This window comes from Dermacentor silvarum, chromosome 11, assembly GCF_013339745.2.
Source record: "Dermacentor silvarum isolate Dsil-2018 chromosome 11, BIME_Dsil_1.4, whole genome shotgun sequence".
In the NCBI taxonomy this organism is placed as follows: Eukaryota; Metazoa; Arthropoda; class Arachnida; order Ixodida; family Ixodidae; genus Dermacentor; species Dermacentor silvarum.
Genome location: NC_051164.1, coordinates 68403486 through 68529398, shown reverse-complemented (window position 1 = coordinate 68529398; position 125913 = coordinate 68403486). Strand labels below are relative to the sequence as shown.

The following is a 125913-nucleotide window of genomic DNA, read 5'->3' as shown; positions in this document are numbered from 1 at the left end:
GAACACTGGGCAAATAAGGTATCAGGGGGTGATGTGAGTGAACGGAACGTACTGCTACATATTTTACCCCTTGGATAAGCACCGTGCTGCTTATTCACATGCCGCTCAAGGACACGTTACACCATCTGGTGTATCATAAATGATTGTTTTTTAGTTCGCGTTTTTTCGCTTGGCGGTTATTCTACAACAGGCTTTGATGAGACGCGTGCGTTGGAGCGGCGTCCCGTTTTTTTCCCGCCGCACTGCATGGCTTGCATCTGTAACTACATAATAAAAACATTTACTGGCGAACATTTTACCAAAGTAGATAATCGGATTACAAGCTCATCTTGTTTTCTGCTTTTTTTGTCTTTAGGGAAGGGAATCTCATGTCCACAGTTCTATGCGAACAGAGCACCACCGAGATGTCTGAATGATGTCCTAGACATTGTTGACTTTGGAGGCAACGTGCCCTCTACACTGGCAATATTGCCGCCCGAAAATTTTGCAGCCATGGTGACTGACGAAGAAAGCGGCGATGAAAATGACACTGACATGGCTCGCTTGCCTGGAAGCGTCCTTCGAGCAGAAATTGTGGACCTCGACAATACGTCCAGTAAAGACGACGACGATGTTGAGCCAGCCAAAAAGGTTACTAAATCCAGCACTAAATGGAAAAAGTGGGATTTGAAGTCAAAATTACCCCAGAGTGAGTGGCCGGACGACCAACAGGATGAAAGTTTTGTTACTCCGGCAGAAGCATTCGAGAAATTTTTTGACAGCGACGTCATCACACTTCTCGTGCAGGAAACTAACCGCTATGCGGACCAAAAAAATCGAAGCCTAGGAGTTACAGAAGAAGAAATGAAGTGTGACATAGGTGTGCTTCTTCTTAGTGGGTACCTCGCCGAAGAATGTTATGGGAAATCTCCGATGACTGCCACAACGAACTCGTTGCGAACTCGATGAGGCCTAACCGTTTTGAAGCAATCTTTTCACATCTCCATGTTGCGGACAACAACAGCCTACCTCAGAATGACAGATTTGCCAAGATGCGGCCGCTGTTCAAGCATTTGAATGACAAATTTCTTTTGCCTGCACCGCTTTCTGAATGCTACAGTATCGACGAGAGCATGTGTGAATATTTTGGAAAACACGAGTGCAAGCAATTCATAAACGGAAAACCAATCAGATTCGGATACAAACTGTGGTGCCTGTGCACTCCGCTCGGCTATTTGTTGTCAGTTGAGCCCTAGCAAGGAAAATTTGGCGGGACCACCGACAGCAAAAATGACCTTGGTCTTGGGCGTTCCGTTGTGATGGACGTGGTTGGCCGACTCAAGACTAAAACTGACCTCTGTTTTCATGCATTTTTTGACAATTTTTTCACGAGCTTGAAGCTTGCCCGAAAACTGACTGCTATCGGGGTGAAATGCACTGGAACTGTCCATGAAAACAGGATTGAAAAATGTCCGCTTCTCACACAAAAAATGATGAAATGTGAAGATCGAGGCACTTTCGATTACAGAGTGGACATTGGTAACGAAGTAATGGTATGCCGCTGGATGGACAACAGTGTTGTTACTATTGCCTCCAACGCTAACGGTGTTCAGCCATCGCAGCAGGTGAAGCGATACTCAAGAGAAAAGAAAGCAAAAGTTGCGGTAAATCAGCCGTTATTGGTTGCTAAGCACAATGCCAACATGGGAGGTGTAGACAGAATGGACCAGAACATCTCTAAGTACCGGAGGGCCATCAGAGGGAAAAAGTGGTACTCTTTTCTGTTTACCTACCTTCTCGAAGCATCCGTGAACAACGACTCTGCAGTTGTATAAGCTAAGCGCTTCCTATGAATAAAGCCACACCAAAAACTACTGTGGATGCTCTACGAGTCATCTTTGCTAGGTTCGGTCTTCCCAGAACCATAGTAACCGACAATGGGCTGCAGTTAAGCACCACATTTTTCCGGGACTTAGTGAATCAGAACCCAGTATATCAACTCACGAAAGCTCCATATCGTGCACAGTGCAATGGCATGGCGATGTCTGGCGAGTCTACCTAAACGATGTAGAGCAGAATGCGACACCAATGAATCGCTTGGACATATCCTCCGCAGATGCCACCGTACCCACCACTGTAGAATTCAGAGGCAAGACAATATCCTAGCCTACTTGGCCAAGCATTTGAGGGAGCTAGGTTGGTCTGTTGAACAGGAAAAACACTTCAAAACATCACTAGGTACAAGGATCCCAGATATGATCATTAGAAGAGACAAACTGTCGTGTGCGCAATTGCAACGAGAAGGTGCTATGCACACCGTCATGTGAGGCCGGGCCAGAACCCAGGAGCCGTGTTGGCATGTAGCCATGCAAGTGTTGCTTACTTAACCTATTAAACAGGTTTGAGTTAACACATACGTCTTGTCAGTGTCGTCGCATGCTCGTCACTCGACCGTGGTGGCAGCGGAGGGATACTCGACAACGCCTTGAGAAATGCACCATGCAAATAGAACTCGGAAAACGGCGGCAGCGCAGTGCCCCGAACACGAAACTTTGCTGCACATGGCTTTGCCTATGGTGTCCACAGCTCAACATGCAGCTCCGCTCAACCTGTTCGTCATCGAACTGCCGAAAAAACTTGACTTTCGGTGACCCGAGGAGTGGAAACAGTGGTTCACGAGATGGGAGCACTACACAGTTATCTCCGGACTGAAGAAGCAAGACGATGGGACGCAGGTAAACACTCTCATCTATGCATGGGTCGGGAAGCCGAAGACGTCCTATTCTCGCTTAAGCTCTCCGACACCAAGAAACTCGACTACGACACAGTAACGCGAGCGTGCACGAAGCATTTCATGCTGGGGATGAACATCATAAACAAGCGTGCGAACTTCAACAGCCGGAAGCAAGAAGCGCAGGAGACAGTCAATACGTTCATCACCAAACTCTTCAGACTCGCCGAGACCTGTGAGTACGGCGATCTGAAAGAGGAACTTATTCGTGATAGGCTCGTGGTCGGTCTCATAGACAAGCAGTTAAGTGAGAAGCTACAACTTCACGCCACCACATTGCTATGTGGGCCTTCAAATCTGGCACCGAAGTACCAATTTGCTTTGTGTCGGCAAAGCGCTGGAAAGAACAAAGAAAGGTGGAGAGCGCCATGAACGAGCGAGAGATCCCACGTGTCTTCCATTGCCGCGCGGTGTCAGCCATGGTTAAGGCCTTGGGCGGAGCAGTCATGGCCCCTGGAAGCCACTGTCACCGCTGCTCACAACACGGAAACAATCAAGCAGCACCAAAGGATCTACTGCCACAGCTACAGTCACCTGCAGCTGTAGACGCCATGACCGGTTTCTCAAAGAGCAAAGAAGAGTGAAATCCAGGGTTCGTACACAATATTTGGCTGGAAATTCAAGGACATTTCAAGGATTTCAAGGATGCAAAAAGGCAGAATTCAAGGAGTGTTAGCGTAATTTTATTTCCTCACATGACTTAGGAAAGCAGCCCTATTTTCGCATTAATTTCTCTTTCAAGAGCTGTTATCTCCGCTTCTCTTTCTTTGGCTGTTCGACGGAAACTTCGTCGCCTTTCGCCTTTCTGGTGGCTCTTCAAGGCAGATTCCCCCATCGTTGCAATGTCGACCGTCTTCTGACATAATGCGCACATTGCTCGATAAGGATCGCTTGGTTCCGGTCTCACCCAGTGACCATAGTCCGTATGTTGCAGCCACGCAGGCTGAAACTTGCACTTCCCGCCTGGCATCTTGTCAAAGTAAACACACAACGCAAACGCGAACTTCACTGAAATGGCGCGCACGAGGCCGACAAACGGCCCGACTATAGTACCTAAAAGACACATACTAGTGTGCCGAGAGCGGGTGTCGCGGTAGCACCGAGTGTGATGCCTGCCGCCGCCGGCCGCTTGGTGCGCTGCACTTCGAGACTGTGCCGGACCATGCTGAGACATGGGCGGACTTCAGGCAAGACACGACGCGAGTCTCCCCATTTGCCCGACGATCTGCCTCTTATGTTCTTGTCCCAATCCGCAATACGTTCGGGGTCTGCGGACGCGCTGGGTAATGAGATGAGCCGTTTCTTTCCGCGTCTCTGGGAAATCGCGGTTTCGCGACCTGTTCAAAGTTTCTTTAGACAGACGAGTGCACACATAGATGCAAAAAACCCACTCACAATAAGAAAAGACTGCAACGAAAGCGGCAGCAAGGCGAGAAATGAACTAAGCATTGCAATCGACGCGTAGCAATCAACGCATCGCAAACGAACGCGAGTCGAACACCGCAGGATTTAGCATGGTGCCGACAGGCATCGCCGTCTGGTGGCCCGCGGCGGCAGGCATCACAGCCCGCGCCACCGTCCCGCGTTGGAGACTCTCGGTGGACGGCACACTAGAATATATTCTAGGCACTATACGCAAGCCGAGCGAGCGATATGTCTCGCATTGGATTGGATTTCCAATGCATATTAGTTGCCAGACGACGTAGGGGCTGCGAGATTTAAAACCGAAACTTCCTGATGTTGCCCTTTAGTCAACACAGCTTGTTTTCATGGGCATTCGTAAGCGAAAGGGCCTTAAATATCAGCATGACTTGCGGAGGTACATCGTTAATTTCCTCTAGCGGAACAAATCCCACGGGATTTTCAAGGATTACAAGGAGCCCACGGGTATTCAAGTAGTTTCAAGGGCCCTTGAACTTATACTGTCAATATCAAGGATATTCAAGGATTTCAAGGGGCTGTGCGAACCCTGGAAATCAGAACTCTCAAAAAAGGCAGCACGGTCAGACTGCGCCGACATGCGAATGGGGTGGTTCAGTGGTGTTGACAAACACTGAACATGAAGGCACTAGCAAGCCTGATAAAGATGAACAAACATTGTTCATCAAGAATAAAGTACAAATGCCATGTAATAAAAAAAAAAGCTTATCTTTCAATAAATCCTGCTGTCAGTCCGTTCTCTTGGCTGTGGTCGTTGATGATGCTAGAATCCACACTTCCTCTTTTCTTTCCTTTCTCTTTTAATCCCTTATCCCATATGTTGTACCTCCGTGCGTGCCCGACGGTGTGAGCTGCGAAAGCTGACCTAGCCGTTGTCTTACTGCTCGCGCCGGGAAACTCTATCCTCCAATGGCGCTCGAAATGACATGAAAGGCACAGTTAGCGTTTCAGCACTGGCCAGAAGGGTGCATGAGCCTTCCATAAGCCCAATGTGCCCCCTTTTCGTGAACCTCCTCCTTCTCTCTGGCAGCCACCAGCAAAGCCGAATGCACCAGAGAGATGCGTCATTTGGCCAGCTGACGGATGCAGCGTGAGCTTTGTGTTCTGTGTGTTAACATTGTCGTCGGACTGTGAAATTCACTGTTGGTGCGTTATTATCACTATCGGAGTGCCAACTTAGTTGTTTGACTGTTATTATTATCGGACTGGCGCTACAAAAACGCCTACGATGAAGCCATCTGAACATCCGTCAAGGACGTCGACCGACTCGTCCAGGTCTCATGGGCGCCGCCGCCACTCCGGTTGCAGTGCCTCCCGAAGCCACAGCATGACCCGTGGTCCAATCCAGCCCCTCTGCAGCCTACACATCCTTCCCGGTGCTGTCAATACCTTCGTCTCCACAGCCAGGTTCCTGTTTGCCTTCACGCCACCATGCTGCTACGTGGGCCATCCAATCCGGCTCTGAAGTGCCAGTTTGCTTGGTGTCGGCGAAACGTTGGAAAGAACAAAGAAAGATGGAGAATGCCACGAACGAGCGACAGATACCATGCGTCTTCCGTAGCTGCACGGTGTCAGCCACGGTCGAGGCCTCAGGCGGAGCAGTCATGTTCCCTGACCCTTCGGCTGCGAGGTATGTGGTGTACTGCGGTTATGCCGGTCCCATGACTCCAGTAAGGTGCACAAGCTCCATGTGAAGAAGATGGAGCCAGCCGCCGGAGAGCCGGGGATGGATCCAGCCGTGCAGGTGCCGAAGAAGACCGACACTGACGCCAACTCTGCCCTGTTGCGTTGTCGGCGCTCCGGCCTCGGACTCTGCATTTCGCGGTGACCATCGCGGCAGCTGTCCAACAGGTGACGGCTGGACACGAGGTAGGCGGGCGCCTTCGTCTGGCAGATTCACCTTCGTTGCTCTTGGATGTCGGACGTGCGGACCCACTTGGTCCCACGCCCCTCTGAGCAAGGTGGCCCCTTTGTGTGGCAAACATAGCTTGGAAGAGTTTGTGTGGCAGAGCGGACTTCCCAGGAGCTTTCATCCATAGCCTGCAGCTGCCACCCTAGTGCCGCAACCCCTGTACTGTATGCACATTTTGTACATAACCGGGAGTAAACCCCCATTCGTTTGTACCACTATTAGAGTCGTCTCTACACCTTGCCGGTGAGTCAGCAAACCCGCCGCTGCACCCCTTTGTGTGTGCTGCGGTGTGGGGACGAGCGTCATGTCTCCTTAGCCCTTATCTAGCCGGTCAGCCTGAACCCCCACAACTTTGGTGGATCTATATGAAGCTCACAAAGTCATTTACACGGCCACATATAGAAGAGTTCGCAAAGGAGTATGTGAAGTCATGTCATGAATGTAAGCTGAATAAGATAAAATTTAAGCAAGCAACGCAACTGGTGGCATTATAAAAACACTTGAGGACACCATTCGAAGTTGTCCACCCACACCTCGCAGAGCTGATGACATAAAGACATTTCTTTCACGCATGGATGAATGCACCAGGATGGCAGAAGCGAAGTCAGGGGAGAGAAGAAGAAAACAGCGCGGTCTTCTTGCTCAGCCACAAAATATCTACAATGCGAAAGTGCCGGTATCTGATAATGGCCCAGCCTTTTAAATCCATAAACTGAAGGAATGGACAGAACAATGTGCAGCGCGCCACTCAGGAATTTGTTGCTCGGTACTGTCCAGCAAATAATGGACTGGCGGAACGAACTGCTGTTATGGACTCGAAGCAGTACATCAGCTTGTATTCCCAGCAATATGAGAATGCTGCCACGGAGCCGCAGTAGCCTATCACACAACTGGTCCAGGGTGCCACACCTCTCTTTGCCACTACTGTCAATCCCGGATATATCGAAGTCGAAGGGGATTGCGCAATAGTTTGTGAAATAGCTGCCCCAAGGGGTTTTCCCGCGAATTGCGAATACGGCATGTGGTGGTTTGGTTGAATACAAACACTAATGCAAAAATCCACCCAAGTGGAGGCTGTAGTACTTGTGGTTTCGTTTTTGCTGCTCACGGACTCCTAAAATGCTGTTCGTGGAAAGCCCTTCTCTACAAGAAGACAAAACCGGCGGCGCAGCATCTCCAGTTCGGCATCCCATGCCCGGCGCTACTCAGTGAAGAGATCTAGTGTCATCCACACTTCCTTGTAGAATGCATGTTGGACCGGGGGGGGGGGGGGGGGGGGGGAGTAGTCTTTCACGTTCTTGAAGCAGAGTGGTGATCTCATCTTGCCGATAACCAACGGCGGCAGTTTGCACAAGCCATCCATATGCACAGTAAGCAAAACTGAGAGCACCCAGCTTATTCTTCCTCTATGGGCCCTTCAGATTCAATTTGTTGTTTGACAGTATCTGCCAAAACAGCGCACTTTCAAATTTGTCGGCATTAAAATATTACTGACGATGTGTGAAGGAATCGAGTCTCCGTTAGGAGAAGCGCACTTGCAGGGGTGCAACGCGGCAACGAGTTCGCTGTATCGAATGTAGCGGTGAACGGGAGTTCGATGCCACTTGTAGTACATAGCTATACTTTTGCATGGGATATTCAAGGGGACTTTACAAGTCTTTGATATAGACAATAATTCTACATATCCGAGTCTCACTTATCCCGGATCAACTGTCATACTGGAAAAACAATGTACTACCTTGCTGGCAAACCGACCCTTGTAGCTGACAAAATTGTCTGGCTGACAGAAACAAAACCCAGTTAAGAAAACCAAGCGAACTATGACGAAAGCATAAACTGAAATTTTGATATGAAGCAAAACAGTGTTATTAATATCAGAGGTGGGGGACTTAGTACTCGTCAGAAAAGGACTACCACACTTGGGCTCTGCACATAAAGCACCACATTGTGGCGAAAACATGCAAGTCAGCAGAGGCTCCTAAAAACTGCATGGTGTATCTGCCAGAATGGAAATGAAGAATCGGCCTTCATAGCAACCCAGAAGGGATGAAAACAGAGATAAAGAAAAGTTAGATATGGTGACACGACGGATAAGTTTCGTCTGTTTAATGCATGCGAACTCATTAAAAAAAAAAAAAAACTAACCTTTTACAAAATGCCCTTTCATTCAAAGCTTGAATGAGCTTCAGATGTTTGTGACCCAACTCAATGTACACACAACCATGCCATCAAAAGTGTTCAGAGTCATACTGATTTTATTTTTTTTTTCCAAATTGTTCAACAGTTCACGATTCTTTAACATGATGTCCATGAATCTATGGTTTGCACCAGTAGGCAGCACCAGTAACTCTGTTCATAAGGGCAGTCACATGGAATGCTTAGACCAGGTATGACTAAACAGAAGTCGGAACAAGAGCACACAACCGCTAAATGTAGACTTACACAAATGCAGGATTAGAGACGTAGACAGAGCCCTACACTACCTGAAGGCATTTTGCCATCTTTCAGAAAAACAATACTAATCATAATATTGACGGCTTAGCCCCAGCAGGCATAAATTAAATTGTGTCTGTTTAAAGTATAGTTTATCTTTAAAGGCATACCATGGCAAAACTGATAAAGAACTTTCAAACTTTTGGGCGAGCTTTATAGCCTTCCACTACACATAACCTTCAGCTTCACTTATGAACACGGCCAGCACCCACTAATCGTTTAGACAACATTTCAGTTGTAAAATGACATAGCAAGCGACACAGCTTTTCTTGTTTACCTAAGTAACAACACATGAAGCCAAGGGCTTCACAAATGCTTGACATCAAAAGGAAGGGGGTTAGAATGGTGGGATAGAGTTAACTTGCCCTCTGCTGGCATGGTCAAGAATTGTCGTCATACCCAATCAACGCGACTGTATCAAGCGAACATTTAGTCTTTTGTTATACATGTCCAGCATTTGTTTTGATTCCCACAGTTAGGAAGAGAAAGATTGAAAGTTGTCAATAATATTTAGGTATTTTTCATGTTTTGAAGCAGTTTCAACAGCAGAATTTTTCTTTATCTCACTGATGGCACTATGCAGACGGCAAGCAGCCTCAAATGCACGCCAAGATCAGACCTAGCAAGTGCCTACTCTATCAATCTCTTCATTTTCACTTCAGCTTTATAATTATAGTGACTATCTGACAATTTCGGGTGGGTGCTTGCTCAATATTTTGTGGAAAATCATCTCCTCCAGAATCAGTCAACAGAAAGAACCCATTATGTGCGACCTCATACTCCCAAACCAACAGCAAACAACCACCCATCTACATTTCTATAACACACTTGAGTGTAATAATCAGTTTCACAGTGCCTAGGTTTCATCTGAAGTTGACACCCGAGATTAGGACGACTTGTTTTAACCCTGTAATGCCCAAATATCATATAGGCCGTGCTAAGTTTGATGCCTTAAAATTCTGATTTAAACACGGGAATGCATAGCCCATAGACACCCTGCAGAAATTACTCCAGCCCAGACGAGGGCGCCTCTAGTGGTGGCACAAGTGCAACTTGAGATTAGCAGCAGCAGCCATATAGAGCTACCGTACTGGCAGGAGCGGCCAACGTTATTAAAATGTTGACAGTGGCAGTACCATTGTACAGAGTCTGCCGGTGCTCTTCGCTCTGTTTTGTTCCATATAATTTACATTTCAACTTAAAACTGAGGTTCTCGGCGTTAACAGCAATAAGTCCGCGTCCAAACTGCAAAACCTACTGTGCTGTGGGGTGCAAGAGTGTATACAGCAATGCTCCAGGTACAAAGCTTTTTGCCAGCACAGATATCAGAGAAGCAATGGCCCAAACTCTGTAAACAGCTGGTTCATTGCTCGGTATTTTCGTTTAACTTGTTCTAATGACAAACGGGTGCATCGTGCAGTTACATCTGGTACGTTTCTTTTCCACTCAGTAGCACACGTTTTGTTTGGGAGACCGGGCGTAATGTGCACGAAGTTGATGAAAGTAAATTCGAATGCCAACGGCTGCTGGGTGTCACTCAGACGTTAAAGCCATGACTTAACAGCACATTAACAGCACTTAACAGCCATGACTTAAAAGCACAGCAGATGTACCTCCGCTACATTTCCATGACTGTCATTCATCATCATCATCAGCCTATACTTGTCCACTGCAGGACGAAGGCCTCTCCCTACGATCTCCAATTACCCGTCTTGCACTAGCTGATTGCAAGTTGCGCCTGCAAATTTCCCAACTTCATCACCCCAGCTAGTTTTCTGCCATCCGCGACTGCGCTTCCCTTCTCTAGGCACCCATTGCATAACTCTAATGGTCCACCAGTTATCCATCCTACGCATTACATTGCCTGCCCAGCTCTATTTTTTCCTCCTAATGTCAACCATAATATCGGCTATCCCCGTTTGCTCTCTGATCCACACCGCTCTCTTCCTGTCTCTTAACGTTAGGCCATTAACAGGCGCTAATTATTTTATAACATTTTGGAACAAGCAAGCACGCATGTGGAGTGGTGCTGACAGCGATACAACGGTGTCTTGCAGGCTGACATCCAGTTGTAGATATTCCTCTTTAAAAATCATTTACGGCATTAAGGAGAGTTTGCATTTCAAACTATGTGTTCTTGATCATCTGCCAAGCAGTTACTTAAGCACAAATGACGAGCTACTCCGTTTCGCTAAACAGCTGATGTTTTGGGACGACAAAGGTGGCGCGTGTCAAAGGGACAATCTGTGCTTTTTAGTATGCTTCACCTCAGTACAAACCTGTAATAAGGTGAAACATATTGACTGAATTAAGGCGAGCTTGGCACGTAGGGTTACCACGCCAGTGACGGTTGTCAAAATGGCATCCAGAACAGAAAACCAACCCAACCATACAAACTGCTTCGTTGCAGAAGAAAGAGAACCTTGACATCGTCCTTGCTCCCGCTTCTTCGACAATAAAATTTAGAACCGTGTTTTGTCTCTTTCTCATCGTAACAGAATCAGGTAATGTTAGTTTGAGAGGTCGTTTGTTTATGCAAGGAGCATGTATGAATAACAGGCATTCAGTGTCACCTAAACCTAAAGCAGCTGGCCCCACCACACCACAGTGAACACTAGTCTTCTTAAAAAGCATGGCTAGCACCCAATTAAGCTGTTCTAGCTTTACTAGATTTTGCTTTTGGCTCGTGGATTTTCGAAAGTCTGGTATGCTTTCCATGATGAAAGAGCATCGACATGTGCACGAGTTCGACATTATCTCATGAACAAGCAGAGCAACAACCGCAGTCTGTTTAAACTTTCCCGCAACACCGGCGCAGCCATTGCTTGAATTCTTTGGCTGTTAACCTGAAAACAAGAAACCGATGCACATGATGCTGCTGGTAAGTTCTATAATTAATTCCTGCCTTGTCGCTACGTTCATTATAGCTTAAGAAGCACCTGTCCCAAAGATTTTGAAATTGCCTGCAATAGCAAACTCCTCGACTTCGTAGAGGTGGCTCGCTGTAAACATGAGCTTTCCCTCGAAGTTAGCGCTGCGAATGAACGCATCTGAGTCTTGCAGCTCGAGGAATCATGTCGTTAGGAACACAGGCACGCTGTTTGCTGCCACAATGGGCACCGTGCCAACCTCGGGCAGCGATTTTCAACCTGCAGATGGAGTCGCCCTCTCCTTCTCTTAAGCATCACCTCAGAGATTTGATGCCGTCCGATCTCAGAGGCAACACCCCAACAAACGTCAAAATGGCCGTTGGGTGGCGCTTTTCTATAGCCGACGGTAGCGCCGCATAACAATGTGCAGTGCTCCCATAGTAGCATTTTTGATACGCTGGAAAGAGTTTTTAGTGGCGGATGGTACAGCAAGCCAATCAGTAATTAATTACTGCACTAATATAGTTATAACTTAACATTTCATTGTTTTCTTTTGTACAAGTGCACTCTACATGGCTGGAAATAAAGGTGAACAAGTTGCTCTAATTTTCTTTGATGTGGAACTGTGTTTACGCATTACAGGGTTAAACATAGTTGTTTTTATTATCACGTCTCATAACTGGTTTTGGCACGTAAAACCGCAGAAAGAAGAAGATTATCACATCTCGTACTGAGACATTACATCTGGAGCAGCATTCATTCAAAAGAGCCACTTTATAGCCAAGTGGGGGGAATGCTACTTAATATGCAACTTGTTTTGAACATCATCACTTTCACTGTGCCTTGATGTTGTGGCATTACATATGCAGCAGTGTTCACCGAAAAGAGCCACTCTATGAAAAGTCAATGCTCGTAAAGATGCACGATGGACGAGTCCCGAAATAACCAACCAGGTGGTGCAAGCATTAACCCTTCTCTGGCAAACCACATCACCAACAATGGTAAGGCAGGGCTTGAAACGACGCACGAGACTAGTAGATGCTGGTTGGCGGAGCACTGCCGAAGAGCAAGCTCCATGAGATCGGCGTCTGCCACGGTCCTCGTCGTCCGCTCTGCTCTCCACCATCGGTTGGCGGCTGCAATGGAAGGCATCTGCCGTCAAGGGTCGTTACAAACTGCAGGCAAAGGAATGCTTTGGACGCTTCCGAAACGCAGAAGTGGTGATAGTGGCTCTCTTTTCAATAATCAATGGCCAATACGAAAGTCACATTAAATGGTCAAGCCATTATCGGCCTCCTTATATATCTGCAGTGGTATGAAGGCCTCTCCAGTGATCTCCAGTTGCATTTGCTCAGCATCAGCTGGCCCCATTCTATGACTGCAAATTTCTTTATCTCATCCCAACAGCCGATCCTCTTCCACCGTCAATTGTGTTATGCTTGCCTTGGTACACACTCTCTTATCATAACAGGCAAGCAGTTTATCTACTTCATGCCTCATATGAGCAGACCACCTCTACTTTTTTCCTGGGAATTTCAACCAGAATATCACCTCTCAGCTTTTTGGTTATTTGTAATCAATGCAGCACAAGTAGTCATGTGATTAGGAAATCAGAGTCACTACACACAGACACATATAACAACACTTTTGAATACAGTAAGTGGTAGACACTGCACTTCCAATACATATCTGATCAATACCACCATCTTACTGTCTCTTAACATTATGCTTATTAGATTTACAGAAATGTGAGAGATGTCACAGCTGGGCAATATAACGAAACTTTTTTGCGCACTTGTTTCCCCGTATGAACAAGGTTACCACATGGGATCTGAAGGGCCCTTTAGATTTTATTTCATGTTAATGACATTGTACAGTGGCGTAGCCAGGGGGGCATATCAAGCACCTGCACCCTCCGTCACCCCCCTCGTCACTGGTCAAGTGAGTGCTTGCCCCCTCTATAAAAATTTCTGGCAACACCACTGACGTTGTATGCACTGCTACAGTGTCCTACTATGAAGCTGCTGCTACTGATCACTCCACAGTGTGTTCTGGTGCACTTGTTGGCACGGCAAGTTTCAGAATATGTTCTCTATAGGTGCACTCTCGCAAAGCTACTCCCTCTCACCTGGCAAAGGTGCAGCCACTCGTCCAATCGGTCAGCCAACAAGATGGCATCTGGTGTGTTGTCTCCCTCGGAGCAGTACACAAGCAGAAGGACAACGGGGATCTCGTCAGAGACACTGCAAAGGGAACAAGTGAATCCAATGCTCAAGTCACTCAAATTGTAATTTATTCAAGGAATATGCATGAGACGTACAGAGACACTTACCAACATTACATTTACCGAAACAGCATTCAGGAGCTCAAAGTCGGTTTGCTGTGTCAACCCGTCCTTTACAGTACACCGTCACCGTAATGCTGCCACCACTAAGTCGTCGTCAGCCATCGGATCAAACTAATGCACCCGTGGCAATGTAGAGTTGGGAGTTGAATGCACTAACTACCGAGCTGTTACACTTTTGTTCCTGGCAGTTAGTACAGTCTGCAACATGAACTCCAAATGTACTGATGTCTGTCTGTGCACGTACTTCAGAGGCAGTCAATACACTCAAGGAGCGCAGCTGGTGTGCAATGGAGCAGTTGTCCACAGTGTGGCTTTTAGCGCAGCGGCTACTCTCGGCGTTCCTCTAGCAATGACGGTTCTCTGCTGTCTTGAATGTTTTGTCAGCGAAGCGTCGTCATCGTGCCATCATCACGACCATCGTTGTCACGTGTGAAGATCGGTCTGCATGAGGCGACTCCTCCGAGCGACAGTCAGAAAGGGCACACGCTCTTCCACACTAGAGCCATGCAGGGTTTTGCCGACTCTCCGACACGACACAGATGAAGCTCCAGAGGCAGATTGTCAACAAACGTGGGTTTACGAACCTCAGATACACCACAGTTCGACAGTCACAGTTTGCGGGCAAGACACTCAGTGCAAGATCAATCGGCCACTGCGGTAGGCTAACTGGGCAGCGCTCCAATGATAACGAGAAGCTGCAAGGGCAAAGGTCGTCAGAACCAATTCATACCCAGCCTGAGTAGCATCTGCCACGGCGAGGAAGTGTTCAACGGTTCAGAGCTGAGGCAAGAGGATGCACAGGGCAATCACAGGTTGGTCATTCAGGGCGCATCCCAGTGACGTTTGCTCGCGCACGAGACTCGACTCTGGGAGGGAGAAGCAGTCTGAGCGGCAAAGAAGCTCTGGTGCACTAGCCATGTCTGCCATGTTGCCATGTGGCACGGCAGTTCCAAGATTGAGCTTGGCAAGTGGCTGTCATCATGCGCGAGCTGGAGATGAGGCATGGGAAGGCCCTTCGATCCTCGCACATTCTGTTGTCACAGCACTACCGCCGCCCTACCATCACTGCTGATATTGTGTTGTCGCATCCACGGCCTCGACAATAATGAAATTTCAAATGAAGCACAGCATAGAGGTAAATTCTGTGAACGAATTTTCAGCAGTAATGTAGTTGTATAAAACAATGAAATTGACTATCAATATTAGATTTTTTATCTCTGACTGTCCGACATTTTCACAGCTCTGTTAGTGTCCAAAAAAGCAGTTGACAATTGGAACTGTTTCACAACTAGTATTCACATGTCTGTTAATTCAGTGCATTTATACTGTGTCATGCTGCAGTGCACCTAAATCTCTCATTCTGTGGGCTTTCCTTTTGTCGAACTTTGTTTAATTTCGACCAATTCTCGAGCCCCTTCGAGTTCACCCTATCGAGATCTGACTGTACAGAAGGGGGGCCATTGCAGGAGCTTTGAGCAAGGTTCGGCGAGTCGAGGGTGAAATTGCTGTCACACTAAGGGCACACTCACATCAGAGATTGAAAGAGGTCGTTTGGCCAACCACGACTGGCAACTAAGGAGCAACTCACACTGACTAATGTTCACACCGCAAGATGTCGCAGCACCAAAACGTCTTGCGAAAGCCTATGTTTACATTTGCTCACACTGCCATCGTGACACGTAAAACAAACTGTCAGCGCATTCTGACATCCTGATCCTACCCGACTGATTGGTTCTGCAGCTTTGCGACTCTTGTGATGGGGTTGAAAAATAAAGCAGCAAACGGCTGACCTGAAAAAGTCACTTTTCAACCAAAGCAACCATTTGCGATTGAACTTGGGTCGTGCGACTTCTACGACTCACTGGTATGAATGCACCCAGAGTACAGACCCAAACAAATGATTGAAGTTTACCGATTCATTTCCATAGCCTAGTAGCCAAGATACTGTGCATCTATAGTCAATGCACCGCATGTTCCAATTCGAGGCTGAGCAACTTCACCAACACATTTTCCTCATAATGGTATGCATACAGAGACAGGTCCCAAGGTAATTCACAGTAAGCAGGACCATTCAACAACCAAGTAATTTGCTCTTTTTAGCAAAGTACTTACATTCAGGCAATGACCAAAAGAAGTCCACAGTTAATGAAGCCAAGGAAAGCACACAAGAAATGAACTGTGTTCCTTGATTGAAATGTAGACATAAATGAAAAGATAAATGAAAAAAATGTGTGTAATCATTTCTGCATCACACGTGCGATGCCCTGCCATTTGAGGTCGTGGGCTCGGCTCCCACAGGCAGAAAGTTGTCCTTTCCTCCGCCCTTTTTTCTCTATTCATTATCATGTCTAAGATTCAATTAAAATATGTACAGTTAAACCTGCTTATAATGCACTTCCATATAACAAATTCCTGGATATAACGAAGTTTTTCTATTCCACGCCGTTACTCCATAGAAGCACATGTATTTGAGACCTCTACGTAACGAAGTGGCAGCAGGAGACCCCCTCTAAATAATGAATTTTCCCCACCGACAACCTAGAGATTTCGCCCCAAATTTTGCCATTTTTGCGCGAGTAGCAACTGGAAGACCTTCTCAGCCGTGACAGAATGCGAAGCGGCGGCGGCGCGCTTGGCATGCTCGAATTCACGGCAACTGCGAGGCGAGAGCGAGCGCACGTGTGCGTGTGTGCGAGCGTGCGCGAGGCGGGCCTGCATCCCTCGACCCGGCGATCTTGCCGCCGCAGGCATGACCTTTCCCCCTCCATTCATTCAAACCTGATACAGCCGCTTGCTGCAGCTGGCCTAGCCCGCCAAGCCGGCACCTCTCCTTTTCCAGTTGATGTTGCCGAAGGAAAAAAATATACACTTTTTTTTTACCGCGCTGGCAGCGCCACTTTTTGGTTACTGCGCAAGTCTCTTCGCTTCACTTCACTAACCTGACACTAGGTGCTACGAAGCTACGATGCCATCGTGTCGCTCACTCCTCGTTTCCGACGCCTCGCGCTTGTGCGAAACGACATGCGTCCATGCATCCAGTACCTGGTGTGACATTCCAAGGATGAGTGCTTCGACGAAAACGGAAAACGGGTGCGCGTTACAATCGAGGGCGCGTTAGAAACGAGTAAATACAGTGAGCGTTTCTTTGTCGAATTTTCGTGCCGAACCTGCATATAACGAAATCCTCTTTATAACGAAGTTTTTCGGGAATTTTTCAATTTCGTTATATCCAGGTTTAAATGTAGTTCATTTCCTTCGTCTGGTTGCTAGTAACCACAAATAAAACACCTCTCTTCCCCTAATTATTATGTTGAGGTAACCATTCAAAACAGTGACTAAGAGCCCAATAAATAAATACATAAATAAATAATAAACAATCGAAGGGACTATGCATATGCCTACTTTGCTACAATGACCTCAATGGCACATCAACACTGCTGGGCCAGCTGGTGCATATTTAGAATGTAAGATAACAGCACAGTGAACAGGACAGATAGGGATTGGGATCTGCCACCAGGTTTGTGACCAAAATAACGAAAGGACCAAGAGAATGATTTACGTACCATAGTGCTCCCATTCATCATCATCATCAGCTTATATTTTATGTCCACTGTAGGACGAAGGCCTCTCCCTGCGATCTCCAATTACCCCTGTCTTGCGCTAGCGTATTCCAACTTGCGCCTGCAAATTTCCTAACTTCATCATCCCATCTGGTTTTCTGCCGACCTCGACTGCGCTTACCTTCTCTTGGTGTCCATTCTGTAACCCTAATGGTCCACCGGTTATCCATCCTACGCATTACATGGCCTGCCCAGCTGCATTTCTTACGCTTAATGTCAACTAGAATATCGGCTATCCCAGTTTGTTCTCTGATCCATACCGCTCTCTTCATGTCTCTTAACGTTAGTCCTAAGATTTTTCGTTCCATCGCTCTTTGTGCGGTCCTTAACTTGTTCTCGAGCTTCTTTGTTAACCTCCAAGTTTCTGCCCCATATGTTAGCACCGGTAGAATGCAATGATAGTACACTCTTCTTTTCAGCGACAGTGGTAAGCTCCCAGTCAGGATTTGGCAATGCCTGCCGTGAGCACTTCAACCCAATTTTATTCTTCTGTAAATTTCTTTCTCGTGATCAGGGTCCCCTGTGAGTAATTGACCTAGGTAAACGCACTCATTTACAAACTCTAGAGGCTGACTGGCGATCCTGAATTCTTGTTCCCTTGCCAGGCTATTGAACATTATCTTTCTCTTCTGCATATTCATCTTCAACCCAATTCTCACACTTTCTCGATTACGGTCCTCAATTATTTGTTGTAATTCCTCTCCATTGTTGCTGAATAGGACAATGTCATCTGAAACCGAAGGTTGCCGAGATATTCGCCGTTGATCCTCACTCCTAAGCCTTCCCAGTCTAAGAGCTTGAATACTTCTTTTAAGCATGCAGTGAATAGCATTGGAGAGATTGTGTCTCCTTGCCTGACCCCTTTCTTGATAGGTAACTTTCTACTTTTCTTGTGGAGAACCAAGGTAGTTGTGGAATCCTTGTAAATGTTTGCCAAGATATTCACGTATGCCTCCTGTACTCCTTATTACGCAATGCCTCTATGACTGCTGGTATATCTACTGAATCAAATGCTTTTTCATAATCTATGAAAGCCATATCGAGAGGTTGATTCTACTCCACAGATTTCTCGATTACCTGATCGATGACATGGATATGATTCATCGTAGAATATCCCTTCCTGAAGCCAGCCTGTTCTCTTGGTTGGCTGAAGTCAAGTGTTGCCCTGATTCTATTAGAAATTATCTTGGTGAATATTTTATACAATACTGAAAGCAAGCTAATGGGTCTATAATTCTTTAATGTCTCCCTTCTTATGGATTAGTATAATGTTGGCGTTCTTCCAGCTCTCTGGTACACATGAAGTTGTGAGGCATTGCGTATAAAGGGCCGCAAGCTTTTCAAGCATGATATCTCCTCCATCTTTGATTAAATCTACTGTTATTCCATCTTCTCCAGCAGCTTTTCCCCTGGTCATGTCTTTCAAGGCCCATCTAACTTCATCGCTAATTATAGAAGGAGCCTCTGTATCCGGTTCATCACTATTTTGAATGAAAGTAGCTTGGCTGTTTTGGGCACTGTACAGGTCAGTATAGAATTCTTCCGCTGCTTTTACTATGTCATCGAAATTGCTGATGATATTACCATGCTTATCTTTCAGTGCATACATCTTGCCTTGTCCTATGCCAAGCTTTCTTACTGATTTAATGCTGCGTCCATATTTTACGGCTTCCTCAATCTTTCCCACGTTATAATTTCGAATATCCCTTACTTTCTTCTTGTTGATCAGTTTTGACAGTTCAGCGAATTCTATCTCATCTCTTGAGTTGGACATTTCATGTTTTGTCGTTTGTTTATTAGGTCCTTTGTTTCCTGGGAGAGCTTACCTACTGATTGCCTTGGTGCCTTACCTCCCACTTCAATTGCTGCTTCTGTGATCAACCTAGTTACGGTTTCATCCATTAGCTTTATGTTGTCTTCATCTTCCTTTTCTAAAGCTGCATATTTGTTTGCGAGCACCAGCCTAAATTGGTCTGCTTTTACCCTTACTGCCTCTAGGTTGGCCTGTTTCCTCTTGACTAATTTCACTCTTTCTCTCTTCAAATTGAGAGAAATCCTAGACCTCACTAACCTATGGTCACTGCACTTTACCTTACCTAACACTTCTACATCCTGCACTATGCTTGGATCGGCAGAGAGTATGAAATCTATTTCATTCCTTGTTTCTCCATTAGGGCTTTTCCAGGTCCACTTCCTGTTGCTGCGCTTCCTGAAGAATGTATTCATTATTCGGAGCCTATTCCTTTCCGCGAATTCTACCAACATCTCTCCTCTTGCATTCCTAGAATCGATGCCGTAGTTGCGAATTGCTTGTTCACCAACCTGCTTTTTCCCCACTTTTGCATTGAAGTCGCCCATGACTACAGTGCACTGAGTTTGTACCTTTCTCATTGCTAATTCAACATCTTCATAAAACTGTTCTATTTCTTCATCATCGTGACTAGAGGTTGGGGCGTAGGCTTGTACTACCTTCATTTTGTACCTTCTATTCAGCTTTATTACGACGACTGCTACCCTCTCATTAATGCTGTAGAATTCATCAATGTTGCCCGCTATGTTGTTATGGACTAGAAATTCTACCCCGGATTCTCTCTTATCTGGAAGACTTCTGTAGCTGAGGATGTGGCCGTTAGTCAGTACTGTGTAAGCCTCACCAGTTCTTCTAACCTCACTAAGACCAATAATATCCCAGGCAATTCCTGATAATTCTTCAAAAAGTCCTGCTAAACTAGCCTCACTCGAGAGGGTGCGCGTGTTGAATGTTGCCAGGCTCAGTTTCCAGTGGCGGCCTGCCCGGACCCAGAGATTCTTAGCACCCTCTGCCGCGTAGCAGGTCTGACCGCCGCCTTGGTCAGGTGCTCCACAGCCACTGGGGACTGAGGGCCATGGGTTAATTGTGGGAGTCATGAGGGAGGTAGCGGCCGAACACTGCACCAGGGAGGCCAATTCCTGTTCTGGTGAGGGAGTGACTTTGATGAAGTTTAGTGGGCCTTCCTAGTTTAGTTGCATCTGAACTAGTACAGCCCCACTAGCTCTTGGCAATATTTTTTTTTCTTGCCGGTGTCAGACACCACTCCATGCCTCAAAAAGTGGTGGACTGGAGTAGGATTCGAACTTACGACCTTCAGATTTGAAGCCGGGTATTCTACCTCTGCTCCACGCCACCACCATGCTCCCATTAGTGGCCCCCAAAATTCACTCACCACTTGTCGAGCAGAGACCGAGTGATGCCCGAGCCGGGCATGAGCAGCACTCCGTCAGGGTTGCGTTCTCGGGTCACGGGGTCCTGCTTTTCGAGTCGCGTCCAGCGCAGTGCCTTCAGTTGGGCCTCCACGGGCTCGCCGACTGCCGGAGTGCAGTAGTAGTGCACCGAGTACCTAGGGAGAATAGCAAAGCAACAGAAAAGTAGTTATAAACTGCTAACAATGCAAACGATTGATTGATCGTTTGCTTGACGAAATGGTTGAACAATTAGTCGATTAATTCATGGATAAATTGATTGACTGATCTTAACATCCGAATGGAAATAACCGTATTTATTTGAATTTAGGCCAGCTTCAATTCTAGGCCGGCTCCCATTATTCGGAAGTTCAGCAAATAAAAAAACTTTTCTCTAATGAAAGGATAACGAAAAAAGACATTTGACTAGGAAAAAGAACATGCAACAGAGTCAGATGTTGTGCTTTCAGAATGCTCGCATTATCAAATCGGCCAGAATTTAATTCCATGACGCCGTGTCACTACCTGACCTATGCATGTCAAAGGCATGTCAAAGCTAACCAGCGTCTGAACTTGTTCCGAGCAATGCCTTGAACGTTTGCGAGCTCCTTCGTCATTACTTTGATAAAATCAGCAACAACAATTTAGTAAATTTTTTAAAGAAAGGTATTGGCCTACAATCAAGGAAATACGGTAATTACTAGACATCAGCACAAATACAGATGTCACAATGAGACACACACATTGAACTTTGGGGTCGTTGTTTAATTAGAATGTACAAATCCTGCCCAGCACCATGTTCTCTTTAAAATTATAATAAGAAATTGACACTTGCAGTCTACACATCCATTTAGATATTCAGTTATAATTTTTGGCAATTTTGGTTACGTGCATTTTGGGAAACCCCTCGACAATGTTCTCAAAAATGGCAGCTGAGATAAACAATATTTCTTTAAATATTAAAGTAAACAACATCAAATCTTTAACTTTGTTGCAATGTCTGCTCCATCCAGCTACTTTATACAATGCAGACTACATTATATAACACTCTCTTAGTCACGATACAAAGCTGTAAACGTACACAAGAGACTATACTGTTTCTACTTTCAGGGGGCATAGAAAAATAAATAAGATTTTGATAAATTAAAACACATTCATAAATAAAATATATAGGTTACATTCAGCTGGCTACATCATTAATAATGAAAATCAATTTTGAAAGCGTATCTTCCTTAATGCAATTGCATACAACGTTAATGGCAATCTGTTTCAGTTCTAGAAGGTTCACCATCTTAAAGGAGAGACAAACATCAGCCTTGAAGTGATTCACAGCGATATAACAAACAAGTAGGCGTGTGCGAATATTCACAACTATCGAATAACGAATCAATTAGTGTACTATTCGATTTGGTTTTTGTATCAAATAATCGCTAGTTTTCGAAAATGGGAATATTTTTAAAATACTTTTTGAATATTTCAAGCTGTCAATTGCGGCCAAATAAACATAAAATTGGAGCTAAGGTACGGGAAATTTTCACACCTGCGAGCATAGTATAAACATAAAAATCAGAACTTGTGTAGTGGGGCAGACATAGCCATACTTCACAGGTATACATTTGATCATTTGCACTCTCTGAAGAGTCTCGTGCATGCGAAGAAGCTACTTCGTTGCTCCTAATTCTCCATTTGTGCTTTTATTAAACAATGTTTCATGACGTACTATGTAACCACAGAAAAGACTTCCTAATATTAATTGGTACAATTGCTGTTCATTATTCGAAAACAATTCAATATTCGATTCGAATCACTTCTGGCACAATTCGATCCCTATTCAATTCGGTCTCACAAATTACTATTCGCACACCTTCACAAACAAGGCATGCCGCTAGAGCTAACATTCCGACAAACGTACTTGTCTTTGACAAGTGGCCTTGTCAAAGTTTTGGTTCCAGCGCCATTCCTTGTTCGACCACTGTTAATCGCTTCACGCTACCATCTTCCTGGGAGCCTCTCTATTGCTTTGAACTTCAGTATTGTCACAGAAACAACCTGTCTGAGTTGACTAAGCAATGAGAACACCGGCTACGACTGAATTCCTGAAGCCAGACGTACCTGGGGAGGTCGGAGGGGTTCGTGAACTGGGAGAGGCAGCTGGAGAGCATGATGACCAGACGGAACCTCTCCTGCTTGATCCATTCCGTCAGAAACTGGCGATACTCAGTGCGGCAGTTCTGTCAACACACAAACACAGGAAAGTACACATTTCCCACTGCAGCCATGCAGTGACATCTGTCTGCAGCCTAACTAATTTACATGACACCATCACAAACTTTAGCAACTGGCCAATTCAGCGTGTGGTCATCTGGCAACATACATGACCTAAATTGTATGGATATTAATAACTATCAGCCACAGGGCACCTGTGGGTACTGAGACAAGGCATCTCGGTGCAACAAAGCAGTGTGTGTTAATACCATGCTTGAAGCATGAGACTTACATTGCCAAACGTTCAAAAAGTAGACCAGCTACTTATCAAAAAGTTTTTTTTACCTCACTCCACTTTAAGAGCTTGTGCTTTGATTTCAAGTGGAAATCTCGCAGCTGTATTCTATTTGGGCTCAACCTAAAACATACAACCGTGGCTATTTCTTTTTGCACACCACAGCTAGATTAAAAATTCACAACCTAGTTTCTTTTTTTGTAACAGCTGTAGAGACCTGTCTGTTAGAAAAAGACTGAACAAGGCACATCCAGATCAACAAGAACATGAACGAAATTTCCCTGTTTAAATAAGTGCTGTGGGCCCCCTTACTGGTGCTGCATTGGGTAAGAAAGACAAGTCTGGACACTCACTGCTGAAACTGGTGTCCTCTGTTGCACCACTAGAAGCTTGCTTCGGTGGCACACGTAGACTGAAGCAAAAGATGACAATGAGGCAACATCAGCAACACTTAGATCAAAACTATGTGCTCAAGCTTTCTGCATAGGTATTGATGGTCAAAACAGGTAACAACCTTCTAAATTTCACAAACTACAGTCAAGCGCCTCTACAATGAAATTACCTGTATATTATGAAGAATTTCATATCCCCTCACCAAATTGCTATCTCTCAAGATTGTGAATGCCTCTGTATTGAACACCATATAACGTATTTGCCTGTACAACAAGGCAACTTCAGAGGCTGCGATGGCCCGATTTGTTGCTTTAAATAAATGCACAGAGAGATGCCGCCATTTCCCTTTATAGTCGGCTCTGAGCTGCGCTTTGCGTAGGGAACGTTGGTCAGGACCACAACAAAGACCCCGTACGGAAACGTCCATTCTCCTAAGTGGCTACGGTACCACCACCCACCTTAACTGACAACCAACAGCATTGTCAAAGCCATTAAGGAAAGGAAGGAAGCAAAAAAAAAAAAAAAATGACAGCAGATCCACGAGGTGAATGATGATGAGTGGGCGAAGCTCCGGAGGGAATCATCGGATCTCCCGCTTAAGGGGACGCTAGCACAAACGCGTTAGAAACGTGCAGTACTCTCTAGTAAGGGGGAGCGGCCACAGCGTCTTACGCAGCCATTTACACATGCCGGAACGTGCACCGCGTTTGCCGACGCCATCACATGACTGCTGAGAGAGTATACCCCCCGTATTCATAAACGCTCCTCGACTTGAACTTGACTTGCCACCGCTTTGGGCAGCGCGTTCGAAACGCGTTGAAGGTAAGGTGGATAGGCCACAGCGTCTTACACGGGCCGTAACGCGCTAGCACAAACGCGTTAGAAACGCGCTAGAAACGCGGCCTTTCGTTAATGTTGGGTATTTATAGCCATCGTGGTGCGTTTGTCCATGTCCGCTTCGTGGCGTAGTGGGCTAACGCCGCGCGCTCGGAAGCGAGGGGTCCCTGGTTCGATTCCGCGCTACGGACACAACTTCGGAATTTTTTTCTCATTTTTCTCAGACTGGTTACACACTACTACTACTACTACGACGGGGACGGAACGGGTGCCGCTATAAGGAGCTTCGCCCCTAAAAAAAATTTAATTATGGGGTTTTACATGCCAAAACCAGTTCTGATTATGAGGCACGCCGTAGTGGCGGACTCCGGAAATTTGGACCACCTGGGATTCTTTAACGTGCACCTAAATCTAAGTACATGGGTGTTTTCGCATTTCGCCCCCATTGAAATGCGGCCGCCGTGGCCGGGATTCGATCCCGCGACCTCGTGCTCAGCAGCCCAACACCAAGGAAGGAAGCGAAGGTGTCAGTCAATGGTGAAGGCACCAGTGATGAACAGCCTGCTGTCTTACTAGGAATTTTGACCACAAGGTAAGCAATAGTGGCATTCAACATTCTGCAGCTCTATTGTGATTAAGTCCCAAGTTTCCTGCAAAGCATGCCATGAACCTCGATGCCATAAGATCGGCTGCAGTTGCACGTTCCGTCAGATGAAGTGTACAGACAAACATCTGTGAGTTATTTCCCTAAATATCTACTGAATTCATGTTATGCTTCGTTGCAGAGGCATTTCAATATTTCTTTTACTATCACCCAATGCTTTGTAGCAGTACTATCAGCACAAACCAAAATGCAAATGACATGGTTCACGCGCCTTTTGCATAGCCTGGTGAAAAGTGATGGTTACAGGGCTTCGTGACCCGCTCTCTCATGTAGTGAACATTGCTTTTGACACATCAAAGTCAGTCTGGAATCCTCGTGACAAATGCTTTCCTCTTAGGTGCACAAGAGCCGTACACTCCACAGTTCACTTTTTTATTGGTGCTAACAGTACAAGAGCGCAAATTTCAAGAAGTGGGGGTCCAATTTTACAAATGCAGGCAAGCATGTGATGAGGCACAAATTTATGGAAGTTTACCCATGCAGTCGGGTGCCAGAAAAGATTGAAGACTCCCAAACTGTATACAATACAGGTCATGACTCAATTTCGGGCACACACCAGGAGACTATTTTATTTTTGCAGTCATAATAACCCAGTAGAAGTGTGAACAGTGAATTGTTATGCAAGCAGCTATTACTTCAAAGGAAAGAGCATGGGCAACTTTCGAGAAATTAAATCGACTTCAAGATGATGCATGATCCCAAGTGTGCACTTTGGTGAGACTACCACAACAGTACTGCTGCCCGGACACCCCTATAGTATTGCACGCATTTGTGCCAACATGCCCAGGCATGAAATGTCCCAAATCAGGGTAGGTGGTATTACTTCCATGATCAAACTTCCTAGGGGAGAAACAACGAACGGAGGGGAAACGACTCACACAAGCGCTATCAAAAATAAAGCGTTACAGTTCGTAATTAGTGCCTGTGTACGCCAATTGCCTCATCCATTGTTTCTGTGCCAAGAAGTTTGAACCAGGGATGCATTTTGGCACCACATTTAAAGCCGAATTTGGGCCTAGCATGTCCATGCACCTAAACATCGAAGGACTGAAAGTTGAACAAGTTGTTAAGGTTTCACGTGACTGAAGGGCAGGTGTGCAGACATGGACGCAAACATGCACTCAGCCACTGTACGACTGAAAAGTCATATAGTGGCAGAAAAGAAGGAACACACAAAACTTTCCACGCTTGCTCAAGGAAGCGCAGTGCCCACGCGTCAATCATGGACACGTGCGGGCACTCGGAAAAGATAACTGTTTAGGCATTACACTCCTTCTTTGTGTAGTATAATGGAGGGCTGACTTACACATGCACTACCGCTGTTAATGACATCCCAATCCTAGACTGTAAGGCGAAGTTCTTCGCTTATGTGCCTGAACAAAACTATACTGTCTGCAAATTTTGCTGTACACTTGCAATCATGGCAGTGCAACGAATGATTACTAGGCCCGTCACCCGTCTCACCCATCAACAAACATATGCACTCAATTATTCACCGATTGATGCAATGACCTTCTTGTGTCCGTGTTTGCATGCCTGCTTTTTGGCAATATGAATACATGTAAACATGCTAGAAGTGTTGTATACCATGGAGCGTATCGATGGCCCCCCCACTGATGACCCCCCCCCCCCCCCCCAAACTGCCTTCCTTTTTTTTTCACTATGGAAAGCATCACGCTGTGTATTGGCCCACATAGAAGCAAGAACACTGCCCCGAACAACCGATAGCCAAATGCGTGTTTACAAGCATTTCACCGCTCATGTCCATGCCAACAGCTACTATACTGACTCGCCTCTCCCTCCCTTGATCACACTGAGTATAATGTTTCCGCAAAACGTCACAATGCAATTTTCTTTCTTTCTTCTTCTTAAAAATGCTCTTGGTTGCAATGAACACTACACCTGATAAATCATGGCCAACAACATTACACAACATACAAAGACCTACTATCAATAGTGTGAATCAAAGTAGTATGGCTAAACTGTCAAGGAATATCATGGTCAGTGCCAATCTTGTTTGCTTTAGTTATACTGCATTACACCAACTCCACGTAGCGAAAGCTATGGGTTCTATCAGACAACCAAAAAAGAGAAATCGGAAGGAAGGCTTCCTCCATTGTCCACCTCCTGATCACCCCTCTGCAGGATGACAACTGAATGGAACGCCACAGGAGGATTAGTAGCGCATGACTTGGCGAGCCCGCCTTCCTGCTCTGGAACCACTCAGCTAGCTCTTGCTACTGATTGCCAGACACAGGTTCGAGCCTTCGCTGCACTAGAGAGTTGGTGAGGCAAAGTGTAATTACAGAAAATCACGTGACAGTCCTTGTGGACAACAATGTAGAGATAACTGACTTCTCGAAGAGTACAAATGATGGCTTCGTGTTCACGGGTCACTGATACGTCGAGGCCTAAAAGGTGGCCCCCGCATGGAGGCACTGTGCTGATGCACAGAAGAAAAAGTTAACAAGCAGCTCACCTTGGCATGCCGTGGCAAGCCTCTGGTCGCTAACACGATACGGATTCCCGCCAACAAGTGGCACAAGAGCCGTCGAGTGGATGTAGCCGACCAGCTCTGTCTCGAGTGTCGACAGCAGTAGGTCAACTGCCAGCTGAGCGGCATTGCCGACAGACACGACAGGCTGGAAAGAAAACAAAGGTTGTCACGCTACTATATCTCAAGGGCATCTATCGAAGGCACCCTAAACCACGTGATATTTTGAACACTTTTAAATAATCACATGTGCATCACGTACAGAATGGAGTGATCATCTTCGGCTAATATGACAGTGCAGAGAAGCCACAAATTCAATAAACATTCCCGTGCTCCTCTCTGGACTGTTCCAGTCCTTTCTTTGCACGTCGTGACGTCACCAAGGCAAAAGCTGCCATAGGTCAACTGCCGAGGTACAAGAGCGCCAACTTGGCAAGAGCCGGCTGTGTGTTCTGGGAAAGAAGGGAGGTTGCCTATCGTGTGCCACCGATCCTTCCGTGGAGCTTCCATGCAGTCAGCATCGCGTGCAGGCCAATCAGAGGCTTAGAATGGAGGAGCAATTCCTTTGGTTATCCATTCTGATTAGCAGACGCGCCCCGTAGTTTTCAATGCACTGCACAGAATTGGAGAGACGAAGTATGCACCAAGTACAAGAGAGATCCTGTGAGGACAAAGCAAAGGAGAGCCAGAAAACGCAGCGGCCACTCAGTTGCTCGTCAAATGCCTGTAACTTTGTTATTACAGCATAATTTCGAAACATGATTGCAGTTTTATGTTTATTTATGACTGGTACACAGCTCCTACTAGTAAAGAAAAAAATTTTCTGAACTCGGACCAGTTTGGGGGCCCTTAAGGAAAGAACAAGGGCCTTCTCTTTCAAGGACAATTTTTAATGCAAACATGAAGCCAAGCCAAAGCAATTAAATAAAGGAGTGGCTATTCTGCCGGCAGCCGGGAGAAATATGTTTTCGAAATTCTCCCGGCAGTCGAATCTCACTGGCTGATGGAGTTACGTGACAGCATGTCACGTCTCACGTCATTTTGCCGCACGTGCGGCATGTCATTGGCATGATCGGCGTGACACATGGCTCGTCAGATTGAGGCAAATATTGTTCGAAACAGTGCTAGTGGTGTTAGCCATGGATGAAATTCGCTCTCAGTCGCTCCCTGAATCGGGAGCTAGGCGAACGTGACCACTGCTACCACGAAATGCTGCCACGAAAATTTCTGCAAGCCGACCCCTCGCCGTCGGTGAGAAGTTCGCAACGTTCGCGCAGTTGGATGAAAGAATGTCCAGGTACAGCGCAGAAAACTGTGTTGACACATCGGCTGTCTTCGCGCGATAAGACTTTTTTTCGATAACATTGCTACAGAATCGAGTTGTAAAAATACGGTCGCCACTAGAGCACTCTGGCCACGACAATGCACCTTGCGGTAATGCTAACCGCAACCTTTACAAACGTTATGGGGTGCCAGCGGAACGCAGGCATCTTTGCCCCCCCCACCCCTCGGTCACACGGGCACTTGATCGCGCTTCCGAGTGCAACGCGCGAGTCACTGGATCCGGATTGAGACCCTAACGTTACTGTGTACCGACGTCCGATCGGGATGGAGGGTCGATACGTCAGTCAACCGAACTTCACAAAATTAACCCATTTGGCTGAACTTTCGGGAGAAGTCGAAGCTGCCGGCAAAAGTGCAATTTAGCCGGCGCTGTACGCCATTCTCCCGGCTGTCGCTTAGCGTCAGTCAACTGATATTTGCTAAATTAACAACTGTTTATATTACATCACTTAATCTAAATTAACAGATTTGCCTTAAAGCAAAACATTTCGTCAGCAAGCTGCCGAAAATGTTATTTTTGCAGGCACTTACGGGCTGCCGGCAGAATGGGATGTTTATTTTGCCGGCACTTCTAACGCCACTTCATCTTCCGACGAAATTATATTTCTCGCGGCTGCCGGCAGAATGCAAAAAATATAATTTTGCCGGCACTTCTGACGTCACTCCATCAGCCAATGAGATTCGACTGCCGGGAGAATTTCGAGAACATATTTCTCCCGGCTGCCGGCAGAATAGCCACTCCCATTAAATAATGATTGAAATGCTTTCTGATGTGTTCCACTGTTTTCATTTGTCGTTTGCTGCGGATATGTGGTCTATAGGTGCAAAACAAGTGCCGAGAGACTCTCAGGAATATAGTCTATTAACTACAGTAAGATTTAAAACGTGCCTTTAGTGTCTCCTTGAAGCTCTAGCTTTCCTTGACTAAATTAATACTACCTTCTTTCCCATTTCGTCACAGATCAACTGCACATTACTAAGTAGACTGCATGCCACCTGAATTGCATGTCATACATGCGTGCACTGTTGCAAATGACAGTGGCAAAAGGTCGCCACAGTGACAGTGCAGCCCCCACATTGATGTCTTATTACTGCGAACAATTGAGGGTCGTGCGCGATTTAAAACAAGGTGATAACCTTACTATTATTAAGTGCTAACTATTCGGCGTTCTTGTATTTACTGCTCATTAAGACTCCCCCTGATCGTTCACGTTTCCGTCGCATATCCGGGAAGCTCAAGGCAGCTCAAGTTGCAGCAGTGGCGAAAGCACAATGCCTCAGGTCAACCTTACACACCAGGACAATTGCCATCTTCCAACAGATGAACACAGCAAATCTTCGATCACGAGGAATGTAGGAATTCAGAGATAAACCATCAGTATGTCTATAAGCTGAAAGCCTGTTGTGAAGACTGTCACTTTTGTTATTCGAGAGACCGCATCTCAGACCTCTGTTCAGCCGATGACAACGAATGCAATCAAACAAAACAGCCTAGTACCACTAAACACAACTAATCTCATTGCAGCCATTCATAGCAGCCACAAGCGTTAGATAAGACGTCAACAGAATGGTATGCATTGTGCCTGCATATATGTGAACACTAAATCAAGACAGCATGTTCGTTATGTTAGTTTCACAAACAGGAGAGACACGACCACGGGCACATCCGAAGTCCTTTTGTCAGCCTCCCTGCATTAATGTCAAGCGACGATTGCATTACACGCGCACTTACCAGCACAAGCGAGTACTCATGCCACTGGTGGCCTTTGAAGGGCTGCAAAGGCACAAACATGCTGACCAACGAGATGAAACTTTCAGGGATGACAACACACAAATTCAGCGCTGTAGGCCTTCCTTGAAAACCGGCGGCCGCACACTGTATGGTTTTATCGTGACAGCAACTAGGCGCATTTGCGTAACTCAAACTGTCTAGATTAAATAAATATATATGTGAGATGCTTATATTCTAAAGTTCAAAGATTAAAGTATTTATTTTATTAGGTTGCATAAACTAGCGTGACTGTTTCTTATTGTTTACTTTTGCATGCTTAACTGGGCAACTGCGGAGCACGCTGAATCAGCTTGATCTTGTGAAATGAGAACTGCCGGGATCATAGCCAAGATCCCAAGAGGTGTGTCCCATTTGTGGATATTATTCCCCGATTATTCCGTGATCCACCGGAAACCTCAAATAACATCTTCGTTGGCTAGCATGGTGCACGTACTTTAGTATTGTGCCACGATACTCGCTGTCTTCTCCGAAAGAACTGCCTGTGATGCTTACTCCAAGCCGAAAGTGGGCCGTTCGCGAGCACAGCAGCAGTTGACGGTAGGAAGCTGCCCTCTCGGAAAGCGAGCCTCAAATCTCTTCCGGACTGCTGATCGCCACACAGTCGCCCGCAGACAGGCCCACAGCGATCCTCGTCGGCGACCATGGACGGGGTTCAGCTCAAGGTGGCGCGCCAGGTGGAGAACATCAAGTTGTTCCAGGAGGCGCTGGCCAAGAGCAGTCAGCTGAGCAAGGGCATGTGCGGTATTCTGTCGTCGTTCGACGAGCGCCTCATGAAGCTGGAGCGCACCATCCTGCCCGTGTACCACGAAACGGGCAACCTGCAGAGGCGCCAGGAGAACATCGAGCGTACGCTCGCCCAACTCGAAGAGGTGATCGAGCGTGTGACTGTGTGGTTCCTGCTGTATATTGGTTCTTGTTCTGTGTAGTTCAGATGCGTGTTTGTGTTGCGCTTCATGACGATGCCACGTTGTGGGATCGATCGTTTTAGTTTGTGCCCTGCGTGTCTCTGTAAAGTGTGAATCGCAAGTGCCAATATCAGGTTCCGCTGGAAACGGTGTGCTCGAAAAATTGAGCGAGTGCGCGCCTATCGCATTTCTGTACGTTCATCTAAAAAACACGCGTGCGTGTTAGATTGAATGGCGATGCAACGCACAAGTAACGCTATAGATCCAGTTGTTCAGCATTGTAAAACCACCCATCTCCTACTCTGGACAACTTGGGTGTTCTGGGGCCGCTACCTTGAGTTCCAGAGCAAATGCTTCAATTACGCCCGTAGTTCACAAGTTTTAAGTCTTCTAAAATGAAGCATATACAATGCTTTGCAGCAGAAGTTGTAATCTGGTGCAGTGATGCGACCTGGCTGAGCGCGTCCAGTTGACTCTGTGCCTTGAATGAACATGCTCTGCAGCGCAGAAAGGAAACCTGATTTGGTATTAATTCATATTTGGTTGCTTTGCCGACTTGAGCTAGCATGACGTGCGAAGTAGAAGAGGGAAATTGAAGGGTCTTTTAGTTGACATGCCCAAATAGCTATAACCATCTTGCCATTAACTCTACAAAGACCTACCATAGCCATGAGCACAGATATAATGACCACAAAACAAAGATACCACAGTGCTTCATTTCAATGCACCCTGCCAAAGACCATCAACAATTGCCACATTTTATTCTTGAATTAGCGATTAATTTTGTCTCTTGCAAGAGGCAGCAACAGGCAATCATTGGTTATGTTTCATGAGACTAGTCATAAGTGCTTCTAAAGTAGGTGGATTGGCTCATGCACTCAAATGCTAGTTAGGTAATGATCATGAATTAGTTGACATTTGTTATATTGAACACTGAAAGACTGCAGCTAGACTTGAATGAGCAAGATGGCAAACTGCCAGTGCAAGGATTTTACACAATTAACACAGCACAGCAGTGAACACGCTTCTTATTCCGATAATATTGAGCAAATCTGTTTGGACTTTTGCATTGAGCTGTATTTTTCCTCTGTTTGACCTGCTGCTGTGACACAATGGCTGTACAGTTCTACTGCAGATTGTAAGATCATATGTTCTGTTCCCAGTCACGGCAGCTCCATGCCAATGGGGTCAGAAAGCGAACTCACATTTGCCTTGATTTAATTGGGTCACATCAGATAAGCCCAAGCAACGAAATTAAACTGGAGCCTACACTATACTATTTCCCATAGCCATAATGTAAGTCTGGGAGGTGAAGCTTCATTCTTTTTCTATAAATGGCTTGCTTGGACATCAGTGTACTAGCATGTCGAGAAGCTGCATAAACAAGAAATATGACACCACAACAGGCCCATCTTGCGCCAGGCAACAAATTGATAACAGTGATAATCTGGTGAAAACTGGTCGCCGTCATCAAAAATCAAGACTATGTACGCCAGATAATATGGTGCACTGCCATTTTTGTGGCAACCATGTTTGGATAGTGGCACGCAGAGAAGCTGCGTCTGTCAGTCACATGAAAACGACCTATTTTGTTATCCCTTGTGCTGTGTCTATCCAGTTTGTAACCAGTTTGGAGCACCGCTTCTCATGTCAGTATCAGCGTTCCTAAACTTGTGCTTTGCTCAAATGGGTGAGGTTTGACCATGGCATCTGTTCTTTGTGGTGCAGGTGGTGCAGCTGTACGGAGTGTCCCAGATGGCCAAGCCCAAGATCAGCCAGGGTCCCAGTGACCAGAACCTGGACTCCTTCCTCGAGGCCATAGAGAAGGTGGAGAAGGCACGAGACTACTTCGAACAGAACAGCCCCCACAACATCGAGGCCAACCTGCTCGAGCAGCTCTTCAATGAGGGCGTCACAGGACTGCAGGTAAGCCGTGCAGTTTCACTTCCCCTTGGAGGAAGCAAGGGGGGAGGGTAGGGCTGTGTTCTTGGTTGAACGCATTCAGCAACGCTTCCACATCGTGCGACACATCCAGTTCAATGTGTCGGTGCTGCTACAAGCATTTCTGAATTAGTGTGCTTGGCTGCTGACGAATTGAGCCCTTTGTGACGCTAGCATTTGCCTCGCCTGAACACATTTCATACCACTCATAACAATACTGGTTCTCACAATATGTCGGATATAACAATGAGCAGCCAATGCACCATCATTTTTTTTTGTGTGTGTGTTCTATGGTAAAATAAACTGCCTAATGCGATGCTCCCATGCCGCGTTATCAGTTATATGGTAGCGTTCTGGGCAATGCCCAACAGCGCACGCTAAATAAAGTGAAGTGAATCCGGTAAGTGTGCTTCTCCACACTGATGTTCTTGTTGGGAAAAAGCCAGCTTTAAAGGGTCCCCTTAAAAGGTTTGGGCATTGTGAACAAACAAGTGCGGCACTTAGATAATGTGATGGCGATTGCGTCTGCAAAGTACGAACGGCTGCATGGCGATAAAACGGTTGCAATTTCAAGGCCACATTTTGAGCAAGAGAGTCAAGGTAACATGCACAAATGCCTCGAGGCAAGACGCACTGCTTGCAACGTCACCGACCATAGCGCACGACTTCGGTTAATCATTCAAAGCGGAATACCACCACTGGAAGTGTGCCGCTCAGCTAAAAAGGTTGTGAAGAAAAAGAAAGAAGTGGGGCTTGGGGTTACTTGAACCCGATGCGGTCCCTCGGCTCTTCTATGGGAGAAGGCAGGAAAGGGACGCCACTTGCAAGCGCTGGTTGAGGAGAATGCCTCTGTTGACAGTAACGTTTGCCTCCTGGCGGCATGGTAAAATGGCAGTTCAATTTCTTGTCTCCTCCATTAACCAATTTCAAAAATTAATTCAGTAAAATGCTTCCTAGACGGTGCCTTACAACTTCCAGTGTATAAAAGAAATTCACAGTGTGGCCTGGTCAAGGGCCTTTTTAATGAAAGTTTCCAGGGAGATGTGCGTGTACATGGACAGTGCAACGCGCTAATTTCTTGTGCAGCATCCTGTGCCCCGATTACTGTTTCATTTCCCATGAAAACCCTATCTCTCACAATAAGCATGTCTAGCAGCCCTGGAGCAGCACGTAAAGAATCCAATTTGTCTATCACTGTACACGTGGTGCACTTTCAAGTTTAGTGAAGGTCATTCTCTTCCTATCTGTCTGTGTCAGAAACGTTCATGGTGGTTCTTCTAATGGGCATGTTCAATGCAACCTATACCGTGCAGGCCGAGTTCGAGGCTTTGCTGGCGCGGCACAGCCGTCCAGTCTCACCCGTCGCCATCCTTGACATCGTGGAAGCCGAATGTCCCCAATCCTCTACATCGCCTACAAACACTGCCGCGGCACTGGAGCCACTTCCAGCAGCCGTGGTCAACGACCTCTCTCGCATCTCGTCGTGGCTCCGCAAGCGGGGCCTCTCCGAGCACCTAGATGCGTACGCGACACAGCGCTCGCGCGTCCTAGTGCGGTCCATGCAAGGCCTGCGCGAGCACCACAAGACCGGCTCGGCGAGCAGCGGCACGCTGCCGCCGCAGCCCTCGTCGTCGCCCCAGCTGGGCGGGAACCGCAAAAGCCGCGTACCGCGCCGCCTGCACGACGCCCTGATGCGGGGCCTGAGGCGGGCAACAGACGTGGCGGGCCTTCAGGAGACTTCGTCAAGGGACGAGCTCCTGGACCAGGAGGTCGAGGCGTATCTGACCACGCTGACAGCTCTCTGCCGCCTCATGCAAGCCGAGGACGAGCTCCTTCGCAAGGTCCTGGGGCCGGACTTGCCGCTGCCCCTGGAAAGGGTTGTCCTGGCGGCGCTGGAGGCCGTCACCCAAGAAGGCGAGGCCTTGGCCGGACGCGTGAAACGTTGCGTTGCCCGACACGACTTTGTCAGCGTCCTCTGCCTGTTCCCCGTGCTCCAGCACGTACGGTCTCTGCGCAAGGACTACGAGTCTCTTTTGTCCGGGCCGACCTCGGGCCGAGCTGCCGCCGCCCGCCTTCCGGGTCTGGCCGTCACCCTCCAGACGACGCTGAACAAGGCGCTCGAGGAGCTCGTGGACAGCGTAAAGGGTGATCCCGAGGGCAAGATGCCGCGAGACGGCACCGTGCACGAGCTCACCAGCAACGTGATGGTGGTGCTTGAGCAGTTGCTGGGTTTTGTCGAGGCCGCCGGGGCCGTGCTGGCCGTCTGGGACCTGGCGTCGTTCAGCCAGAGCAGGGACCCAAACCGTGCCGCGCTGGCGCAGTACGTGACACGAGTCCTGTCGGCGCTCAACCTGACGCTACACAACAAGAGTGCCCGATACGAAGACCAGGCCCTGCAGGCCGTCTTCCGGCTGAACAACTTGCACTACGTCCTGAGGGCGCTGGTGCGGTCGGGTCTTCTGGAAGTCGTGCAGATGTATGAGCCCACTTTGGGACAGCAGTATGAAGAACAGATCAGGGACCAGAAGCGGCTGTACTCGCAGAGCTGGAGCCGCGTGCTCCACTACGTCCTGGAGGTGGACCGCCCGTTGTCCACGTCCGCGGTTGCCGCGGGCGGGGCCAAACTGAGAGACAAGGACCGGCAGACCATCAAGGACAAGTTTACTGGCTTCAACCGCGAGCTGGAGGAGCTGTACCGCGTACAGAAGGCATATGCCGTACCTGACGTTGAACTTCGAGAGAGCCTGAAGCGCGACAACAAAGAGTTCGTGCTGCCAAAGTACAAGATGTTCTACGACAAGTACGTCTCGGTGCCCTTCACAAAGAACCCGGACAAATACCTCAAGTACACGCCGCTCCAGGTGTCGAACCTGATTGACCAGTTCTTTGATGCTGCTGCATGATTTGAGCTTGGCAGTGTTGTGAACACATTGTTTTTTTTTTTTCATTATTTAATAAACCTCGGTGATATTTTGATTGTTCGATCGTTGCATTACATTTCCTGGAGTCAGTTCGCTGCTCTGATCTAAAGGTACTACCAGTACAATTTAAACATGATACAACGAACACGGATTTAACAAATTATCGGATATAATGAGGTTAATATAAAATGTTTTTTGCCGAAACCAGTATGTAATGTATCCATGCAATGAATTTTTGGCTATAACAAAGGTATTTCTGTGTGGTACGCAACTTTGTTGTAAGGTTTGACTGCACATCCTAAAAAAAATATACTGTGACTTTAAAAATGCATCTTCCCATGGTGCAGTCTTGTTTTCTGTTCTAAACATCCACTAAGATATTTCTGTCACTTCTAAACATCTGCTAAGATAGGCAAGGCCAATCAATACCCCACATTCTTTGAACATGTTCACATTGCAACCGGTCTGACTCTCTAGAGGTTACTCGAAGTTGGATTGTGCACATTTTGACGCGACACACGGAAGAGAAACACACAGCGGAGCATGCCAACTGTGTTGGTATGCTATACCAGCATGCCCAGTCTTTAAAGGGGCCCTGAAACGATTTTGGTGATTTTGTACAAACATATTGAGTCGTTAGAGTAGGTTCTTCTGATCATTAATTGATGCATCTAAGCGCTCCACGTAAAGCGTGTAATTTATTATGTTTTAAAAAGGTACATTGCTACTGATCGCAGCACGCCACTCGGCTGAGTTTTGTGACTAAGTGACGCAATTTGACTGTATCACGTCAGTAGGGCCAGCTATCCAATTGGCTGCCCAGGGCGTGTCATCGATCATTTTTCCAACATTATGGTGAACAAATGTTCGTAATAGTTTAGATGTTAGTTAATATGTTTCTATAAAAAGAAAGTAACAGAAAGAGAATGCACAAGGACATGTATCACTACACTAAAAGCACTTCCGGCCCACAGCAAGTGTCGTCTGCTTGTGTTAAAACGTGCTCCGTGTTGACGAGACCTGCGGGTCAGTGTTGGTCTTGTTCTTTCTTTTCGCGAGCACCATGGTTCGCCCTTGTTGTTTTGTGGGCTGCAAATGTAGCTATTGGCGACATGTCAAGCTGCGACATCATGCCCTGCTGCAAGGCAGCAGACGAGCGCAGTGGCTGCAGCGCATCGGACTGTTGGTATCCAAACGGCGCCAGCATCTACGCGTTTGCGGCAGTCAGTTCACGTCGAAGGATTGCCGCAATAGAGTTTAGCGTGTCCGGTATTCAGGTAAATGCAAGCGCAAGGGTACTGACCATTTTACCAAGTTTTATGTGATGAACGGAAGCACAAACGTGAACTGCTTGCATGGTGCCGCCTGGCGGCACAGCTAATATAGCAGTAACCAAGTTTTTTCTAGTTTGCTGCTGGCTCAAATTTTTGGCAGGATCGAAATCTTGGAACACATTGTCTTTTTATATGTTTAAAATGTTTTACACTTGGTTACAGGAATATTAGCTCTGTATTTGGCTGGTTAAGCTCTGCGCCACCAGATAGCTGGACCATGCATGCCGATCAGGCCGCTCACATATGTCTACGAAGCTGCTCCACAACAGCGGTATGGAGGGGCTTTAGTTTATGTCTCTGCCTATCCGTCAAAACACCCAGACCGCCCGTGGTTACTGGAATGCGGGACACGCGCGGCGCTGGGACAGATTGCTCACAACGCACGCTGCTTGATCGCTCTCGCTGGGGATCGACGGCCGGGCGGCTAGCGAAGAGGTTGGAGAGCCTTCACGCGCTGGCTTCGAGACAATCCGAAGTAGATGACATCACGTCACATCATGACTAGAGCCAGCGAAGGCGGAGCTTAGCCCCAATCACTCAGCGAATGAGTTGAGGAAATGCATGGCTAGGGATGAGGGTAACTTGTAATCGTCCATAGCTCTCTTAATATGAGACGCTTCACTTAAATTGTGACGCGACTGTTTTACTGTAGCTGTATCTGAATCGTTTCAAATTTATCCGAATCGTTTCAGGGACCCTTTAACCTTAGCAAATTCCCTAGAGGTGTTGTACACTGTATGCGTCCCAATATGCTCATCCTGGAGTGCTATTCTGGACACGGTCAAATTCTACCATATTGTCGAATTCTGCAATGGGTGTTCTGACCCAATCGGAAAGGCCGCCCCTGTGGGCCAACCGCGATCGAAGCCGTGTAGTAGTATTCAGGACCTTCAGGTCGGGACTCTAAAATGCTACAGTCGCCTTCATCGCCCAGCGATTATAGTAGAAGAGCAAACACTGTGTTCCCACGAACAAATGCAGTCACGCCAGCGGGTTTTTGCGCCCTTGAATATCCATCCGGACGGCATTCTCAAGAGACATACTGCTATGAAACTGAAACCTTTGCCGAGCCTCTTTTTGCAGCGACATGGTCTTCAAACCTGACCTAAGCACCCTAAGCAATTGTTCATACCCAAGGAGGGTGCGCGTTCGATTCGGGGGCGCATTAGAATCTAGAAAATATTGCCAACTAAATCCGCACTGTGTTTTGGCATTTTTCTGCATCTTCTTTTTTTCACCCACCAGATAATTCAGTCAGTTTTGTCAGTATCATCAGGGTTGAATTAACGGAAGTCGATCATACGAACACTGGCCTAGTTGCCAATGGTAGGTGGTGAAGCCCTACTGTGCTTCCGTGCCATGTGGAAAAGTGCTTCTAAAATGCACACTAGATCTCCTGTTCTACCAATGCTTCGTAGATGATCCCTGAGCAGGCGATAAAAGTATCCCGTATCCATGCATGGATCTGAACACCAGAACAGGCACTAACTGATAATTACATTTTAAAAATTCATAACATTCTCTTAAATATATGTCCCTTGGCAAACAGGCTGAAAAGGTTTCTGTGCTGAAGCTGAAGCAATCATCACTGTGACAGGAAAAGACGACCACGACAAGCACACCAATGCAATATGACTGTTCTTATTTTGCCTTTCTCTTTCACCTCTACACCAAAACAAATGAAGTAGCAAGATGCCTGTCTTCGTGTCAAACTTATTGGCACTTTCTCGATGTGAAACCCTGAAGTGTTTCGGAGTGTGGAAGGCCTCCTTGGCTAGACCGGTCTTTCACGCCATTCAAGCTGCATCCGAGGGCAGGTCTCTTGTGCCGGTCCTATGGCGCAGCTGCTTCGACTGGCACGGTGGCTTCTTCCTGACCGGGCAGTCAAAAAGACTGTGCGTGCAGGTGGGGCTGGCGCTGTTGTCACGATGACCACGGTAGTGTCATGGGCTGAGGGTTCTGCAGGTACGTCATGACCACGGCAGAAATTGACAACCTGCAAAGACAAAGGCCAAAGGTGATGAGACACATACTGCACGAGTATGAGAACTTGCACTATATAGAAGACTTCGTTTCCTTTGAGCTACAATGCTTATCACTACTGACGCCATTAAGTACCTTTACAGCATTCGTTAAAGGGCCCCTCACCAGGTTTGGGCATTGCAAACAAGCGCGTAGATAAAACGGCAGTGACTGTGTCTGCGAAGTATGGAATGTCTGTGGGGCGTGAAAACAGTAGAAATTTGAAACAGGTGGAAGTGTGCCCTTCCTTTTGAGAGACCCACGATCCAAGTGATAATGTCAAGGTCATACGCACAGATGCCGATACGTAACGCGCACTGTTTGCAATGTCACCGACCATGGCACATGCCTTCAATCAATCATACAATGCAGAATGCCGCATCTGGAAATGCGTTGCCCAGCAGGGAAGGAACGTCACTTGCAGACGCTAGTCAAGGCAAAAGGGGAGAGCGTCTCTGTTGGAAGTACTAATGTTCGCCTCTTGGCAGCATGGTTGGTGGACAGTTAAATTCCTTCTATCTCCTCCAATAAAGAACCAATTTGAAAAATTATATTCGTAAAATGCTCCCTAGACAGTGCCCTACAACTTCAGACATATAACCAATAACAAAAATTTGCAGGTCATGCGCATTAAGCATTGGGAGAGGGAGGCAAATGTAATGCTATGGTGTTGACTGTGACAACATGCCTTTCTCGACAATATGTTAACCCTTTGCGGTCCGAAACTTTTACCCACTTTCCGGCTGTCCCGGTCCGAAACTATTTTGCCAGTTTATAGCGCCGCGATGAAAACCACAAACTGTGGACGAAAAACTCATATGATATTTATTTTTTCTTTTGCATTCTGCCGATATATGAGCAACGTGTGATACCACTCGAAGCATTTTTCTGGGTGTAGGCCAGGGTTGTTACTGCAGGTTTTGCAGAAAAACACAGTTTCCCTCCTGCCTCCGTTTGTTTTTCGATCGCTACAAACCATCACAGTCTTTGCTATTTCCGCCTGGGAGCTAGTAGATGAATTGGCTCCTCCCATCTAGCCTTTACTCGCACTCCTTCCGTGCAGACGGGCCCCGTTTCTTGGCTCTAGCCCTCACGTCACCCACCAGCTGTTGGAAGACGTTGCGGCGGTACTGCAGGTGTCGCTGTTCTTTCTCAGCATGATTCTGCAGCTGTGTGCACCTCAAAATAAAGCTATTGACAATGGAAACCTCTAGAAGCTTTCACTAAATGCGCCACCGTAATATGCACGCACTGAAAAAGTGGTCATGCTTCAGCGAACCGCGCGAACGTGCTGCTCCGTGCGCAAGTGAGAACGCTTTGGTATCCAGAAGCCGTGCTGAACATTGTGCTGCACCCTAGTGCAAAGAGAAGTAAACTTCAACAAACAAAGTTTACTTATCCCTCAAGAGATGGCGCATCGTGTTCATTGCAAGCGAACGTGCTGTTCCACGCGCAAGTGAGAACGCTCTGGTATTCAGAAGCCGTGCTGAACATTGTGCTGCACCCTAGTGCAAAGAGAAGTAAACTTCAACAAACAAAGTTTATTTATCCCTCAAGAGATGGCGCATCGTGTTCATTGCAAGCGAACGTGCTGTTCCACGCGCAAGTGAGAACGCTCTGGTATTCAGAAGCCGTGCTGAACATTGTGCTGCACCCTAGTGCAAAGAGAAGTAAACTTCAACAAACAAAGTTTATTTATCCCTCAAGAGATGGCGCATCGTGTTCATTGCAAGCGAACGTGCTGTTCCACGCGCAAGTGAGAACGCTCTGGTATTCAGAAGCCGTGCTGAACATTGTGCTGCACCCTAGTGCAAAGAGAAGTAAACTTCAACAAACAAAGTTTACTTATCCCTCATGAGATGGCGCATCGTGTTCATTGCAAGCGAATGTGCTGTTCCACGCGCAAGTGAGAACGCTCTGGTATTCAGAAGCCGTGCTGAACATTGTGCTGCACCCTAGTGCAAAGAGAAGTAAACTTCAACAAACAAAGTTTACTTATCCCTCAAGAGATGGCGCATCGTGTTCATTGCAAGCGAACGTGCTGTTCCACGCGCAAGTGAGAACGCTCTGGTATTCAGAAGCCGTGCTGAACATTGTGCTGCACCCTAGTGCAAAGAGAAGTAAACTTCAACAAACAAAGTTTACTTATCCCTCAAGAGATGGCGCATCGTGTTCATTGCAAGTGAACGTGCTGTTCCACGCGCAAGTGAGAACGCTCTGGTATTCAGAAGCCGTGCTGAACATTGTGCTGCACCCTAGTGCAAAGAGAAGTAAACTTCAACAAACAAAGTTTATTTATCCCTCAAGAGATGGCGCGTCGTGTTCATTGCAAGCGAACGTGCTGTTCCACGCGCAATTGAGAATGCTCTGGTATTCAGAAGCCGTGCTGAACATTGTGCTGCACCCTAGTGCAAAGAGAAGTAAACTTCAACAAACAAAGTTTATTTATCCCTCAAGAGATGGCGCATCGTATATACAAATAATGCGCACGAATCGCAATGAGAAAAACCACGAAATTTAACCCCGAACACCCTTGTCGGGCAGTGCCCGACAGCGACTGCCCGACAGCGGACCGCTACGGCCGTGTTGCGTTGTCGGGCCCTGCCCGACAACGGACCGCAAAGGGTTAAGCTTGATTTATTTCAGTCCTGGGGTCATGTCCTGGGGTCATACCTACTGCTCATATGCTGATCCAATCATTTAAGTCCGAAAAAAAGCAGTTTGGATCATGACCATCTTGGGTCTTAATGCTCAGTCCCTTCCATTGTTTCAAGCACTAAATGTAATGCCTTTTCATTGACAATTAGAACACAGCTCTAATTACACATGAGAGAACTGTTCACAAATATCGCTTTCATTCTTCATACTTTCTTATATCAGGGAATAAAACACAAGGTCTGCAATGTGGCAATTTCTTATGTTCACTAGGTAAAAATGTACACAAGAAAAGAAGAACTTGCAGTGCAGGATTTATTATTTGGAACAATCTTCCTGCTGATGTTCAATATCCCAAAGTTTTTTTTTTTCTAAATATATTTTGCAACACTTCTTTATTACTTCTTTGCTACACTATAGTGTGCTAGTGTACCCACTTTATGCCTTGTCCATGTTTTCTCACAGTGTAAACAGTATTGCATGGAGCCCAACTCGCCCCTGGCTACGCACACAGATGTTTGTAATACACTTGTGTATGATCCTTTTTCCTGAAAAACAGAGGATGATGATGAACACCACCAGCAGGCAGCCCCTGAGAGCTTTCATCGCACACTGCAATTAGGTAGTCCTCACCACTGAGAACCGCAATACACCTCTGACCAGCAGGATACCAACAGTTTGGCATTGCCGCACTTACATGAAGCTGCTCAGTATCTGCTTGGTGTCGTCGTTTATCCTTGAATTGGCAAAGCTGATGCTGGAACAGTAGAGGGCGACCCAGGCACACCACTTGAGCTGGAAAAAGGAAGCAGCGTGTCACATTGGGGTACAATGCTGTCTCCTGCATCAGTCACAAGACTGCCAACCGGTTTGCGCCAACATCAAGAACCCCGATCACGAGAGAAAAAGCGATACACCGATCTCACGACACTCAAAGTGTATGTGCAAAAGCTGTGCAGGCGACATAACGACAGTAGCCCTTGCCGCTATCCTGCTGAACGTGGGCTCGAGGCAATAATGAAGGGAACGCTGAGAACAATGCCATTGCGGTTTTTACAGTTCACTTGAAGGAGGAAGTAGGGGTGCGACTCTCCTCAACCCCACCCCTCCTGTTAAATCCTTTTTATTCTCATTTCCCCGACTTTTGATCTTGAGGTCTAATCGGGTCGGCCATGGTATAAACACAGCATGTTTCTTACAACAGCTCCTCCTAAGCCCACTGAAAACTACTAATACTGGGATGCTTTGCGGCAGCTGTGGAATAGTGAAACTCATTGTGAAGACACAGCACAAGCTTGTTTTACAGCACCCCCAGTGTCCCATTACTGATTCATCAGTAACTGCAATGTGACAAACAGAAACTAAGTCAACACACAGCACGCTGCAAAAATCTAGCTTCGAACACCAAGACAAGCCTATGGTATCAGAAATTGTTGGCATAAGAACTGAAAGTTGGGCCAGTTGGTATTAAGTCATTGTTAACTGCAGCCCAACAGAAAGGAAACGGACGGAAACTAAATGAATGCACAGAGCACTTTCTTTCGGTGTTCTAAGCTTAGAGAGCACTCTGTGTGTTCACTATGTTTCTGTCCATTGTACTTCTGTCGCACTGCAGTTAATAATGCGTCAACACTTAACAGCCCAACTTTCACTTATTCTCTCCCATGATTTGAATTGTCACGTTGCCATGGCATGTACAAGAAGACACCCAAATACTGCTTAGCCTGGGCAAGCTAATGAGAAGGCACAAAGGGCCTTTGAATATTACTGTCCGCGTTTAGCGAGGTACCTACTTAACCACAGCTTTCTGTCTGCCATGCATTTTGCACCACTGGTGACAGGCAGCAAATGGGTTCAAACCGTACCAACAGGTAGAATAAGAGTTGCTTCTGCACTGATGCCGGATAGTGCTGAGCATGCTCGAAGGTACAGTTCATACATAGCAAGCAATGCTATAGAAGCTACGCAAGGCATGGTGTTGATACAGAAGTCTCACTGTGCACGTTTCGCAACGTAGTTTTTTGTTTAAAATCTGCCAACACTTTCTACGGAATAACTACATCATATATTACAACCACAAATTGCGGATGCAAGGTTACATCAAATCGCACATTATTTGTGCACATTTCATGCTTCTAGTAGGTGACATATTGTGTTTTGGTCACCTCTGTGGCTTGCTGTGGCTGCAGATGCAGAAACATGCTGCTCCACCCATTCGGTGGTAAAAAGGTTATTCTCCGCGATGCATTCCACATATTTAATTAGGTCATATTTGGTGACATAAGTGTAGAAGACAGTGTAACATGGAATTACATGACGCGCACCTACATTTTTCTTTCACATGCGACGCACTATTCTTTTTAGGCGCAAATGCGAGCGGCGGGAAATGCCTCTCTAGACGTCGAAGCGTTGCCTGCTCTGTTTGAAACCGAGTAGGGCATGTCAAAGCTTCCACTAGTATTTATCTCACTCACCTTCAGCATGAGACCGCACATGCTGAATATCATGGAGAGGACATTCATGTAATCTGGCGTGGGGTCATCTCCTGGTGTGCCAGCTGCAGGTGCCTTATACCTGCACGCCATCAATGTCCTGTCAAAGAGTAGCTGAAGCACTAGATCAAAGTGTAATACTAAATACGCTTTAACCCTATGATGGACACTAGGACATATCAGTCACACTTTTCAGGGAAACTTCACGGATTCGTAGATATAACAACTACGGTTGTACATTTTTGTGCGGCTACATTTCTGCACTTTAGCTGAACATTATTTTTTGTTAAATGCCACATTGATATAAAAAAAAGTTGAACACTTTCACAAGCTGTTTACTTAGTCTTCCTTTTCTGCAGTGTTTTATTTCTTTTGCCTTTCTAAAGCTACAACAAAGATGAATGAAATTATTTTCTGTGAAAAGTTTCTTTCTTGCGTTAGAGATACAGAAAAATTCGAAAGCCCACTGTGGACAATTCAAAAGGACAATACGAAAAATTTGAAGCCCACTTGCATCCACTCCAAATACTGCAAGATGTACAGGGTGTGTCAAAGTTTTCACACTCAAATAAAAACCCACAAATATAGTTGTATGCACTATACCAAAACACTTATGTTACTGTAATGCATTAAGCTCTACATAGCCAAATCCAAATCTACTTTCCAAAAAATCTGCATTTTGCATGAATGCATAAGCCACTTCAGAAATGCGTTACAGTGGCATAGATGTAGTGTACAACTATTTCACTTCATTTCTTTCTGATGCCCTATAAAGAGCAGCCAAATTCGAATGAGGAGTAGAGCAGACTGTGCTTTTTAACACAGACCAGACTGAATAGTCAAGCAGGTTTAAATCCGGGCTTAAGGGCTGAAGCGGACATCAAATCAGAAATTTTTCGGGCACCATTATTGCACCACCTTCACCTTGTGAGCCGGAGCGGAATCCTACTGATACGTCCACTGATGGTTCCCGAAGTGTGATTCGGCCCAAGGCAGGATCTCCTTCTTCAGGAGATCTATCAGGTCATTTGCATGGTTCATTTTGACTCTCTGTTCCAAAAATAAACAGTGGTATCTTTCCATCGAAAGCGATTGCCACGAAAAGCATCACCGATTGAGAGTGAGAAACTTTTGAGGCTATCATTCCACTGACGTGGGCTTCTTTTGAGGCTTCCTGTCAGTAGCTTATCATGTGGTGGTATAAAAAGTGCTTGATATTGAACACCAACACGTCTGTGGAGAATTCTGCGTGGGCGTGCCATGCTGCCGAAGCGTTTGAGCGGGTCCTTGCGTCTTATGATCCTGGTCTCTCTTAAGTGCTCGGTGAGTATGAGCTTTCTGAACCTTGTACTTCTGCAGCTTCTTTCTAACAATTCTTTGGACATAATGCTAATAAATTCCTGCGGTTTGGGCCATGTGAATATTTTACAAGTGATTTCTGAAGAGTGCGGGAACTTTTGCCGCACCCTCTATTTATGAAAGTTATATGCTTTCCTGATTTTTGTAATCTTAGGCATACATTCACCGACCATAAATTATTATAACACAAATAATTCGGACATGGTTGATTATTCGGATGGCTCCGTCCTGCCACTGGCCCCATACACTTACCAGGACGACCGAAATTTCGGATCCGTTGTGCGATAATTCGCACCAGTGGCGCACCGACGGAGGGGGGGGGGTTGTAACCCCCCCCTTTTTGCTTAACCACTTTGCTTTCCTTGCGCATTTGAGTACTGCAACTAAGATGTATGACGCGCAATCGTCTGCACACTCGCAAAAAGCGAATTTTTTGACACTGTCCGTGAAGAAATTGAAATTAGTGCTGTTTAGGTGGTATTGGCAAACTGTCACCCCCCCCCGGCAGTGATCCTGGGTGCGCTACTGATTCGCACGACGCGCTGTAATTTGCACAAGGGCGCCTCGAAATCGAAACTTGCGAAGCCTGTCTATCTGTAGCGACAGCACGACAACGTCCGAGATAGGGGTCGCGATTTCGTAACACTGCCTTCCGCGCGATTATGCCGCTCTTATCATCCACCGTCCATGGCCGGCTGATCCCGTTGATAACGCGGGCGGAGCGTCGCTCTGACAACTGGCGAAGCGCGATAAGCACGGAAAGGAATAGCATAAAAGGCGTACATCGCTAGGAAATCGCGTCCACGCGTATCAACGCGTAGACAAACTTGGGCCATATTCGCCGACAATCACTTTCGAAGAACTTTCACTTTCGCGATATTTCGCGTGACTATCACCGGAATCGTCAACGGGCGGCAGCGCTTCCACACTGTGATAAGATAGCATGCTTGGCACTGTGCCAAAAAATGATGTCTCTCATAGACGCCGATACGTCTTGCGAAAGATAGCGTGCTTGGCAATGTGCCAAGAATGCCGCCGTTCGTAGACGCCAATGCGTCTTGCGCTAGTCACGCGATGCTCAAGCGGAAATTAACGATCTGAGAATACTGGGCAACTTGTGGAATAAAGTCGCTTATTTTCGGGCGAATCCGTTATTTCGGGCTCCCGATTATTCGGACCTTTTTGGCGGTCCCCGTCGAGGCCAAATTACCGGTCGGCGACTGTAGCAATTTGCCACAGCCACTGCTACCAATAACAGATCATTAACCAGTTATCAACCATCATCAACTGCGCTATGAGAAATGCATGCAACCCTTCAGGCTTTCCAAGAAGCGTCTGCTTCTTCTGAGGACTTTTGTCATACTGGGCAGCAACAACATACAATGCTCAGTTCGCATATGCTCAATAAACTCAGGGAAAGCATGCAAAAAATGCAGTTGCTTTTATAGCACACTATAGTGCGCATGCCGCTTCTGACCATTTTCAGGCAGCCATGATGAAGTCGAAGTGGGCACTGAAGACACACGTCCCAACTAATGAAAATGCCCTAAGCAGATGGTACAACTTTAAGTTCCTTTTTTTCTCGTATATAATATGTTTCTCGGTTATCTGAATCGACATTTGTGCACTCCAACTGATTAATTAAGAAAACATTCGTGATGCTTTAGATATAGTGCAATCATTCTTGCTCTGTCTATCAAAGCGTTATTAATGCTGTTAAACTGTGCGTAAAGTAGGAATAGATTACATTGACATGGAGTCCGTACATTAGTGGAATGAATTCTGTTGCTCCTGGAGAATTCATTAATCAATGCTTCCAGGCCTTCAAGGTTGTTGAACAAATAGCCTTTGCACTGCAACCTGCAAGCCTCAGGCTAGCTCAATTAGTTGAGCAAATGCCACAGCCACTGTGGCAGTCAGGGATGGAAAGGCAGTCAGGGATGCTGAGTTCAATTCCCAAACCAGAACAATGTTTTATAAAGCTCAAAAGCTTTCATTCTAAAGAATTTGTATAGGTTCCCCCCCCAGCCCCTTACAGGTTTCCATGCTACTTTCAGGCAGATTCAGGCTTTTTATTGTTAGATTGCTGTATATGATTCAAATAAGTTTAAATATCCAAGCTTCTACCACATTATATGCAAAATAATTTGATTAATGGAGCATTTTACAATAACAGAGCATTCATTTGAGTCACTTCCCGCACCAATAGCACTGAATGGAGTGCCCCCTCATTCTGATGATCAGAAACAACTGACTGGATGTGATAACTGCAATCATGATTCAACAATCCACTTCTTAGTATTGTCCAGCCATATCAATTTTACAATGAACACAAAGAAAACAATGAACAGAAGTTGAACATGAGGCAACAGCCACCAGACAGCGTGAAGAAAAGATAACACAGCAGTAGAAAAGAGCATGCAAAAAAAAAATAAAAAAATCTGAAAAGTATTGCATAAACACACATGGTGCACATGGAACGATGTATGCAAGCAAGTTAGTTCAGCTTGCCGGAATCCAATTCAAATATCACCCGACATTGAAAATTTGGTCCTTTCATGACAGCTCTCAGGCAGAGATCCTCTTTCACACTTCAAGAGTAGCCTATATTTAGGGTCCTATTTTAGGTCAAACCCGGAAATTCCTCATTTTTGCAACCCGAACAAGCTTTATCGAAATCGAGTTGAACCCATTTTCTCACCGAAGTGTTCCTTCTCTTACAGAATAATAATAAATGCAGATGTTGCAAAACTAATGGGCACTGCCCCCCTTGTGAGAGGAAATGGCCAGGATATATTATATTAGTAATATCCATATATGAATATGATATATGGTTTCGTTTCGCTATACAGTCGAGCAAAACCTGGCATATACAAGATATTCAGCGCTTGCTGGCCTTGAGTGAACGAAAGCTTGTTGTTGCTTCTTTAGTTTCTGCATTTACATGAATATGACAATGGCCCATCACATGTGTCCCACACGTTGCATGCACACAAACGACGGTGATGTTCCAGGAAGTGAATGCAGTGCTGACATTACTCTGCCCGGCAAACGGTAGCTGCGACGTTAAAAGTACATTTACACAACTATGTCTGGTACAAAAAAAGAAAAAAAAAAGGTGGCATATTGGGGTAGTTCAATTTAGTCGCAAGAGAGTATAGCAAGAAGCAGTAAAACAGGACGAAAGGCCTGACAGGTCAAGTATGCACACTGATATTCTCAAAATGCATATGATAATGTATACATCAACACGGGCTTATAAGGCAAGAAAAAACACGTCACTTCTTGCGAAACGTGCCCATGTGCCCCACCATACTTTTTTTCCTTCGTTAAATAATCAAGTTCAGAGAACAAAATAAAGAAGGGATTGCCAAACATGTCTCTTTTGTTAATTTTTCTTCATGTGGTCCTTTTTTAAGGCCGACGAGGATTTGTGTAAATGAGTTCAGCCCATTAATTGCGAATTGCCATTGCCAGTGCTCGTGAGTGATTTCACTTGTGTAAACATGTTTGCGCCCAAACCAGGCCATTGCATCTGTTAATCGTTTGTGAAAGTTACCAGGAATATCCCCAATTTCGGGCTGCCAGACAGCACAAAAAAAAAAAAAACCCCGGTTCCTCCCCGGTATTCCTCTTTAAAAATAAGCCCTCAATTTTACCACCAAATTTAAAAATACAGAACTAAGAACAATGGACTCTAGTAAAATATGTGAAAAAGAGCATCTGATATTTCCTAAAGTAGCATTTGCCGGTTCAGAGGCAAAAAAAAAAAAGGCAAATGTGCCTGAAAACCGTGAGGAAAAAAATGTTGCACGTTTCAGTACGGTCTGGTAGTATGCGATGTCGCTCCCGCTAATTTTAAGGTATAACTATATAATGCAGAAATTAGACACGAAGACAGCTATCCTGAACAGCCCTCCATGCTGTTTAAGTTCAAGAGCTTTTGATGATCGATCAACTTTAAACAAAAGCTTGGACGAGTTGCACCAATTAGTTTGAAATGAAACTTCACTTCGACTACTCTTTCCACCTTACAGTGGTGATAAATATACAGGAAATACTCGCAGAGAACTTCAAGGCTACGACGTAGGAAAATGTGTTGCGAGCTGCGCTTCGGAGTACTACGTACCCGTTGACGTGGCCATACACAAGGCACAAAGCTCCTTGGATAATTTCCAGGACATAATGCAGCCCTAGGTATCGAACTAGCAACAAATACCATCTCTAGGTGTCTTCTTGAGCAAGTTTTCGATAAGTTTGCCTCCGCAACGAATCACACGCAAGTAGGAACCCTTATATTTTTTTTTCACTACTTTTTTATGGAGAAATGAGTCCCAGATTCAATTAAAGCAGCTAGCCCTTCAATTCGTCATTCAGGCAACAATTCTATCAGCCCGCTTTAAGAAAGTGTCAATGATCTCTTTCACGTGTTAAATCGCGAGGTCATGCAACTCTTAGCGGCGCACCTGTTAATCCTATCTGTCCGACGTGGATCGCTGACGTTGTTGCTGGAATGCATCGCCGAGTTTGTCCTCCGGTTCCGTTACCAAGTTGCGAACAGTAAGAAGTTCACTGCTAAGAATATAAATTAGGATATCCCCAATAGTACGGCTAGTACGGCGTCAGATGAAACTGGAACGACTGGAACAAGCGAACTACAGCGCAGCCATTGCTGACATTGCGATGATGATAATAGTTTGCGGGGCGTAACCTAGGGCGTAACGTAAATATAAATGTAGGAACAACTATGCATTGATCAATACTTTACTTGCTGTATAAAACAGCTGCGGAACTGACATGCAAATATTATATTTACTCGAACGTTTCTTAGCTTCGTGATACGGTGTGAGGTGAGCAGTGACATCAAGCTTGTCATATTTTGGACAGGGTGAAGAGTTTGTTCATTGTTATTTTTTGTATTAGCAAAGTAGGAAGCTTAAAAACTGTATGTAACCTTTTGAAGACTGCTATTAACTCTGAAGACTCTACTATTTTGCTAGTTAAGGGTAGTAAATAAAAACATGTCTTTTTGTTTCGGAGAAGCCAATGAACATGCCAATGAAAGTCAAAATTTTGGAATGGTGACGTACTCGACGTACTACGAGCCAAAAGTCAAAAGAAGCCAATTTAAAGCTGGAAAGCGGTGAGTTTTATTGCCTCCTGAGGGAATCGCAATCGCGGCCTTCACTACATTTGCGCTGCTGCGCTGCCGGCCCAGCTGCTCCGTGCTCCCTTTCAGCGACGTTCTCGCAAAGTCTCTCGAACAACCAGCCGTGACTTTTCCAGCCACAGGTCCTACGTACCGTCCCGACAGCCGTCCCTCGTCGTCGTCGTAGCCAGTGACGGGTCGCGGCTGAGTGGAGAACGAAGAAAAGTGCGTGATGTGCCTGTCACGAGCGCTGGAGCACTCTGTGTGTGGAAGTGATTTCAACGCCGCGTTAGCCGCGTTCGCGGTGTGACGATCGGCCGTTCATGAGACGTTGCTGCGTACGTGTTCGTCCACTGCGAGGAAGCAACTCGCCTGCGCTTCCCGAAGCTCCGCGATCCGCCGAATGCTTCTGTGAGTGTCGACTCCGCGCGTGTCGGCCCTTGATTTTCGGGTGCTTCGAACCGTCGTATCTTGTTTTTCTCGAGTGAGCAGTGCCCGAAAGTCCTTCAAGTATGACGCGAAAGTCGAGAACCGTCGCTCTATGCTGCCTGGCGAACTTTGTGAACGCCGCCGATCGCGTTCTCATGCCGATTGCCATCGTACCCATCAGCGAGCAGTACCACTGGAGTCTTCTCTCGCAGGGTTGGATACTCAGCGCTTTTGCCGTCGGATACATCACTAGTCAGGTAAGTCGCACGTCCAAGCCTTTTTCTAGGTACCGGAGAATGCCTGTCGATCGCCGACGCCTGCGCGGTTTATTTGCCGTACGATAGAAAGGGATCTCGACATTCCCGCGGTCGTTTATCTACTGCATCGCCACAGCGTTCTTGAGCGGTACGGCGCGTTGGCAAGGGAGACGGAGACGCGGACGACCACGTAGACGCACCGACGTCGGTGGCCGAGTTTTTTTTTTGAAAACCACTTCCTGTTGGCGCTGACGCCCCTTCGCCTTGCCATTAAGATGCGTGACTGGCATACCCGTTGACAGTCGCGACACGCTTGTTTATTCTGCCGGCGTGGAACCGTTCCGGCACTGGCGCCGGACCTGCGCGTAAAGTTGTTCCGAGTCCGCGGCTACGTCGGCGACACACTACGATGCAGGCGCCGTTTGGTTTGACATCCATTTCGAACTTAAACAGCGTCACGTTCGACGGCAATAACAGGTGAATTAAAGGCAATGGTCAAATGAACACAAGCAACCACTTCTCGGTTTAAATATATCTAGGTACAATCACAACTTTTCATCGCGATCAAGCCCGATCCGGATCGAAATTCTCGACTGCGATTGGCTCCATAGGTGCGCGAAGGAGCCAATCACGACCGAGAAATTCGATCCGGATCGGGCTTATCGCGATCAAAAGTGCGTCCTGCGACACCCGTATTACAGAACGGAAAAGAAGATAATTTCCTGCTGATAATGACGTTCTTGCGGTTATACGTGCTGTTCTTTTTTATGATAGTTTCCCTTTTATGATTTCATGTTACAGGTAACGCTGACAGTTTAATCCATGGGTGTATGTGTAGACAGAAAGCCATGTGTGTTGTATATGACATAAGCCAGCAACATAGGCCGATAGTAGGAGTGTTGCTGTCATCTATCATAGGTGACCGTAATGCACTTTGCAACGAAAATGCCTCATAATTTCTTTTAAACATCTGCTCAATGCACATGAAGTAATGGTAGAATCAAGGAGAAATATGGATATTGTGCTGCCAGGTTTTCATTGTCTTTGTGTATTCAGCTGGACAAAGAAGTATGAAGATGAGAAGTCACTAATGTGCTGGACTCCTGCTTGTACCTGTCCATCTAACCAGACCTGTAATGCTATTCTGAACACTCCAAATTCCTTCATATTGTTCAATTCGCCATCTTGATAACCAGACCTGTAATGCTATTCTGAACACTCCAAATTCCTTCATATTGTTCAATTCGCCATCTTGTTAGTTCTGATTGGCTCGTAATGGTATCCCATGATGGACATTAAAACGCTAACACGCTCAGTTTCGTTCGAGAAGAACAAGCCATCTCCCATACAGAACAGGTTTGAAAGCTCTACACTGATATACTGAAGATGCACGAATTAGTGCAGATCAAGTTCATTATGTAAGGTGCTCATTTAACGGTAACAGCAAACAAATACATTGATAATGTATGAAAACCTGCTCAAGCATTGCCTATGGTGTGTTTACTTCAGCATTCGTTTTTAAATGCATGATGTCAGCAACAGTGACGTGTTTAAGCAATTTTTCTTTTATGCCATGCAAAGTATTATACATGTGTCCTTTAAGACTAAGTTGTTGCCTTTTAGTAAGATCCTAATGGCTTGAACTGGCAAAGAATTTGATATTTTGAAGCGTTCCAATTTATCTTGCGAAAATGTCACTTCCTGCAGCTGTTCAACATCCTTTGCCCTTAATCATTTAGCTGGCAGCACATGAGTAGCTGGTATTTTTTATGATCGTCATCTGGCATTTGTGAAAAACACACACAGAAACCAATACAGCTTGGAAGAAAATGTCTGTCAATAGAGTACCCTTAAAATGCATTGCTTTACCGCGAACCTTTCTTCAATGGGAAATGTACTGTTCATCCATTTTTATGTGGAATGACGAACTTTACCCATATTTTGCCTGTTCGCACTGCATTATTTTTTCATATCTTGGTCTGCGAAGTCACGGCAGACTTGGAGAACAAAGGCTTGCTAAGACAGTTGCTCTTACACACACGTAAGGAGACCTGTGTGCTGTCCAAATGTTGCATAGAGAGATGGTGGATTGTTTCGTCCGACATCTGATCCATTCGACAACAAGTTTGATGGTGCCACTTTTCTGCTCCTAGAAGAAGGCAGTGTCCAAAAGGTTGGGGGATCAGCCACGCTCCTTTTTGGACCTCGTCAGCAGTTCACAAAACACGGCCTTGTGCTGGCTGTCACATTGAACGGCGAAGCACTGCAAACAGCCTGTGCAGTGTTCCCATTGAAAGACCGCACCTGTTGCCTCACAAATGGACGCACAAACCCTTGCATCAGCTATTAGTCTGAAAGACAGTGCATTGTCTCCATGATGTTTCTTGTATTTATAGGAAAGCATCCCTGTGTGGATATTATTAAATAAAGGCAAGTGCAGTGAAGGGCAAGTTAGTTGGAGTAGAGGCCATGATTAAGCAACAAGAGTTTGGGGTTGCTTAGATTGCTGTAGTCATGCAGTTATGTTAGAAATATTCTTGTGTTACATATGCATTCTCGCTGCATAAAAAAACAAGAAAGCATCACTATGCATCAATTATGTTGCTGCCTGCAGCTTTATGGCAGCAGTTAAGCAGAACAAAGTCAGCCATTAGTAGTGCGTGTTTTGGTTGAATTAAGTGTTGCAAGGTGGCACCACCAGTGCTGCTACTGCTGCTCGTGTTTACGTATCTGGTACTCCGTAAGTAGTTATATATATGTGGACAGGCTAAAACTCTATTTTCGGCAATGTATAGAGTCTTCTCACTGTGCAAACTTTGCAGAAACTGTGCCCTTCAATAGGAGGGCTCATTTCTCTCCTTCACAAAGGCTTACAGTGCTGAGGCAAACAATGTATGCAGTGTTGAAGTAACTGTTCGCAATCTTCCTGGACATGTGGTAGATGAAAAAACTAACTTTTCATTGTTGCTGTGCACGTGATAGAGCAGATTTATTTTTGTGCACCCACTGCACACATCTGAAAATTCCTTGGTGGCATCACTAGGTGACACTGGCCGCCACGCACTCACACTAAGGGGTGTCCAACGTCCCAGTAGCAGACCACTCGTCCCACAACCATCTGATCTGCTAAGCTAACTGAAAAGTTAACCTCCAGTTGAGCATCATACGCGACATTGTTCAGAATTAAATTTCTTTGACCGTCATCCTGGAATTCTGTCTGCAGAAGACCAGATCTGCGGGGCAAATCTGCTTGGCTTGGATGTATTGGATCAGTTTGTCCGGCGTTCTGCTGTGCACAGCCTATGAACTCGCTCCTGTGGTACCTTAATTCAACACATGTCTGAGCTTCGCATCTTTTCACCGTCTTTTTTGCACGTCACAGTTGGTGGGCTCGAGCGCACCCTCGCGCTACGGCGGCCGCACCGTCATGGCGGGCGCCGTGCTGCTCTGGTCGGCATCGACGCTCGTGACGCCCCTCGTGGCGTCGTCGCTGCCGCTGCTGCTGCTGTGCCGTGCACTGCTGGGCCTGGGCGAGGGCTTCGGGCTGCCCTGCATGTTCCACGTGGTGGGACAGGCGGCGCCAGTGCCCGAGGAGCGGACTCGTGCCGTGGCCCGCGTGCTGGCTGCGGGCGCCGCGGGACAGACGGCTGCTGCGTTGGTGTGTCCACATCTGGAGTGGCACCGAGCCTTTTACGTGCTCGGTGCGCTCGGAATCGTGTGGACGGCCGCATGGATGTTGCTTCATAGGGACGAGCCGGACGGACCCCAGTACAAGGAGCCCGCCAAGGGGAACGCAGGTACGAATAACACAGGAGGAAAATATAAAGTTGCACCAATCACCTGATTACGAGATATGGACCGAAAGATATTATGCCCCTTGGCAGGTGACTTTGCTGTACAATGTTGATCATCCTAGGCTAAGATGAGTGGTGACCAAGGTAGAATGATGGGGCCCAGTAGAGCTCCAACTTCATTCTAGTGCTCAAGCAGAGTTGTCTGCCATGCACCTTGATAGGTCTAAGCAGAAACCCTTCATTCTTGCTTGCATGTAGCCACCCGACTGGAGGACATGGGCAACAGAAACTTAAGCATTTACTATTTGTGACTGTCATACATTATAGCATACCACGCACACATTGTGCAGCTTCCAGTTTCCCGAAATGGCTTGGTGCTTGCAAAAATATGCTGCACATATGCAAAGATGTTAGTAAGGACTAGTTTCTCATAAGCGAGCATATCATTTCTGCCACCCTTTCCTTCTTTTTTTTTTGTTTTTTCAGTGTCGTCTCCACACTGGCTGGAGCTGATCAGCCACTGGCCGTTGTGGGCCATCTACATCGCCCACTTCGCCATGAACTGGTCCAGCTACACCATCATGCAGTGGCTTCCCACGTACCTCGTACGCGCCCTGTCTGCCGGGCCGGGCCACCTCAGCCTGGCGGCGCTGCCGTACGTCTGCAACTCATTGTGCGGCTTGCTGACGGCCCGAGCAGCCGAGCTGGCTGGCCGCCAGTGGAGCGTCCTAGCTGTACGCCGGCTGGCCACCTCCTGCCTTGGCCTGCTGGGGCCCGGAATAGGTCTGCTCGCATTTGCAGCTGCGGGCAACCTGGCATCGGCGCTGCTTATCGTGTCGTGTGCCATGGGCCTTCTGGCGTGCAACTCGGCGGGCCACCTGGCCAACCATGCCGACGTGGCGCCGGCTCACGCAGCTCTTACGTTCGGCGTCAGCAACACACTGGTGAGGATCTATGACCTGCAAATCTGTATGACCTTGGCAACGTGGTTGCACATTCTGCAGAGGTGGCACTGGTGCGACGGTGGCATACCGTGCAACACATATGACCGAGTTTCCGACGATGCTGACGTCACATCAAGCACACCTTACGGGGATTGATACTCTGAACAGCCCGAATTTGGTGCTCCCAACCTAGCAACACGAGAACATTGCAACTGCCCGCAAAAGGCTTACAAACATTGGGATCACAGATGAAAGTTGCTCTTTACAAGGAAAGGTGTCTGTGCTGTTGAGTTTTCTTGTCTTGTTCAGTGAATGTATTCTTGTCTTGTTCAATGAATGTGTCGACGAAACTTGTAAAATTGTCAGTTTCCGACTCTGCAACCTGGCTTGTCCTGGTGGCAAGGAAGCTCCCATGCAAAAATGGATCAGTGCCATGCATTTTTTGGTTCAAGAGCCATATGGCTAGTGCAGAATCAGAAGCTCACGAGTGCCATCTGTTTCACGCAGGCAACCATTCCCGGAATCCTGTGCGGGCCACTGACGGCAGAGCTCGTGACGCAGTCGCACGGTCGGTGGTTCCCGGTGTTTGTGCTCGCTGCTGCCGTCAACTTTGTCGGTGCCGTCGTCTACGGGAGCCAGAGCTCTGCAATCCAAGTGTTGTGATGGTGTGCCAACTGAGTTCTGCGCCAACCTGTCATTTCGCCCTAGTCTCACAAGTGCAGCAGTCCGAAACGAACCTTTGTGGCCTGATGAACTGAATATCGGGCGACTTGTGGACAGTCCAAAATTAGGGACAGTGCTCGTCTTTTGAAAACTTTGGATTCTCTACAACTACAAATGCAGCACAGGTGTTTGTTAATGCTTGCAACACCAATGGATAGATGGTACTGTATGCCCACATTGAAGTCTTAATAGAAAAAAAAATAAGGTGCAATGTTTGCAGCTGCCTTGACGACGAGTGCGTCCTACACAGTGCGTGTATATTTGGTAGCTTGAATGCTATGACGGGGACAACTTTGTTGGGCACTGTGCAGCATTCCCTGTGGTGGGTCCGGCTTGAAGGGTAGTACGAGGCTTTAGGCTTTCGTTGTATTTGTTGCACATATAAACGCAGAAGGGCTATACGGTGATTGTCATTTTTTGACTGGCTGTATTTCTACCCTGCTCGTATTGTGCTATAGGCGTGCAATTCCAATTTGATAATGTGAAAACCCATAAATGAATAGTAAAGGATTGTTCAGCGATGATCTCTTACATAATTCTGGACACTTATAAGGATGAACAGTAGTCGAAAGTAGCCAGTGCTTGTTTTCTTATGATTGTTATTCCTATAGGTCTACAGATCACTGTTTTCATGCAGATTATAGTAAATTGCCCGTTGTTGCTGCTTTATACATATCTACGAGGTGGGTGAAACAAAGAAGGCTGATTTGCTGAAATCTTGCAAGCAGAGGTCCAATACTCGGTCCCCACGTGGGATAATACTCAAACAACATTTTGATAAGTGACAGTTCACCACAACAGCTTTGGGTGGCATCGAAGCTCATAGTTCGGCGATGCTACGCTGTTGTACAGTTAATTCAGTGTCTAGGCATTGGGTAGCAGCTCCCAAGATCAGCAAGCATCTGCCAACGAAAACAGAACAGACACAATGTGGACGTTCAAATATTTCCCGTTTGTTAAGCATGCACGAATAACTGGAGCCTGTTTGTAAGGCCTTGTCCACGATTGTGCCAAGAATTTCTTGGAAGTTTTCTAGGCAAGGTAAATTTTGACACTACAGGCAACACTACTGCTGCAAGGTTTGAAAGGTTTTAGGAAACTGTGTGGCTGCTGCTCTTGCAGTTTAAACACAGTGTGTGCTTACCTGCAGCAACATTTTACAGACTGCCAGAATTGAAGGAGGATGGTCCCACTTGGACTAGCACAATCCTTTTAATGCATTAAATTTGAGCAAGAACCCAATATCAAAATGATAAATGTGATTGGCATGCACTAAAAAAAATAGGTTATGCACTATGGCAAAGTGTCCTTGCCTTCTGCAAAGGGGGTAGTATGATATGTTATTGTGAAGCCTGATCTCTATACAAGTAGCTAATGTAGACCACATAACCTTAGGTGTCTGCACTTCAGAGAGTTTGATGCCAAGATCACTGGTGGAAAATTTGGTTCTTCAGTAATCGGCCACAATCGAAATTTTTGGTGACACAGCACTGTGATTAAAATGCAGTAAATCAAAAGTCTGCATACTTGTGATCATGCAAATTGCTTAACTGCAATATTTGGGCTGCAACACCCGACATCTCTACAATATTATTGTCGAAATACACTGAAGTGGGCTTATATTTCCTACAGAGAATTTGCATTGAGAAATTAGCTCCTCGAGAATTTAGTTTGGAGCTGGGAAGACAGTTTATACCGGTGCCACTCATTAATGTCAGAGTTGATATTCAGAGTATAGCACTGCAAGTTGTTGAATGTCGTTCTATCTAAGGCTGCAGCCATATGCACACGTTTAATGACACTAAACGTCGCTATGGCAATAGCTGCAGCGAATGCAGCAAGTTTGGCAATCTTAATATAGTCAAAAAAATATATACAGCAGGTTAAAGTTCAGGAAGTAACACTGAAAACATTAAGGATATCTTATGTAGAATTATTTCAGCTTACTGTAGAAAAAGTGTATCTTCCTATAGCCGCCGTAGCAGCCAACTCTGGAAGCCAGAGTACGCATTGCACGGTCGAATGAGTTGTTAGAACAGACCGGTGCCTCAAATGGCATTTTGATACCGTTATGTCTGTGCTTCATCGCGTGACTGGCATGAAACTTGAGGCATTAATCGGTTAACGTAATTTTTTTGTGCCCGTGTGGCACGACTATTATTGCATTACTCTCATAATGGCTTGGCTGCTTTACTGTGGGTGCACAGACAACATGAGCTGCTTTCGTGCCACACGCATGCATTCGTCATCACTCTTGGTAACGAAGCTGTGACACAAGATGTTTGAGCATCACCAGAAGACTTCTGTGGCCACCTGGTGTGTGCAAACACGTTTTTGTCCGATGGCTGCCGGTTGCAAGTACATTTCAGTGACAAGTGACCGGCACTCTGTGAAGAACAAGGACCGATGACTTGAGACTTCTTGAGCTAGCACAGACTTGACCAGTGATACTGTGCGTCAGGCTGGTTACAGCTCCGCACAGTGGTGATAAAACTTGCGGGTCCAAGTCGTCTGGACTGATGTAATCTCAATTGTGGCATTTTCTTGATGAATTCTCTTTGGCTAGTGGTTCGTGTTTGTGTGCAGTGCTAGCGTTGAAACAGGAAATGAGGCCCTTGCACACAGGAGCCCAACTGTTGTGTACAATGTTGGAAATCGAAAAACTTGGGGGGGGGGGGGGGGGATAGCAAGCCCGAGGGCAGGAGGTGTCTGCAGTCCTTCTCCATGAAAATCTGCAATTTTGTGCGAGGGTGTTCTTGATTGCATTTTCCACATTTTGTTGCACCTGTTTGTGATCTGTTAGAATGCTGTTGCATTTGAACGTTTGCAACCCGAAGTTGTTTGCAGTGTGAAAGAATAATAGAGGAGTGAAACTCTCGTTACAGTTAAGAGGCACCAATGCTGCTTTGTGTTTATGTTGAGTGTGCATATTTGGTGTGCAACTTTGTCAAACCCGATCCACGTTGGCTTGTTAGGGGACAGTAGGACAATTAGGGGAAAGTACAGCAAGGGAACTGTAGTTGTGTATCGTGAGTGTTTTTACAACACAGAATGTAAGCCACGATGGCTTATGCGTTAGCAAGAATAATCTGTTAGCAGATGAGAAGAAAGTTTAGAGTGTGAAAAAAAAAAAGTTCTGGTGCACGAATGTTTTGCAGCGATGACGTGGTTGATGCGAGTTGCATTTCATACATGTTCGGGGGTTTCGCAAGAATGGCGGAAAAAAAATTTGTTGAGTAAACAACCAGCGACGAGAGAGTACTATCGTCTCGAACCAATGTATACCATTCCTCTCAAAAACCTGTCGTTGGTACTAAAAGATTTATTTCCATACTATGCAACATATGTACAGTTCTTTTCTCGTCCTTCAAGAAAGAATTGCGTCTCTGAATTCAGCATACAGGCAATGTCGAGACTTAAAACCAATCTAGCTGTTGGCATGAAAATAGCAGGGCCAAAACAACACATTTCTTTCACCACATGTCCCTCCGTAGGCAAGCCAACGAACCGGCTGCCGAGTCGTAAAAAGTCTCGCAGCGTCACTTAAGTCGGTTCGTCGTGAAATGTCTACGTCTTGTATATTAAGTGAAGCTTTAGTTGGCCCTCTCCCTCCGGTTCTCTTTGGGCAGCGTTTGATCAAGTTCCATCGCTTCTGCAAATCCAGAGGGACTTCTGTGCCTCTTGGATTCCTGCGTTTGCTGCAGAGGACAGCGTCGGCCAACGCCTCCTTACCTGCATTAACCTCGCCCACCATCTTTTAACTATGTTGTCAGGGACGACGCCAGAAGCTGGCGACATTTGACAAGCAGGAGAGATTTAAAATTGGAACAACCATTCCGATTACGTCTGTGCAGTGAAAGCCAAGAAAGAGTAATTGCCAATCAAAGTGTTAAACATGGACGAATTTGTCACTCATTAGCCGCAAGCAGTCCACCGGGGCACGTACGTCTGAAAAATATATGCCGTGCATCATTGATGCACGGTGGCCTCGAAAGTTTAGGCGGCAGTGTGCAGAGCGTTTGTGAACACAACGGAGCTTGCGGGCAGATGGATCAGGTGATGTCGCGGGCCTTCTGCGATGGCGCTTGTCCATTCAAGAGACAGGCAACAGCGAAAGCTGCTGTGCAGGAAAGTCGTGGAAAGACCTTGGGCTGCCCATCGCTCGCGGCACTAGGAATGTGCTCGCAAATGTTCCAGGTACAGTCCATCAAATCACATTTTTTTTCCTTCTTTTGGTTCAGTACGACCTCAAGATGTACAGGTCAGTCGTTAAGTATTCACTGTTGCACCAGTTTTACATAATGCGGCCGTGCAACCTTTCGGAAGCTTTCATTTGCAGTTTTTGTCTTTCCACGTGAGGATGGGCTGCAAGTGTGGGGTTAAAAACTGAATTCAGTGCTTTCAGGCATCTCGAAAGACTCGGCGTGCCGCAACAGAGCCTAGCGCTACCGTCCCGACAAGTTAAACGGACCAATGAGAACAAAGTTGCATGTCGCCCCGACGGCGATTGCAAGACATGGCCCACCTTGACACTGCTGACAGTCGCAGTACACAGGCATTTTGTTCGGAGGCTTGAACGGCTTAGTCTGTCGCGCTAAGATGTCGATTCTGTGTCTCCACCTCCAATGGCTCCTGACAAGGTGATCAAGTGAGCAACAGATGACTATGAGCCAGTGACACTGATGCGTGCAGGAAGCTTAAAATGTCCGTCTCCAAGTGCATTCCCTAAAGCCCTCGAGATCACTCGCGCCTTGCGAATGAAGTCCCAGCAGTTTTGAGAAACACTTGAAGGCGTGCTTCAGTATACAAGGCAGCCGTTGCTTCATTTTAAAGATAAGCTGCTTGAGCCTGTGCCCAGACAACTTGTCCAGGAATGCAGTGCTGCAGCCTGGTTCGCTACAGGTGACACTATTTAGTGTCTGCACTGCAAAATGGCAATGCAAAAAAGTTAGACACACTCCATAAATACGTGTCACAAACACAGCTGTCCAGGCACATCACTGCTGTGAGTGTAGCTTCGTGCCTGTGGTTGCAACCAGTATTACCTACCTGTGCACCGAACACTAGTGTAGGGAGGCATAAAAATGCCACACTAAGCTTTGTCAAAGGCGTACAGCTGATGTGATGGCATTGGGTAACGACCTATTGAATGAGCGTCGTCCACTGCGTCTTGCAGCGGTGCGATGGGAGCTTCGCTGGACGCAGACGAAACAAGTCGAGCAAGGGGTAGACCTCTGTAGTACGCTGATGCTTCGTCACCGAGGTCGACGAAAGAGCTGTCTCGGTCATACACACGAAATGGTGATGATCCATGCCCAAAAAAACGTGGAAAATCCCACAGTCCCCACGCCATTGTTCCGCAAATGCACTGACAACCTTCACTGCACTGAACTTCACGTGAAGACCTCCGCTTAGTCCTCCGTGTTGAGCTCGCACAAGACTACGGCACATCCTCGGAAGCGTAATGTACGATTTGCGCAATACAGCACACAAAGTGGTAAGACGGTGATGTTGATGCGCACGTCACAATGTTCCTTTGCAGGCCACTAGCAATTCACGAGGAGTGCCACACACTCTTTGCCACACGCGTCCGCACCGAAGCACGCACGCAGTATGCGAAACGCCGCTCAGGACAGCGAGATGGTGACGTTGATGCCGAGGTTGCCGCTGTCGGCAAACAGTTGGGCAATGCTGGTGTCGAAGACGAGGCAGTCGCTGCTCATGATGGCCGCCTGGACGCCCTCATGGATGCTGCGCGGCGTGGCCTCCCAGGTGAGCCGGCGCTTGTGGCCATTGAGCTCGAGCCGGTAGATGAAGTTGTCGGCCTGCTTGCGCGAGCCGATGAGCTGCACCACAGCAAAGAACTGCTGGTGGCCGTCGTACTTCTCTTGTTTTTCCAGCACCAGCATGAAGTGGTGGCCAAAGCACGACTGCATCATCACCCAGTCGACCGCACCGGGCAGGTTGATGTCTGTCGCCAGGAACACAATGTCCTCGCCTGCAACGGGGAAGGACGTGTGGCGAATGAGGCGCAGTAACCCACAAAACTCTGCACACAAAACTGAAGTACAGGCCCCAAAGAATACGCCTAGTCAAAGGTACGAGGGCTATGTTGCCTATGACTGCTAGGTTGAATACAGGCTGTTCAGAGGTCAACCGTAATAAAAATGTCACTTCAGCTAAATTGGTAATAAGCGAGAAGTACATACTACTGAAACAATCCTGACACACAAATTCAACTGAGAAAGCTTTCTGAGAAACCAATATTGTGTTTCCTTTATAGCAGTGTAATACTGTCGGGTGGATGACAATTTTCCCTTTCATGAAACGATCTTAGCACAGCTGTGGAGCTGGTAGTTGCCTAAATTTTCTATTGGCAACCTTCACGTAGCACCTAAGCACGCAACACGTGCACTTGGTCGTTTACGGGTATGACGCAAGTCGCAGCATGCTGCCTCCGACATTGCTTGGCGAGCTGCAGATGGCACCCAACCTTGGAGCGCATGCCAAGGAGTTGTGCACTCCAAGTCACGGTAACGCCGGCTTTTTTTTTTTTTTAGTTATCAAGAATGTCTACTTTTGCGAGCCTTTCACAATACGTCCACTCGTATTTCAAATGGAAAATTCGCACGGAGGCTACACTATATCTACACTATCTGCACCCGTGCAAGTGCTGCACCTCCAACTTTGCAGCCCAAAATTTAAAGGAAAAAAAAAAGGGGGGGCTGGAAAAAAAATATCCAGAGACACTGTGCATGGCGTGTGGCGTCTTGAGACGTGAAAAAGCTCTAAAGTCACAGGCATATCTAACGCCATGGATGACGTGTAGGACGACTGTATCGAAGAGTGTGCTACTGAATCGGGCCTAAGCAGCCACGACAGTGACAATGGTGACAACTAGATGGGCATCAGATTTGTGGCGTGCATGCGTGAACAAATAAATGCATTATGAAAACGGTAGTGTTAGCTCTTTTCTTACGAAGGGATCGCCTGGATTACGCACAGCTGGACCGAAATGCTGCGTCCCCATGCAAGGGCTGCATCTTGTCAAGATAGCGGAAAAATTGTGGTCCCTTACATGAGTGTGTACGGTATATGGCGAAGGCAGTAAGTAACCTACATACGTTTTATAAAGGCTGTACGTACTCTCTAGTGGCGATGCACAAGCAAGGGAACTTGCAATTACGGGGAACACTTAGCTGTACATGAAAAGATTTTGAAGCGCACCACATTCTGTCGTGCAATATAATTTCTAATCCATCATCAATTACTGCAACAGTTTCAGAAGGTTCCACAAGCATTCAGCTGGAGACCCGTCTGGTGTTTGACAAGCCTTCTATTGTAGGGTGGAATGGAAAACAGCTTTGTACTGATGCGGTAAACACAAAGAAGACAATTGTAAGGCGCATAGCAAATCTTCGGGACAAATTCCTCTTTGAAGCCCAGGAAGCACAGAAGCTTCCATTTAATGTCTCAGTATTCCTTTGAAGTAGTGGCAGTGAAATTGTTAATGAAATCTCGTATAAACGCACTTCGTTATACTGAGGTTCGGAATATACATAGTGTTCTATGAACAAGAAGCTATAAAATGTGAAATACTTCGTTCAATGGAGAATTTCATTGTATAGAAGTTCACTATATCAAAGTTTAACTAATATCAATAGCGTTCGAATTGAACTCATGCGATTTGACGCGACAAACTAAAACTACTAAACAGTGCGATTGTTTCGGTAGCACACGTGTTTATTGAACAGATATAACACGAGCATTTGCAGCTGCAGCCAGCGTGTGGACACTGCAAAGAACTGTAGAACATGTACAAGAAGAACATTTCATTGGTGCGGTAAAACACAGGAAAATACAGTTAAGCCTGAAATAACGAACTTCAATATAATGAAATTCTCGATACAACAAAGTATAGCTTCTTGTCCATAGAACACCATGTATTCTGAACCTCACTATAACGAAGTGCGTTTAATAGACAGTTTCAGTGTAACAATAGTTTACTGCCATCATGAAGAAATACTGAGGTAATACAGTTAAAGCTCGATATAACAAACTTCAATATAACGAAATTCTCGATATAACGAAGTATCCAAGTTTTCATAACTTTTTGTCCATAGAACAATGGATTAAGAACAGCACCACTGTGATTGCATAATGACACCTGGCATATCCTCATAGTTCAGTGCACCAATACGATAAAGGATCTTGTAATCACTTTTTCTTCTCAAGTTACTGATATGTTCATGTGGCAGAAAGTCTACCTACACAAGTAGGACGCTAACCCCCTCCACCCTAAAATTTTGCATCCTTCAATGGCTTCTTCGTCGAATAAACTGGGTAGATTCAGAGAGGTGGGGGGCAACCTCAATACAGTCGAACCCACTTATAACAATATTCAAGTGCCACAAAAATTCCATTGTTATAACCGATAATTAACCGATAATAGGGGGATGGTAGAGCTGTTGTGAGAAAACTAATGGAGGGGAGGTCCAGTGCCCCTCCCCACCACCTTCCTCCACCTGGCTGCTTATTGTGTTGACTCGTTTAACTGTAACTCTGCTTCCGGAGCGCTCCGATAGCGTGTCACATGCCGCGGCTGTCGGCGTTCAAGAATGGCACTACTACAGTAAAACCTTGTTAATGCGGATTTCACGGGACCCCCAAAAATATCATAATTAACACAATGTCGAATTATCGAGGGTATCCAGAAAACAATAAGCAAATGCTTACTACGTTAATGCGCTTTTATTTAGTGAATGAGTGAGCAACTCCTGTTGCTATTTTGCTCAAAAGCAGAGTGGAAGCTGAAATCCTCGTCATTTTCAATGAGTCGCAGTGGCGATTGACGCCTCGCAACTTACTTCGCAGCACGGCGGCAGCGTGCGCCTTCCTTTGCGACACGCTTTGCACTATCGCACGCACATCCTGATCACTGACTGGCGAAAACATAATCGCGATGTAGGCGGTGCTCTTCATCCTCGACAGCTTTGCACCGAGTCAAAACGAAACAAGTGTTTGTCACAACCGCTGCGGAGAAAACGGCGGCCGCTATCGACGCGATTCTGAGCGGCAATTTTGCGTTGCTGAAGGCATGTGGCCGACGCATGCACCGAGTCAGAACGAAACTACCGTACGCAGCAACAACTGCGGAAGTCACTCTAGACGAAACTGCAGTCGCTATCTATGCGATCATCGATGGCGACTACGCAGTTTTTTTATGCACGCGGCCGACGCACGTACCAAGTAAAAACGAAACTACTGTTTAATCGCGGCGGGGAAAACCGAGGCCGCTATCGACGCAATCGTAGTTGATGACTACGCAATTATGAAAGCCCGCGGCCAACGCGGTGTTATCCGCGGCGGCAAACGCAAGAATAAAGCCTTTAAATACACTAATAGGCACGAAGTGTTCCGGCGCTGCTGTCACTCACATACGATTTCCGCTGATGACTACGCCGCTTCGTTTGAGTTGGATGCTAGCGCCGTTTTGTATTGCAGATTTGCGGTGCTCCTCGCTCGCCAAGCTCCGAAAGTTGTCCGAATTAACCGATGTGCGGCCAAATACGTCCAAATTAATGAGAGTTTGATTGCATTGAATAATGTATACGCCGAATGAAATAATGTATACGAGTCCGAATTATCTGATTTTCTGAATTAACGAGGTTTTACTGCATAACAACTGCAAAGCGGGGTCACAGGCGGCAAGTGACATGCGATCTCCGCCGAGACATCGCTTTGGTGGCCTAAAAAGGGTTTTTTTTTAAAAATGCGAGAAGGTTGCCCCAGCAGCCTCAGCTTGAGAAATCCTGAGGAAACGCTGCAGCGAGATTGCCACAAGCATCTGGCTCGAACGAAAAAAGCCGCATGTCCATCAGCTTTGCTTGCTTTATGCAAAGCTTACCGACATTCTTCTCTCGTGAAGGTCCCTTGCGAAAACAAAGCCCCAGAGGGACTGAATCATCTGCACGGCCTCCTGTGAGGACAACGTTGAGGCAGTCCGCCCTACCGCGTCATCGCCGTCGCCGTCGCTATCCGATGCAAGCACGTTCGCGACAATCGCACATCATCGGTTAGAAACACTTCGTTTCCAAATCTATAGCAATGCGCTTTCTATTCATCGTCAACGTCGTGCATTGCTGATGACCAGCAGGCGGATCAGCCATCTTCCGTTTCGGTGGCGTGTTAAACGAGCGGTGTCGCACAACGTACTTTTGATCGCGATCAAGCCCGATCTGGATCGAAATTCTCGACTGCAATTGGCTCCCTCGCACAGCTCGCACAAAGGGGTTAATCACGACCGAGAAATTCAATCCAGATCAGGCTTCATCGCGATCAAAAGTGCGCCATGCAACACCCGTAGTAATTTGTGTTTCGGAGGGTGGTGCGGCGTAAAGCTATGGGCGCAGCCCATTCGTGTTCGGAGGGGTGGAAGGGCGACAGGAGAGAGGTGCGCGAGGCTGGAAAACAGCGTGCGGCAGCATGCAGCAGCTCAATTTGTTTTTTTTTCTTTTAAAGGATTTCGCATTCCATTCTCTTTTGGCACAAACACCCAGTAGCCAGACCTCATCGTTATAACCAATAATGCGGCACGGGGCATTGTAGTAAGTGGGTTATTTTATCATAGAAAACATACAAAAGTTGACGGTGCAGCAGCTTCTCATTGTTATAACCGATATATTGTTAAAAGTGGTATCGTTATAAGTGGGTTACACTGTATAACGAAGTCTGTTTATAAACAATTTCACTGTAAGGACATTTCACTGCCACCATGAAGGAATACCGAGACAGTAAATATTGAAACCTCGTTATAACAAAATTCTCGATATAACGAAGTTTTTCGCTGCAAGTACAACTTCGTTATATCGAGGTTTAACTGTACTAGGGGTTGTACAACCTTGAGTTTCGTAGACTCGTTGAAGCAAAATGCAGACGAAATATTCGCTCCCCGCTGCTGGTGCTTTTCATCATAGCATCATCCCACTGCGGACGACACTATCAGCTGCGGAGGCGGAGTGAACATGAAAGAGTGGATGGCTTCACTTCGTACCGCCGATGAGAAGAGACCATTGACACGGCATGAAACCGTATCTTTCATTGCCGCCTCTCAAATTCCACCAAATTAATTGTTTTCTCATTCAAATTTGCTTTTCTAGATTGCGCGATAGTTCGGAAAATATCGCGGCTCCTTATGTAAGAAATTCAATTGGTGACTGAACTTATTTTCTTAAAAGGTCGAATTTCAATAGAATGAAATTTCGATATAATGAAGCAAACTGCCCGATTTTACCAACGTCGTTATATCGAGGTTTAACTGTACCTTTATGCATTGTAACAGTATACTAGATTATGCTGCACTGTCAATTCATTGCACACAACTTCGTGCTCGAAAAGTTTTTGCAGACACAGTCTGGCGGCTGAAGGAATGGACCCTTCCTCAGGACTGCACGCACTGTTCAGACGAACATCGGCTTTTGGGGCAGAAAACAAGAACTTTTCTTTGCACGACTAGTAACCCGCATTACAGTGCAGGACAAGGCATTTTCGCCACTACGGACTAAAAAGTTCAACACATTGCTGGGAATGCGTGTGCAAAACTCACTGAATGGTAAGCACTGCCATTTACCATAAGCCTCGCCTCAAAATATTATGTTTCTTTTTCGGGGGGGGGGGGGGGGGGGGGGGGGGGAGGGGGTATATGTATTGTAGAACAGTAATTTATTAACACAGTTCAAATTACAGTTTACTTTAGTGTCCCATTAATGCATTTCGGCAAAGGCTCAAAATTCATGTCACCCAAAAAAAAAAACACCGCATATCCACGGGGTGAATGATGATGAGTGGGCGAAGCTCCGGAGGGAATCATCGGTAAACCGTGAATCTTCCGTGTAATTCGCCCAGTCTCGCCGCACTAAATCGAACGATTGACTTCCACCAATGACACGCGCCATATGTGACGTCATTCCTATTTTATAACAGCGCCCTTCATTATAATTGCACCATCTCCCGCTTAAGGGGACGCTAGCACAAACGCGTTAGAAACGTGCAGTACTCTCTAGTAAGGGGGAGAGGCCACAGCGTCTTACGCAGCCGTTTACACATGCCGGAACGTGCACCGCGTTTGCCGACGCCATCACATGACTGCTGAGAGAGTATAACCCACGTATTCATAAACGCTCCTCGACTTGAACTTGACTTGCCACCGCCTTCAACGCGTTTCGAACGCGCTGCCTAAGGCGGTGGCAAGTCAAGTTCAAGTCGAGGAGCGTTTATGAATGCAAGGGTAAGGTGGAGAGGCCACAGCGTCTTACACCAGCTTCTTACACGGGCCTGTAACGCGCTAGCACAAACGCGTTAGAAACGCGCAGTCTTTCATTAATGTTGGGTATTTATTGTCATCGTGGTGCGTGTGTCCATGTGCGCTTCGTGGCGTAGTGGTTAGCGCCGCGCGTTCGGAAGCGAGGGGTCCCTGGTTCGATTCCGCGCTACGGACACAACTTTCGGAATTTTTTATTTTTTTTCATAAAAGTAGACGTGGCTACCTACTACAACGACGACGACGACGACTACTACTACTACTACATACTACAGAGGAGGGACAGACCCACACCCTAAGGAGCTTCGCCCCTAAAACTTAAGATACAATCGTGATTGCATCATTTGAGATTTCCACTGTGTGTGCTTGTCGTTCCGGACTCACCTTGGAGTGTCGTGATAGACTTGTGCGAGTGGACGAGGTGCGCCATCACTTGGTCGAGAGAGCCCTGCCACTTGCACGACGCTCCGGGGCAAGGGCACAGGTACGGCCTGCATCACACACCAACCGGGAGAGAAGGGCAGAGATTAGAGCGACACCTACCAGATCAAATCAGACACTATGTCTCAGAACCCTAACTGCCACCCATGGTCTTCATTTCTGCCCGCACGAAAGTTGGAAAGGGCCAAGCAAAAAAAAAGTGCACACAAGAGGACAGTCTACTGGCACCACCGCAAGCACTGAAAAGACATAAAAGCACACACACACGTGCACACAAGCACAAATTTGGGTGCGTTATGTGTAAAAACTACAATCTGATTAGGAGGCACGCCATAGTAGGGGACTTTGGATTAATTTTAACCGCCTGGTATTCTTTAACGCGCACCGAATGCGCTGAACACAAGCGCTTTTGCATTTCGCCCGCGTTGGAATGAGGAAGCCGCTGCCAAAATCGAACCTGCAACCTCATGCTTCTTGCGCACATAACCTGCACGAAGAACTCGAAAAATTTAGCAGTAAAGGCAGGTTTCGACTTGAGGTGCGACTTAAGGCAGCGTGAATTTACCAAGGCAGTGTGAATTTGCCATTACAAGAATAGAGCTTGTGCAAGTCAGAAAATGGTGCAGACACCTAACACGGTGCCAGCGGCATAGTCCTAGGGGAGGGCAGGGGGGCACAGTGGACATCCGTGGCACGTCACATTGCCAGCGTCCCAACACATATGTCCAAGAATGCATGCAAGCCCACTTTAAAGAATAGCACACCTGCCAACCTGTGAGTTTCAAATTTGTAAAAAAACATGGTCACGAGATGGAGTGATGTGGTGGGAGAGGTGTATAGCACGAATAATAATAAATAAAAATTCTTTTGCACATGCAATTTGCGAGTTACATACTGGACAACAGTCTGCAAGCAAACATGCCGACCCCGCGTGATAACACAGATTGCACGGTTGCGTATTCGCGGCGATGCAGAGCACTCGTATGTGCCGTATTTTTGCATGTATAACCTGCACCAAGTCGGCGTGTGGTTTTTATGCAAATTTCACCTTGAAGTGTGGCTTCACAGCAGCACATGTGGCACTGACATGAAACCACACCTCAAGGCAATGTTTTCTGCCATCTAAATTTCCCTATTATGTCCAGGGCTTCGAAGCATGAACCTTCATTCAATGCAAAAAAAGCAGTCTGAAATGTCATGTCAGTACTCCAAGTAAAAGACCAACCCATAAAGGCCAACTACAACAGAATTTCGGACCAGATAAAAACTCTGGTTTATGATGGCGCACATATACGGGACTCTTTGAGCAAAGTTTCAGATTTGAGATACGAGTGGAAGAGCAAAAATAGAGGTTGTTGATACCGAAACTGATAAACATGCCACCATCGCCGGAAGTGATCCATGACCAAGGAGCTCATGGCTCTTTGGCATGACCTTCAGAGATTATATGGAACCGGCAGCTGCCCATGGCACGATGAAAACTCTGAGGTGACATGGTGGGACCTACGTCATATCCTTTTGCCACCAGATGCATGTACAGTCTGCTTAGAGGACCACTGACACCCGAATTTCAAGCTCGAGATGTTTGTGTTGTTCGATTCGCCTTCATACATAAGTACATCTGACGCAGTATTAATGGCAAACATTGCCAATAACATGTTTTAATATGGTTTTAAAGCAAACGGGAATGCTCATCTGAGTTGGCAACAACTCGCTACATCGTCATCAATATGATGCGTTCAGTGGCTGCTCGGGCTCTGCGACGTTTTGCAGGCTCCGTGAATATTGTTGATGTCATAGATCAGAATACTTGCACGGAGCATGATGGGATGCCACTTCCTCACTTCCCGTTCGTCTGCTCGGAAGTACGATCTGGTGTCCAACTTGTACCAACTATTGTGCGCAACCAATTTCAAAGTTTCAACAGGATGTGGCTTTGGATTGGACAACCTATGAACAAACTCACGCAGACTGTGCAAGATATGCAAGAGAGCGGTGCTGGCGGCGACAGGCCTGTTACTGAGCGGTCCATCACCACAGCCGAGGCGTTAGCATCTGTCGCCGCTCGCAGAGGTGTAAATATTTTTAAAAATCGAATACAGTTTGTTTCTGATGCGAAATGTTAACCCTGTTGGCAAAAATAAGTGCTCTACTAAGGAGCTACAGTGGGATCGCAAGCGCCGTCAGCTGCGGCAGCCTGCAAGTAGGCCTAATGGCTTGATTGGCAGCAGTCATTGCAGTCGTACGTCATTGAGTGGCGCCATTGTGAACTGTTTGTTGCTTGCATGGTGACGAGCTTTTATTGACACAAGGAATATCATACAAGGAAATTTTTTGTATTTCCTGACGATGACGATGATTCTGAAGTTGACGACATAGTGAAACGCGCTTGCCACTAGCAGACGAATTCTGCAACTGCAAGCTCTTCAGTGTCACCTGTTTTTGAGCCCACGAGATCATGTGTCCAGTCAGTTGCAGTCGCTATGGTGTGGCGCTGGTTTCGTATGGTTTTGGGCATGCACTTTGAAGTGACGTTAAAATTGACCACAATTAACAACGCAAGCATTAACGATACATCATGGACAATTTATGGTTTCATTCCACGACTATCAGATGCAGACCCTACTCATTAAAACATAAAAAAACAAACAAAAATTTCGCTGTCAGTGGTCCTTTAGGTGCTGCTTGGAGGCTGCTAATAAAATTTATGCAATTAATAACCCTGCAGCTTTGCCAAAAGTGCTTTTGTGGACTTCTACATATTTATAGCCAATTTAACCAAAGTGTACTTTCATTGCAGTTAGGCTTCAATAACACTGCTTAAGTAGTAAGCTGGCTTCAGTTTGTCCAAGGTTCTTGGGGCCTTGATGGTATTTCTGCTTACTAAAAAAAAAAACATAGGCTATATTAATAAATGGGGAAACTTCTGGCCCAACCTGAACTCGCAGGCCTCTTCGTGTTCGGGCTTGTCAGAGTGGGACAGCAGGGCCGGGCAACCCGTGAGCGAGTATTTGCACGGGAAGAACACCGTGTTGGCCACTTTCTCCATGGCCAGGTTGCGGATGTTGCCTGAACAAGGAGCCAATGTAACATTGTAAATCAGCATCCATCAATGGCGACGAGACTGTGCGTTAGCACTGCACATCTGCATATGCGTGCACACACAAGAAAAAGCCAAAACGCAGAGTCCACTGCTACTATGTTGCAACCTAGTGTAGGTTGCCCGAAACTCATCAAAAATGCCAATGCATTCACTACTGCGACGACACACCAAACCATTTATAGAAATGCACTCCACATGTCACTGGTTATGAGCTTCACCACTAGAGGCACTGTTCACCAAAATGAACATTGGGGACATCAGACCATAGTAAACCAGCATTAATCAACGCGCACGCACGCACGCATGCACGCACGCACGCACACACACAGACAGACGAGAAGGCCAAACAGCAGAGTCTACTTGCACCATGCTGCCACCTGCTTTAGATTTCCTAGCAATCACCAGAAATCCATACTGGGACAACACACCAAACTATAAAAATGGACGTGTGCTTTAGAGAACAATCAACTGCTTCAAGCTTAGCCTTAAAAGGTACACTACAGGAATATAAAGCCTAGTTTTATAACAACAGCTTATGCCCCTCAAAGACACCCAGCCTCGATGCATGTCAGGAGATGACTTAGTTCCTGGGCTAGTTTCAAATCAAGATGGCATGTCTCTTCAAGATTGAAGATTATCAAATGGCTGGAAATATGCCATCCACATGTCCGCATAGTGGAGGCATTGTGGAATTCACTAGCCTACGCTGGCTATACGAAACCTCACCGCAATGCTGACAGTAACGACGATGGCGAAAATTTGCTTGTGTCCATATAACAAAAAGAGACTAGTAAATGTTGCAGCCTTTCAAACTTCAGTGGGGATAAGATCTGTATGCCTTCTGCAGGGTGGTCAGTCCTATCTTTGGATGTGCTCCCAGACTTTCAAACCACGACCCCATTCCTTTACATTGAGTTGCCATGTTCGAACTTTGGTAGGAACCACTGCACCACAGTGCGCAACAGAATGACTGGACAAGCTTGTTGTACTTGCTGAGGAGTTTCTTAGAGTATTGTGTACTTAGAACGATCGGACCGTCCAAGTGAGAACCTTGCGCCTCCAGCCACACAGTGCTGATCAAATACATTAGGCCTTACGTAGACTGTGTCGAGGACTCATCGCAACTACATCTTAACAAGGTCATCAATCAATCACTCAAGGGATGGGGCACCTCAGCCCGTGAAGATGCCCTGCCGCAAGCATGCACTGCTTTGTTGGGTTTCCATTCTGTCCCTTGCCCTTCTGTCCACACCAGGAAAAACCATTTTTTTTTTGCATTCTTCATATTTTTGCATTCTTAGAAAGAAAGAAAAAAAAAAGGGAAACCTGGCAGGACACGGCCATATCCACGTGACAAAATAGTGCATATGTATTACCCACATCCACATGAGAAATCCCAGAAGTGCGTAATGTTGTACGCAATTTCCGCTGCGTGGAGCGGCTTCACAGCTGTGCGCTCTGCATTGCAGTGAAGCCACACTGCAGTTCAGCAGAGAACTGGTGCAGCGTCATCACAATGACAGCACCTTGCAGTGGCACAGCCAGGAATTCTTTTCAAGGAAGGGGACGGGGTAGACGGATCTTGTTGCTTGTCGTGTTATCCCCAGGTATCCCCCATATGCAAAAATTTCAAAAGGGCGTGGGGCGCTTGCCAATGCCAATGTGCCTCCCCCCCCTCCCTCCTCCTGGCGCCGTGTTTGATGTTCTCACCATTTTCTATTCACCTATTCTTGGCGATGGTGATACTGAGGACATTTAAACTATGGTATCTGCTCAACTTAACCTTGGCCTTTGGTGCTTCTTTCTAGTAGGAAAATCCAGGCCCCCTCTATCATTTTAGTACCTCAGTGCTCCTGAGTGCACTGAGGTACTTTGCAGTGTTTAAAGGCTTTCTCAAAAAAAAAAAAAAAAGATACTGCACTTTCCTGACCACTGACAAGTAAAACTATTCGAAGACAATATTGAAACTAAGCCAACACACACACACACACACACTGCTACCTAGGAGGAGGAGATGATGGTGCTAGCTACTGGCAGATCTAGCCATCTCGAGGCATGCTGGGCATTACTATGTTACAGTAGGGAAGTGTTGAAGGTGAACCAAGAACACACAGGTGCACACACCTAACGCAGTGTTAGCATGAAAGTACCGTATTTTCCCACGCATAACCCGCCCCCCACATATAACCCGCACCCCCAATTACCACAGCTCAGAATCCACACATACAGCACGTGGAAATAATGGCAAGCAATAATGCTTAAATCTTTGTAAAAGCAGTATTCCTTCAAGGAAGAATTAGTAGTCCATGTAGTATCATTGGCCAGGGGCTATGTTTCCCATCTCTTTGGCGATGCTGAGAATCTTCAACTGCTGCTGCGCTGTAAAGGACTGCCATCGAGCGCAGCTCACTGCGATTCGTATTTTGACTCACCAGCACCGAGTGCACTATTTGCCAACGACTAAACACAAAATAGTGACTCGAAAAGACTAAGAGAATGGATGACCATGAAAGAGGGGTGAAGGAAGTTTAACGCAGTGGGTTGGGGAGAGGGTGGGAATCCCTAGGAGACGAGGAAACTGTATGGCGAAGAAGCCTGCCTTAAAATGCGGCTTCACGGCAGCTCGCCGCACTGTCGTGAAGCCACATCTTCAGGCACCCTCCAATCCCCGATTTTACTGTTCAATGTTTACAATTTTTGGAATGGTTTATGCACGCAAAAATATGGTAAGTGAAAAGTGAAACAACTAGACAACAACTCAAACAGTGTAGGTTACACAAATTACATCAAACGGCACAGGCAATAGAGCAACTGAAAACCGACTTAGAGGAGAATAAAATAAAACTCGCATCTGTCAAGCACACTGCAAGCATTTTGGGAGACCAAATAGCTGGCTATCCGACACATTTTGTACAGTGCCAATAGACGGTTTCATCCAGCGCCACCGCACTCTGGCAACGCTGTGCGCTGGCATCCGGCACCCTTAGGAAACTTCCGGTAGCCGTTCCTTTTGCTCATTTTTGCTGGTACTTGTTCGCTCGCGCGCTCGTCCTGCGCATATGCTGTGTTATTTTTCGGGTATATCGACATAAGTGCGACTTGTGGCATTCAGTGTGTTGCGTGACGGCGAGTAGCTCTTGGAGCATCGACTGTTTTCATTACGTTTACTCGTCAACGGTGTTTTTGAAATCTGGGAGCCTACCAAGAGCTCCCAGATTTGCTCTGCTCACTTCATCCAAGGTAAGTTACTACGTGCAGTAGCCAGACTGCTATAATGCTGAATAATAAAAGCGCTACTGCACGATTGTTCTGGCCATACGTCGTGTAACTCACACAAGAGCAGCTCGACTCTCGCCCCGAGTTTTCCCGCTCATCCAGTTTCTTGCCTCGGCGTGGATCGCCGTGCTACGAACACGAGTTAAAATTATTGTTTAGCGGGTGCCATGCTGCCGCCGTTTTATTTTAATGTTTTTCGTATCTGGGGCACAAGTGCACTTCTGCAGCTTTACTACCTAGGTACATGTGCGCATTGGTTTATCATGTTTAACGTCCCAAAGCGACTCAGGCTATGACGGACGCCGCAGTGGAGAGCTCCGGATAATTTCGACTACCTATGGTTCTTTAACGTGCCCTGACATTGCACATTACGCGGACCTCTAGCATTTCGCCTCAATCAAAATGCGACGGCCGGGGCCCAAACGGCGTCTTTCGGGTCAGCAACCGGGCACCGTAACCGCTGAGCCATTGCGGCAGCATGTGAGCATTCGTATCGGTATCGCAGAGCAGAATCGCAGAAGTTAGCGATTTCTGTGCATGCATGTAGGAAGTTTGGCCACATTCTAAAAGCATTTACGAATTAACGGAGGTCAATTATGGATTGCAATCTCGTTCATTTTGTTAGAAGTGTGGTAAATTCGTGAGCATTTAAGTTAGTCCCATTTCAGTCGACCTAGGCTTCTTGCACTAAATGACTTGAGAATGTACAGTTATTTGTGAATGCATATTAATAAGCAGAAACAAGGCATATGACGCAGAAAACATGTGCATAGACACATGCACAGCTTACCACTTCATCCTCCATCTTGCAGCAATAAAAGCGGCATTGCGAAATGCAAAAACGCCCGTGTGCTTGTGTTGTAGGGCACGTTAAAGAACCCCAGGTGGCCAAAATTAATCCGGAACCCTCCACTATGGCGAGCCTCTCTAATCAGAACTGGTTTTGGCACGTAAAACCCCAGAAAGGAGAAAAAAGTGCCATTAAAATTTTTCTAGTTTTCGGCAGTCCAATTACCTGCTTTGAAGACAACAGTCTGCGTTCATTGCATGTCTTCACTAATATGCCCCGCTTGTTGCTCCGGGGTTGTAATTGAGGGAAGGTGTTTGGAGCCCCATGAAAACGAAAATCGCACGACATCATCGTCCAGCGGATCGGGCGGCTCTCTGCCTCTAAACATCAGCTTTTGGCGATACCGATCTTTTCCTGCGGTGCTAAGCGCCTTAACGTAGTCGCTCGTCATCTCGACAATATTCACGATGTAGAATCAGCTCATCACAGATTCCACCAAGCAGTGCAAACATCGGCACGCCGGCCTCACGTCGCGCATGCCTTCAAACAACATAGCCGGAAGTGCTTCTAGCTCTCCTGCCGAAAGTTCCGATGGGGCAACCAATCAGCGGCAAGCAAAGTTTGTTTGTAAACACTGAAACCGTCTATAGGCAGAATTACATGAAATCATGCGATTCCATAGAGCAGGAACATGGGGGTCTTGCCCACAAGCGAGCATTGGTAAACCGTGATGGCGGAGCATGACATTGTTTGCATACTTGCCTGGTTCATTCACAACAAGCAAAAATCGCAAAGTGCCTCCGGAATAAGCCGACGAAATGTCGCACAGCTTTCTGGGCGAATGCATAACAGCACAGCTCCACCCAATCTGTGGCCCTCCGTCGTCCTCTGCTGCAAATGACAGCGATTCTACTTTGGCATGTGTTCATGCAGGAACTCCCTTCAATGACAGCCTTTTTTTTTTTTTTTAGCGCTTTTCTTTTTCAAGGCCATGGTTTTGTATTGGGCAGGAATGCACTTCCCCCCCCAAAGAATTCACTCTGCTCAGTTGGAATCCTGTGCTAAACACTAGAGCCCTGCACTGACATGAACAAGTTGTCCGACTCTTGGCAAGGGCACATAAACCTCATCCACACAGCTGCCGTCCATCGTGTCATGTCAGCGTTACGGGAAATAGAAGTCCTGCAGAAGCGACAGGGGAGGTTCAAACGGATGATCGCAGTGGCTGGAGGCAGCAGTGCTGGCTTATGCGCATTCTGCGACGGTGTTTGCAGTTAAAGACTTCGGTTGCTTGGAAATGCACACCAGTTAGAAAATCACAGCAGCAGTGATGCAACAAATTAGGAAGCGACTGTGTCGTAAGGCCTAAAAGTACCACTCGGTCTCATCAGTGACAGTGACAACTAAGACTACCTTCCCTTGAAAGAATAAAGTGGTCCAGAAAAACAATGTGACATAGGTAGAAGATAAGTAGACAGAAAAAAATATATATACATTGTCCAGCACCTGATCACCGGGCATTCTTGACTGCACTGATGAGTGCCTTTACTGACAAGCACCAGTATCGTGAAACGTTTGCGATTGTCAAGTGTCTACACTGCCAAGTGTTTGTACCAACAAGCATGAATACCAACAACTGCCAGTACCACCGAGCACCAGTATTAACGAGAGTGCTTGTTTTCTGCAATACCTCTGTTCTGTTAAATATAACGAACCACCTTGCTTAGCTCTTCGATGACTTCTCACCTGGTACAGTGACAGCAAATCAGTGCCACAACCACTGTTGAGGCAGCTAAAGTAGCACCGCAACTTTCCTTTCGATTCTCAGGGACGCAACAACTTTAGCAGGCCAGCAGGGGACTCACCGATGGGCCCTCGGCAGGTGGGGCAACAGGTGAGCTTCTGTCGACACGGGGAGCACACGAGGTGGCCGTTCTGGCACTGAAGGATGGGGGGCAGCACGTAGTCGAAGCAGACGGGGCACTCAAACAGGCTGGCCAGTGCAGATGCCGAACTGGACGTGGACGCCGGCGACGCACTGCCGCCGGGAAAGGGTCCCGCTGCACCCCGCGCCCCAACGGCAGCGTCCGAGCCCGCAGCCCCTCGGGCAGGGTAACCGCCACCCGCCTCGGACTTGCCACCACCCCCCTTGTTGCCGGCCGCTTGCCGACTCATGCTCCTAAGCACTGGCTGCCACCGGTCACCGGACAGTGCCGCTCCTCAGCACGCGCTTGCACCGCTAGTGTGTCCGCTGCCGCGGGCGGACAACCCCTGTTAAAGAGAAACACAGCATTGCTCACTGCTCGCGCTGCTGCTACTTTTCGAACCGACGAGCCATGCTGTGCACAGATTGGAACGACCCGTAATCGGATTTCTACAGCATATTGGCGTTGCATGGTGGTACCAGGTACAAGATAGATGTCTTGTTTTTGACAAAAAAGAAACTCGTGCATTTGCTAACACACCAACAAAACCAAAATGGTCTCTTGTTGCATTAACACCAGAACCAACTAACTCATGAACATGTCGAATCATACCACGAAAGAAAGCTGGCAGTTAACATAGTTAACAAATGCTTGTGTTCTTGGTACTTTGTTTTCTTTCATCTCTTTTTTTTAAGCAAGAATTTTTCAAGAATGTTTCTGAGGATGTAACTGGTTTACTTATGCTCTGTTGTATGTGCATGGCATTTTTGCAACTATAAACTGTCTGTGGCTATAATATAATATTCAGCTGTGAGTGACGTGTACTACTGTCTTTTGTTGCATCCCTGCTTGTCCTAAATGTGAGTGTCCTAAATCATACCATGGTTGGTAACTCATGCAAACAGCCGCTGTCTCTTCAAACTTGTATAAGGCAATGGCTTAGCTCAGAAAAATGAGCTTTTGCATGCAATTAGATTTACAAGTCTCACTGCACTAGCCACTCAGTCCCCAGAATTCACAAGTGGGCAAAAAAAAAAAAAAAAACTACAAACTGCACGCACTAAACAAAGTAAATTTTGTCACTGCATAATAGAAAGTAACTAATCATTCAATACACACACTATATAGCACTGAGAAAGTATGTAGCCACTGAAAGTGTACAACTGCTTCTAAGCACGAGGCAACGTGTACGATTCTAAACGGCTGTGGCCCACTCTCCAATTGGAGAGTGCAAGAATGCTCATAACTCAGATTTAGACACGGGTTAATGAACCCCATGTGGTAGAAAAAAAAAAAAAGAATCATGGGCTCCTTTTTAATTAGCCTGGTTCTGCTCCGAAAACAAATGTACGAATGCAAGAGTAAAATTTCTCACATTTGTGTGAACCCAGATGGCGAAGTAGTCCAGACTGACTAATCATCATGAATTCGCACCTAAATAAGCAAACCGTATTTATTGCATTCTGTAGCATAGGCAGTCAAAGCACTACGTTCAAATTTTGTTGCGATTTTTTGCCCAATCCATCCTGCATGCTCTTTGACATATTAGCTTGCCTGCTATTGTGCTGCTATAGTCGTTAGGCTCAGCCATTCAGCACGAGAGTTAACTTGTCTTTGCTGAAGACAAGTTTTTGTCAGGAGCAGGAACGGTATGCTGTGACTGCTGATCGAGGAAACGTGTCACTTGTCTCCTTTGGTTGTAAACAGACAGATCTGCAACGCGTTCCCCCCCCCCCCCATGTAAGAATTAGGCCATATTTTTCAGTACAAAAGTCTTAATGTTACATTGAATTATGCGCTGCATACATATTTCTTTTATATGTGGTGCACTATTTTCTGTTTGCCGAATGCACGCTGTGAGATAAGTCTCTTCAGCCTTAGCTGTGTTGTCTGCCATGCATGAAATAAAGTATAGCTTCCAATGTAAACATTCAACTGCTCTAAAGAAATGTGCAACTAACATGGAACACAAATGAACCACAAAGAACTATAAAAGAAGTTACAGTGTGCTTTCTCAATAAATCCATGCCAAATTGTAGAAACACTGGTGGACACCATTCCCAATGCCAGTCTAATGCCTTAATTAAAGCACCAGATTTCCCTCTCACAATTTCAGTAGGGTACCAGGACCTGTAAACTGCAAGCGAGACTGCACATTACATAATGGTCATGGACAGCCAACACCACCACAAAGAAAAAAAAAAGGAAACCCCCAGCACACAGTAATTACACAGTGGAAAACAATAGGCAACATCAAAACAATGGTGAAATGGACAATAGCATGAAAATAATAGATGCGCAAAACAATAGGTAATGGGATTTTTGGCACCGAAAGGAGATATATGGCTACACGAAACTTCCAGCGTATCTTAATGAATTCTGCGCCACCTCCTCAAACCTTCCTTTCACATCACAGAAACTACGGCTAACATTACACTTTTTTTTTTTAACGCAAGCGGCAATTGTACATTAGTTAGGCTGCATTACTGGCCAATAAACCAACTATACACACTTTTTGTCCATTTCCTGCAGTCTTAACTGGCTACAAGTACAGATGTATCAATTAATCCACCATGATCCATAGAGCTGGTGTGATGTAATCAGTTTTCACAGCTATACACTACACATGCAGTTTTTATTGTATATATTGTTCAATCACGTAAATCACATTCCTCTATAAAAAGCAAGCTCATTCTGACGGGAGATACAACCTAGAACTCAGAAATCGAGAGTGCGTGAGGCGGCGACCAGGAGATTAGTGGCAAGAGATGAGCTATTTTAATACAGAGCATATAAATATAGCAGTGGGCGCCATACCCACAAAGAAACCGAACGTGTGAAACACATCACACATTTTGCTATTGCACCCACGGATATGCAGTGCGTGGCGCTTGCGCGTGGCCGCGCGCATTTCTTTCGAAACAAAACTCGCCTATGTTGCGAAAGGTCCACGCGATTGCTTATTCGAGAGCAGCAACTTACCCCCTATGGGGTATCTGCAGCGCTCCTCTCCGAGTAGGCTCTTTTTTAGGCGCGCTGTTGTTTTGTTTGCGGTATCGATTATCAATCGGCCCCGTATGGCGCAATCGAATTCCCCTACTACAAGGGAAGCCGCTATCACATGAGTGACCTCAACTGAACCGAACACACGTCATCTCGCATTGTCGCGTGCGTGACAAGTACAACGTCTGCTTCGCACACTATACACGACTTCGGGCGGCCACACACGAGAGGGGCGCGCAACATGAGCAGCCGCGTATCCCGGCGCTAATTCTCTAGGCAATAGGAGGCCCGACAAAAAATACAAAAAAAGAAAGGAGCCACGGTCACCGACGGAATGGCAAAAAAGTCGTCAAGCGTGGGACGTCGCGCGAACCAGTTGAAGAACGCGACAATCGCCCCTTTCGAAACGGGCAAACCTCTCACCCGTCGTGTTGGGAACCCATTTCAGCGCCGTCGCGTTATCGACGCGCGACGAGACGATCGTAGACTAACCTGGCGCAAGGCGACACGGCAAATCGACAAAACAAGAGAAACAAAAGGTCCTGCCTTTAACTGACCTCTCCACCTCGCAGCCAGCAGAAATCGTCTGCCAAGCTGTTCCAATCTGTCTTTCCGAGGGTTAGCGCATGTCCGCGGACGGCTTGTCGCCAGACGGATCGACCACGATAGCCGACGCGGCGTTACTTCCGCGGACTGCGGAAACCGGAGACCGAGCGAAAATTACTCAAATAGTATCGTCCAAGCGCGCAACCTAGTTGCCCGTCGACGGGATGTGTAGCAGTGCGTATTATACGACCTCGGCCGCGGCGGAGGCTCTCCCCACATAACTCACGCGGCTAGAGTCGTGCCGTCTTCTCATCGAGTTGCCCAGGCTCGCTTTCCCCGCTGCGTCGGCACCGAAGAAGGTTTCACGACGTCGTCGGGCCTGGGTCCAGACCCATATCTCTTCACCGAGACCCAGAGAGCCCGCGGCAGCAATGGCGAGAAGCGAACAGCGCCAGTGGCAAAACAAAAACCAAAACAAAAGTAACGCGTCGTCGAAACAGGAAATGTTGGAAATGGTGATTCGTGAGGAAACGGCTGCCGCTCGTCGAGCGAGGCGGCGTGGTTCGCTTTTCCTTTTGCTGCCTCTTTTAACTGCGCGGCACCTTTTGCAACGCGGGTAGTACGTCAATTGAAGGGAAAAGGCCAATGCAAGATTTAATTACCTTTCTCACCAGGTCGAGCACATCGCTGCTGCGGCTTCTACTGAGGCGTCGTGTCGCAGTCTCTGGGTCATCAGCTGTTTTCGCGGTCGGCTGCTGGTCGCGGTAGTGGCAGCGTGTACGACTGCTCACAGACGCTAATAGACGCTAATAGTCACGTGATGCGCTTCATTCGGTACTGTACCAAATCATCGAAAACAGCGGCGACAAACGTTCTACTTCTTATGCCTTTTGTTTAAACGAGCCCAGTGACAAACGCTATCATCATCATGAACGCTGTGAGCACGACTTCCGCTTTGTTACAGTCACGACCTACTGAACTCCAGACCTGCACAGATCTCCCTGCTCCTGCACGCCCGGTCTAGTTCACCCTTTCTGCCGCTAGGGATAGAAAGTACGAGCAGAGTGGCGCTAGCTATAACCTGTTCGCTGTCGTCTGCTTCTGCGATGTGTTCGCTCGTATCGCTATTTCGGCAGTCACAAAGTGTTTACATTGTTTGTAAATGCATAAATTCACGCAAATAAAAAAGAAAACAAAATTAGCAAATGATTGCTTCTCATTTCAATCACAAAATAGAGTAGGAAGAGCGGTGCAAGAAAGGAAAACAACGAGTACAGCCGGCAGACGATAACTTTTCCTCCCGTTGCCTTCGCAGTAGGGAAAAAATCATTACAGGAAGAGTCATAGGATAAAATATAGCGCAGTGGAGTAATAATGAAATACAATAATAAAGAACTTGATATATTGATATGAACGAGGAAATTTAAAAGAATCACGCAGACGATATGTATACGCGGACCACAAATAGGATGCGAGACCCTGCAGACGCTGCAGAAGGCATGTAACTTCAGCCTTGGCTACATGCAGCTTTCTTCAGTTAATTACAGATGGGATAACGTAAACGATCCCATTATGGTATACTGCTGTGTGCCATTATGTAAATCAGAACACAGCAAGGGATCTAGCATCAGTTTTCACAGTTTGATAAAAGCTTCGCGATGCATATTTGACGCACCGAACAAACGCGTAAGCAATCACTCGATCGGTTATTATTATTATTTTTTTTTCTTGGGTGGAGCGGCGCTAAATTTCCGCCTAATGGAAAACCTAGAAAGAATCCGTTATACGTTATTACATAGCACTACAATGAGTACACTTAAACAATTTTGACATACTAGCTGTTGTCTTCGCATATGCTAGCCGTCCGCCACAGAAGAAGAGCAGGCGCACACATTCGAACGCCGCCCAGCCGCCCGCCGAGTAGCAGACGAACAGGTTATAAAAGCGCCACCTATAGCCACCGATTGAACGAGAGTGGGCACAAACGGCACCCATAGAAGCCGGATATCTGTGCAGGCCTGGAGTTCCAGTAGGTCGTGGTTACAGTCTACGTCGTCTGCTACGGAGGTTTTCCATGCAGGTAAAGCACAGTGCGTCTCAAAGAAATAACACGAGTCTTCTGCCGGTTCTTAAACTCGTGACCGATCACCGAGCCTTGCAGTAACTGTGCATTGAGGATCAATATAGCGGCTTTCCTCTCGCGTTCCCTAATCGAAACCTCCGTTAATACAAGCGTACGTTTTGCTGGAGAACGATAACAGACGGCACCACAGCGCACATTGCCACGTGACGCACATTCTTCGAAAATTGGTTGCGTTGGAAGTTGAGTAGATAAGCCATTTCCTCGAAACCTTGATCATCGCTGCAGCTCGATTGGCTGCGCCGCTCATATCGCAGTACAAATCAGCAACGCCATATATGGCGTTGCTTAATATATATGTATTAAGGCTGCAGAACGCTAAGTTGTAGTAAACAAAAGCCAAATTCATGGAGTGTGAAATATATAGATATTATACGTATGGCTAAATATCACGAGGCAGAATTGATAGTACATACATGATTGGAATAAATGTGATCAACCGAGAGAAATCTAGTTCTTTGCAATGCTTACTGCCACAATCATCAATTGACATATCTACTCACTTGTTTCTTGAGAAATCTTGCACTTAACCACGAGGGTTGATTAGCCAGAATTGGTCATATAAAGGGAACTGGAATGAATTCATCTTACAGATAGCGTAAATGTTTTGATACACACTATTTACGATGGTAAACATTGTCAGTACGTTCCAAACTACAGTAAGTGATTGAATAATGAAAGGCTGATTCATGACAGAGGCAAAGAAAATCTTAATGTGGAACAAGTTTAATACATCAACTGTAGGCACAATGTAGTTGTGTGCATATTCTCACACTTCCTTCCGACATACATAGGCTGCTAGCACGAAAAGATAGGATGACAATAAGAGCCAAGATACTAAGACCAATATGTGAAAAGGGCAATGCTAAGCATGTATCTATCTTTCAAAAGCATGTCATATGAGCAAAAGAGGAGAAAGTGATCCAATGGTTCAACAACCCCGCACAAAGGACAAAAGCTTGATGATATTGTGAACCCGCACACGCTGAAGGTTTAAGTGCAAAATTCAACACCATAGAGGAGTCACTAATGTCTCGCAATGTCGTGAGGAACATGAACAGACATTGCAGGGAATACATTGAATGCCTGTAATCTGCTACAGCAATATAATTAAGCAATACGGCAATAATCAGTTAAGAAGTGCATTCATTGAACTCTCTTAGTGATACGAAGAGGGAGAGACAATTGGAAAGCACAGTTAAATGCAAGACATTTGGAACCTTGTTTGGGGCCAAGCAATTAATGACCAGGAATGCGGTCACAAAAATGGCAATGCGGTTGGCAAGACAGGTAGAAAACCTCCATGAGAGTTTTAGAGCAAATACCACCTGCAGAAAGGTGCCTGTGGACAATACTGAGTGGGATGGAACACTCGTCCAGAAGTTTGACCAGCCTCACAACTGAATTTTTATTAAACGTGCATGTCCTGTCCTTTTCCTATGTCGCTGGGGCCAGCTTATTAGTTTAGCATCACTAGGAAAAGCATAACTGAACTTTCATATATTACGATTGATATTTAAAAGATCTCCCGACACACTGAATCGAGCTTAGGTTAACATTTATTTTTGCTAAGGGTGTGTCAACACAAACTGAGAAAACTTGAACCTAGGCCACATGGAACCGAGAAATCAGTGCCGGTTGTGAGACAAACTGTAGGAAAGCTGGGCAGAGGACATTATCGTATGTCCGAAGAAAAGTTTTCACCGTGAGCAGATGGAAATTTTGGTGCTAAATCAGGCGCATGTGTTTCAAGACAAAAGACAAAACTGGCAACATACTTAGAGGTCCCAAGACTGAATGTAAAGCCCGTCTCTGCTGACAAAAATAATGGTTCTAACTTGAAATTTAAATGTACACTAACAAGAGTGCATGAGGCCCTACTTCCTTTACAAGCTGCATGTTACACTGAAAATATTTATTTACCGAACATGTGACCACGAATACCTTGGCCCCTTTACTGTGGTGCACTACAGTACCAATTGAATGGTGTATGCAGCAGCAAAAAAAGCATAAGAAACACAATGCATGGAGCAAAACAAAGCGCCGAATACACCTAAACTACGCATACACACATACAAAGACGTACACATACATATAAACCAACGAGTAGTAAATGAAAGGGTGGATAAAAGAACGGCAGAAAAACATTAATTGCACATGGGCTCAACACAGGGATGAGTCACGTGGTTCATAACATCCTCAAATAAGTGTTTATATGACATGAATATAAATTATCTACATTGCCCATGTCAAGGAGCTTGTACACGATTTGGCAGCGGTTCAATGGGCTCTTGAGGAGGGTGTGGGACGGATAAAACAGGGAGGACCTGCAACAGCAAGTTGGAAGGTCAAAACTGATTGCTGTTAACTGTGGAGTGGAGTCTACGGCCCCATGCACTAGCTTGTGCAGCAAGTCGCCTCTGCGATAGGGTACCGATACCCGATGAGCTCCACAATCCCCTCATACCGGAAATAGGCACGTCAGTGTAGGTACAGATTGCAATACATCCTGATGAACTTTCCTCGAATGCGTTCTATCAAGGCAGAGAGGTACCGATGCAGGCAGTTCCAGACAACAGAGCAATACTCTAGCTTTGAGCGCACTAGAGAACGGATTAGTGTAGGATACCAAGCTGGTTTGGTGAAGTCTGGTGACACGATTGATTAAGTCAAGCGTCTTCAGAGCACTGTTGGTTATGACTTCTACGTACCGCTTAAAGCTTAGCGAGTCTATACATAATCCCAGGTCACGGATTACCGAGGCTCTTCCAGTACAAAGGCCACTTACCATATACAAATGATAAACTGGGCTGTGACAGCAACTGAATGATATGACACGGGTCGTTGACAGGTTGATTAGTAGCTTGTTGTTGGAGCACTACGATGAGTCAGAGTCAATATCATGTTGGACAAGACAGCAATCATCAGTGGAGCCAATGCTACAAAACAACTTAATGCCATCAGCACATTAGCTACAAGTCTATGAGGGAACACGCTTCGGTTGGTGGCAGTGGCATGGTTTCGACGAAACCCGTGTTGCTGATCACATAGCTTGTGATGGAAATAAGTATAAAGTCTAGCATGCAGCACAACCTCCATAACCTTCCAAAACGAGCAAAGTAGCGAGAAGGGTTGATAATTGTTCATCCTCATCTTGGAGGGGCCACTGAACTATAGGATCGGCATGATCGAGTGTTTTCATGCAGTGGGAAACAATTGTGTCAAGATAGGTGCAAGCAAGTCTGCGCAGCCCCTAAAAAAAAAAGTTTATTTCATCGTGCCCACAATATTTTTTAGCGTTTGGCCTCTTAATGGCTTCGTGAACCTCTGTGATGGGTGACGCAGGCAGGAAATCTCCAGAAAAACTGTGGGGTTTGTCTGGACTGCGGTGAGCACCAACCTCATCATCCTTCGAGAAACGAGAAACATTAAGTACCTAAGCGGCCTGCAAATGGATTTGCAATCACAGTTGGATCAGTGCATGTTCCGTTTGTAGCATTAGCATTTCCCACATGGGCACTGTCTCCTTTTGCAAAACTCCATAGGTGAGACGGATCCTGTTTCAAAGAAAGTTCAATGGAGTCCACCTGAGCTTGCCTATCTCGCTTTAAGAGTCGCTTAGCGTCTTTCCTGCAATCACTGAACTGCTGGTAAGCAACCTCACTGCCTGATGCTTTGTATATGCAGCGAAGAATATGCCTTCTTTTTGAGGCACCGTCACGGCTCTTTCGAGAACCAGGCAGGATATTTTAAGGCGAGAGAATGACGTGGTATGAATTTAATCATCGCATCTCGAACCCCCTGGTCCAGTCATAAACATTAAGGTGTTTGTGAAGGTCGAGGTAGTTTCCGCAGCTAAATGTAAAGCGGCTATGTAGTACATGGCGTATGTGTGTGTGTTAAATAGGGGTGAAAGGTAGAACAATCTCAAGAGGCATCCGAAATACATAAGCATCAATGCACAGGATTGGAATAGAGGCCTTGTGGACCCTGTGCTGCAGATGTCGGCGCACAAGATCAAGAACTTTACCCTGGTGTTGGGCTGTTTGAAGCCATTGAATAATGCAAAGTCTACAAGAAAACTGGTTTCGCAGTGGAAGCCAGGAGAAATATAGACACAATACACACTATAGATACACCACTTGTGTTCCACTCAACGCCATGCAAGTTAAAGTCACCATAGATGTGGATGTGATACTAAAATCTACGAACTGTTCAGCCTCTTCGAAGTGTTCAATAAACTTGGCATTGTCGAACAAAGGCGGGAAGTAATAAGTACCCAGTAGGTAGTTGTGGCTCTCCTTGGCTAGTATTTCAATCCAAATGCATTCAGTATACAACTGAACGGTCAAACCTGTGATGCGCACACCATGAGGCATCCACTGCTATACGAATGCCACCTCCTCGTTTAGGACGAGGATGTGGATGAAGCTCATCTGCTTCATCCTTGTGTGCGGCGTGATTAGGTGGCAGTGAGGCAAGTTACGTTCATTTGTCGAATTTGATCCGTCGTGTGAATGCAGCTCTTCCGGATTCAAAGTCAAAGCAAGAAAAAAAGCTGCATTATGGTAAGTGCGAGTCACACCAGTACAAACAGCAAGTGGGTGAAAGGCCACTTGCTGGATGTCAAATAACGCTTGCTGCCATTATCACAGAAACCAGCACAATACACAGCACCATCAAAAGCCTCTGTGAAGTGTTAGCATAAACAAGAAACTGAACATGAATTGCATTGCAACTTTATTAAGCACAAGGGTGATATCACATCTTGTGGAGCTCTGCAGCAGATCTTGTTGATTCACCAAACATAATTTATCTTTTAATGACAGTACTTCAACATGATGTGATCAAAATGTGTTAACAGCCTCCTTTAAACAGTGTCCCTTAAAAGCTATCAACTCCAAGTTAAAACTGTTTTGACCAAGGCGTTAGCTGCAGTAAATTCAAACTCTAGGGAGTTGGCAAAAGTGCCACACGAGAACACATTTTCATGACTTGCAAATGCATTATTGCGATAAACAGTTACAATTGCACAGATGATCATTCAGGAGGTTTGATGTAGTCAATGCATGTAATCACCTTCCTGGAATGCTTTCTTAAGCTTAGTACTATAGGCAATGTTTATTATTCTTTAAGTACTAGCTCTGGCGTACTTTTACTATTCGAAACTTTTTTTTCCGAAAATGTCCAATCCATTGAGCGAAAAAGCCGGTGGCGTCTGTAGCAGCGAAACTTCCCATTGGCTGTTACACCACATCACGAGCACGTAACGCTGGCCCGCGCTTGCTGGCTCGGGCGTCAACAGAGCAGAGCAGGTGAAAGGGGACAGCTGCTGCCGTGGTATTGCGCGAGGGGAGAGGGCAGCGTCCGAACACCACGTCACCCTTGCCCTCGGAAGCCTGTGTTATCCACGCATTCCTTGTCTGCACCAGCTCTCACCTGCATTCTAACTCCGCCTCCTTAGGGCCAAATAATAGCGTGCCAAGGGTGTCAATGCGCTCGCTCGCCTGCGAGGCGTTATAATTCAAAGGACTGGTCAGCGGTGTTCGATTGGAAATTAATGTTTTCGCATTCACAACTCGTAAGAAGTGCTTAGGTGTGCTCGGATTTCTTAAATTTATTTTGTAACATCTTCCAAACCTCAGCAATATTCATGGCCTTCACAAAAATATTTTTTGTTGCCTAAACGAAGAACTAATCATGGTAAATACAACACCAATTTTAATTTTGTTATGGAATGCCACAAAGAATATTCTGCCATTAGCTCGTTCGAACTTGAGTTGTGCGCTTTCTTGTTGTACCAGAAACCACCTCATAGCCCCTACACAATTCTCTCCGCAATGCCGCTTCTGCGCAGAGCCCGGGTCCCTCAGGCACATAGTAGGGGGCTGCAGAGAGGCACCACTCAATCCTCTGAACCTCTACCACACCAACGAGCTTTGGGAGAGAGCCTTGGCCAGCTCTGACCTCGAAGATCAGCAACGGCTGATTGCAAGGGCCCAGGACGCGGCCCGAGCTCAAGGCATTCTGGAATGAGGACGCCTCTCCAAAGCTGCATTTAGACATTAAAGATGTTTATTCTCTCTCTCTCTTGTTGTATGGGCAAGCTTGATTTAGTATATATTCTTATGTGGCACGTACTATGTAATTCTTATATTTCTATAGTTATGTTTTATTGTTTGCAGTAGAACCTTGTTAATACATTTAGGAAAGAAACATGAGGAAAAAAAAGTTGCAGTGGCTTAGCTCGGCTATGCCAGGATATACGTAGCGTTAGCAAAGGTTCAGCTGATTATTCTTAGCTTTCCTGGTTGTCTCCTACGCTCAACCGCTAATTGCCAGGCAACTACTTCGGGATCCGATGAGTCAAGCTTCTCCGTTCTTCTGCGCTGTTGAGCAGCATTTGCGCTCTCCTTCTCCATGGCTATACCACACTGGCAAACGCCAGTCAAAAGCGCAGCGGCTCCAGCGCAGTGTCAGACGGCGACTGCACAGCGAGCGCGCGCTGGCGCCAGTGCGTCTACCACGGCTACGGCGTCACTCCTCTGGAATGCGCAGACCGGCGGCGGTGAGTCGCGCGCGGCGGCGGCGGAGTGCGCGAGAGGTGCCGGCTCCGGTGGTTCCGGTGCGCAAGCCGTGTGACATCACTGATCCTTGCGCATGCGCAGCACGGCTCTTGATGTGCCGCGCAAAACGGGCTTGGCTAGGCGAGTGTAGCTAACGCTACAAAACTTCTAACTGGGAGCCCCAAGTCACTAAAACATTTGGAAGACTAAACTGTAGTGGACATCAGTGTAATGCAAAGTGTCGCACCAATCGTTGCAGCACGAGACGCTGACACAACGAGCAACAGGATGACGGGGCTAGAGCGGCCCAAAACACGCATTGTCGTTTTGCTAATGCCTAGTGTTTTAGGACAGCGACAGGAAACTCAAACGAAATCAACACGTTTTTGGGTTATTGCCTATTAAAAGCGCGCAGTACGCTTCCAAACAGCACTACAGTACAAGCGCTGTGAAACAGATAGAATAGAATGTACAGGACTGAAACAGATAGGTGAACATGCTCATCGCCATAGGATTGGCGGCAATTGCTGTGAATACAATGTGTGATTACCCATGAAGAATCTGCTGGTACTGGAAGAGAAAACTGAGTGCATGCTGGTAGTTTCGTGTGACACGGGCGGGCAAGTACTGCAAAGAAGCGGTCATGGTGACCGCCTACTTCTCTCAATTGTGCATGGCTCGTGCCTGTTCTTGTTCACGTGGGACTTGGCGGCCGGAAATAATATCTTACGAATGCAGTTTTGAAAGTAAAAAGAAAGTATAACTGTATTGGGTCTTTTTTTTTTGTGTTCTTGATCGCAAACGTTGACACCAGGAAATCGTACAAAACGAGGATCATATCAACGAGGTTCTACTGTATTATGTATTTTATGTTCACATTTCTATTGTGCATGTAACAATTTGCCTTCTCTGTAACAATTGTTATCTTTCCTGTTTGGAAGTATTAACAGGAAGTCTTGCTTTTAGTCTCAGAGTTCGAGACCTCCTCCTGTATATATTTCATACCTAATTGTATTTATACTGTATGTAATAAATAAATTGAATTGAAAAGGCTCCACCGCTATCACCAGAACAGTAAAAACAATGTTACCGAAGGTAGAGCTACATAGTGACCGCTAGAGCAATAAAGTTATAAAAATACGCAAGACAAATTTTTTCTATCTTAGTGAAAGGTGAGGAATGAAAACTATCGTGGAACAAAGATAAAATAAAGTTACAAAATTGCAGTTATCTGATAAAATCACCAAACTGGTAGATTACACCTTTTCAATCGCAGTCCTTCTGTAAGCAGGGATGTAGTACGGCCAAATCTTGTTATAAATAGAGACCGGATTTTAGGCAAATGCCTTTTTTGTTCCTTGCGCTCCTATCGCCCCACTTTGATATACGAGCATGAATTAGAGGTTAAGAAGGGCTTTTATAATGTTTTTATAGTGCCTATAAATGCCTATTTTCAATATCGGCGCCTATATGAACACTATTTAGCCTCAAGTTTCGCTTTCGAGTGCAGTTAGAGACTGTTATTCATGTTACCGGGCAACATTGACTGTTCGGAACTCTATGGGGTTCAACCTAGTCCTTTAGTTCAACCAACTCCCGGAAAACAACTACTAGCAGCATTGAAATGAGACGCACCGGCCAGCATACGCCGACGCGCTGACATTGCGTGAGCGGTTGGCGAATGCGAAACCGCGGAGAGCCGTCAGGGGAAAGGAGAGTGAAGAGCAAAAGAAGAAAGAAAAATGTGATGTGCACGCGGCTTTTGTTTTGCTTGTAATTTACTTTTTAAGGTGTTCACTGCCGTCGGGTGTTCCTTCTCAGGGTACGAGATCATTCTCAGTGACAAGAGGCACAATTTTGAATCTGAAAATCTGGAGATGGTGGTAGTTTGCTATTGTTTCCACAATCTTCACAGTGATTCTTCGACTACGTTCCGCGTGCTCTCCAAACATATTTCTTCAAACACGTGCACTTCAAATAGGCGAAAGTGTATTTGGCAGTGTTGGGACGTCTGGCCTGTACAATTCGGATAATGTCATTGTATATGAGAAAATTGCGAAGAGTTGCACCTAACAGTCCTCATGTAAGAACATGCTAATTTCTTAATAAATCGTAGTCTCTCGCATTTGTTATTTGTCTGTTTTTGTTGTGTCTTAATTTAATTGCGTCAGACAGACATAAAAGTATCGTTTTTTTTTAATCAGTGTTCTCAGCTTTCAAGTATTCTTTTTCATGCCTGTTTCACTATATGCGACGCTCGAGTACAGTGGCCACTGAACATGAATATGAGCAGTGTGCTTATTGAATGAAGCCAATTGATCGTTATTAGTCCAGCAGTTTTATGGGACAATTGCACGGCTATGTTCAACTGTTGGCGCCTTTGTGCCATTATAGACAATAACATTTCTTGTTTTCCTATCGCAGATATAGGCCGCGCAAGTCTTCGTTTGAAATTATTTGCATTTATGTAAAAATTTATGGTGCCTATATTTATGACGTTGGAGGCCTAAAACGTTGTTTTGCCTGCCTATTTTTGGCGCCTAAAACGCACTTTTTTAATGCCTAAAGATCCGGCCTCTAGTTATAACAAAGTTGCATCCAACATGAAAATACCTTCATTATATCTAATATTCATTATAAGCATATATTCATTACATGCTGATATCAGTGAGAAACACTATTGCTTTACTTTCACATAGACAATAATTCATTATATCTGCTTTTTACATCGACTGTACACCAGAAAGGATTTAAGAAACCAAAGATGCTTTGCAACAGAACCTTGAATATTGCCGCACTATCTCTCCACGATGCAATAGCATTTGGCAGCATCTCAATAACACATTAACTGCTTATTAATAAAAAGCATTACACTGCATCTGAATACATACTAAAACTCCACCTAGCAACTTCTTTGGTGCTTTACTGCACAAGCACCCCAATACACACACCGGATGCGCAAGGTATTTGAGGACACAACTTGGAATCGCCACAAACATTAACATTCTCGTTCTATCTGCCTAGGCACTCAATCCACACCAACCCCTCTGCCATCTATCTAGCACATTTATTCCATGGTATCAGCTTTCAGTATGACGCTGGAGACGAAGCCGTATGTTCACCGTAATCTCCTTACAGGCTAACCACAAGAGATTTTGGCCAAACGCCACTCAGGCAGTGGAGTTTCTCCAGCAGATGGAGGTCACAATGAGTGAGGAGCCTGAAAAATCGATTACGGGCAATGCGAAGCGACTTCGAGTGGCAGAATCAATTCTCAAGCATTCCATGCACAATTCCATTTGGCGTCACTCCTACGTAATGGATTTGCTTGCTCCCACAGCGCCCCCAACGAGATCCAAGGATGTCTGGTTGCGAACCTCTGCAGTCACATTGCCCTTAATGTAGCTTCCTAGTTCTGCATATCTAAATCTGTATGCTGCTCTGTATGGCAGCTATTACTGAGAGGGAGACTAATAAGCAGCCACACAATCATAAAAACTCGATAAAGGCTGTTACTGCTACTTTAATCTGTACTATTTGATGCGGGCATGCAGCTACTATTGAAGCTGAATACAGTCAATAATCGAGGCTGAAGATGGTCCTATAAAAAAGAAGCAAAAGAAACACTGCAAAATATTTGAAACAAATATACCGAATATTGCCTAAAATATTCTTGCTATTCCTGAAGTTGTCATTCTGTTCTCAAAAACCTCGCACACCTGGTACAGTATAGACCACTTATAACGTAACCGCTTATAGTGCAGGACCGGATATAGTGCGGTCTTTTCAGACTCCCGTTAATTTTCCCATAGCACTCCATGTATACACGTATAGCTTATAGTGCAGTTGCGGGAAACGAAATACCGGTTACAGTGCGGCTGCCTGGGAGTACGGAAGTCAGCGGAGATGGCGAACGCTCCCCTCAAACGGGCGCCCCAAAGAGTGCTCGAGGAAGAAAGAGAAACGAAGTGGAGGAGAAAGGCACGTGGTGCGAGCGAACGGCCAGTGAGGCTGAAACCGGAATCCTGAGTGTGAGTCATGAAATAACACGGCGTGCATAGCGAACGAGGGCCACGAAACTGCCAACGCCATCCGACGCTCGCTTCACGATAACGGCAGTAAACGAAACTTCAGGGAGCGGGCTGCGCCGGCACGGCATGGCGAAGGGCGCACGCGGAGACCGTGGAATGTGGGGGAGGAGGGCGGCAGGGAAGCGGATTTCGCCTCGGCAACTCCGCCGCTTCGGTGCCTCCCCTCGCCCTCCCTCGTAGCTCCCTCACTTTCGACTGTAACCCTGTGGGCCCGCCGCTGTGCAGGCACCACCCCTCCAGACGGCCCGGCGCCAGTTCCCCGAAGTTTCGATTTCTGCCGTTATCGGGAAGCGGGCATTTGCCGGCGTGGGCAGTTTCATTGGCCGGCCTGGGACAGCGCCGCTGCTTCCCTCTGCGCCATAGCCACAGCGTGCAAGGTCAACACGTGACTAGAAAGTAGAGAAAGCATAAAGGAGAAAGAAGGGTTCACTGCCATTTTCTACGCGTGGCTACGGTAGCGTGGCCGAGACGTCGGCGCGTACACGCATGTTCCGGCGCAACGCAGAATCGGCGACCTTGCCATTTGAGAGAGGGTGAAATTTCCGCCGCATTTTTTTCTTTTCTTTTTTTTTTGATCGCGCGCGACATTGAGGGGTCTCTCCTAAGCTTTTACTCTATGGCGGTGCCGGAGCAATGCCGGTCGAAGGCGCCACCACGTGATTAGGTTCGAATTAACGAGATTCGAGTGTAAATTGAATGCAAACGTTCTAGCCGCATTCCTCGACTGTCGCATACATGTGGCGGCTCGGTGCACATGTTTTGCATATGTGTGGGCCTTGAAAATTGTTGCTTTGGTTATAGTGCAGTACCGCTTATAGTGCGGATATTCACGACTCCGGCGACTTACGTTATAAGCGGTCTACACTGTACATACCTGCCAACCTATGAATTTTAAAGTTCGCATAATCCCGCGGACATGACAAGAAGGGAAGGGGTCGCTTATACATAGCACTTAAAGCTCACTTATGGACACTGCTTTTAAGCGATGCACATAATATGCATTTTATTATAGATGATTTGGCAAGCAGCACACCGTTTTTCATATACCGCAACTTTTTCGGAGACTTTGTTGCTGCCGATTTCGCTTATTCAAGCAAATAGCCTCTTGCATCCTTTCACTATCGCAAGATTTCGAACGGTATAGAGCAATGCCACCTTGTACGTGTTGTACAGCGTCAGGGATCAACGAAGGCAATTTGCTTGCCGACAGAGTTTTCTTAAAACTTTACACAACATTTGTATAATCGTAAAACAAGCCCAAATTCATACAGTTTATGAAAAATTTGAAAGAGTTGGCGGTTCGCACATAAACACCACAGAATTTGATATCACTACGACATGGACGATGAAGTACAAGTGCAGAATTAAAACAATGTAAATTTGGAATAGAAATTATCTCTGGTGACAAAAGATTCTGCCAAAGAGGACATTAGGGAGCCGACTTAGGGGTGAGAATCTTAAATAATGCTCAATGTAGCAGAAAAAAAAAAAAGACCTTGTACAGTTCAAGTACACTTTTGAGTGAACAGGCTGTCAACCTAACCAACTACACCGGATATTACTGGCCTTGACTGCCTTCACAAATGCGTGCAGTACAGCAAAAACTAGTGATCGTGTTAACCAATCAGCAACTAGAGCAGTTTGTGTGTTCCGAGAAGGAAGGAGAGCTCAACCATTGTGCGCCAAGGAGCCTTTAGTTCCGTTGACGTTCCGCGGAGGGCGATCAGCGGCGGACAATGGAGGAACCCGTCTTCTGGTTCTTTTATTATGGTTGGCCAATGTGACCTGCAACTATCACTGCCCTGGACGGAGTTGTTGAGATGTAAAATGCAATTTCAAACAAGGCTGCATTTTCTGCTGTGGCAGACGCAGATCTGACAAGACCACACACCGACATCGTACATACACCCACTAAAGAACACACCGCGACATCCCATGCCATGTGTACCCCCTGCCCCAACACCATGCGGACATATTTCATTAGGAAAAGGGGGCTGTGCAACCTTTTGAGCTCAGGACTGAAAAAAAGTTTACTAGGCAGGCTGAAACAATTATTTATGAAACCAGTCAACCAATGTACTTCATCAATGTCTGTCAGCAGCATGTGCAACCCACATCTCTGGAATAATGTGTCCTTCGCAGCATAGATTTGTTTTTGCAATAACTTGGTGTTAGCAGAAACTAGTCTTATTGTTTTCCACGTACAGGACTGTTTTGAAATTTAAGCTGCTAAAGGCAGATAAAGCACCAGTGAATGAAGCTGCCAGAACATCTGAAGCCACAAGCATGAAGATTAGACAAATCCATGTACTACCTACTATTCCCATAGATGCTGAATGATAGGAGCACACACAGTTCTTTCCAGCAATTTTTTGTAGGTAATTCTATGGGATTTCCAAATAAAATTACTATAGCTGGCTAAATTGTCACACTTGCAGTTACTATTGGAGCTACTATAGCCAGATTTCACCCCTTGTAATTTCTGCAGAAGACACTGTGGTATGCGAAGCGTTAGTTCATTTTTTTTTCCTGTTTAATCTTTTATATGCCACGAAACTGCAATTCAGCAAGAAGACAGGCAAGTGATGTCTCAGGGATGGGGCAACAACTCAGGATATTTAGAGTAGATAACAGGAACGCAGACAACAACATCAACGAGAATGGTATAGAAAATTTATTAGCCTCATGAGTGACACCGCTTCTCGCGCTGCTCCAGTAGCTGGCCTCGCAAGATTAAACCAAACGTGCCGTATCTGTTCTTGACAGCACTTTTCGAGGTGTTAAGGAAATGGAAACAGTCTGAGCTGCTGCATGCAGCGATTTAAAATATACAAAAGCAAAGCTGCTTACGTCACCTTGGCCAGTGGAGAGCGTGGAAGCGACTGAAAGAAAAAAAAAAAGTATGTAGTGGGCTTTGTGAACGATGACAAGACACCAGAAGTCTCAAACTTTCAGCAACTCTTTCAGGAATGATTTTGGACTCCTCAGTGGCCGTTTGTCTCCTCCATTTCAACATCCTCCGCTGAAAAAGCAGAACAAAAACAAAATGCGACCATGAGTTTTGCACAAACGTTTTAAGACCAAGAACAGCATAAGGAACTTGCAGTTTTGGTTACTCATTGAATCAAGGAATGGCCAACCAAATATTAAATTAACTTAGTTATGTATGGGTACGTTATAGCACTGAGGTTCAACTGCACTGCAACATAATGTACAAATTATAAACAAGATATTGAAGGCTAATAGGTGCCCAGAAGCAACTGGCATCTGATAGAGAGAGACGCACAAACTACATAGCCCTTTCCACATCTCCAGTAAAACAAGGTATGCACACTGGGAAAGAATTCCAGCTCAACATATCATATTTTCTAATATACTACACACCTTTGCATACACTATCCATTCCTATATTCAATAACATGGCATGACAACAAAAGAAAAACTATAGGGACAGAGCTTTCAGCGTCTTGGAACAGGTGCTGAATCAGCATAGCTTCAATGTATGACCGTTTCACACCTGCCCAAGCGTGAAAGACAAAAGCAGCAAGATAAGTGAAATTTAAAACTCACTTTCATGTATTTTGTCTTATTTTGCTGTTTTAAGCAAGATGTTTATGTCTTCTCTTCCATAGCTTAAAATGTAGGAGTTTTTCTAGAAGCACTCTTGTGCATGTTTTGCCTCTGTAGCTTTCCCTTTCTTCTAACAAGAAGTTGTTCAACAAGTAGACTCCCACCAAAGGAAAAAAGAGTGTTATATTTTAATCCTGACTGATGATGATGTCAGCTACATTCAGGATGCTACTATGGAGCGTGAAGTCATCATTCACACCATATGTCGCCCCCACCAAAGTACTATCCTTTAGCTGCTATCATTATGAACAATTATCTACAGTCCAGAGATAAGCTTCAAGACTTGTCTAGGCACTCTATGATGGTCAGCAATGCGCGTGGGCTCAAGTGGCCGCCGGCGTGCACGTCTGGAAACAGCCGAACTGGCCAGCAACCACCACGAGCGGCTACCAGTATATTTACAATAAGCAAGTTTGTCAGTTCATTTATGGGCAGAACAGTTAAATTTAGATATTGCCGTGCACACACACCCACAACACACACACACACAAAAGAATGGGGTCCCATCTCCAACTGCATAGCCATTTGTGAAAGGAGAGCAGACAGCCTGAGGACAGCAAACAGCCCCACATCAAACGCCGCCCAAAATTAATGACTCAGCAGCTCCTAAATGTTCTGCGCCACTTCTGCGGAACGCAACAGCTCAGGGTGCGGCCGTGCACAGCATCTGCAAGAGATCTACACTATGGCCACTCAGCAATTACGGCTAAACCACCTGTTCACAACTGCACTTTGACTTGAGTCTTCTGCTCTACACACCACGGCTCTACCAGAAGGCAATGGAGCGGAGGGGTGTTTTTCAAGCAGCTCCTTTCTTGCAGCAGTCACTCTACAGTTGTAGTTTTGCATGATATGCGACACGATACCACTAGGTGTCTTGTGCGCATGTGTGCCCTATAATGCCAATTACCACAGTGGCTACTACTGGTGATTGTGCAACAACATGGTAGTGCCCAGGCCGCCTGCTTGAATTCGACCTTGCTACTTACTTTCCATCCTGACAGCAAGAAATAAATTGTAAGACCAGCCATCTCTTAGTCTCATCTCACACTGAAGACAAAGGACTCATGCTTTGTTGCTACTATCGAATTCATGTTTGTTTTGATGCTGTTAGGCCTAAGAAAAGGTGCCACCAAACTGCAGATGTGTTTCGATTTCTACACACCAGATGGTGCCACAGCAATTACCATTGGTCATGCACTTGCAATGCGTAAGCTCAATTCTGATTTCTTCATTGAACTTCTGTAATTGTTCACTACATCACTGATTCCCATTTCCACTAAAGCATGGTATGCGATCATAGTGTGCTAAAACAATCTCGCGACACATCTACTAGTATGATTCTGTGAAGAAGACATGCATTGTGCAGTGGATGTAATGTATCATGGTAACAATTTAAACAAGACTGAGCTATGCAGAGAGAGACTTGAAGTGATCAACAGCTGTTGAATAAGGGATGTCTCTGGTGCCAAAGTTTTGACGAGGGGACGAAGACAAACACCTTGTCGAAACGCCAGCTTCCCAGAAATTCCTTGTTTGAACCGTGTCAATCATATCGTGGCAATGTATTGCACATCATGCGAAGTAAAAACACTATACTGGGTCACTAGACACTTCTGCCACTTGGTGGAGTACAGGAGGACACTCGAGGCAAAGAGTGTTTGTGAAAATGCATTGTGAACATCCCCGTAATGGCGAGGACAGAGAGGGGTTATGTAAAGGAGAGCAAGAAATGAGAAAGAGGGGAAAAGCGCAAGAGAGAGAAAGAGAGAAACAAGAAGGGAATCCCCCTCCCCCAGACAGTAACACCCACTTCCTGGCGGCCTCGTGCTTGAGGACGAGGCCTTCTTGGATGCTGGCAGCAAGGGTGCGCCCGACTGCAGGGCCGAGCTGAGGTGCTCCACCTGGTCCAGGGTGGTGGCGCGCGACATGGCCTGCTTGAGGGCCTCCAGTTGGCCGCTCCGGCTCGTCGAGGCTGGCGGCGTCGGACCCGCGCCTGGTGGCGGAGGCTGCGCCGAGGCGGCATTGCTGCTGCGGATGGGGCCAGCTCCTCCTCCTCCGCTGATGACGCCCACTTCCTTCTCGAGCTGCTTGCCCCGCTTGCCCTTGAACAGCTGCTGGGCCTCCTGTCGCTCCTGCAGTCAGTGACAACAAACAAGAGCAATTGATTCGTGGGGTTCAACGTCACAAAGCAGCACTGGATCTATGAGAGACGTTGCAGTGGAGGGCTCCCGATTAATTTTGACACCTTGGGGTTCTTTAACTATGACTAAATCTACGCACACAAGCGATTGACATTCTTAGGGAATTTTACCCCCTTGGTGGTTTGTTCCCATCTAACCTCTGTAACGCCAGAACTTGGGCCACTGGGTGTGCGGTACTGGGTGTGTGCAACTAGGCACATGCCACTGGGTATATTTTAACATCTATTTTAAAGGGGCCCTGAACCGCATTTTATCGAAGTCGAGAATTGCATTTAATGTTAAAATAGATTCTTTCAGAGATACCTTGTCGCAAAAGGTACCTCAATGTGTTCAGCAGAAACAGAGTTATTGGCAATCAAAGTTCGCCTTTGACCCCCTTCGCTTGCACCCAGTCCTTCAATGCCTTGCAATGCGAACGCTACAGTGGAGTTGGGTGGTGCCCGCAATGCTCCGCCTACTGAGCGTCACCATGGCGCGCAGTTCAGATTTGATTTTGAATGTTCACATACATGCCGTTACTTCTCGATTTTGGCACCTACGATGCACCAAACTCGGAGGCCGTCCCTCGGCTTACGGTAGAGTTCGAGGTGTCTCATCCCTCTGATGTGCATGCTACAGTTGCAGCGAAGAGAGACGCTAGTGGGTCCAGCACTACTGCTTGGCAACGGCGCTCGTGCTTGGAAGCTGTGTTCTCGTTTGACTGTTGCCGCTGCGCTGCTCCGAGTTCAAATAAACCATTTTACAATTAGTGGAGCGTGCTGCGCCTTCAAAACCTGCAACCTGGAACTTCGATCCTGCATCGTACCGTCGACCATGCCCGAAGAAGCATCCCAGCAAGTGCCTGCCCATGAACCGGCACCATGCTCTGGTGTGCCTCGCCATCAATGGGGACCCTGCTATGTTTAAAGGCGCGGGAGACACCGACGTTGAGGATTGGCTAAAGACCTATGAGCGGGTAAGCACACACCATAAATGGGCCGAAGCAGCAAAGCTAAGCAACGTGCTATTCTACCTCGCGGGTGTGGCCAGCTTATGGTACAACCTCGTAATAGATTTTCCGTCATGGTCAGACTTCAAGACGTCTTTTGTGAATGTTATATTGTGATAGCAATTATATGGACACTCCAAGCGCATTTCTGCCATCTCACCGTGAGGTTTCGTACAAAGTCCAACGGCGATAAAATCCTTGCTGCACGCCCTACACTCTGTGTGCAAGTGAAAGAGTACGAGGGTGAGCCGGCAATTGCGGCTCAATGTAGCGCACATGAGAGAGGAAGGCAAAAGAACTAGCATTCTTTTGAGCCCGAAGCACGAGGGTGAGGCAATGGACAGGGAGAGTGCGTTCCGTCAGCTGCTGCTCACAGCACGGCTGCGTAGGCGCCGATCTTGAAAGCGATCTGCGATGTGGGTGAAGTGCAGGCCTCATCTTCAAAGTGATCTGCGATGGGGACAAAGTGCATGCGCAGAGTGCCGGTAGCTTCGTATGTGCTGTGCTTTCAACGTTTAGTTCACGTTGAAGTGAGACGAGACACAGCGCGAAGGTCAATTTGCCCGCTGAGGCTGGCGCACTTTCTCTGGCATTTCACAGAGAGTTTCCATGCTCATTGAGTGAGATGTGTTCATGTTTACCTGTGCAAGCGTGACACCGTGCTTATCTATTTAGTTGATACAGTAAAACCGCCTCAATTCGACCCTCATTAATTCGGAAACCCGGATAATTCGGACTAGTCCTCTGGTCTCGGCCGGCGTATGCATTATTCAATGCAATCAAACTCTCGTTAATTTGGACGTATTTGGCCGCACATCTGTTAATGCGGACAACTTTGGGAGCTCGAGGAGCAAGGAGCGCCGCAAATGTGCAATGCAAAAGAGCAAAAACGGCGCTAGCACCCAACCGAAATGAAGCGGCCGAGTCCACGTCGCCATAGTCATCAGCGGAAATCGTACGTGAATGACAGCAACGCTGGAACGCTTCGTGCCTATTTGTACCTTTAAAGCCTTTATTCTTGAATTTACCGCTGCGCATAACACCGCATTGGCCACATGCTTTCATAATTGAGTAGTCGCTATCCATGATCACGTCGACAGCGGCCGCAGTTTCTTCAGCAACGATTGCGGCAAACAGTAGTTTCCTTTTCGCTCGATACGCGCGTCCGCCGCATCCCTAAAAAACTGTGTAGTGGCCATCCATGATTGCATGGATGGCGACTGCGGTTTCGTCCGCAGTTGTTGCAGCCAACGGTAGTTTCGTTCTGACTCGGTGCGTGTGTCGGCCGCGTGCCTTCAGCACCGCAATGTCGCCGTTCATAATCGCGTCAATAGCGGCTGCGGTTTTCTCCGCAGCGGTTGCAGAAAACAGTTGTTTCGTTTTGACTCTGTGCAAATCTGTCGAGGCTACATCGCGATGGACGGGCGAGCTGTTGGCGATCAGCTCAGTGGCGAAAACATAATCGGGATGTGCATGCGGTGGTGCAAAACGTGTCGCAAATGAAGGCGCGCGCCGCAGCCGATTGAGGTGCAATCTTACTGAGGTGCAAAAAAGGCAGTCAGCTTGGCCCACCGGGTGTTTCTGCTGGGCGTGAGTAATACCTGGTCCTGTTCGTTCAAGCACTGCATGAGGTAGCAGTCGCTGTCAGTGCATTCAACTTTGTTTCACAGTAGACAGAGGCTCTCCTGCGTTTATGCCACTGATGGTATATCATGAGGCTGTTTGTCCATCTGCTCTTCATCCTCATTGAGGCCACCAAGAACTAAGCCTACTATTTCCGCATCCGTAGCTGGGGTGACGACGGGAACAGCGGTGTCAACCAACGTAAGTGAGTCAAAGTTACCTTCCAATCTTTTCGCCAACGATTCTCTGCAGAGCTTTGCAGAGATTGTGGCAAACCTGGTGATCATCGTCAGGCTCGCCGAAGTGCGGCCGGGAAAAGATGGCATGCGCAAAACAGTTCGTGATCATTGCAGGTGCCAGCTCTTGCCATGAATGGTTTAACAAATGTACGACACCAAGCAGGTCGATGTAGCCCATGTTGCATCATATGTAATTATGCCAGCAAGGGCTACAACACAGACTCTTGTGGTATAACTTCCGCATGGTCTCAATAATGCCCTGATCCATAGGCTGCAATATTATGGTTGAGTTCGCTGGCAGAAACTCCACAGTGATCGCTTTGACATTGCCAATCTTCCCATTTTGTCAACAAGCACATGGCGACGCTTTGCCTCGAAGTTTCGATCCAGGAGGCGCACATACTCCTAAAAAACAGCTGCAGTCATCCGAGCACATTTATTGTTTTTATACAGTAAAACCTCGTTAATTGGGATTTCACGGGAAACAAAAAGAGGTCCGAATTAACTGAATGTCAAATTATCGACGGTGTTCCGAAAACAATAAGCAAATGCTTACTACGTCAACACACATTTATTTAGTGAATGAATGAGCAAATCCTGTTGCTATTTTGCACAAAAGCAGGATGGAAGCTGCACTTCTCGTCATCTCGAGACTCATTGGCTCTTGCAGCGGTGATCGAGGCCTCGAGACTTCCTTCGCAGCACAGCCGCGGCGCGCGCCTTCATTTGCGACACTGTTTGCACTACCGTGCGCACATCTCCATTGTTTTGTCAGTGAGCTGATTGTCAACAGATCGTCCGTCCATAGCGATGTAGCCGGTGCTCTTCATCCTTGACAGCTTCGCAACGAATCAAAACGAAACAGCTGTTTGCCGCAACCGCTGCGGAGGAAACCGCGGCCGCTATTGACGCGATTATGAAGGGCACCTTTGCCGTGCCCTTAACTCTTTCCATACCACGCCCAATGGGCATCGTTAGCTCGCTATCGATGGATTGAAATGCCGCTTTCGAGACCTTCCGCGCCGCTCACGGACGTGAAGGAGGAGAACTATATTTTTGTTTTCTAAGCAGTTCACTTTTTTCCCACCAGGCGGTAAGTATTGAATACGCTCCAAAGTTGTGCCATTGTCAAACTGTCCACTTCCTTGGGTATTAGTTCATATGTACTAGGTCTCGACCTGGAAGTGTTAGCCAGTGCCACTACTCCTGGCTATAGTGGCAGATGCAGCACAGCCTTTTAACCACAGGCAGTATGTAGCACGTGAACTCAGGAGCAGGCAACTAACCAATAAACCCTCATATGCCACCTCAAGGCTGAAGATGTAAGTACCAGCATTGTCGTCACAAATGGGAAGTGCAGGCTGGCTAGAGAAAATCTAAGTGCACGGATTGGCAACGTGGAAGAAACAGAACAGCATGCGATGTGTGCTTGCCTTCTGCTTGATGCGCCGGAAGTCAAGCACCCTCAACTGCGGGATCCTGTGGATGAGGTACTGCCGGTAGTGACGCTTCACTGTCACGGGGTTCTTCATCAGGCTGCAACCACAACAGGCAGTGGACACAGTACGGTTAAACAAAGATTCCACAACTGTTCTGTGTCACCACAGGTCATAAAATTGGAGCTTTTGTAGTAACAGAGGGCAGCCAAACTGAGTGAGTGCCAAAAAATTACAATGTCCCGCTCTCACGTGACCACCTTTAGCGTCCTGACATCACGACACAGTCACCTCCTAGAAAACAAACAGCTGTAGAAAAAAAAAAAAAAGCTATCATGTTAAATTTTTATGGCAGTCGGATGCTTGCCAACATTCTTTCTAGGGTTTCGAGGTCCCGGTGCTTCATCTGACACAATAACATAAAGGGACTAAAATTTCATCTCAGTACTTTATTTATGCGCTTAGCTGTTAGTGGTCATCAATAAAGAATTAGCAATGCAGGAATGCGCTGATGAGGCAAGTGTAGCGCAAGTTCACGCAGCTTGGGTGGCTCAGCACATTGGAAGTTTTCACTTTCTTGGAACTCCCCAATTCGACCTGTTTATAAACATGCACCTTCTCTTTGTTCTGGCCCTACTCGTATTAAATGCTCCTGAATCTTCCACAGTCCAAGCTTGGTGCACAACCACAGTGGCAACAACAAAGTTAAATAGGCTTCAAGCTTAAATGCATCCCACATCGACAGAAAACGAAACCATACAAAATATGCGTATGCTATGTGCATACATAGCCTAGGTTTTTTTTTTTGCCTGAAGAAAAATATTTGAGTTGCAGTTAGTGAGAGATTGTTTTCAGTCTGTGATTAATTTTGCATGTTCTAACGCATGCATCCAAAATTAATCTCACCCCAATTGCTCACCCTGGATGAAATCTGTGGGCTTGTAATTGGTTGAAATGTGCACGTTTGAAACGGGTCTAGCATGAAGGAGTGCCTTCATATTTGTTTGTTTTTGCGGTGTACAAACTTTGATTCTGCAGGTGAACCGTATGTTATCTTAAAGCAGCCTGTAAAACAGTTAGTATTGCTGAGATAGCTGCAATTTGTGCACACGAAGAAATACAGATGCAATAGTTTCGTAACCTGTTCAGCCTCGCTGGAAAGACAGTGCCGCACAGCATTGTTTTCCGAGTCAGAGATAGCAACATGTTGACATGCTTTGCTGGATGACTACACAGAACGTCAAAATCAGACTTTTTCTCACCTGAGTGGCCCATTTGGATAAAGGAGCTCAGATTTCGTATGCCACGAAATTGTGACAACAGGCTCGAAAACGTTAAGTGAAGTGCTAAACATCTTATTGTATGCTAAAGCCCGACACACGCTCATCCCCACAGCGAGCAGAATTGATGTGAAGCACAAGTGAATTTCTACTTGACTCTGTATTCCAATAGTGTATCAAGAAATAGCAATCCACTGCAGAATGAGCTGATCTGAAACAACCAGTCGAAACCATCAACTGGCTCCTGGAAGACCACATGGAATTCACCGTAAGCTATCACTGAATGGGCAAGAGCTGCCAGATTAATCATGGAACCAGAAAGAACTATGTGCGAATCGCTAAATATGGTGAAATCGTAATACAGTCCCCTTGTTGCCAAACATGGTGGTGTCCCTGCTCACCTGAGGTAGGTGAGCGTCTTGATGCTGGCCAGTGGGTCAAGGTCGCCCAGGTTCTGGACCTGGTTGTTGGTCAGCACCAGGGTCTCCAGCGCCGGCAGTTGCTCCTGCAAGTTCTCCCCAATGCGGCTGGCGGAGGGAGAACAAAACCAGAGGAGAACATCGACTGTGCTCGCACCAAGGTGAAGAGGATAGTATGGAGGCAGTGGTAGAGTTTTACACTACCAGACGGCGCAAGTAACGAGATTCCATTATAAACTACAGTGCTGGAATGACGAGACACAAAGCAAAGAGGTTACATGGAAGCGTTTGATGCTCCGTCATGCAAAAGTGAGCGTTACCAAATCTGATCAATTGAGAACACAGCCCCTGGTGTGAAAGTGCTAGTTTAGGGGTATGAGCGTGTGTGTTATCTAAGATGGCTGCAGTTAGGCAGGCAGACTTAATGAAATATCAACTAGCCGAACTCTCTATCCTATAGATGAGACTTGTCCACATTTATTTCTGTAGGAGGCACTTTCTCCAAAGGAAAACCCCACATAGTGACCACTGCATCAATGCTTGTGCAAAAGAATAGGCGGAAAACATGGTGGGGAATTTTGAAAAGTACAGTGGCCGAACAGCCATTTGGCCAGCTGTTCCCCCACCTAATGTAGAAGGTAATGGCATGCAGCCTTCGAGCTTCAAGCTGCGTTTACAGGAATAATACTGGCTTAGCCACTGAAGGCAGTATTATATATGCTCCATATACATCCACAACAGGCAATGCCCTGAAGGTTAGAAAGGCTTCTCCCACTGCGAACATTCGTGACGTAACTATACTGCCTTAGACATAAAGGAAAGATATAGGTATGGGCCATGTATATTTGACATAACCTAAGACTCATACTTTTATGCTGTAAAATACACATGACAGTTATCACGTAAAAGGCGCCACAGACCTAAACCTATTTTGCCACCAAATGAGCGGAATGATACATTGCTGCAACCAGGAGCCACAGCGCACAACTCACACTTGCAACTGAAACTTAGTCTATTGCATATTAAAAGCACAAAGGTGCACAATCAACACATAATCAATACAACTGCAGTGTAAAACACACCGAGCGAGCCTCTTATAACCGCACTAATTTCAGAGCTTCCACATCGTTGCCTGCTAAATATGAATGTTTTCTTGACCGATTAGTCTCAGGAACACTCACTTTTGCAAGACGCAGCATCAAATGAGATGCCTCACTGCCGTTTCTGCCAGCTGGCGTAGCCAACCGATATCTGCCGAAAGTGGTTGATTGAGCATGCGGCCCCCAGGTGTCACAATAAGTCAAGTAAGTCAATACCAGTTTACCTTGTGCCAAAGGGACAGGGTTATTCAACTAAGTTACCGTGCTAAGTTCAACTAATTAGAAGGCACTATCATCAATTTCTTGCAAAATTTTCAACATTCTTTGATGCAGCCCAAGGAATTTGCAGGACTGTGCAGTGCCACTTTGACGCCACTGTACGTAGCTAAATTGAGTAACAGCACAGAGAACAAGACAAACGGAATGAACGAATGCGAAGCACAGAGTTCGAACAGAAAGCGCCTCGTCTGTTCATCTGTTGGTCCCGTCCCATGCGCGCTATTACTTGGTTTAACTATACAACGTGCCCACCAGCTCAAATTAGCACACTTTTGCAGTTCATTGTCCATGCCTTGCTGATATTAAGTTTTCATTAAGCCATTAATGCTAAGCACCACTGTGGTTGGACAGTCCTTTGGTAGGATACCACACTGGGAATGGCAAGTGGAGATTGCCCGCCTGGTACTATGAAATGGTTCAGGCATCCACCTTGAGCGAGAAGGTAACGATGCATGCACGGCAGGAGGTGTTCCCATTTCGTGGTCTTAAAACAAGCACTGCTGATTAAACTACTCACCATATGCGGTTGTTGTTGAGCATCAGCGACTTGAGGCGCTTGAGCAGCGGAAATCCGTCCAGCTTCCTGATGTCATTGTCAGACAAGTCGATGCAGTCAAACTGATCCTGCATGCCATGCTAAATTAGTGACAAACAGCCAAAAGCTGGCAAGTTGTCTGCACTAGGTCACACAGTTGTGAATAGGGATGTTTTTCTTGCACGCTTTTAGCATACCTTCACGATGAAATTGGGCAACATGAATCAGTGCCGATACTGGATAGGCAACACTGACTAAAAAAGTTTCTTTTTTCAACACCTGTCATGCCGAAATATAATCGTAATAGTACTAAAAAAAGTTGGCATTATGGAAAAATGCCTGGGGCTTTCACTAGCTTTTATGTGCTTACTCGGCGAACTTTCCTGCAAGTTCGTCTATTTATACCATCAGGACCCGAACGCATTACAGAGGGGGGTAGGTTGAACTGGATAAACAGACAAAACACAATGAGTAAAAATAAACTTTCAAATTATACAATTTTTATGTTGTGGTAAATAGCAAATAGCAGAGCACAAGAGATAAGCAGCTTTATACCATATTGTCTAATATTACAAAGAATAAAAAGGAATGTGACAAGTGTTTAAAAAAAAATACTTAGTAAATGTTGGACAAAAAGTATGATCATTATTAATAGCTACTATTAGTAATAGCAATAGATTTCTGTGGGAAGGTGGTTCCATCAAGAGATGTGTGAGGCAGAAAGGAGACTAAGATTAAAGTCTTGGTGTTACAATATTTGATGCGTACTTTATAAAGGTGATCAATGCGGTGGGATGTACGTTGTGGCGATTTAGATTCACCGTGGAGTGATATAGCTTGTGAAGTATAGTTAACCTCGAGATTTTATGGCGAGAAGCAAGAGATGGAAGTTCAAGGTTTTTAGTTGCTGTTAACTAGCAGTTTGATCATAATTTGAAGAGAGTAAAATGAGCAGAGTAAGTTGGGAAAACTCCCATTTAAGTAATGAGGTTAGTGTGGTTGGGATCCCAAACGGCAGGTGCCTACTCAAACTTTTATTGTATTAGTGTTAGGTATAATAACTTGAGAGAGGATGGTGCATTACAAAAGTTTCGCTGCAAATAACCCAAAGTTCAATTTACATTGTTGATGCGATCGACATGGTTGTCCACGCAAGATTAGTTGTAATATGAATCCCTAGACACTTGTACGAAGATACGAAGATGTTGATGAGTAAGTTCATCAGAGTAATAATCCAGGACACACGCAAAAATTTACATTTGTTAGTGTTTACTTCCATGAGCCATTTGTTACACCTAGTTAGGCATTAAGGTTCCACTGGAGGTAACTTTTTTGTCATTCTTTATTTCTCTGTATATAACACAATTGTCGGCGAACAGATGAATGTTAGAATTAATTGTGGAAGGCAGGTCGTTCATACATGAGAAATAAAAGAGGCCCAAGGATGGAATTTGTACTTTGAAAGAAGAGTTACGGTCATTAGCAGAAACAAATTGTGAGCGATTAATTTGAAAGCATTCCATCCGTCTTAAAACACCAGAACCGAGGTTTGGTTGCTGAAGCTTCCAGAAGATAATTTTATGCCTTACTTAGTCGAATGCTTTTGAGAAGTCTCAACGTATACAGTCCGTAATAGAAGATTTGTCTAAAGTGCAGTGCAGTTTATGATTGAATGAGATTATTCGTGTCTCGCATAAAAATCATTTTTATGCGAGACAATTGAAAGTGATGTCATGCTACTAATAGGGCAGATTATAACTACTGCTAGCTTAGAATAACTGGGTCAGTCTCTCAGTAACCTAATCTTAAGACGCGCCTTCTCCAATGACGTGATGCTTCACGGCAGCTTCTGCTTCACTATGCAGCAATACGAAATATGTGCTGCAAACTATGTAGTGTGCTCGTCGATGAGGCAGTATTTGTATTTGAACTATATCTGTATGTACTTGTATCAGTATCTTAAGTCCTGAAGCCATACTTGAGGAAGGCGTCCGCGTCCGTGACTACGAATCAGTGGGCCCGTTTCTTGACGGCACAGTTCGAAAAGTACCCACCGCTAGTTTCACTCGAATTCGCCCCCTCCATCGGCAAACTCACCAGCGTCGCTCCCAAGTTTTCGATAACGGGAATCTTGTAACCTGGGTCACAATAATGGATGTTTGGTAAACGACACATGACAAGTCATCCAGCGTTCGAAGATAGATGAAAGTTCTCACCTCGCAAGTCGAGCTCTCTGTCCCGAACTGGATTGATAGACTGCGCGGCCATCTGTATAAGGTCCTGTGATAACTTCACCATTGTGAAGTACTGCGCGCGTCTCTGTCAGTAAGAAAATAAAGACACCGGTAACACACGCGACAACAACGCACCGTGGAACGTGTGGAACGAAAATACGTGCCGGCTTGACGAACAGTCACTGGATCGGATCGAAGCAAGTTTGAAAGCCATTGCAAGCCCCACCGAAAATTCAAGCCAGTGTTTAAGTCGTAGATAGTCGAAACTAGTCGAAAGTGGCCGAAGCCAGAAGAAGTCTGTCTGCTGTTAGATTTGCGTTCGTGGAGTGGTCTGCAGTGAACTGCTAGTGATCGTGCTGTTCGTTTGGCGCCTGCCGAGCTTTCACGATGTCAGAAACTGAGCCTTCTAACTCTGTACTTTTTGTCTGTCTCGGTAAGCGAGCAGTACACGTGCCCTGTTCATTCGGATTGTCTGTTTGTGTGGCGGCGGTCAAGAGCTCTTTTTTTTTTCTCTCTCTCTACAGGAAACATCTGCCGGTCCCCGATTGCCGAGGCTGTCTTCAGGCACATCGCTAAAGAGAGAGGCGTATTAGACGATGTAAGCTTTGCGAAAGCACCTCTGCTCTTACTGCTGCTCTTAGAAACAAGATTCATTGCACAAGAGCAAGTCATGCTCGCGAACTAAGCCGCGCACCGGTTACTGTGATCCCTGTGCCACATATTTTGAGTACTTCCTAACTTTGACACTTCACTCTCAGACCTGCTTCACAAGATTGAAAAGAGCACTTCCTGCACCGCATATAAAACAAGGAAATGCATCTGGTGGTTGCCCGTCAAAGTTGCCGTGTAATTCCAACGATCGTTCTCATTTTTATCTTTTATCGCCAGCTTATGTTTACTTGAGATAGCGTGTAGAATAGTGTACACTGAGAAATTCCCCTCGTCTGGAGGTGCAAGCTGCAGCTGCCTTTGAAATGTTCACGGGCTGTGACGAGAGCAAATTTTGCAGTTTGTCGTCTTTTCGTGAACAGCGGCGATTGATGCTTATATTTAAAAAAAAAAAAAAAAGAGAGATACATTATTAGTCAGCAGTGTCGTTGATCCGTTTTGGCACTTCCCTTAGCTGATCTTTGCTTAAAAAAAGAATGCCTCGTTTCGCCAGCTGTTTGCGGCTGCTCTCGATAGTCGCCACCTGCTTGTTATACGGCTGGCTCCGAATTGTCAAAAAAAAAAAAAAAAAAGTGCGCCACTGGCGCAGATTGCCTTGCACATTTCATAAGGGCTACCCAGCTAGGAACCTGCCACCTCTTGTTGAAATTAGTCTACCGTACAGTGTTTTTTTGTGCAGTGTGGTGTGTTTAACATATATATTCAAACTAACCTATGTCGTAACACGATCACAATAATTTGTTGATGAGTTTGTGCCTCAACTAAGGTCAAACTGGGCCACGAATGCCACTGGTGGCAGAACTCTCTTTCAGCTGATTGGAGTAGCAAAATCAACGAGATTTGCTCTTGCAGATGTCAGTATAGCGTTTACTTGTTGAAATGTTGGCTCTGCGACATCCCTTAATTATTTTGTTCGACTGCTGTTGACTAGAGCACCTATTTCATCTTCCAAAATTTAGCACCTGTACAGTGACTGCGATGTTCTGGAACAAGGAAAGCTGGCTCGCATTTTGAAATCAAAAAGAAGAGAGAGAGAGAAAAGGCAGGGAGGTCAACCAGACGAGTGTTCCGTTTGCTGCCCTACACTAGTGGTAAGGGAAAAGGGGAATAGAAAGAGGGAGAGTGTGAGTACCAAGTACACGTGGGACGATGTACAGGGTCACTATCAGCAGTCTCAAATTTCAAAAAAGAAAGGAGACAAGGAGGTTGCCTGGTGACATTAAGCCACTTCGCCTTCCGTGCTTGTTCCTTAATAGCAAAAGTATGCAATTTTTACAAACAGCAAGCTACATTTCAAAGGAGACATTTTTGTTCGTGTTGCAATGTGTGTTCAGTCACTATTTTGTTAGCTGCCTGCCTGTGCTGCAACAGCAAGCCAAGTTTGTGAATCCACCCTTCCGCATAAAAGAGTACTAGCAGTTGGCCACTGATAGCAACTATTCTTTGAGCACTGCCCTCACAAGCGCAATACTCTTGCTGGAGTTTGAAAGGCAGCAGTCGCCTAAAGATGCTATTGACTGCCTGTCATCAGACTCTAAATCCACTGTGGGACAAAAGGCCTCTCTTGGAGAGCTATCATTAGTACTGCCACTGATCTCTCACTCTCATAAACCAAGCCCCCTCCTATACCTGCATATTTCATAATATCATCACTCTAGCTAATTCTTTACTGCACTTTACCGAGTGCCTTCTCCCTTAGCAGACATTGACATTTATATAACATGCACCCGGATAAATGCATTACATGGCCTGCCACATTCCGCTTCTCCTTAATTTCAATTAGAATATTGTCGAGACATGCTTGGCATCTTGTAGGCCCTGATGCTGTCTTTCTCTCGTGTCACATATTTAATTTTCTGTTTTACCTGCTGGGTGATTGATACTGAAACAGTACTTTACCACGAAGAGAACATTTAACAGAACAAGTACTGTACTACGCAAACTTCAACAAGAAGGAGAGAAGACTGAGCTCCGTCCTTTCTGTCCTTGATGAAATAAGTGCAGTACAGCACTTGTTCAGTATGAACCTACTAGTTGGCAACAGAGTACTACCGCTGAATACCTTAACCGAATGCAACTGCTTCTCACCTGTCCCTTCTGCCACCTACTTATACATGGCATAGTGGGACGTGGACAGTGCGGCCACTGGCGACTGGCACATCGGCTGCAAGCCCGAGAAGCGTGCCATCAAGTGCATGAAGGACCACAATGTCGAGATGGATCACCGGGCCAGGCTGGTGAGTTGTGGTGCTGCACGAATGCATTCTTTAACATTCGCACATTTACGTGGAAGGGTTGCAGAGCTTTCCGTGCAGATGCAAAAGTGTTGCAATCCACAATTGTGCATCTTTCCTGTGGTGATGTTCTCTTGCATCTCGTTGTTGAGAGAAGAGTTGTGAACTTACCTGCTGTGATGGTTCAATGGCTGCAGCGTTCTGCTGCTTAGCATGAGGTCACCGGTTTGATTCCCAGTCACATTCCGATGAGGGAGGAATGGGAAAAAAACAAACAAATTCCTGTACCTTGTGCAAAGTAGTCAAATGCAACCCAGAAGCCTTCACTATGGCGTCTCTCACAGACCATGCATTGCTTTTGGGCGTTAACATCCATTATTCGATCAATGTTAAAAAAAAAAAAAAACAATCAGTCATTGTTGTCAACCCAATGTGCCATTTTCTTGAAATTTGGTAGTTCCAAGCAATTGTTTCTGGAAAGAGTCAGGGACATCAGCAAAAGATATGCTACCAACAGCCACTAAGATCCAGCTTTCTTTAATGCTACAAATTTCATTTAAATCGGTTTAGTGGTTGCCCAAGGAGAGAGCATTTCTGTATTTCACGCACACATCTGAGGCCGTGCTGAAGCTTTTTCTCTAGAGCTTTCCCCTGCGGGCTCCCCGCAGGTGACAACCGAGGACTTCAGCCGCTTCCAGTACATCTTTGGCATGGACGAGGCCAACATCTCGGACCTGCGCGAGTTGGCGCCCAAAGGCAGCAAGGCGCGGATCGAGCTTCTTGGAAAGTACGACCCCCAGGGGAAGACCATTATTCGAGATCCGTACTACGTGAGTGCACTAGATTATGGTGGATGGAGCTCCGGCCTTGTCGGTGTGACAGTTTCGTAAGCTTATAATGTGGACTACCGAGATGGACAGCAGGGACAGAACACAAGCGCCAACTTCAATGTTGAGTTTAGTACTTGTGTTGCGTCTTTCCAGTCCTTCTCTGCAACTTTGCGCTATCAACTTACAAATACTGAGTGCAACGCTTTGTTTCACTTCTGACCTCGCCAAGCAGATGATCACCGCACTGGGAGAACTGGTGACAATAAATCCAGAATACAAGCATTGTCGTTAGACTGGAGCCCCGGTATGCCAGGCTAAGGTTCTGTTTTTGCGGACTGACAAGTTTCTTTTGCGAATTATTTCGCTCCAACAACCTGCAACGAATGGAATTGCCACACTTCCATCACCGCCACATTGGCAAACACTGTCTCTCTACTCGAGGCTCTTCCCTGACCCCATGGAATGGAGCAGAGTGCTGCCCCTCAACTTAGAAAAAGAAAGAAAGATGCTGCACTCAGGTAATGTTTTGCACTCATTTATAAGTTGAGGAGTCGCTTAAAGGCCAATCGCGAGGAAATTTTGGGCTGCATAAAAGGCCTACTTTTCGATAGCATAGATATGGCACTGCCTCCATGCAAAATAATTTTATGTTTGAAATATGAGTTGATGCGTTACAAAAGGCTTGCAAAAGTAGTCACTCTGATAATGAAATTGGAAAAAAAAAGACGTCATTACTGCTCACCGGAAGTGGCATATGACTAAGAACACGGCGGCCCCAGGCATGACCTGAGAGATTAGGCGATGTTCATGGAAAAATTTCAGAGGCAACATGCTGGAAATTACTTCATACCTACCAGGCGTCGTCTGCTTAGGTGTAGTTAAAGGGCAACTCCGGTGCTTCCTTTAAGCATATTAGGATATTGTCATTTTCAAATGGCATTGACAGTCCTGCCACTGGTAGAGTGGTTCAATTTGCTTAGAAACTCATCAATAATTTTAAATAACCAATAAACGAGGTACTAAAATGGGTAGCTGCTTCATGTGACATCTACAATGAGTCGATGATGTCAGATCCTACACTACCATAATGTAAACATGCAGTACACGTGGTGCTAATGCTAAAAAAGCGAAGCTGACAATGTCTTCTGACAACACTGGGCGCTTTTCCAGCTCTCTCGAACTAGGCAGCGGCAATTTCAGCGATGATATGAAAGCTGAAGAATCGCCGTTTGCTTGTTACTTGCCACTGCACAAGGCAGCTGACATGCCCCAAGCTCAATGCATTGTGTTGTGGCAAGACAAAGAGAAGCACCGGTTATCGCGTCTGTCAAAACGATAAATGGTCGGCTGTCTCATAGAAAAAGGAGCATGCTTTCTCATTCTGGGTGTGGTGGCGGTGCAATGTCTGCCGTCGCGAACACAGGGTGGCCAGTAAAAAGTCGCAGATTTGTGGGCATGAGTCGAGAACACGCAACCGATCATTAAAATTCATTTTCAGGAAAACTAAATTGGCACAGACAATCAGAGTGCAAAAGCCAACATATATTGAAAATTTTATTAAGGTCGGTGGACACCAAAAAATCGCCGGAGTTGCCCTTGAAGGCTGCTAATAACAAAATTAGAGAATTACCAGCCCTGCAGCTTCGCCAAGATTGCTTCAGCAGTATACTACACTACAGTCTACTTCTGTTAATTCGACCCTGACGGGACCGACGGAACTGGTCAAATTATCCGGCGGGTCGAGTTGAACAAGATGCAGAAAAAAACGTCAAAACACACTGCTGATTCATTTGGCAGTATTTGCCCGATTCGAGCGCACCCGCTTTCTGTCTGTCCAAAGTAGAAAACTAATGTAGAAATCACACTAAAGCTTCTAAACAAAGTATAAATCAACTCGCATCGACTTTTTATAGCAGGAAAATTGAGCAAGGGTCCAATATGTGTTGCACAATGGCGGCCGGTTTTCTAAAGTCAGCTTCGCCGCAATATAGCTGGGTCATGCGGCACAGCATACAAATGCCGCGCATGCGGTTTTCTTCAAAAAAGAAAAAGGCGGGGTGGGCGCGCATTAGAATTGGTTAAATATTGTAATCGGACAGTGCGAGCTACCGTTATTGCTTGAAAATCTTCCTAGGGTCGGACAACAATAGGCATTTTCGATGGGAGATGATGAGTGTTCAACAAGTTCACTGTCCCCTAAGCTCTGCTTAGACAGACGCTGCCACTAAAGGGGCCGCTATAGGGGTCACCATAGTGATTAGGTAGGTGCATGCTGATTGGCCATGTTCGAATTACTTGGCAAACGCCAATTTTAGGATCGAAATAACGAAAGTTCTGGCCCATAGAAATGCATGTGTGCTGGCCGGGACCTTCGGTCAGATCATATTGACCGAAAAATCAAATTAACGGAAGTCTACTGTACTGATTTTATAACCAATTTAGCCTTAGTAAAATTTTGTTCCAGTTCACATTTAAGAAATGCACCTTCACTCCATCGCTTTACAGTAAATGCTGATAGTGCCTAGTTATAAAATTTTTACGCAGGAATTGTCATGGAGCGTCATTCAAGTGAAGTAACGACTTAGTTCGAGTTGCGGTGCTGTCATTCAGTTCTCTTTAGTCAATGCGGAATGATGAGTGGAGAAAATTCTAGAATGCAGGGGTACGACTTTTTAAAATTTGCAGTTGAATAATTTTTGCCGATTCTGTATACTATCTATGCGTTTTGTTTGCTGTCTACCAATGAGCATTGTAACACGCTCCCCTTTCTAATGTCTTTTGAATCAGAAGGTACTGAAATAGACTAATGATTAAATATTGTACATAGCTTCGCTATACGTGAATACCCATGTCACACAAGTTAGGATAATGGATAATTATTAAAGGCCAAGGCTTAAAGTTTTTTTATGCCTTTTTTCCAATATCAGTGCCACATGTGCATATTTAATGTCAACCACGATGATAACTTGTAAAGTCGATGCAGCAAGCTCCAGCGAGCACTGTCACTAAAAAGTATTTTTCTCACTTTCTCAAAAGACTTGTTTTTTCACATCTAGGATCATGTCTGGTGTCTAATGCTTTGGAACCAGAAGTCAAAGAAAAATAGCATTTGATTTGAGTTGGTCACATAAAAAATTACCATATCTACTCGTGTAATGCGCTTCAAGCGCATTACACGAGTAATGCACTTGATTTTGTCCGTGAGAATTGACTTATTTTTATTTAGCATAAAAAATGCACACCCGACCTTCAGGGTCGGTGTTCAGAATGTCCGCTTTACCTCGGCGTGATTGGCCAGCACCATCGACTATCACAATGTGACTTTCTTCTTTGATGATCGGGTGCTGCGTTGTGACATCTTTTTTTTTATTTCTGGGGTGCTGCGCATTGTGCAGTGAGCCGTTACACCAGTTACACGACTCGTTTCAAACTGAATGTCGTAGAGCATGGGAACCACGCTGCTGGACAGCATTGCAATGTCAACCCATCGCATGTTTGCTACTGGAAGAAACAAGAAAATGGCCTTGAGCTACAAAGAAAGATTGTTGTGTTTTTCGAGGACCAAAATAATGCAAGTTTTCTCGCATGGACGAACAAGTTGTCAGCTATGTGAAGGAGGCTCCTAGTGATATTAAATTCCGACTCTTGCAAATAAATGTCAACTTCTTTTTTTCCCGTGTAATGACCCCTCCCCCTGAATTTACTTCAACTTTTTTTTTCTTAAAAAAAGAAGGCGAGTTCAATTCACGAGCAAATGACCTACATATCTGTGCAATAGAATTTCAATAGTCGTAACAGTCTTGTTATGTATTACTTTTCAATCATCTGAGTGTGTCACTCAAGACAAACACAGGGAGTAGTACACACTTGATGGCCATATGGAGTTGCTGAAATGGCATTGGAACTTGATAGTAGCGTCGAATTTGCCTTTGTGATGTGAGCATAAGCAAGTTCCAAGATGAATGGGCAAGAATGATGAAAATCCATTCATCATATCAGAACAGCACTGAATCTGTGGGAACTAAATAAAGGCCCCTGAACTGCCCAGCTTACCAGAGCTCATACAGTATTAAAAGGAATCGCCTGTGTATGTAGTGTGCTTTTATTAAAACATCACATCTTTCCCGAGAAGGACTGACTGTTGGGCTAGTTGGTCTTGCATAACTGTTGAGGGGCCCAGCACTAAAAAAAATACACACATAGAAAAAAGAGTCAAACACAAGTGCTTCCATGTGTCTCCTCTTCCAGTGTGTGCATCTTTTTATAGACTGAATTCCCTGGAGTCGTGCTAAATAGTTTTAATGCATCTATAGCATCTTTCATAGCCTCTCCATTGTTTCAAGACGCTAAACCTAATCAGATCAAACATCAGTTCCACCGGATTACAGAGTGCAAGACAGATTGTGTTGCATTGTGAAGAATGACCTTTAGAAAGTAGCACTCTCTCATGGCACATCTAAATGGTCACGTGCAAGGCAAGGTCACATTGCTTGTGCATTTAGACTTGCCTCTCCGCATAGGTCAGCATACAGGCTCGTACTCACTCCACACTCATTTCAAAGGCGTGAATGTGTTAGTGAGCACGAATGAAAGTCGATGAGTTTCAGTGGACGTGAGTGTGTGTCAGTAAGTATGAACGAAGGTAACTATGAGCACGAGTACGAATGCGAGTGTGAGTACACAGTCTAAAAAAATAGGGGTGAATGTGAGTGCGTGTGTGCTTATTCTGCTGACCTATGCCTCTCGGACATGGCCGTCAAGAGGGTGGCATGCTCAGTTTGTTTTGTGCCTCCAGTTGGTTTTACTGACTGCACTTCCTTCCCGAACCACTGTTCGGCACCGACTTTGAGCGAGCGTTCTTCGCCTCTTTTGGACAGGACAACGGAAGCCAGGGCTTCGAGGACGTGTACGAACAGTGCCTGCGCTGCTGCAAGGCTTTCCTGGACGAGGTGGTCAGCTGAGTGCGGGTTCCAGCTTGGCTCGCTTGGGGGCGCTGGCGGCTGCCTCCTCCAGGCGTCGTCGCTTCTTTTCCAAATAACTGTGCTCGTTGTCGAACCACTGCTTGTAAAGATGAGTCAGGCTGCTGCAACTCCCGTTGGTGGCAGCTGGCTTGCCTGCACGAGCCCACACGTTTTGTTAGCCGTATCGACGAATAAACTAATTTTTATTTTTCAGTGTGTGTTGTGTGCTGAATTTGTTGAAAAGTTCCGCTGCAGCTTCAACTGATTCAATCAAAAGTGACACACTACGTGAATCAAAGGAAGTGAAACATGAGGTCAGAACAAACTGTCTCTAAAGTAGGATGAGGTTGGCTGGTGCAACATGATACAATTAACCTTGCGCCCTAAACTTGGACGGCGAGGAGAGCGCTGTGCTTTTCCTTTGTCATCCAAATACAGTAAACCCCTGTTAAATGAAAGTTGTAAAAATTTCAAGATAAGTGAAATTGTAAGAGTAGAAGACTTCTGGCCACACATAGACCACTTGTCAATATTTTCAGTCAATTTTGCGTGCATCGGCACTGGAGACGTTGGCCTCTACGGGCAACAGCATTACTGGCAATGTGCCAAGACAGCATGCTTGGCAAAGAGTTAGGACGATTGATCCTAATGCAATATTTGAAGCCAATCATCCGAGCATAATTGTTTCCGGACATCCAAAAAGCGGACGCTGCTTACTTTCTGCATCGTAATTAATTCTGGACAATTTAACTTCATACACCGAAACTATGGATGAGTGCAATTGTCACGCCTTTAGCAGAAGCCGATGAGTGACACGGCAGTTACACCTCACCGTCGCATGAGTATGAATCGAACATCCGTATAAAGCAGCGATCATGCTGAAACGCTCTGGGCCTCACATGCTGACTTCTTTTTGGCGCAGCATGCAGGCTGATCGCGCTTGCTCAAAAGTGCCGATTGTCTTGCCCGAGGTCACAATTAATACTGTGACCACTTTGATGCGTCACTGACAGTGTCCTAAAGGGGAGGGGAGAGAAAGAAAAGACAGACTCCCAGCTCACCGCTGCACAAACGCTCCCAGCTCCAGAGTCTAGCACAAACACTTTTCGAGGTAATAGGTGAAAAATACACAAGTTGAAACTATGGGCGGAAAAAAATTTTCAACTTCACCGATATTTTGAGATATGTCGAGTTGATGAGGTTTTACTGTAGTTTGGTTTGCTATTAGATGTTATCATTTCTCATGTTACATCATGGCTGGCTTGTGATCAACGGAAAGAGTACTTTCGTTCCATAGCATTACTACGCTAGAGAAGTTAGTAGGAAGCCCTGTATTTTTGCTTTCTAATATTACTGCATGCAATGCTCTCCCTTTCATTCTTCTGGAACTAGGTAAAAAAAAAAAACCTAATAAATAATCAACTTTAGACTAAAAACATGTATTTATAAAAAAGCACCATTCAGCTCCCTGCTTAATTTCCTTTGAGGTGAAAGTGTAAGGAACTTGGGAATCTGTTTACACTGAACCAAGCAAAGTCACCAAAGTGTTGCCACACACGTCAATCAAATATAAAGTGATGTTCAGTCACAAGAAACTCGCATGTTTTTTCTCTACATGAGCAAAACACATCCGAGAATAAGCATAATAATGGGGAAAAAAAAAGATTTTGCAAGAACTTTCTTGGCAATAGGGGTAAGCACCAGGCAGGAAACTGTGAAGTGGGTTTCACACGAAGCCACCTATAGCTTTGTTTCTAATTTGTACAAACGGCTCTCGGCATATGTGAATCATAGGTGTACATTTCATTTGCTTTGCATCTTGTGTATGACACCACTGCAGTCAGAGATCTTGCATCGGTCAGTCTCCTCTGACTGTGCTTTCAAAAGAAGGCAAGTTGCACGCCAAACTTCTTTGTCCTCATCCTGTGTTCCTGCTCTCAACTAAAAGATGGCGCTTGCTGCCTGTCATTCAGTGTGGGCCAAACACATTCAGCCAGGAAATTCGTACTCGATCCCAAAACTGAGCAAGAAATAATTTTTTTTTCTGGTATGTTGCCTGTAGGCAACACTTGTAAATAAAGGGTTAATGAGTCATGAAATATTTATAAAACTGATTTGATGTATCCGAGTGTTGGTGCGTTTGATGATGAGTGAGGAGAACACGTACTAGGAGAGACTCTAAAGAAATAAAACAGACTGGACTGGTTTCATAGAGCTCTTTGTAATTGTGTTTTAAAATCGTGACATCTGTTCGTTATGGGCACCAAATATCCTTTAGAAGATGATTATTTTTTTGAAAACGACCAAACAAACACTTGAAATGCGTCAAACAATGTTCATAGAGAAGCCACCGAGCCGTACATGAGTTTTTTTAGTGGTTTGGGTAGTTCCAAGAGGCGAAATTGCCGTTAGAAGACCACCCTCATTTTAGATGACCTTCAGCCAGTCGTATCTACGATTGTTTAAATGGTTCCACGAAAAACTAACGAGACTTGTCCCTATACAATTGACGAGATTTCAGAAGCTGCTGGCATAAGTTGGAGCTCTTGTGAGTGGACCATGTGGAATTGGGCACGAGATGCATTGCCACAAAGTGTTTTTTCCTGCCTGCTCATAGACAGAAAAAAAAGAAAAGCTCTGATTTGATTTTGTGCACGGTTTTAAAAAATGATGCCTTCTTCACCAAGACCAAAAAAAAAAGACATGAGACAAGTGTGCTCTTGTGAAGATGATGATGATGGTTTCTTTTTCTTTTTCAGTATTTGTGGAATAGTCAGCAGGAATTTGTTCCTCCTCGAAAGACTGTCAATCAGCAACTTTACTTGACGGTATTAAAGGGTCCCTGAAACAGTTTGGACAAATTTTGTAGACGTGTAGGGTACAGCTACAGTAAAACATTCGCGTCACAATTTAAGTGAAGCGTCTCATATTAAGAGAGCTATGGAGGATTATAAGTTACCCTCCTCCCTAGCCATGCATTTTCTCCAAATCATTCGCTGAGTGATCAGGGCTAAGCTTTGCCTTCGCTGGCTCTACGTCATGATGTGACGTGACGTCGTCTACTTCCGGTTGTCTTGGAGCCAGCGCATGAAGGCTCTCCAACCTCTCTGCCAGCCGCCTGGCCATCAATCCCCAGAGAGAGCGATCAAGCAGCGTGCGTTGCAAGCGTTCTGTTGCAGCGCCGAGTGTTTCCGGCATCCCGGTAACCACAGGCGAGCTGGGCATTTTGAACTAAAGCCCCTCCATACTGCTGTGATGAAGGAGCTTCGTAGACGTATGTGATGCGCTGTGCTTTCGCCGCTCAGTTTCCGCTGAAGTGATAGACTGCACGAACCTTCGCTCGCGCTTGCTCACCAGCGTTTTCACAGCGATTGTGTCCAACTTTATACAGCCGATAAAACTACTATCCTTACCCCGTATAGCTCGCTACTAATTTGCTTTGCAATCGATGCTTTGCCTTTCGGGTAAAACTGTGTCTTTATATGGAAACAAATTAACTAACATCTAAACTATTACGAACAACATTTGTTCACAATAACGGTGGAAAAATTATTGATGACGTGCCCTGGGCAGCCAATCGGATAGATAGTCCTACTGACATGATATGGTCACTTATAGTCCACGAAAGCCACACTATAAAGTGATATCCGTGCTATCGCGAAGCAACATGTGTTGGAGCTCCCTTCACCCCATATATTGTGGTCGCCACTTTGCGTTTTGGCTGGGTTAGTAATTCCGTATTTTGGGCAATCCCTGTCGAGTCTGAATAATCCATCGGCTACTCTATATCGCCTTATATTAGTGAGCATACTTAAGTTTTCTTTCTTGGGTTCTCCAACTGGCATCCTTGCCTTATAATTGAATAAATATAAGTGCTTTTGCCCTAAATGAAAAAAAAAATTTTTTTTTCTCTTGGAGATAGTCTGTTCTTTTGGGGGTTCCCCCTCATATGCTGTCCGAAGAAATGCCAATTCAAGGCAATGGCAACTGCATGTTGTCTGCAGCGACACAGTTCAAAACATTCCTATTTCTCTACAACGAAATAGTGGCGCCATCTGTCAGTGCGTGAAGTGTTTTGCTGTTGCAGTGTGAAGTGGCACTACTGTTCCGTTGCAGTGACATAGTGAGCTTCCTGTTACCATTGAGTAACACATAAACACAACAATAAAATTTGAATGAACACACTTGCCTTGGAGGCTTTGGCACAGTGTCCAGCTGACGTCCTTGAGAAGCGGTGCCCACGGGAGCTCGCCTGCAGACGGCAGATCAGCGGGAACTTCCCGTCGCTGCCAACATCCCTGCATGAAGAGTGAGAAGCCAGAAGGAATGGATTGAATGGAATGATAGTAATGAATTAAGGGAATGAATCAAGAGTCAAAGCATCCATTTTGATAATGTGCGTGTCCATTTTATGGTGAACCACAACTTTACAGATGCAGCCCCCATTTATTTTATTTTATTACAGTTAAACCTGCTTATAACGAACCTCCATATAACGAATTCCTGTATATAACGAAGTTTTTATATTCCCCACCGTTACTCTATAGAAGCACATGTATTTGAGACCTCTACGTAACGAAGTGGCAGCGGGAGACCCCCTCGATATAACGAATTTTCCCCTCCGACAACCTAGACATTTTGCCCCAAATTTTGTCATTTTTGCGCGAGCAGCAACCAGAAGCACTTACTCAGCCGCGACAGAATACGAAGCGAGCGCACATGTGCGTGCGTGTGTGAGGCGGGTCTGCATCCCTTGACCCGGCGATCTTGCCGCCGTGGGCGTGACCTTCCCCCCTCCCTTCATTCAAACCTGATCCTGCCACTTGCTGCAGCTGGCCTAGCCCGCCAAGCTGGCACTCTCTCCTTTTCCAGTTAATGTTGCCGCTGCGCTGGTACACGCTGCGACACATCACACTCGATAAGCGCGGACACGCGCTGTCAATCGCTGGCGGCGTGTGGAAGCGCCGCTGGAGAAGTGAGCGAAGTGACCTTTGTGCTGTTGTCTATCGCTTCAACGCAAACTGAGCGCCGAGAACACACAGCACGCACAAAGCTACGAGCCACCGACGCACCTACACTGCTAGATTCTGCCCAACGCAGATCGCTTTCAAGATACGGCCTGCGTGACCGCGCGCCGCCGTGCAGTACGCAGTTGATGCCAGAGTACAGTACAACGCCGCCCCGCTATCCCTCCCCCCTCGCTCCCTCGCCGGTGCCTTGAGTGCAACGGAAGAAGGCGCGCTTCCTCCCTGCTTTTCTTGCGCGCGTGAGATTTAGACGTGGTCGTCGGCTCCCCTTGCACATTTTCACTCGCACATACAGCTTACGGCGCGCGGCGACTGCGTTATCACCACTGGACTTTATACAGAATATCTATGAGCCAAAACCAATTTCAGGGCCACAACGCAACACAGACACAATCTTTATAAGCA

At 46.1% G+C, this 125913-nt stretch overlaps 9 protein-coding genes across 11 annotated transcripts in view; 4 read left to right on the top strand and 5 right to left on the bottom strand.

Moving 5' to 3' along the window:
* LOC119432651 (probable very-long-chain enoyl-CoA reductase art-1) overlaps positions 1-5304 on the top strand; it is a 12163-nt gene extending 6859 nt beyond the window's left edge. Inside the window, exons 8-9 of the mRNA XM_037699808.2 lie at positions 379-659; positions 5241-5304. Of these exons, the coding sequence (XP_037555736.1) occupies positions 379-659; positions 5241-5304 (345 nt within the window). The remainder of the gene's footprint in view (positions 1-378; positions 660-5240) is intronic.
* Positions 5305-12068: 6764 nt separating this feature from the next.
* Positions 12069-30794, bottom strand: LOC119433666 (proteasome assembly chaperone 2). The gene is made up of 8 exons (XM_037700918.2): positions 30636-30794; positions 27545-27707; positions 23525-23583; positions 22784-22902; positions 20656-20829; positions 13614-13728; positions 12217-12621; positions 12069-12164 (listed from the first exon to the last, which is right to left on the bottom strand). The coding sequence occupies exons 1-7, from the start codon at positions 30693-30695 to the stop codon at positions 12517-12519; spliced, it is 795 nt and encodes a 264-aa protein (XP_037556846.1). The 5' UTR covers positions 30696-30794; the 3' UTR covers positions 12069-12164; positions 12217-12516.
* Positions 30795-30978: 184 nt separating this feature from the next.
* On the top strand, positions 30979-36515 carry LOC119433665 (exocyst complex component 7). The gene is made up of 3 exons (XM_037700916.2): positions 30979-31564; positions 33329-33526; positions 34855-36515. The coding sequence occupies exons 1-3, from the start codon at positions 31337-31339 to the stop codon at positions 36442-36444; spliced, it is 2016 nt and encodes a 671-aa protein (XP_037556844.1). The 5' UTR covers positions 30979-31336; the 3' UTR covers positions 36445-36515.
* Positions 36516-39420: 2905 nt separating this feature from the next.
* Positions 39421-51014, bottom strand: LOC119434141 (PAT complex subunit Asterix). The gene is made up of 4 exons (XM_037701463.2): positions 50791-51014; positions 44948-45047; positions 43171-43268; positions 39421-39792 (listed from the first exon to the last, which is right to left on the bottom strand). Exons 1-4 carry the CDS (start codon positions 50841-50843, stop codon positions 39720-39722), a joined length of 324 nt encoding a protein of 107 aa, XP_037557391.1. The 5' UTR covers positions 50844-51014; the 3' UTR covers positions 39421-39719.
* A 433-nt stretch (positions 51015-51447) lies between these two features.
* On the top strand, positions 51448-58144 carry LOC119432990 (sialin). The gene is made up of 4 exons (XM_037700129.2): positions 51448-52159; positions 55542-55956; positions 56440-56897; positions 57405-58144. Exons 1-4 carry the CDS (start codon positions 51986-51988, stop codon positions 57558-57560), a joined length of 1203 nt encoding a protein of 400 aa, XP_037556057.1. The 5' UTR covers positions 51448-51985; the 3' UTR covers positions 57561-58144.
* Positions 58145-60924: 2780 nt separating this feature from the next.
* LOC119432991 (E3 ubiquitin-protein ligase Siah1) lies at positions 60925-83833 on the bottom strand. 2 transcript variants are annotated; one of them, XM_037700131.2, is made up of 5 exons: positions 83686-83833; positions 79415-79820; positions 73317-73449; positions 70324-70430; positions 60925-63618 (listed from the first exon to the last, which is right to left on the bottom strand). In XM_037700131.2, exons 2-5 carry the CDS (start codon positions 79722-79724, stop codon positions 63248-63250), a joined length of 921 nt encoding a protein of 306 aa, XP_037556059.1. In that variant the 5' UTR covers positions 79725-79820; positions 83686-83833; the 3' UTR covers positions 60925-63247. The 2 variants fall into 2 exon arrangements, with proteins under 2 accessions (XP_037556059.1, XP_037556058.1); XM_037700130.2 differs by lacking the exon at positions 83686-83833 and adding an exon at positions 83310-83516.
* Positions 83834-98471: 14638 nt separating this feature from the next.
* Positions 98472-111974, bottom strand: LOC119434093 (U2 small nuclear ribonucleoprotein A'). Its single transcript, XM_037701406.2, has 7 exons — positions 111770-111974; positions 111651-111691; positions 109536-109642; positions 107622-107747; positions 105938-106040; positions 101264-101585; positions 98472-98842 (listed from the first exon to the last, which is right to left on the bottom strand). Exons 1-7 carry the CDS (start codon positions 111849-111851, stop codon positions 98805-98807), a joined length of 819 nt encoding a protein of 272 aa, XP_037557334.1. The 5' UTR covers positions 111852-111974; the 3' UTR covers positions 98472-98804.
* Positions 111975-112090: 116 nt separating this feature from the next.
* On the top strand, positions 112091-120535 carry LOC119433296 (low molecular weight phosphotyrosine protein phosphatase). The gene is made up of 5 exons (XM_037700441.2): positions 112091-112220; positions 112312-112385; positions 114580-114693; positions 115359-115520; positions 120398-120535. Exons 1-5 carry the CDS (start codon positions 112175-112177, stop codon positions 120479-120481), a joined length of 480 nt encoding a protein of 159 aa, XP_037556369.1. The 5' UTR covers positions 112091-112174; the 3' UTR covers positions 120482-120535.
* Positions 120495-125913, bottom strand: part of LOC119433293 (tRNA (guanine-N(7)-)-methyltransferase non-catalytic subunit wdr4) — a 61836-nt gene continuing 56417 nt past the window's right edge. The window contains exons 9-10 of one of the 2 annotated variants that reach the window (XM_037700438.2): positions 124671-124779; positions 120495-120634 (exon numbers count right to left, since the gene is read on the bottom strand). In XM_037700438.2, coding sequence (XP_037556366.1) covers positions 124748-124779 — 32 coding nt within the window. In that variant the 3' untranslated portion in view covers positions 120495-120634; positions 124671-124747. The remainder of the gene's footprint in view (positions 120635-124670; positions 124780-125913) is intronic. The other variant, XM_049659010.1, reaches the window with a different exon arrangement.

What these genes read in the sequence shown, in the direction of transcription:
- LOC119433666 (XM_037700918.2), bottom strand. Translation starts at nt 30,695, where the DNA reads ATGTTTGTGCCTTTGCAGCCCTTCAAAGGCCACCAGTGGCATGAGTAC. An exon ending in AGAGGACACCAGTTTCAGCA is followed by an intron (nt 22,903 to 23,524) that starts GTGAGTGTCCAG and finishes GTGTGTTGACAG; the next exon opens with AACTGCCGCACTGAGTATCG. An exon ending in AGTGGCTGCACCTTTGCCAG is followed by an intron (nt 12,622 to 13,613) that starts GTGAGAGGGAGT and finishes CTTCCATTGCAG; the next exon opens with CCGCCAACCGATGGTGGAGA.
- LOC119433665 (XM_037700916.2), top strand. Translation starts at nt 31,337, where the DNA reads ATGGACGGGGTTCAGCTCAAGGTGGCGCGCCAGGTGGAGAACATCAAG. An exon ending in CGCTCGCCCAACTCGAAGAG is followed by an intron (nt 31,565 to 33,328) that starts GTGATCGAGCGT and finishes TTTGTGGTGCAG; the next exon opens with GTGGTGCAGCTGTACGGAGT. An exon ending in AGGGCGTCACAGGACTGCAG is followed by an intron (nt 33,527 to 34,854) that starts GTAAGCCGTGCA and finishes TATACCGTGCAG; the next exon opens with GCCGAGTTCGAGGCTTTGCT.
- LOC119434141 (XM_037701463.2), bottom strand. Translation starts at nt 50,843, where the DNA reads ATGCATTCCAGCAACAACGTCAGCGATCCACGTCGGACAGATAGGATT. An exon ending in TGTGCGGTCTCATGCTGAAG is followed by an intron (nt 43,269 to 44,947) that starts GTGAGTGAGATA and finishes TCCTTTTTCCAG; the next exon opens with CTCAAGTGGTGTGCCTGGGT. An exon ending in CAGATACTGAGCAGCTTCAT is followed by an intron (nt 39,793 to 43,170) that starts GTAAGTGCGGCA and finishes TTGTCTTTGCAG; the next exon opens with GTTGTCAATTTCTGCCGTGG.
- LOC119432990 (XM_037700129.2), top strand. Translation starts at nt 51,986, where the DNA reads ATGACGCGAAAGTCGAGAACCGTCGCTCTATGCTGCCTGGCGAACTTT. An exon ending in TCGGATACATCACTAGTCAG is followed by an intron (nt 52,160 to 55,541) that starts GTAAGTCGCACG and finishes TGCACGTCACAG; the next exon opens with TTGGTGGGCTCGAGCGCACC. An exon ending in GCCCGCCAAGGGGAACGCAG is followed by an intron (nt 55,957 to 56,439) that starts GTACGAATAACA and finishes TTGTTTTTTCAG; the next exon opens with TGTCGTCTCCACACTGGCTG.
- LOC119432991 (XM_037700131.2), bottom strand. Translation starts at nt 79,724, where the DNA reads ATGAGTCGGCAAGCGGCCGGCAACAAGGGGGGTGGTGGCAAGTCCGAG. An exon ending in CACCTGCCGAGGGCCCATCG is followed by an intron (nt 73,450 to 79,414) that starts GTGAGTCCCCTG and finishes CTCCTTGTTCAG; the next exon opens with GCAACATCCGCAACCTGGCC. An exon ending in GTCTATCACGACACTCCAAG is followed by an intron (nt 63,619 to 70,323) that starts GTGAGTCCGGAA and finishes TCCCCGTTGCAG; the next exon opens with GCGAGGACATTGTGTTCCTG.
- LOC119434093 (XM_037701406.2), bottom strand. Translation starts at nt 111,851, where the DNA reads ATGGTGAAGTTATCACAGGACCTTATACAGATGGCCGCGCAGTCTATC. An exon ending in CAGAGAGCTCGACTTGCGAG is followed by an intron (nt 111,692 to 111,769) that starts GTGAGAACTTTC and finishes ATTGTGACCCAG; the next exon opens with GTTACAAGATTCCCGTTATC. An exon ending in AAGACGCTCACCTACCTCAG is followed by an intron (nt 106,041 to 107,621) that starts GTGAGCAGGGAC and finishes TTGTGGTTGCAG; the next exon opens with CCTGATGAAGAACCCCGTGA.
- LOC119433296 (XM_037700441.2), top strand. Translation starts at nt 112,175, where the DNA reads ATGTCAGAAACTGAGCCTTCTAACTCTGTACTTTTTGTCTGTCTCG. An exon ending in TGTACTTTTTGTCTGTCTCG is followed by an intron (nt 112,221 to 112,311) that starts GTAAGCGAGCAG and finishes CTCTCTCTACAG; the next exon opens with GAAACATCTGCCGGTCCCCG. An exon ending in TGGATCACCGGGCCAGGCTG is followed by an intron (nt 114,694 to 115,358) that starts GTGAGTTGTGGT and finishes GGCTCCCCGCAG; the next exon opens with GTGACAACCGAGGACTTCAG.